The sequence below is a fragment of the Pipistrellus kuhlii genome, unplaced genomic scaffold (genome assembly GCF_014108245.1).
Source record: "Pipistrellus kuhlii isolate mPipKuh1 unplaced genomic scaffold, mPipKuh1.p scaffold_m20_p_11, whole genome shotgun sequence".
Classification (NCBI taxonomy): Eukaryota; Metazoa; Chordata; class Mammalia; order Chiroptera; family Vespertilionidae; genus Pipistrellus; species Pipistrellus kuhlii.
Window position 1 is genome coordinate 19,367,568 of NW_023425416.1, and position 136,229 is coordinate 19,503,796.

General features: G+C 38.1%; 2 protein-coding genes and 1 long non-coding RNA gene across 31 annotated transcripts; 2 read left to right on the forward strand and 1 right to left on the reverse strand.

The window, feature by feature from the left end:
- Nucleotides 1–1,751: 1,751 nt before the first annotated feature.
- Nucleotides 1,752–23,949, forward strand: THUMPD3 (THUMP domain containing 3). Of its 6 annotated transcripts, XM_036431035.2 has the most exons (11): nt 1,768–1,872; nt 2,145–2,155; nt 3,125–3,403; nt 4,953–5,030; nt 10,869–11,342; nt 14,573–14,703; nt 18,183–18,252; nt 19,534–19,649; nt 21,245–21,355; nt 22,612–22,735; nt 23,048–23,949. In XM_036431035.2, the coding sequence occupies exons 3-11, from the start codon at nt 3,149–3,151 to the stop codon at nt 23,207–23,209; spliced, it is 1,521 nt and encodes a 506-aa protein (XP_036286928.1). In that variant the 5' UTR covers nt 1,768–1,872; nt 2,145–2,155; nt 3,125–3,148; the 3' UTR covers nt 23,210–23,949. The 6 variants fall into 6 exon arrangements, with proteins under 6 accessions (XP_045435098.1, XP_036286928.1, XP_036286930.1 ...); XM_045579142.1 differs by lacking the exon at nt 2,145–2,155 and having other exon boundaries at nt 1,752–1,872; nt 3,128–3,403; XM_036431033.2 differs by lacking the exon at nt 2,145–2,155 and having other exon boundaries at nt 1,785–1,862; nt 3,123–3,403.
- LOC123652048 lies at nt 23,009–24,001 on the reverse strand. The gene is made up of 2 exons (XR_006741100.1): nt 23,946–24,001; nt 23,009–23,162 (listed from the first exon to the last, which is right to left on the reverse strand). It is a non-coding gene; the product is annotated as an uncharacterized LOC123652048 (long non-coding RNA).
- Nucleotides 24,002–34,489: 10,488 nt separating this feature from the next.
- On the forward strand, nt 34,490–119,582 carry SETD5 (SET domain containing 5). Of its 24 annotated transcripts, none has more exons than XM_045579124.1 (28): nt 34,492–34,843; nt 64,051–64,107; nt 67,779–67,965; nt 68,740–68,964; nt 72,297–72,489; nt 72,766–72,871; nt 73,198–73,406; nt 73,745–73,803; nt 74,270–74,448; nt 74,533–74,676; nt 75,362–75,400; nt 78,431–78,673; nt 80,402–80,550; nt 80,927–81,044; nt 81,724–81,833; nt 83,046–83,298; nt 83,865–83,948; nt 84,600–84,857; nt 86,439–86,759; nt 87,154–87,396; nt 92,140–92,269; nt 107,605–107,849; nt 111,087–111,143; nt 113,145–113,615; nt 116,143–116,438; nt 117,485–117,618; nt 118,116–118,204; nt 118,512–119,582. In XM_045579124.1, the coding sequence occupies exons 5-28, from the start codon at nt 72,398–72,400 to the stop codon at nt 119,118–119,120; spliced, it is 4,638 nt and encodes a 1,545-aa protein (XP_045435080.1). In that variant the 5' UTR covers nt 34,492–34,843; nt 64,051–64,107; nt 67,779–67,965; nt 68,740–68,964; nt 72,297–72,397; the 3' UTR covers nt 119,121–119,582. The 24 variants fall into 24 exon arrangements, with proteins under 24 accessions (XP_045435084.1, XP_045435083.1, XP_045435088.1 ...); XM_045579131.1 differs by having other exon boundaries at nt 73,255–73,406; XM_045579133.1 differs by lacking the exon at nt 72,297–72,489 and adding an exon at nt 72,966–73,102.
- The last annotated feature ends 16,647 nt before the right edge of the window (nt 119,583–136,229 follow it).

A 136,229-nucleotide genomic window follows, 5' to 3' on the forward strand; every position in this document is an offset into this window, starting at 1 on the left:
ATTTAACAATAAATGTGTACCATATTCTTCTTCATGGAAAAATAAGACATCCCTTGAAAATAAGACCTAGGGCATCTTTGGGAGCAAGAATTAATATAAGACACTGTTATTTTCGGGAAACAGGGTAGGTAACATTCCATTGCATGGATAGATCACATTTGCTTATGGATATTTGTTTCCACTTTGGGGTTACAAAATACTGTTAGACACATTCCTGTACAAGTATTTGCTTGAACATCTATTTTCAATTCTCTTGAGTATACACACCTGAGTAGAAATGCTGGTTCATATGGCAATCCACGTTTAACTTTTTGAGAAAGGCCAATCTGTTTCCCAGAGTGGCTTTACAATTACTAAAAGCATTCCCACCAGCAATGCATAAATGTTCCATCACTCTATATCCTCACTGGAACTTGGAAATGCATGTTTTTCAAAAAATTTAGCTACTCAAAAAGGTATTTCATTGCGGTTTTCATTTGCATTTTCCTAATGGCTAGTGATGCTATCTTTTCATGTGATTATTGGTCATCTGTGTACTAGTATGTTCTTTGGAGAAATATTTAAGCCTTCATTCATTTTTAAATTGAGTTCTTTCTACTGTTGAGTTTTAAAGGTTCCTTCTAAAAATAGCTTGTTAAAAATATATTTTAAAAAGTGTATTAAATAATAGCACAATTGGGCAAAGATAGTAAAGGTGATATAGTAGTACCCCCTTTTCTGCGGAGGATATGTCCCAATATATTTGCCTGAAACCACAGACAGCACCAAATTCTACATATACTATGTATTTTCCTTTGCATACATACCTTGATAAAGTTTAATTTTTTAATTAGGCATAGTAAGAGATTAGCAATAAGCGGTAATAAAATATAACAATATACCCTGGCTGGTGTGCATTGGTGCATCCTCCCATGCACCAAGAGGCCATCGGTTCCATTCCAGGTCAGGGCACATATCAGGGTTTCAGGCTCGCTCCCCAGTGGGGGAGGGTGCAAGAGGCAAAAAGATCAATGTCTCTTTCTCATAAATGTTCCTCTCTCTTTAAAATCAGTAAAAACATAAAACAATATACTGCAACAAAAATTATGTGAATGTGGCCTCTCCCAAATGTCTCATGATTGTATGTATTGTGTGGATACCTTGAACAAAAGAATGATTCATGTACTGGGCAGGTCGGGGCAGGATAGCACAAGTTGCCACTCAGAAAAGGGTGCAACTTAAAACTTATTATTGCCGGAATTTTCAATATAATGTTGTCGGCCCAGGATAACTAAAACAGTGGAAAACAAAACCACGAATTAAGTGTGCGGGTGTAGGAGGAGGGACGGGCGGAGGAAGACTACTGTATATACATACCTCAGGGATTTATTTGAGCAACACTAACTCAGATATTGACAGCGAGAATTATGGTCACCTCATCTAAATTCAGCTCTGCCTGGAAAGTGCTGTGCCTGATATTTTAGTCAGGATATGTAACCTCTCTGAGACTAAGTTTCTCCTGCTTTAAGACGGGAACGGCCACGTCAGGTAGTTGTTGGAACAAAGGACGCCTGTGAGCACTTACTCGATGCCTGGAACGGACAAGCACTCTAGAAATGCTAGCAGTTCCTCAGGCGCAGCGTGCAGACCTGCTGTCGCCGACTGCAGGGATAGACCACTCCCTATCAGCCGCCACCGGGCACAGACCTTTGTGCGCATGCTCCTCTTCCCACACACCCCAGCGCCCGAGCCCCGCCCGCCCCAGCTCGGAGCAGCGATGACGCGCCGCCTGACTTCCGTTTCCGGGGCTGTCGAGGGTCTGCTTCCGGCCGCGTGACCTGAGCACGTTGAGGCGGCGGCGTGCGGAGCCGGAAGAGTCTACATTGCTGGCCGGTAAACGGGCGGCGGGTGGGAGTGGCTGGGTGTGGAATCGCTAGCCCTTGGGAGGGAGGGGCGACCTTGGTCTTGGTAACTTGGGGTAACGCCTGGCCGGACTTCTGCCTGGTGTCATTGTGGAGCCCTTCTCGCCGGCTCTTCTTGTCCTTGACCGCCTCTCGCGATTCCTGTAACGAGGGCCCTGAGGGCGGGGGTCCGGACACGCGGTTTTCATTCCAGCCTCAGCCGCTGATTGGCCCTCTGACCTTGGACAGGATATGTCCTTTTACGGACTTGGATCTCATTTATTTATTTAATCCATCAGCTTAAATTTTTTTTTTTTTTTTAGATTTCAGAGAGAAAGGGAGAGGGAGGGAGAAATAGAAACATCCAAGAGAGAGAATCATTGATCAGCTGCCTCCTGCCCGATGGATCGTGGATCGAGCAGCAAGTAACCCGGACAAATGGGTTGGCGCTCAACCACAAACCCTCCCCTGGCCGTGCTAGCCTCTTTCTTTAGAAGCTGGAGCTCTATTCACAGTGATTGTGAGCTCAGTAAGAGCAGGAATTGACTTTTATTAGTGTTAGACGCTGTCGCTTGACCCTGTACGGAACAAAGACAATGCAGGTACCTACTTCTAGGTTGCAGAACCTTAAAAAATCGGGTGAGAGCTATTGATCTCCACTTCCCACCTCTCTAACCCCAACCCCACCCGGTACCACTTAAGTCTCCCAACAACTCTAGAGGGAAGGTATTCTTTAATTCCCATTTTGCAGATAAGAAAATTGAGGCACAAGAAAATAAACGTGTTTTATGCCATTCAACCTATGAATGGTGAGGGCAAGAAGTCAAATCTATGTCTGAAATTCCAGTCCCCACGTTCTTAACTGCTATCTAAAAAAGGACAAGATGCAGAAATGTATTTGAATACGCTCTAGTAGCCTCTGTTTTTGGAGTGTTAACTATTGTAGTTATGAGGTGACTATTATCAACATAGATGATCCCAAACCAAACATTGTGTGCTGTGGAAATTCTTTTGTCTTTCTTCTTTTTGTCCATAGTATCTATATTGCTTATTTAATAATGTATTTTACATCTATGCTCATGTTATTCCATCCTTTTATCTTTAGTGAATACTGATTCGGGTGAATATGGCTATATCAGTTGTGTTGCTTGTTCTAGCCCTCCAAAACAGATGTTTTTACTTATAGTTGATACATGAAGTGGTAATGTTTGGAGATTATTTTTTTCTTTTCTCTACTGCTTTTGAAGAATCTTGGAAGCACTGCCAACATGTCTGATGTTCAAGAAGCCACTAACCAACTTTTGCATGTGAACCTTCATGAGAACCAGAGGGATACACACGTGACAGAAAGTGTCCCCAGAAGTGAGTCCGAGCATCTTCGAGTCACTATTGGAGCCACTGTACCTACTGGTTTTGAGCAAGCAGCTGCAGATGAAGTGAGAGAGAAATTGAAATCATCATGCAAAATCAGCAAAGATCGGGGCAAGATATATTTTGACATTTCAGTGGAAAGTTTGGCTCAGGTTTGAATGAAGCAATATTTAAAATAGTTTTCTAAATAGATAATTTTATGGGTATTGCCTATTGTGTTTTGTATTGGGTACTGATTTATAAGTTTGACTGTTAGGTTTGTTATATTTTTAGAAGTGATCCTAATATTTCCTGAGGATGAATTCACCGGAAGAATTTCACGTACCTGAAGGAATTCTGTATATCTTCTACACATCTTTAAATTTATTTACTTTAAGCATCTAGCTGAAGTTTAGATTTTGGGGGTGAAGCATAATAGATTTTTTTTTTAATCTATTAAAAAAATACTTGCTCAAAAGTAATTAGGAATCACTGTAGGTGAGAAGTGAAGGTCAGCAGCCCATTAGAATAAAACAGCTAAGCTATATCTCATTACCACTTAAGCAATGTGAGGACAGGGATTGTCTTTTTTTTTTTTTTTTTTTAAGTCTCCCAAGCTCTTAGTGTCTAGCATATAGTAGAAACCCCACACCCCCAAATGTGTGGGATGAATTGGTAAGCAGGTATTTCCATCCAGTATTTTAGTTAATAACCTCAATAGCTTTGTGAAGATAGGCATGATTATCCTCATTAGTTATTAGGTTTAGTACTATGTAATCGGCCCAGGGTTGTTCAGCCTGTAATCATAGAGCTGGATTAAGTCCTATGATCTTACCCCAATATACAGTGTACCCCAGAGAGCTATGAGAAATATGATTAAGTTTCTCTTGATTGTATTTCCCTTAGTTCCCAAACCTGTGTTGCTCGCATAACACACTAAGCTATTCTTTCATCTGTCCTTCCTTTTCTCTAGTGGAATAGAAAATGTTAGATACCAAAAAGATGGGAGACTGGGGAAATGGAAAAAAATTTAAATACAAATTATAGGCACAGTAGACCCGTCACTCCAAATCCATGGAGAGACATTCCAAAAACCCCAGAATCCTATATTTACTATGTTTTTTTCCTACATATACATACTTATGACAAAGTTTAACTTATGAATTAGATGATTTCATGGGTATAGATTGATTCTTACCATATATCTTAGCAACCTCAGATACAGTTTTTTCTTTCCTTATTCAGTCAAGAACTTTCACTTTTTCACTTAAAGGAAACTCTTTACTGCTTCTCCTGGGCATATTCAAATTGCTAACATCACCACTCTTTAGTTCCCAGCCATTCTTAAGTAAAATAATGGATATTTGAACATAAACACTATACCATGACAAGGCTACTAAGTGACTAATGGTGGTTAGCATATATATTCTGGATACATTGGACAAAGGGATGACTCATGTCTTAGATGGGACAGGATGATATTTCATCAAGCTACTCAGAACAGTGTACAATTTAAAACTTAAGAATTCTTTATTTCTAGAATTTTCCATGTAATATTTTGGGACAGTGGTTGCCCAGATAACTGAAACCACTGACGAGAAGAGATTGCTGTATTAGGTGCTTTAAAGTCTTTGTATATAATTTTTATATTTAAATGTCAATAGTTTGTGTGATTCAAAAGCTTTCTCAGAAATTTGTTTCTAACATTTTTTTCCTCACCAGGTTCATCTTTTGAGATCAGTTGATAATTTATTTGTGGTTGTTCAGGAGCTTAAAGATTACCAGTTCAAAGAAACAAAGGTGAGCTATCCCAACCAAAGGTGAGCTATCATCCCCAAAAGATTTTTCTACTTTTCATATTCTATCCTTTAGCATTACTGCTGCTTTTATCATATAGAATACTGGGAAAGTTTTTACAATAAAATGCAGAGATTTGTTGACAGTCCAACCTAAAAGTTGTTTCTAAAACTTTTATTGATTTGAGAAAGAATCATTGGTTGATTCTTATATGTGCCCTGACTGGGGACCAAACCCCCCAACCTTGGTGTATTGGGATGGCATTCTAACCAACTGACTGTTTGGCCAGGGCCCAAAATTGTTTCTAAAAATCAGTATTGGAATGGGCAAAATGAGTGGAGGGGGTCAAAAGGTACAAACTTCTAGGAATAAAATAAGTAATTGGGATGCAATTTAAAACATGGCAACTATAGTTAATGCTACAATATAGCATATTTGCAAGTTGCTAAGAGAGTAGATCTTAAAAGTTCTCATCACAGGACAAAATATTTTATAATTGTGTATAGTAGCAGATGTTAACTAGACTTAACTATGATGATCATTTCTCAATATATACAAATATTGTACACCCGAAACTAAAATATATGTGTCATTTATACCTTATTTTTTAAAAAGATGAAAGAATAAGAAAATATAAAAATCAATATCGAAGACATCAAAATTTATAAGAAATAAATTGTTTGACTTTTTTGTTTGTTTGTTTGACTTTGTTACAAAAGATATATACCTTAGGTCAGCTTTGCTGATATATATGGTTTCAAATAGAATTGCTTCCTGTCTGTGTACCAAAGAGCAAGTGACAGTTTGTATCATCTACAGATAACACATTTCCTCACCATTGGGCTTTTGCCTGGCTTTTTTCTCTAAGTTTAGTTTTTGAAATAAAGCCAAAGTACTGTCCAAATAATTCTTCAGTTGTTAGGACAACAGCTTTGTCTGCAACTTGTATTTAGCATCTGATTCGTAAATATTGAGAGGCTGTTCAGCTGAAGGTTGAAAATAGACAGTAAGGCGTTAGTATTTTTCCACATTACTTTTTGGTCAGGTTTCCAGAATCAAATGCTTGAAAACTTATTTCCATTAGTTTTATTGCCTATATGAGAAATAACCTGTTTTTAAAAACTATGATATGGTGCTTAATAGGTTGATTTCTAAAATATTCAAAAACCAATCAGCCCTGGCTGGGTGGCTCAGTTAATTTGAGTGTCAATCTCATTCACCAAAGATCGCAGGTTTGATTCCTGGTCAGGGCAGATGGCAACTGATACAATGTTTCTCTCACATTGATATTTCTCTTTTCTTTCTCTCTCTCTCTCTAAAAATCAATAAAAAACATATCTTGGGGTGAGAATTAAAAAAAAAAAAAAATACACACACACACACACACACACACACACAAAAAAAACAAAACACCAAAGTGGTATGAACCCACAGCCTAGAAAAAATTAAAACCAACCCTAAAAGAATTCAGATTGAAAATAGATAAAAGTTGTAATAACCAAAAAAATGTAACTTTCAACACTAGTATTATATGACTTCAGACTTCTAGTAGTCATTGCCAACTGAATCATTATCTGTGAAACTAGTAAACGATAGGTAGACTACTAAACATTTTTGCTGCTAAGTATTTTAAAATGTTAATAGCCACAAATAAATGTTAGCAGGCATTTAAAAACGAAGTTAAAAAAAATTTTTTTTTAAATTCTTGCTTCTAACTTGGTGGGCCCTATTAAGTCAGTGGAATCTCGTTTCTTGAACATAATTAATTCCAGAAGGCTGTTCAAGAAACAATTTGTTTGAAAATAGAATCATTTTTTCCTATTAGTAATAATGTAAATTGAATTAACCCATTCCAGACCCCAAAATGATTCTCTGTTTCAACCTTTCTTATATTCAGTACATGCCTAATGTACTGTTTAATCTATAAATAAACACTTCTTAAATTTATCGAACCACATCCTTCCTATTAGCCTTAAAGGAATTTTTCATATATTGTTGCCTCCAAAATGCTATCACTGGCTAATTGCTTTTCCTTTTATCTAAACAACAGTTTTTCTACCTATTCAATTGCCTGAGATAGCTGTTTTGTGAGCACTTTCTACACCCTTAACAACATTAGCACTCTTGATTGCCTCTTTACATTTTAAAATTTTGCTAATCGCCAGAAGCAAGGATTGCTTGCAAGACTTTTTTTGTCATGCTGAGGTATCCACATGAAAGGGTTAACTGAAGTTTTGGTCAACAGTGGAATCATTTTTTTCTGAGAACAACTTAGTCAAGAACCAAATTTTTAGAGAGGTGAGATGTTCGAGAAATTCGAGGTTTGACTGTATTCTCTCAATTCCTGCATTTTTTTTCAGCTTAGTGTTTGTATTGTATTATTTTGGTGTTTTTTATCTCTAATTGGTGGTTAATCTGATATTATGTAATGGTTCTATGTGAGCCAGCTTTTCAGGGTTGCTTTGTAAGTACAAAAGAGGTTGCTGGTAAAGATCAGCAAGTATTAAAGTAGATTTTCGGATCTGTGCGTGGGTAACTTCTGTTGTTTGTGATTATGAAAAATTGTTAAACCCTTCACTCCGTGGACTTTAGTTGCAACATGCCCCAGAAAAACACTGCTTTTAAACATTTGCTTCTAGCTTTTATTCTGTTGACCATAATTTCATTCTTTGTAGCATTGTACTTTGCCTTGTCTTATGAAAAGCCTGTTAGTTTAAGCATTTTAGTGGGTATTTTTAAGTATTCAGATGATGTCATGAATTTATAGATTTTTTTTTTTAAGGCTAGCATCTGTAAGTTATTTTTCTTTGAACTCTACAAGCTCCTGTTTTTTCTTCAGGTGGCTCATCCCCTCTTTTTGTTTGTCTATGTCTGCCTTGAGCTCTTCTTTTTTCAGTTATTCGTATAGCCTCATTACATTTTTTTGATGCTATGTCAATATGTTTGATTATAGCTTTCAGCTGCTCTTTGGCATTGTCTTTCTGATAGTCGTTTTTTGTTTTAAATTTATTTGTTTTTCTGTTCCTTTCCTCCTTTTTTCTTTTTATGCTCCTCTGTAAAAGATGATTGATAATTGCTCATCTTTGAATGAGGGAGTTCCTCTTGGACCTGCTATTTAGAGGAGGTTCTCCTGGGAGAAGCCAAAAACTGTTAACACCAGGTCAGCAAGAAACCCTTCTGATTTATTTTGAAGTTCCTTCTGACAAAGGGCTGTGGGTGAATGAGTTTTCTTCTTTTAAAAAAAAAAATAGCTTTACTGAGATAGGATTTTTTAAAAATATATTTATATTTCAGAGAGGAAGAGAGTGAGAGATAGGAACATCAATGATGAGAGGATAATTGATCGGCTGTCTCCTGCACTCTGCCTGCTGGAGACTGAGCCCACAACCCGGGCATATGCCCTGACCTGGAATTGAACTGTGACCTCCTGATTCATAGGTTGATGCCCAACCACTGAGTCACATTGGCCTGGCGAGATACAATTTCCACACCATTAAATTAGTTCTTTTAACTATTACTTCTTCCTAGCCTAAAGAGATCAGCAGCTTCAGGTTTATTTACTACGTAGAGTACTGGTCCCAATTCTGCCTTACCAATGGACTGCTTTCAGCAAATAGAACTTGTCTGTGAGGTTCCTTGTTCAATCTTCATTTCTTTCCCCTGCTGCTTCTCGGTACAGAGTCCATGCACATACTTGTTCCCAGCTGTTCCCAAGAAGAGTTTATTTGCTACTACTATGCAGACTGGCCTACCCTTTATTTGAGATCTATAGGCATTCTTCCTCTATGTCTTATTGTACCTGTTTGACCTTCACTGCACTTGGGAATTCTTATGTTAGAATTCCCATATTATGGTTCTAGGTTATGGATATCATGCAGATTCTATTAAGATAGAGTTGGTATTACTGTGGTTTTTTCTTCTACTATGGTTTCTGGAGAAAGAAAGGGACTATACCAGTATTATTCCACCATGTTAAACCTAGTGCCCTTTATAGGAAAATTTGCCATTATTTTATCAGGTTTCAATTAGTATCAAAGCATTCACTCACTTCCATTTCAAGTTTTAGTTCCATCAGCCAGCATTGATTTCGTTCTGCTTTGATCTTCTATGACACGTACTGTCTACCAGCACTCTGCAGTAGAGCTTTGTAATGGAAATGCTGTGTCTATGCTGTCCAACATGATAGCCACTGGCTACCAGTGTGTGAAATGTGGTTAATGTGACTGAATTTTAAATTTTAAATCATTTAAATATTGGCTACATGTGACTGATGGCTGCTGAATTAGACAGCTCTGTACCACCCATTTTAACATTTCATCACATGTTATCCACAGCTATTTATTGAATACCTTTTGTATATCAAGCACTTTTCTATGCATGTGGCTTATAGCAATGGTCAGGACAGGTAAAGTCCTTCCCATCCTGCACTTAATTCTGGGAGGAACTTTGGTGGTGAGTGTTAGAAATGCTCTCAACGATGAGATCAAACACTGAAACTGGATTGGCAAGGCAAATTTACCCCTGCAGAGGGTGCTGTGCCAGCTGGAAATCTTGGGCAAAGCACACCAAATGGGAAGTCCCTTCAGGGTTTTATTTCCTGACACGGGTTTGCCCTGCCTTTCACTCTGAATTCTGACTTGATTCGTCAGGGCTCAGAGGTCAGGTTCCCATTATTGTGTGACTGGCTAATTCAGAGGAAGGGGAGGGGTAGGGTGGAGCCTAAGATGGTGGCCCCCTGAGAATCTGAAGGTCATATCAAATGGCAGGACCTAAGATGGCAGCGAGCTCCTTTCTTTGACACAAGATTGCTGGTTCATTCTCACAGTGAACAATATATAAACCTAGTAACTTTAGGTAATGCTAAGCTCTGTAAAGAAAATAAAATGAAAGAGAAGACTTGAGAGGACTAATGTTAGTAGAGCAGGTCTCTCAGAGGAAATGCTATTAAATAATGAGAAGAAAGCCAGCAGTGCAGAGACCATGAGAACCAAATAACTTCCAAGCAGAGGAAGTAAGGGAGAGAAGGATCCTGAAGTGATGTATGAGAAGTAGGCAGGAGTGAGATTATGTTGGGCTTCTTAAAGAATTTCAATTTCTTAAAAAAGATGAGTTTAGATACTATTTAGAAATTGCATAGGTAAATTTTTAATTGCTCAAAATTTTTTTCTTTTAAAAAATTGTTAATAATGGTCCTAGCTGGTATGTCTTGGTGGTTGGAGCATCAGCCCTCACAAGGAAGGGTCTCGGGTTCAATTTCCGGTCAAGGGCATGTACTTGGGTTACAGGTTTGATCCCTGCCCTGGTCAGGGACAAATGTGGGAGGCATCCAATGGATGTGTCTTTCAAAAACCAATGTTTCTCCTTCCCTCCCTCCCTCCCTCCCTCCCTCCCTCCCTTCCTTCCTCTTCCCTCCCACTCTAAAAATCAATGGATTTGATTTGGTGAGGATTAAAAAAAAAAATTAGTATGTATACACAACACAAAATTCAAAAAGTAATTAGAGAGAGTTAGGTAGATTGCCCTCCTTTTCTTTCATCCATCCACTTCACCTCTCTGGAGGTAACTATTGTTAATAGTTTATTATTGCTTATATTTTAATCTTAAAGCTCAACTTATGATCTATTAGTATGTCTTGTTTTCTTCGTTAGTGATTTAATTTGTATATGTCTTAATTTTCAAAGAGATTTTTATTTCCTCAGTTACAACCATTATTTTATTGACTCTTGTTTTGCACCTCTATCACCCTTAACAAAATGATTAATGTCATCTGCAGGCAAAGGAGTTTATTTGTTTAATTAAAGTGGTGAAAAATTAATGGATTTTATTCTCTGTCCCTTCTAGGAAAAAGTCCTAAAAGATTTTGAAGAATTGGCTGGGAAGCTTCCATGGTCAGACCCTTTAAAAGTATGGAAAATTAACACCAGTTTCAAGAAAAAAAAAACAAAGCGCAAAAAGTTAAATCAGAATTTAAGTAAAGAGAAGATTGATAATGGACGAGACAAAAGAGAGGAGAGAGATGTCAAAAAGGAGTTGTCTAACAATTCCTTAGATTCACATATTTTAGACTACTATGAAAAGCCAGCCATCAAAGAAGAGATATCAACATTAGTAGGTGATGTTTTGGCATCTTGCAAAAATGAGACTGAGGAGAGCTTAAAAGAAGACACTGATCCCGAAGTGCTGAAGTTCAGAGTCACGTGCAACAGGGCAGGAGAGAAACATTGCTTTTCCTCAAATGAGGCTGCAAGAGATTTTGGGGGTGCTGTTCAAGATCATTTTAAGTGGAAGGCTGACATGACCAACTTTGATGTGGAGGTAGGTACAGGCTATGACTGTAATGATTCCAGAATGCCATTATAGATTTGTAGAATTTTCAGACTAACTTAGTAATCTATGGACGATTAAGGCCACAGAGCTAATAGTGTGTGGCTAATAAGAGCGTGGGCTATGGAGACTGATCTAGATCCAACTTTAGATTTTGTACTGTGTAACTGGATAAAATATTCTTTCTCAGCCTGTCTTCAAATAGAGCCAGTAGTAGTATACACCTCTAGGTGTGTCCTGAAGGTTAAATTAGATAATACATCTTAAGTGTTTGGTGTAATAGCTTGTATATACTATGAGCTCAATAGATGAGAACTATTAAGACTTGAGTGTTCTAATTTCTAGTCTAGTACTTTGTACAACATTATATGGACTTTCAGATTATAAAATTCAACCAGAGTACCTTCGTTTTAGAGGGAAAAATTTTTTTTAAATATATTTTTGCTTTATTGATTCTAGAGAGAGGAGGGGAGAGAGAGGGAAAGAAGCACAAAGAAACATCAAGCAGTTGCTGCTGCACAAGCCCCCACCAGGGACTGAGCCCACAACTTGGATATGTGCCCTTTCCAGGAATCAAACCTGCCACCTTTTGGTGCACAGGATGATGCTCTAACCACTGAGCCACACTGGCCAGGGCTAGAGAATTTTTATACGAGTTTATTTCAGCCAAACTGACAACATATACTGGGGATCAATTGATTATTTTTTTAGAGAGAGAGTAAGGGAGAAGGCCGAAATCGGTTTGGCTCAGTGGTTTATGGACTGAAAGGTCCCAGGTTCGATTCCAGTCAAGGGCATGTACATTGGTTGTGGGCACATCCCCGGTAGGGGGTGTGCAAGAGACAGCTGGTCGATGTTTCTTTCTCATCGACATTTCTAGCTCTCTATCTCTCTCCCTTCCTCTCTGTAACAAATCAATAAAATAAAATGAAAAAATTAAAAAAAGAGTAAGGGAGAGGGAGAGAGAAATATCGATGATAGAGAAACATTGATTGGTTGCCTCTTGCACACCCCCTACTGGGGATTGTGCCCACTATCTGAACCAGCGACCTCTAGGTGCATGGAACAATGGCTGGGCTGGAGTACATTTTTAAAACAAACCTCGGATCTCCTAAAATCAGGACATCTTGTTAATACTCATCCTAGAGCCGGTTTTGCTAGATTCTCAACCCCAGATATCTCATTTTAACATGCTTACTCTTCTTAGTCTCAATCTTCTATTACGTTGGTGATTCACCTGTGAACCATACTAAATTGTTTTTAAATCTCTAACAGCTTAAAAGGTCCCTAGCAGCTGATGTTTTTACCAAGAAGTCATTTTCTATTGCTTTTGGGACACTTGAATCTGGGGCAAGCTACTTATTCTCTCTGTAACTTTGTATTTTATTGCATATCAAATCAGAACAATAATTCCCCATTCCTTTTTTCCCCTCATAAGAATAAAGCTAACTAGAACACTAATGTCCAAAAAGTTAATTAGGAGGCTCAGAGGACAGATACTAGAGCCATACTGCCTGGGTTCAGGTCCTAATTTACAAGCAATATGACTTTGGGCAAATAAGTTGACATCCTTGTGCCTCAATTTCCTCATCTAAAACAAGGAGGATAATGTAGTATCTAGCTCAGATGGTGTAAATATGAAATGAGAATGTAAAGTGTGTAGAATACTGGCTTGCCTATGGCTAGATAAGTGTCTGCTGCTGCTGCTAAGATCATGATGAGACATTTTATTTTTGTTTTAATAGTTTATATTTAGTGAGATTAAAAGGGGATTAGAGGAAATATTTTAATATTGCTATTTGCCCTATCTCTATAATAGAAGTGTCAGAGATGAAAGAAAATTCGTAAAATGTATATGAAAATCTTCCTCCTGTCAGAGTCTGGCACGCACCAGGGGACCCAGAGTCAAGTCCCCACCCACCCGCTGCACCTCAAAATCTCCTGAAACCCAGACCCAGCTGGCCCCACCTCCATTGGGGGAGATCTAGACCTCGCCTGCCCAAATCTGTCAAGTCCCACCTGGTGGGGGTGTGGTCTCAGGTCACATGGCGAGAATGCAGCCTTGAGTCCCCTCTCAAGCCTCACTGGGGGGCGGGGGGGGGGGGGGGGGGCCTTGTGCAGCCCCAGGTCCCTGCTGATTGCTCCTTAAGGCATGTTACTAGAACTCTGCTGTGGGTGCATCCGTGACAGTCAACTTGCATATTCCCTCTTTATTAGATAGTATTATGTTAGAAAAACCATAGGACAGAAAACATTTCATATACATGGAGTCAAATTTTAAAAAACGTTAAGTTAGAAAATAGGTGATAAAGCAGTTGTATTAACAATTACTTAAAAGTCAAAATTTTTAAAATGTATATTAAGGCCCTCCCGGTGTGGCTCAGTGGTTGAGCATCATCCTATGAACCACGAGATCACGGTTTGATTCCCAGTCAGGGCACATGCCAGTTTGTGGGCTGATACCCTATAGGGGATGTGCAGGAGGCAGCCGATCAATTATTCTCTCTTATCATTCATGTTTCTATCTCTCTCCCTCTTCTTTCCTCTCTGAAATCAATAAAAAAATATTTTAAAAAATGTATATTAAGAAACCCATAGACATTCAAAATATATTATAAAAATGAAGGCGACATGGTTATAACGAACTTACAAATACAGAAAATGAATAAAATAGATGTTAAAATTTAAAAGTTATATATATTGCCCTAATCAGTTTGGCTCAGTGGATAGAGCATTAGCCTATGGACTGAAGGATCCCAAGTTCCATTCCGGTCAAGGGCATATATTATACCATGTTTGCAGGGCCATCCCCAGTAGGGGGTGTGCAAGAAGCAGCTAGTCGATGTTTCTAACTCTCTATTCCTCTGTAAAAAAAAATCAATAAAATTTATATTTTTAAAAAAGTTATATAAATTTCATTTATATGAAGTTCAAAACAAGATAAAACTAATATATAGTAGTCAGATTAATAATTACTGGGAAGGGCAAAGGGGAGCATTCTGGTGTGATGGAAATACTGTATATCTTTATCTGAGTGGCAGTTACAGTGTACACATAGGTAAAAATTCACTGTGCTACATATTTAAGATTTGTGTACTTTATGTAAAGTATACCTCAGTAATAAAGTAAAAAATTAATAAAGCTTAAAATTTAAAAATCCTAGTAATGAGTGTAGTTTGAACAATTCTAAGACTATTTTATTTTATCTTGCTTAATTTTAGGTGCTTTTGAATATCCATGATAATGAAGTTATTGTGGGCATCGCATTGACAGAAGAGAGCCTCCACCGAAGAAATATCACACATTTTGGACCTACGACTCTAAGATCTACTCTTGCTTATGGGATGCTCAGGTAAGAGAATGGGTTTACCATCTAGCTTAAAGTGGCAGTTTGGTTTCAGTTTTCCCTTCAAAACACTTGGAATTTCTTCTGAGGTACTGTGTGGGGATTTAGTGGATAAAGAATAGTATAAAAAGCTGCCGAAACCGGTTTGGCTCAGTGGTAGAGTGTTGGTCTGCGGACTGAAGGGTCCCGGGTTCGATCCCGGTCAGGGGCATGTACGTTGGTTGCTGGCACATCCCCGGTAGGGGCTGTGCAAGGGGCAGCTGGTCGATATTCCTCTCTCATCGACGTTTCTAGCTCTCTATCTCTCTCCCTTCCTCTCTGTAAAAAATCAATAAAATATATTTTTTAAAAAAAGAATAGTATAAAAAGCTGATGATCTGTTTCTTTCTCTTATGTCCAGTGTTGATACTTTATGATCCTGAAACTATCACTTAATTACTATATCAGTTTATTGATTTTAAAATGGGAAGATAATTTTCATTTACCTCTTGACTAGCATTGCCACATTGTTTAGAAAGAATATACTGTATGTTGGGAAATAGAGAAAATTTTACTTTGTTTCATTTCTGACAGTGAAGCAGATGAAAGCAGAGATTTTTTTTTTAATGTCTAATGTGTAAATGAACACAGAGAGCTTTTACTTATATATATATTTTTAAATATATATATTTTATTGATTTTTTACAGAGAGGAAGAGAGAGGGATAGAGAGTTAGAAACATTGATGAGAGAGAATCATCGATCAGCTGCCTCTTGCACATCCCCTCTGGGGATGTGCCCACAACCAAGGTACATGCCCTTGTCTGGAATCGAACCTGGGACCTTTCAGTCTGCAGACCGACGCTCTATCCACTGAGCCAAACCGGTTTCGGCAATTTTTAAATTTTATAGTCACTGCAACCTAGGAATCATCCTGGAATTTTCCACTTTCCTGAATGTAAGGTCAAAGGGGAGCAAGCTTGCTTGCTTCTTTTCCCTGTTCCCTTTTTTATTGGGTGCTTCTTTCCCCCACTCAGACAAGATTGTCTTCTCTAGGTTTCTATTTTTTAGAGTGAAAAATGAGTTTGCTGTGACTCTTCAATTATTATTAGTGAGGAATAAATGCAGAAACATATGCAAAATACCTGTTATATGCAGTGTCTGGCATATCCTGGCAGTCCTCTTTTAACTCCTATCAATTCGATGACAATAATAGAAAACTAGAGACATTGGATTAAGTCTTCATTTCTTTTTTTTCTTTTTTTTATCTCCCCTCACCCCCAGTCTTCATTTATTTGACAAACAATTATCTGCTGCCAGGCATTGTGGTGTAGGAGCCAGGGATATGAATAGTTATTTTGGATGCAATGATTATAAACCTAAGTAAGCTAGTTTTAAGATTTAAAAAAGTGTTGATGCTGCTGGTGGGAATGCAGACTGGTGCAACCACTGTGGAGAACAGTGTGGAGTTTCCTCAAAAAACTGAAAATGGAACTCTCATTTGACCCAGTAATCCCACTTCTAGGAATATATCCCAAGAAACTAGAAACACCAATCAGAAAGGATATATGCACCCCTATGTTCATAGCAGCATAATCTACAATAGCTAGAATCTGGAAACAGCCTAGATGCCCGTCAGCAGATGATTGGATCCAAAAACTATAGTACATCTACACAATGGAATACTATGCTGCCATAAAAAAGAAGGAATTTTCATCATTTGCAGCAACCTGGATAGAACTAGAGAACATCATGCTGAGTGAAATAAGCCAATCAATGAAAGAGAAATACCACATGGCCTCACTCATTTATGGATATTAAAAAACATTATAAACTGACAAACCAAAAGATAGATATAAAGACAGTAAAGCAACAAGCAGACTGTAAAATTACAGCAGGGAGAGTAGGGAGATCTGGGGGAGATAAGAGATCAACCGAAGGACTTGTATACATGCATATAAGTACAACCAATGGACACAAAACTCTGGGGAGGGAGGGTATGTATTGAAGGGGGGGGCAATGTTAAAATATGTACACAGATAATAATTTAATTAATAAATAAAATAGAAAAAAATAATTTGAATAGCAAAAAAATAAAAATAAAAAAAATAAATAAAAATAAATTAAAAAAGTGTTGATGGTGTGGGAAGGGGAATTAATGAAAAATACTGAGAAGTTGTGGGGAATCCACAGGAAAACTGAAAGCCATGTTTCAAGAAGAGTAGGAACCAGGTCTTGGAAAACTACCTCGACAGTAACTTTTGTCTCTCCCAGAGATTTGTATGCTCTTTTCTCTGTTCATGGGTGTAAATGGCTGCCCATCATCCACAGTTATGTATTCCCATTTTCAAACGACCAACTCCCTATTACCTGGGGCTTCTAGTTCTTTATTCCAAATTCTTGGAAGAGAGAATCTGATTCACATAGTCTTGGTCAAGTGTTCACCCAGACCCTGGCAGCAATGGCTGGGAGTCCAGGGTTGCTAACAGTTCTGTTGCCATGTGTGGAGGGGCAGAAACAGGGAGGTAGAGCTGGACAGGTATTAAAACAACAATGCAGTGTTATCTCCAAGAATCTCAAAGTCTTGAGAGGGAGGTAAATAATTACCTTACATGTAAAAATACCATAATAAAATGTGGAAAGACTAGCAGGACAAAAGGAGAAACCTAATGACCTGAGGAGGGGGTGCTTCAGAGAGAGGGTAACATTTAAGCCACTAACAGTAATGGCTGACTCTATCACCTATTAGTTTTGTCTATGGACAGGTTTTGCATCAGTTTATCTGTAAAATTAAAATAGTAAGCGACCTAGCTCATAGGATTATGAAAAGGATTAATGAGATGATGCCTGCAAAGAGTTAAATCCAAGCCTAGTAAATACAGCAAGTCCTCAAATAACATCGTTTCTTATAGCATTGATGAGATGCCAGAGATAGTGTAGGAACTTAACTCTTGTTTATGTCCATTAGCCTATGATAAAATTGGTTCCTTTATATGTCATTTCACTTAGAGTTGCAGAACCTATCAATGACATCAAGTGAGGAATTACTGTACTAAGTACTCATAGTAAAGCAAATATGTTTATAGCAAACTTATCTTTAAAATTTACAAGGAAAGGAATACTGAATGTCTAATTGCCACTTCTATTTGAAACATGTTTGGGATTGTTTTATAATGTACCAATACAGGTTTATATGCAAAATAATGTGTTTTCTAAAGGCATACATGTACTGTATATTAAAAGATTTAAAGACTAAGTTTCATCTATAATGAAATGGGATTTTGTGTAACAGTAAAAGGATACTTTTAGTTATATGTAATGCTTTTTTTTTTTTTACTTTACAGCTAAGATATAGAGTCAACATGTTGATTTTTTAAATGAGTATTAATTGGTGTTTCTTCATGCTAATATAATAGGTCCTTGATTTTATAGCTTCAGAAATAGTCACTGTGGTGGCTTCAGCTGTTGGCTAAAGTCTCTTCACATAGGTTGTTTTCTTTTCTCTAGGCTCTGTTCGCCTCAACCTTCTGATATAATAGTTGATCCAATGTGTGGAACAGGGGCAATACCAATAGAGGTAATAAATTTTCTTTAGCTTTTAATAAGCAAAAGTTACATTCAGGATGTTCTAGAACCAATGAGCATATAAGACAATGAAATCAAAGGCCCCTTTCCATAAGGGGGGAAAAATATATATATATATATATATATATATATATATATATATATTTTATATATATATATATATATATACCTAAGTTGATATATGATCAAAATGAATGAAATTATTAAATGATTTGACAAGTTATGTATCTAGATTTGTTCGACAAAGTATAAAATACTTAAGAATACTCCCCTTAAAACTGGAAGTATTACAAAACCTAAGTCTTTTAGAGACTAGGAATCTAAATAGGTATTGAAGGAAAAAAATGAATGTTGGGGAATCAGAGTCACCTGAGAGGCTTTCATCGAATTCTAGGTCTCTTTTACGTCCCCTCTACATCACTCTCAAGTGTCTGAGCAAAAGAAAAAGCTGTGAAGCACTGTGTTCATGGGTGAATGGATATTACCATTTACAAAGAAAGAGGTGTTTGTTACTCATCCCTGAACAGAGGGCAGAACGTCCCCTGCCATCATGTCAGAAACCTGTTAATCTGCACAGACATTGTTCAGGCCTAGGGGAGTATGCCACCTTATTCCACAAATATAGCAGTTAGGTATTTACATTATGCTGACATGTTTCTTACCTATAATTGCAAAAATCCTTTTAGGGACATGGTGTTTATCATTCATTCAAAAGCCTATATATACAATGGAGATTACATTGTATTTTGAAATTCTCAAATATTCTAATATATCAGATAATGCAAAATCTTATATTCACAAAAGGATATAGGTAAGTCAGTTTGATTTGGTTGTTTTTTTCAAACTACATTTGTAATTAAGGTCTGTAATGCCTACTATAGTGTGCCAGATACTGCTGTGTGAGGGATTGAATAAAATACTAGACCTGAGTTCTCAGATTTGTTGAGAGTCAGATAGGCATAAAAATAGTAATTTAAAACAGCACAGTACAGTGACAGACATGTACAAAGTACTCTAGAGAGGAGCAAATGAGGCAGCTTGGAGAGTTAGGGTTTATGCACACAGGTCTTGAAAGATGAGTTCAGCAAGCAGAGAAAGGAGGGCATTTCAAATGGGGGCTGTAGCAAAGTTGACAACATGCAGGGTTTTGCCACTTTAGAAAAGCACTTGACTTGGATTGGATGCTTTATCTGTTGACATTTGAAATGATTTTTTCCTTTAATCATTTTTTGCAGTTGTGACTTCTGTTTCAATATATACTCTTGTTTTTTAGGGGGCTACTGAATGGTCTAATTGCTTTCATATTGCTGGTGATAATAATCCATTGGCTGTGAATAGAGCAGCAAATAACATTTCATCTTTACTGACCAGGAGCCAAATTAAAGAAGGGTAAATATTTTTTCAATCCTCATCCAAGAATACACTTATTTATTTTTAGAGTAGAAGGGGAAAAAGGGGGGTGTAAAACATTGATGTGTGAGAGAACAGAGAGTGGTTGCTTTCTGTACGTGCCCCCAAAGGGGAATCAAACTCACAATCTAGGTTTGTGCCTTGATGACTGGGAATCAAACCTACAACCTATACATGCCAGTGCTCCAAACAACTGAGCCACCTTGGCCAGGGCAAAGAAGGGTAAACCTTAAGCATCTTTAATACTTAGATTCTGACTTTATATGATTAATACCCCAAGTGTATTGTGACATGATTTAACCAAAATAAACAGCGAGACTCCATTTAAATTTTAAAGTTTTTTTTAATTGATTTTAAAGAGGGAAAAAAATGTCAATTTGTTGTTCCACTTATTTATGCATTCATTGGTTGATTCTTATCTTTCTATTTTCTGAATATTTTTTGTTACTTTGTTGCAGTTATTGGTGCTTATGATTATAAAACTTGTTTTTTCAATGTGTTTCTCACTCCCCCCATTATATCATGATTTTTCTTAAATTCTTTATTATATATCAATAATCTAACCCTTCATTTATGCTCATATTTTGTTTTCCTGTTGTATCTTATTTCTTAAAAACCAGTAGCTTTGCCTGAATGGGATTTAAATCATGCTATTATTATTATTATCTTGTCATCTATATTAATATATGACAAAGAGGGAGGGGGATAGATAGAAATATCAGTTTTTTGTCCCACTTAATTTATGCATTCTTTGGCTGATTCTTGTATATGTCCTGAATGGGGATCAAAAAACCCGCAACCTTGGCATATTGGGATGATGCTCTCACCCAGGGGTGGGGGAACATCCAGCCAGTGGCCTGCGACATCATTTGGTCTGGCCCTGCCAAGGCAACCGAAGGTGGGATTCAAAATTCAATGAATCTGGGAACATTTTTCATAGCAACACAGATTTATATTAAGTGAATTATATTAAGCTAATGATGTTATATTCAAATGGCCTTTGGCAGAAAAAGTTTCCCCACCCCTGCGCCAGTCAAATTACTTGGCCAGACCCTGCCTTTATTATTTTTTTATCTTACCTTTCTTTACTGCTTATTTAATAGTATGATACAAATACTTTTTTTTTAATCTTAAAGTACCTCTATATTCACTAATTTTACATATCTGCTTTTAGATCTCCTCTTATTACTATGTAGATTTATCAAACTTCATCTTTCAGATGTCACCTCACTTTTTCCCCCCTCTTTAGTGTTGATCCAGTGTCTATTTTATCTGTTTTACATCATCAGTTACATAATTTGCAAGTTTTCATAGTTGTGTTGCAATCTTGTTTTTCCCCTTAATCTTCTTTTGCATGCCAACCTAACCATAAAAATCACTTAGTCATTCTTATAAATTTGGTTTTATTTTATAGACTTATACTTTATACATTCTACTTTAAAATTTTTGATTGATATAATCAATATCAATTGATATTTTAGTAGTATTTTGTACTTTATAGCAGTCTCTTCAAAAAAAAAGATTTAAATTTCCTTCTTCAAATATGTTGAAGTATTTTTCCTTTGTACTCACAGCAAATTGTCCTGGGGTTTGCCCATAGATGCTATTCAATGGGATATCTGCAACCTGCCATTGAGAACTGGCTCTGTGGACATTATTGTAACAGACATGCCATTTGGAAAAAGGTGGGGCCGTTTTTAAAAATCTGAGTTTTACTTTCACTTGTTATACTAGTACCCATGTGTCTTCTAAACCTGTTGTGTTTTCTGAGTTTAAAAACCTTTCATTCTTTTTAGCAGACTGTCAGTAGAACTACTGAAGCATTGTAACAAAGACTATTTGTGTACAGGTGGGGTATGGTTGGCCCACCCCAATTGGGCTGGTGGGGAGAAGGAGGGGGGTAAGTTGGCCAGCTGCCCCACCCCTCATTGGGGTGAGGTGGGGGCAGTTGGGGGTGGGGCCAATCAGGAGGAGGAGCTGCAGGCAGTTGGCCAGCACAATTTGCATATTAGCCTTTCATTATATAGGTTATTAGAGTCACCTTTTTTTTTTTCTTTTCTGAAAACTGAGGAATGTATTACATTTTAATCTTGACCATCACAGGAAATTCATCCTCTTTTTAAACCATTGTTGAATTACATAATTCAAAAAGGTTGAGGAAAACTTGGTTCTCATTTCTCAGTATAAATTATTTTTAATCACTGATTTAGTTCCTACAATGGACTGACTGTTCATGCTCACTAAGAGGACAGTTTATATGCTTACAGTTCTCAAAGTTCTTTTCTGTAAACTTATTCAAAATTCTATGCAGTTTTAGGTCTGATTGCTCATTTCATTGACATATAATGCTCTAGCTTCTAAATGGCAACTGTTTTTCATACTTCAGGATCTTACTGCAATGTATTTTTCTTTTCTTTTCTTTTTTTTAACATATTTTATTCATTTTACACAGAGAGGAATTGAGAAGGACAGAGAGTTAGAAACGTCGTTGAGAGAGAAACACCAACCAGCTGCCTCTTGCACACCCCCCACTGGGGGTGCACCCGCAACCAAGGTACATGCCCTTGATCAGAGGAATCGAACCCGGGACCTTTCAGTCCGCAGGCCAACGCTCTATCCACTGAGCCAAACCGGCTTCGGCTGCAATGTATTTTTCTACTAATTCTTACCCAAGGACATCTTTCCATTGATCTTTTTAGAGAGTGAGGAGCGGGAGACAGAAACATTGATGAGACACATTGGTTCCTCCATGGGCCCTGACCAGGGATCAAGCCGCAACCATTATTTGCCTTTGATTGGAATCGAACCCAGTACTCTTCAGTCTGCAGGCTCTGATGCTTTGCCCATTGAGCCAAACAAGCTAGGGCTGCCATGAGTTTTTAATAACTTTCCAGTCTTAGATTATTTTTGCATGTTTGACTCACTGGGCCTTCTTTTATAGGATGGGCTCCAAGAAAAGAAACTGGAACCTTTACCCAGCTTGCCTATGGGAGATGGGCCGTATCTGTAAACCAGGGACAGGCAGAGCTGCACTACTTACTCAGGACAAGAAATGCTTTACCAAGGTACAGTGCAATACCTCAAAAACTCAGCCGGAAGGCCCAGGGATATTAGTTTGAACAGGATTTGTGTTCCCTTTCCCTAATGTTTCTTATTGGCACCTAAGACTCTTGGTTGGTCTAGAACAGGCCCACAAAATCATTTGGTGGCAAGTTAAATGTTTAACCAAATATAGCAGGCTAATTTTAAAGTTGATAATTTTGTATGGACTGCAGATGATAGAAATACCCAAATGTCCTTGGCAAAAAAAACATTCTGGTTTAGAAGCAGGCAAGTCATTAAAGCTAATTACTTTTATGCCTTTTGTGTGTACACAGGCATTATCTGGAATGGAACATGTGTGGCGCAAAGTGCACACTGTCTGGGTGAACATAGGTGGTCTTCATGCTGCAGTTTACCTTCTGAACCGTACACCTCTAGCTTTTGTTCATCCTTCAGGACAAGATAAAGAGGAACTTCTAAGTGCAAAGAATGATTAATAGTATTTGTGCTTCCTGACACTGGAAATGCTAGAATTATCTTGCTTTAAGAGAAAAATAGTATTTAGTATTAACAAAAGTACAGTTTGCTGTTTAAGTTGGTCTAAAGCTCTTCACCTGGTTTAGCAGGTATGAATGTAACGTCATGAAATTGAAAGTCTTAAGAGAGAACATTTCTTCCTTTGCAGCTATTGTGAAGAGGTAGCTGGGCAATTGGTACTTTTCCTAAAATGCTCTTGGGATTTGGGTTTATATTTTATTTTCAGGCTTTGTACCAGTTCCTGTTGTCCATGGGAAAACAGAACATAATCATAGCATCTTAGGCAACACAGATACTGCCTAAGCTTTTGCCTTTTAGTTGCTCAAGTTCTCTTTACGTCAACCTTAAAAAATGTATTACATTTTGTGAAATAGTGTTGACCCCATGATAAGATGAAATCTCACAAGACCTTTAGAAAAGTTTACCATCTGCCTTAAAACTTAAAGTATGCATGTTATTCAGATTAATGCATAAGAGGACTAGAATTTAGCAAAGGAATTACAAAGACACATTTTTGTTTGTAAATAGTAGCAAATACATCAATAGATGAAGAAAGGGACCAAAAAATCAAATTTAAAGATTTTATTTTTCAGTATACAAAAGTAGTATTGCTTTTCAAAGTCAAACATAACCTGTCAAAATATTTTTAGTTTCTTAAAAGGACAGACTGATTTATCTTTGAATTAAAAACTTCACCTGAGTTCTTTGTTGTTTTCTCTTTGATTACAATTCATATTTAGATGCTTTTCCAGCTGCAGAGAGTAGAAAATGAAATTACCTCAACAGTATTAAGTCCTTGTGAAAACAGTGCTTCCCTGGGACAGAGTACTTGGGGCTTTATGTGGAATTCTTTATAGTATTCAGAGTTTATTTTATAGTTAGATTTTCAATGTCTTATTAGTAATATAATAGAACTAATATTACTTTTGATGTCTTAAATTTCAAATAAAAGGACAGTACTTTGAAAGAACAGAGTTCAAATTAAAAGTACAGCCAACATTCCTAGTCTGGTTTTCTCTCTGATATACTACCTAACACTTGAGAATGAGTGTCATCACAATGTAGTATCATGGGATCAACATAAAACAACTTTTCACTTCTGATAAAAGAAACCATTTAAACCTGTGGGTCAGTATAGCCCACAGAAATGGAAAGTATAAGGATCACATCCATGTATACCTCTGTTTACCAAATATTGGTTTCAGTAACTTCCATAGTGGACATTTAATGAACAAATGAATATTTTTGCATACTGGCTTAGTATTTAAATCAAATTGAGAGCCTGTTCCTTCTTAGCTATAGTCTTAAGTACCACCATGAAACATGACCAGATTGATTAAAGATTATGCAAATATGTAGAGCATTGTCTGCAATAATTTGAAGTCTTTCCACACTAGTATGTTTTAAAATCTGATGGCAGGAATAGGAAATGGGCTAACAGGATTCAAAAGAGCTGGGATTGAGTTATATATGACACCGTCACCTAAATCCTTCTGTGACTTTTGGTTTTTAACCTTGAAGTGGGCCTCCTACATCATGGAAATGTGGAAAGATGGGACAGCAATCCTAATCTGAACAAAATGAACAAATTATAATCTAGACATTTTGTTACTGGGAGAGTCAATATATTTTAGAAGGAACAATAGCAACATAAACACTTTTTAATTAAATGAAAGGAAGATGGTTATCTCCTTGAGACTGACAGTGGTGAGAAAAGGAAACATTTGTTAAACACTTAAAAATAGAGGCCTGGTGTACAACCTTCATGCATTGGGAGGGGATGTTGGGGGAAGGAGTCCCTCAGACTGGCCTGCAGCCTCTCAGTCCTTAGAGGATGTCCACTCCCTGGGGTGGGCCTTAGCTGGCAGATGGATATCCCCCAACAGGTCCTTAGTGCTGCTGCTAAGGTGGGGGAGGCTCCCACCACCACCGCTGCACTCACCAGCCATAAGCAGCGCTCCCCTGTGGGAGCCCACTGACCAACAGGGGGTAGCTTCTCATTGAACATTTGCTGCCTGGTGGTCAGTGTGGTCAAAGCATAGCAACAAGTTGTTCCACCATTCAGTCAATTTGCATATTAGCCTTTTATTATATAGGATGGTAGTAAGACTTTCCAGAAACAGCCAAGACTGTAGATTCTGATATGTTCAGTGTCAAGTATAGCTCAGGTCTCCACTGCAAGAACCAAATAAGTTGAAGACTGGAGGAAAAAAAAACGGGGGGAGGGTAATTTTAAAAGGCCTGTAGAGTGCCTAAAGTAAATAGGCATAGAAAAAGTAATACATTCTTAATTCTCATCATAGCCTTTTCTAAAAATTTCAGATGTAGAAATTTCAGTGGAGATATGGTAAAAGCTTGAAAATTCCATGAGAAAAAAAAATCACATTCAATTGTTGTACCTTGGTACATTTTTAAAAGATAAAGAAACATACAGGTCTCCTATACCAAATTTTGAAAGTGCAATATGATTTCTATGAAGGAAAAAAATGATCACTGTTTAAAGAGACCTACACTGACCCTTGTATTTGGCACTAAAGCTAACATATTTGCTAATCAGTTGTGAAGTTGTAGCTATTTGATATATATATTCATGATAAAAGCAATTTTCACTGGAAAGGGAAATGGTTGTTTTTCATAAACAACTTTCTCCATTAAAATTTTCTCTGGATCCTAGCATACTTGTTCTCCCAGTTATCCAGCCTTAACCCTGGGAATCTTTTTTTTTTTCCTGTGTGTGTGTGTGTGTTTTTAAACGCCATCTAGTTAATTCTACAGGCATTTGAGGGTTTACTAGTACATGTGCTAAAGAAGTTGTTTTCCATACTTTTTGGCCTCAGGACCCCTTTTTAAAAACTGAGGAGCATAAATAGCTTTGATTAACATTTTTCCATATTATAAATTTTTAAAAAAATTAAATTAGTAATAAATACATTACATTAACATTTTCATGGAAGTAACTACTTTTAGAGTGGATTTATTTTACTTTTTTTTTGCAAATCAGTTCTCTCAAATGTCCGCCTTAATAGAAGGCAGCTGAATTTTTCTTTTCACATTTAATTGATTGAGATATGTTACTTATTTGCATTTTGGGAAGTAATTTCATGTATTGGTCATTTGGAAAATATTAGTTAACTAAGTTTAATATAAACTAAAATAAATCTCCCAAATGTTGACCCAGTTCATTATTTAATATCTAAAAATCATATTACTATCACTATATCTCACAAAAAAACAACTATGTACTGGAAAGATGTCAAGCTCCCTGGTAGTGGATACAAGTTTTCCCAAAATTCTAATTTTCACTTTAAATTTTATCACTAAAAGCAGCAATTGTTTTCCTTGAAAGGCTCACTTCCTTTATATTCCAAAATATGTCTGCCAAATAGCCAACTCTGACAACCAAAATTTGAGTCATTCTTTCCAAACTGCACGAGTGCTTTTTTCTTAAAACCACTGTCCTTAAGCATGAAGCAGAAGTACTATATGCAATTTTCCTATTTTTACCCCTGGGTGTATTCTGCAAATGCATGGCAGAAAAGAATAAGTACAGTCTGGTGTCATTGTCTTGATTTATGCCAAGATGCTGACAGCTTTTACCCACCTTTGCCTTTTTACCATGTAAAAATGTCCTGATAAACCTTGAGATTTTTAAAAATATATATTTTATTGATTTTGTACAGAGAGGAAGGGAGAGAGAGAGTTAGAAACATCAATGAGAGAGTCATCGATCAGCTGCCTCTTACACACCCCCTACTGGGGATATGCCTGCAACCAAGGTACATGCCCTTGACCAGAATCGAACCAGAGTCCCTTCAATCCCCAACCGACGTTCTATCTATTGAGCCAAACCGGTTTCGGCAACTTGAGATTTTATTCAACATTTCAACTATTTCAGGATATATTCTGTTGCCAAACTTTCACTTAAAAGTCTCTGACTAGCCGAAAATAACAAGCCCAGTCAAGTTTGTAGATTCATCCATTTGTAAGGCTTAAGTATACTTCTACAAAGATAATTAACAGAGTTCATGTCTGCACATAAATATTTCCTAAACAAGTCATTGTTAAAAAGTAGAGCTACCATTTTTTCTTTGCATCTACTAGTGGCAAATGTATATGGCTTTTTGTTTCTCAGCTATTATGTTTCTTCAGGCAATGTCCTACAGTAACTTATTTCAGTAGCTTTTCCTTACAGTTTATTTGAACTTGATTCTTCCTATAAGAGCTCTGCAATATCTTAAATTCACTTTTTTTAAAAGCATTTTTAGACATAAGCTGTGGGTTGAACAATCTTACTTTTTATTAAATCAATGATCCATTCTTAAATAAGAATATAAATTGGTTTATTTTGTGTTACTAAATTCTAAAATAAATTTTAGTTAAATTTAAAATTTTAGAAGTTTTGAGCAAATACTTAAAGCACTTTTGCATAACAGGATGTACTTATGTTTATACTTAGGCACAAAGAAAATGAAAGGATTTTATATTAATAATTATGTAATACTGAGGGTTGCTGGGATGATAGAAGGTATAACCTAAAAAGTAAGTTAATTCCTAAAAACAAATATTCATATCCCAACCCTACCACCTAAGGAAATTCTATAAAATTTAAGAATATCCTCTGTTCAATTAACATCAGTAATGATCTATTTCAATACACATCATGTAGCCTTTACATACTTGTGAGAGGTAAATAACAGCTCAGTATTATGAATATTGTTTGACCTAAAAGACCTCCCCAAGCTTAGGCAACTAGGAAGACAACCTTAAAAAACAAAACAAAAACCCAACACTCACTCAACTAATTTAATTACAATTGTGAGAGCTGCTATAACATTCAAGTTGGGGACCCAAAGTAGCAGAATTGAAGACATCAAGGTTCCCTGAAGTGATGCAATGAGACTCCTCCCTCTCAGCGATTGGCATTTGGTCAGTTATTGAGTCAACTTATTTCCCATTTTGATTGCCATCACTATACCAGATCTATCACTTGGTGTCTGTACTACTGTGAAAGAAACTCCTGTCTTCAAATTTCTCTTTTATAATCCTTCCTGTATCCAGCAACCAGATTAAATTTCTTAAGACTGCTATCATCAAAGAATACTGACTTATGCAATTCAAACCAGAATTCCTGGTCCTTAATTTGTGTCTACAGCAAAGTTGTTTAACCTTTAGTTTCCTACTCTGTAACTCTGGTTTACAAATCAGCACCACACCATAATGACAAAGAGGTTCACTATCTAGTACACAATTGGTACTCAATAAATAAATATTAAATTTCTTCACCTAAACTGTTTTCATTAGCTTTTGCCTATAGTGTGCACTGGAATATGCTGCCATTATTTATCATGCTAAAAAGTGTGGATGAGGGCAGGGCGGAGTTATCCTCCATTAACTGGACCCTAGCCCAATCAGGGTCAGCCAAAGCAGTGGCATCACCACCGGAGTAAAACCCCAGGACTTGGTGAAACTTCAGCCTTGCTGTCGGCGTGAGTGGGAAGAGCCCATGCTAGGATGGAAAAGGCTCTTTTGTTTATTGCATCAGACTCGGCTCCCTGGTGGTCCTTGGGGATCATGAAGTCTGGGCTAACAGTTGTAAGGATATTTCATGAATGAAGTGTGATTTTTATCTGGATCTGGGTAAAATTACAATCATTATATTTTAAGATTTAAAAAAATAAAAAGTGTGGATGAGATTTTAACCAAAGGTCAGTAAAAAGAAAAAAAGGCTGTAAGGAGTGTTAACTGAATTGACAAGAATTCATATACTAGGGTGGTTTAGTTAGCTGGTAAAATAACTCATTTTATAAAGCATGACCTGAAAATGTGTTTCTTTTGTTAGTAGGAAGATTCGATCTTAAGTAATATAAAGTAATATAATACTCATACCCTAACCCTTCCACCTAAGGAAATTCTATAAAATTTAAGAATTTATAGAATTTTAAAATTCTATAGAAAACATGTTAGAAAACAATTAGCAAAAGTACCAGGACAAACTAAAGGTCAGTGATAATTGTAAATTCTAGGAAAAAAAGCTGTAAAGGTGTATCATTTCATGTAACCATGACTTTGAGATATAATCTAAGAGGCAGAAATAGTCTACCTAGTTGCTATGAAGGTATACATCAAACCGAATAATTAATTCATCAGGTTTAACCCTGGCCAACATAAAATAAATGTAAATATTTGATTTAATGCTAACATAGTTCTGTAACAATCCAGTTTTTCACCACATCAAGAATGGGGAAGTCTTAAATAAAAAATAAAAGGTTCTGTAGAAGTATGTCCTCCAATATAAAACAGGATGTTACAAAATCCTACATAATATAACAAAACCAAGGATTTCCAGCCTGCAAAGTAAAATACCAGACTCCTGGATGTGACCTAACAAAGTGCTCTACAATTAAGACTGGCATAAAACAGTCAAACCAGTCTTAGCCTTGTGATGCTGATCCCTATCATATTCTGGATTAACAGTTGCAAACCATAATTGTACTAAACCTTCTCCATGCATAAAAAAAAATATGGGAGCAACATTATGTAGTTCAAATTTTGCAGATCTAAAAAAATTAAAAGCCTGTACAAAACCTTCAATTCTCTCATGCAAGTTTAAGTGCTACTAGTTTTTGTCCTAGAAAAAATAGTATGGCTGTACTTCAAAAGGAGAATGGTTGCTGGTTTATTAAAAAATAAAAAATTAATAAAAAATTATAAAGCCTAAGGAAGTAAAGCACAGGAAGAGGTTAAATACAGTGGTTTATACAGGAAACTAAGGAAGAGTTGAACGGTGGACAGATGAATAGATTGTATTCAGAGACCATGAGGCATCAGTTTCCTTTATGAATAGAATATTAGCAGACTTAGGTTAAGTCTGACCTAGTTTCTCCAAAAAAGGAGCCTTGTGTCTATGTTCTGTGGACTTAAAACTATTATCTGGAAAATAATTTCACAAATAAAAAAAACAGGTACTGGAAATAAAAAAAATTATATCCTTGAGGAATGCTTTTAGTGGTTAATTCAACAAAATGTAACTTTTATGTGCAAAAACACAGTATTTGAAATATTTTAACATCCCCTTTAAAAGAAAAAAATCTCACCTGAAAGTTCCCAAAACTATTAACTATCACTACCTTTCTGTTTTCCCATTCAGTTTTTTGGAAGGGAAGAATTCTCCAAAAAACAATTGAGGAAAATTAGGGACATATTGGATCAGAGAAGTGTCTCTCAAGTTGTAGTCTTTTTTGTCAGATAAATAGGAATACCATAGCCCCAGGATGTTTTTAGTGTGGTTTAGGAGCTGCCAACATCAGAAGCAAATAAAACAATTCTGGTGCCTACCTCCCCTGTCTCAAATGAATTTGAAAACTCTGAGCTTGGGACTGGGGATCTGCATTATGAATCAAGTCAATTCTGTATACTGAAAGTTTGAAAAACCCTTATCCTAAGGGTCTCATATTCTATAAACTATAAAAAATATAATTGAAATCTGTAAGGTACTATATTAGTACATAACTCAAAAAGCATTTTAGTGTTAAAATATATCTATTAACTTATACTTCATCAAGATGAAACTTAACTTTGATGTTTCCTGTAACTTATAACACTTAATGGCCTCATCTGATGCAAGTTTTTACAAAAATGTAAACTTGGGGGCTGAACTTTAAGGCTGGTTTTCATTAACATCACATATAGTCTTATTACCATTATGGTTTCATGAAATCCCACTTTCCTAAAATTCATTATATTGTACATTCTCTTTTGAAGTAAAACTAGTCACTACTTGTTTTCTCAACACTGTTGTCCAAGGAAGATTTCTTTTTAGTAAGGGCTTGTAGGATTTAGCTCACAGCTAGGTTCAGCTGAAGTACAGAAACAGGTAAAATAAAACAAGCCGGACACACACACAAACTAAATGGACCACAGAGGTCCAACTTTATTTATTTACTGCTCAGCATGAAGAGAAAGTTACCAACATCCATATTAAGTATCTTGCAATCCACAAGTTTGTGGCTATAACTCTACTGTCCATACAATTTAAAATATATAAAATTAAAAATTCAGTTCTTTAGTCACATTAGCCACATTTCCAGTGTTCAGTATTAATATATGGCTAGTGGTTACCATATTGGTCAGCACAAATAGATAACATTTCCATAATTGCAGAAGGTTCTATTGCATAGTGCTAATCTAGAGCACTAGCAAGCACACAAAGAACTGTTTAAGAGACCACAATAATCTATCAAACTTTACAAAGACATCTACGTGTCATTCTATGTTATTTAGGATTGGCTACACATCAAGGAATATACTAGGAGCTTAGTGTTACTACAAGACTCAACAAGAGCCTGTGCTCAGAATAGTTAAGAGAATTCAAACAAGCAATGACAACAACCTGAGAAGTGCTATGACTCAACATGCTTGTTATGGGATCAGGAGAAAGCACTATTTTTTTTTTATAGGGAGTCACTATTACAGTGATAGATCAGAGAAAGCAAGATCATAACAGAGATGATGATACCTGAGTCTTAAATCTTGAAGGGTCAAGACTAGGGGTGTCGAACTCAGAGAAGGGGCCAAAATCTAAAATCCAGCCTAAATCGCGGGCCGAATGGTTTACTGAACAGTCATAAACTGTCATTGTGATGGAAACGCAGCGGAGTGCAGTGATGACAGCGCGGTGCGGGCCACATTGCAAGGCCTGGCGGGACAGATTTGGCCCGCGGGCCTTGTGTTTGACACATGTGGTCAAGACGATCAAAGTTAGAATTCCAGCAGATAGAACCCTACAAAATGGTATAACTATTTATGATTTGGGTAAGAGGAATCAATTCAGTGTGACATGAACAAAGTAGTGGTGTTGGTGTATGCAGCAAGTGAAAAAGCTGTTAAGAACAGAGATTACCCACTGAGGGACTTTTGTTTATCAGTGCTGATGGAATTCATCCTGTAAGTAGTTAGGAGCCAGTGAAGGAGTTACATCAGTCATCTGGATGCTCTAGCAATGTTAGAACAATTGTTCCCGTAACATTTACGATGGATCAGAAGAGGTAACAGGAGGCAAAGACAACTGGTTTGGAGGCTGCTTAGCATTATGGCAAATGAACTCAGAAACCGAAGAGAACAGAAATCATAGAATGGACTGAAAAGTTATTCAAAAAAAATAAAAAGGATATGTTGCTCAATCTCATGTCTAATTCTCAGTAAAGCAGTCGTTAAGATTGCCTGTACTTAGAGGTTGGGGGTAGAACCCCAGCTGAGAAAAAAACATAATACTGGTTTAAGAGTGAGGCCTCTGCTTAGGTTGGGTGGCCTTAATTGGCGTTGGAACCAATCTGTCTGGTTCCATGACTCACCGGGCTATCAAAACAGGAGAGAAAGCCAATGGTATGTCTGGAGACTGGATGAGCAAGTACAACAAACAGAAAATGGGCTCAAAATATGAGTGAGAGTTGCTAAGATGCCTGCCTGATCCTGGGGGTGCAAGGAAGGGGGCCTAGAATTTCAAGATAAAATCTTATGATTTAGTAAGGGTTTCTACTGGGGTGAGTACAAAACTCAGTCTGCCTCTCACTTTATCCCCAGGAAAAAGCTACAAAAAGGATCTTTAAGTAGCAATAACACACAGTCTTGTAAAATCTGTCCCAGGTGAATGCCTGAACTCCATTTTCCTCCTCCACTCCTTCCATAATTACTTTGTGACACAAATTCAAGTCTGTGGGAAGGAAGACAGATATTGGGCTCACCCTCAATATCTTACATCTGCTCAAACCCCTGCAGGACAACGCCCCGGACCAGGATAAACGTGGGCAAGAGAATCGCGCCCATAATCTAGAAGGAGACTCGACATGGAGGCGATCACGAGATCGAGGGGTGTGGAGGGAGGGGTTCTTCCAGGCCAGGGCGGTCCTTAAACGGGAGACAACAGAAAACTCCCAGAAAGGTATTGCGGCAGTCCCCTCCCCCCGTCTGGAAGGGCGCGGCCTCCTCTCCGCGCCGCCGCCTCCACTGCCGCTCCTCCAGGGTAAGCACCTCGCGCCGACTTTTGGAGAACTTGCCCCTCCCATCCACAAACTAGCAGGACCAACCCCCTCCACTACCACCCCCCCTCCCGGCCCTTCCCCCCTGCTCGGCTCCTTTCCTCACTCCCGCGATCCCGGAGCAGTTCGGGCTCGTAGCTTTTTTAGGCGACGGTGCCCGGGGCGGAGCCGCAGCCGCTGCCACCACCCAGAAGCCTCCGCCGGGCCACCCGCCCCCACCTCCGGCGCGCGCTTCCTGCCACGTTGCGCAGGGGCGCGGAGCCAGACACTGCGGCGCTGGGCCTCGCGAGGAACGTACCAAACTGCCGCCACCCCCGCCGCCCCGCGCAGTGGTTCCGCTCAGTTGGGACCTGAGCCAATAGGAAGGAGCCATTCCCCGGTCTCAGCAACCAATCAGATGTGGCGATCAGGCAAGCGGCGGGTAAACCGACTCGCCCGCGAAGGGGAGGATGGGAGGGGGAGGGTGGCGGGACGCCCGCGCAAGGAGCCACTTTCACTGACCCTCCTCCCCGCCCCCGCACACACCCCGCGTTAGGCCGACCGCGCCCGTAAGTCCGACTCTCCCCACCTACCTACCCACCCACCCACCCACCCAACCCACAGAGCAATGCGAGACTCCCTAGGCGGCTGCGCAATCCCGAGCCGGTAACTGACAGGCCGTTTACTCCAACCAGAACACGCCATTTGTGTTTTCACACGCGGCGGGAGACGCAGCGGCCAATCAGTGACAAGAGCTGAGCCGACAGCGCTCCTCCCTTTGCAGTAGCAATGGCTCCGTCCGGACTCGAGCCTTTTCCACTCCTCCCTCCCCCTCCGGGGGCCGCCGGGCGGGCCGCATTCCTGCCTGCCTCTCACCTCCTCTTTTCCTCCCAGCGTAACAACCATGATACGCCCGAGTTCCGCGGGAGAAGGCAGCCCCCCCCCCCAAGTACCAGTCAGACCCCCTTAAGCCACCCGTTTCCCCCACCGTGACCACCGGTCTCCCTCCCACCAGAGTCCCGCTCCCCTACCTAGCCGAGGCTCTCTGAGGAGCCGGAGCTCAGAGCACAGCCTCTTCTCTAGGCGGCCCCGGCGGCTTCCGCTGATTGGCAACAAGTTGGCCAATGGGTGTGGGGCGGTGGGCGGAGAGGCCAATGGCGCGGCGGGAGGGGGCGTGTCCCAGGTGCCCCTGGCGCCGGCGCTGGTAATCCCCGTGCGGTCAGTGGCGTTTCCGCTCGGGCAGCGGCTGAGTGAGCTGCTGCTGCCGCCGCCGCTGCCGCCGCCGCCGCCTCAGCCGCCGGGGGAGGGGCGGCCGCCGCCCGCTTGCGCTCAGAGACTCACGCAGCCCCAGTCCCGCCAGTCCGCCAACATTGTAGTGCCGCCCCCCCCCTTCCTTTGGCCCTTCCCCCACCCGCCTTTGCTCGCTCCGCCTTTCTGCCCCCACCCCCACCTCACGGGCAAGGGCCATTCCCGGCCAGGAAACGCCGTGGCGCCGCGTTGGGCCTAACTCGAGTCCTCCTGCCTCCCGGGAGTGCCGTGCGCCGCAGCCCGGGCCCAGGCCCCGGCAGCGCCTGGGATAAGGTAAGGGTCCGACAGAAAAGAGGGGACCACCTACCCTCACACCGGGCCCCGGGGGAGGGAGGGAAGGGTCACCTCCTCCCGTCTCCCCGCGCTCGCTTTGGGGACTCGGGCCTGGCCCTCCCCGGGCTCTTAAGCAGGAGGATGCTGCCCCTTCTCATCCCCCCTCGTCACCCCCCCCTGTACACCATTGCATTCCTCTTTCCCAGGGAGAGAGATCCCCTTGGTGATCTAGTCGACCCCACTACCCTTTTCGTGTCTTTCCTGGGTCAGGACGCTTCCCCTCCCCCAACGCCTCTTCACCCCTTTTCCTGGGAACTGCCTTAGTCCACGTTTACCTCTGGTTTGAGGCTAGGCCCTTGGCTGCCCTCGTAAGAGACACAGGCATACTTTTCCCCCCTCCTCCCCTCCCCACATCCCCACCCCAACAAGCCCGGTTCGCGCGGCCTGGTTGGTGACAACTCTGATCGTTCTGGGGGCCTCTGTCTCTTCATAATGTTCCCGGACGCCTTTCCCCTCTCTCGTTCTCGGGTCCCATCCCCAGACGATTGCTTCCTTTCCCACGATCAAGACGTTTCCCTTTCGCCAGCTACTTCACATTTGGTGGGGTTCTCCAAGTGGCTTCTGCCCCAGTAATCTCCGAAACAGTCCCTAGTATTGAATGTGTAGGGTTTGAGCTTGGAGTGGAGCCAGACGGTGTCGTTCTTCCCAGCCTTGGGCGTGGAGAGCGATCGTTTGAGAAGGTCTTTAAAGGCAGAAAAATGTACTACCCTTTATGGATTCCCCTTCCCCCTAGCGTGGAAGCGAAGGGATGCGAAGGGAATGACGGCGAGAAAAAAGGGGGGGGGGGCGGAAAAAGCCCTGTTTTTTTAAGTAGGTGAATCGCGTGAGAGGGAAAGTTGAACTGTTGGGAAAGCTTCTCCCCCCCCCCCCCAAGCTAATTTATTCTGTGGAGCTCTTTTGCTTCTTCCTTCTGAGGAATAACTGATCTTTCCCTTGGATCCTGACGCTGCAGCCAGCCCTGCTGGTCTGGGTCAGGGGTGCATGTATGACCTGCATTTTCTGCTTTCTCATGTTACTTGTGCAATGTGTTCACCAGTGACTCGCTTCGTGCCCAGATCTCGGGGTTCCATGGAGCTTTTGTCTATATTTTAGTTCATTTCTCCCTTTTCCTCCCTTGCTCATAGTACTGGTTCCCTGCTAATGTCTTTCATCATTTGACTAAAGGAGTTGCTTATAAATAATGACTTGTAACCAAGACCATACTTTGATTTTTTTTTTGTTTTTTTTGGGCAGATCCAACAACAACAACAAAAAACTTTTGGTTGGGTGGGATCCAGCTGAATTGAGCATTTATGAGCTTTTCAGGAGCATGTTCGTGTACCCCCCTATTTGGGAAAATTTCTTGGTGGTTAATTTTATATCACTAGTGCTTTTAGGCCACTCATGAAAAAAAAGTTATAAGTTGTAATTTTAGATGTGTGGAATATGAGCTGGGGCTAACGCAAAGAATAGTCACATATTCTGGGCCTCTTGAAGAACCCAGGAAATTTTTTCTATTGGATTTCTTCCAGTTTCCTCAGGAGGATCATTCATTTTCTTCTATAGCCAAAAATTCTGGTCAGTTACAGGATTAGAGTTTTTAAGGTTTACTCAGACTGTCATGAAGATTCAGAAATGAATTATGTCCTTTGGTAGGGCATAACACAAGTCTCTGTCTCTAGCTGCAAATTTAAATTTGACTGTAAAGAGAGCCCTTGAAAAATTGGCCTTTTCAAGACTAAAGCTTAATCTTCACCCTAAATTGCTGGCTTAATTAAAATGGATATCTGGAATTTGGTAAATATTGGCTTTTCTAATAAAAGGCCCTTAGTTTAAAACTAAAAGGAAGGACCTTAGGATTGTTTCTTTCTAAAAGCATAATTCCAGCTCTTCTGGCATGGAGCGTTGGTCAAAAAAAAAAAAATGTGTAAGGAGTGGGGGTGGGGTAAGGAAAAGGTTGTTCTTTGGGTTGGATCACAGGACTGAGTATACAAGGCAGCAGCAGCTGCTGGCTCTGGAACTCTGGTTGCTACGTGAGAAGCTTGAGTAGTGCTGGCTGCCGTCTCTAGGGAAGGACAGCAGTGCAGCGTCCATTAATGCTGTTGGCTGCAGGGAGCTAGGCAATAGCTAGCTGCTTCAGGACGAAGAAGAAACCTTGCTTTCCTGGGAATTTTCATTGCTGAGCTGGTTTGCATTTTATTGGTGGGGAGATGAGAATTCATAACCTTCTACCCATTTATGGATATTAGCAGCATCTGGAAACTGGATCATAGTTAGAGTTTTTCTTTTTTGTTTGTTTTTGGGGGTGGTTTTCTTTTTGTTTTGGCAGATTTTTGCTTTTTGTCTGGATTTGTGCTTGAATAGGACTGAAAGTTTCATTAGAGTTTTAATATTGCAGTCCATTTCATATTTTGCTGTGTGTCTTCTTTCATTTGTTAGGCCATATTTACCTTATTGAATAGATGTTTTGTAAGCATTTTACTAAATTTGGAATCTTAAACTCTAAAAAGAAGCGCCCTTTTCAGAATGACTTGTAAATATAAATTTCAGACGTATACTCTTAATTTCTCTATCAGTAATAGACTTATGCAAATTGAATTATTTCTTTGGAGTTTTACCTATAAAATGAATTCATTATATGTGTGTTGGATATAGTCTTCTAAGACCACAAGGATGTATGGTTGGCTGTGATCCATCTGAAACATAGTGACAAACCAGAAAGAATATTCAGAAATCAAATAAATAGTGTACAGGATACCTGAGAAGATGGCCTCTTATATGGTTTCTCCTCCCCACAGCTACTGCACATTAGGAAAATCTTTGATTAAACAGAACAGTTTATTGAGTATGGAAGTACTTGAAGGAGAGGCACCATACAAATATACCACCAATTTTATACAGTACTTAACAGATAGGCTGTCTCTTTCCCACCCCACAAGGCGCTTGCATGCTATATTTTTTCCCCTTAGAATTTTACATGTTTAGCTTTGTGTAAATGTACTTAAATCTATAATGTATAGTATGAGTGTGGCATTTGTGGCAGGGAACCAAAAGAACGGAAATGAGTTGTGTCATTCACAAATGTGGCTTGCGTTGTCTCAGTGATCCATGGAACCTTTCATGGATAATATTTTTAGGTGGTTTTAATCTTATCACTATCATATATAAAAGATGCCATATCAGGTGAATATGGTTTCACTCATAGTGGTTATTTAACATTTTAGATAGGTTTTTTAGCTTAAGTTATATGTTAAAGTTACCTTATAAAATAATCACTTTTTTCACTTGTGTTTTCTGTTGTTTGAAATCCATTGTGATTTTGATGTGATTATTTTCTGAAAGATCATAGAGGCCTTTTTCAATGGATTTATTTAATCAGTATGCTTGACAATTTTTATATCTTCTGATATCTTTTTATGTCCAGGAACTTACATGCTTTCTGAAGTTATTCTGGCCCTCTGGGGGAGAATGGTCATTTAATTTTGCCTTTGGATAGGAAAATAGGGCAAAATGCAGATGTCCAGAAAACCATTTTTATTTTGTCCTCTTCATATTGAAATTACCTATGAAACATTAGGCTATAGTTAAGGATAGTCCATGGTTTTTAGGTACATATTATCAATGAGAAACTGGATCATGAATAGAATATAATTTTCTTATAACTTCTAGTTCCACTCTGATGATTTGTCAGTTTAATTTGAAATTTTGTTTATAAAATTTGTTTCAGGTATTGGAAACTAAAGCTTGATAGGAATATTTTAAGACAAAGCTTACTCTGACTACAAAATATGTGAGATAATGTATATTTTTAAAAAATGATTGCTATTTGTAATTTGATTTAAAACATTCATTTAGGGGCTTAAAAAGTATGATAGACAGTAATTGGTACCTTTTTCTTACAGCTAAAAGTTCAAAATATGTGATAAATGGCATTTTTAACCTTTCATTTGATGCAGTGATTGATTTTTCTTGTAAAGACTTAGAAAGATGAGAGAATATAATTTTTTTCACTTATCAATACATATTTTGTTAAACCAGAGTCATTTGAAAAGTGTCCTGTTGTATATTTGTCTAAATCCAGTAAAAGATACCCAGTAACTTGGGGGAGGAAGAAGCTGTTAGAAAACATCACTTTAGAGAATTCTCTTATTCTTACTAAATATACTCAGACTCTTTAACACTTTATGAAGCAAATTTGAAATATAACAAAAGAACAATGAAGCTAAATCTCAGTCTACTTTATACTAGCCCTCACTGAGCAAGGAATTTGTAATCCCATCCTGCCTCTCAGTTTTTGCACCATATTGATTTTGTTTGCTGAATACCTCAGGGAGAAATGTAAGGATCACATTAACTATCTTTGATATAAAGACAGGAGAAAGGAATTTTCTGCTTATTGGAATAAGATCTTACTATTTTTTAAAAACTAAAGTTATTTGGCCAGTTTTGCCTCATGCATTCGATTGTTGGTTTGGTCTGACTGCTTTCTCTTCTGTGGTCTTCCTTTCTTCATAGCATGAGAATTCTCAGATGGCAAACTAAAGTAATAATCGTTTTCTTAGTCATGTTAGTTATGTATATACACCCAGAGCTGGAAATAGTCCTTGACCTATGTTATGAATCACACAAAAAGCAAAGGACATAGGAATTTATACAGAATTTGTTTCTATCTGGGAAATCAAGTTTTTGTTGTGCTACCTAATTGAGGGAAAATGCCAAATTCCTAGCTGCTCTATTTTAAAAAGAGATGAAAACATGGGAGGAGCCCGAGACCTCTGCATCAGGATTTGGTCTGAGTAGAAAGGAAGATTTTTGTTTCAAATTGCCAGCTGCTTATGTCATACTGACTCCCTTATTATGCCTTTAGTTGGCCTGTCAATATGGCCAAACAGCTAGATAAGTGTGGGGCAGGACAAAGGGCTCTTTGCACAGCAGGGAGGCAATGTTGGTGGGGGAGGGGTGGGAGGTAGGAAAGACAGGAGGAGGAGGTTCTTTTCCCTGGGAGATTATTCACTTTGGCACACAATTAAAGAAATCATTTGTATTTCCTACTGAAGCATTGAATTTGTGCCAACCTTATACTGTTAACCTGAAATTTAGTATATCCCTGAATATATGGTAGAGACCCATCCTCTCCTCCAAGGAAAAATAAAAAATTAAAGCTTTGTGTAGATGAAAAGAAAATAAATTCCATGCACTTCACTCTTAAATACAAGTCACTTCCTGAGTAGAGCAGTTCTGGAGCCTCTAGAGCAGAATTCTCATTTAAGAAATGGAAAAGGATATTATAGCTGAATAAAACTTAAATTTCAACATATACATTGTCTTTATTTGAGTTGGAATTAGACCAAAATAGGTAAGATAATTTGTTTCCCTTTGTAAAATAGTTGCATATTGTTAACCTCCAGTCTTACAACAGTAATATAGAGAACACCCTCCAGCATTTACATGTTGGCTTGCCTCGTGTACAATGCTAACTGAAGAAAGGCTGCTTACTGTTTCAGTCTTGTCCTGATTCCCGAAGAACCTGATATTCCCGAGATTTTTCCATCCCCCACTTTTATGGTGTTGGCACTACCTTGTTTGATACATCTGTGCTTAATTCCCAACTAAAAATGTGGTGGTTGCATCCATGTTATTAGAATTAATATGAATCTTAGAGTTGGAAGAGATCTGTGGGTTATGTGGAACTTTAAGCAAAATCATAATGAAATATTCAAAGTTTGGGCCCAATTGAAGTTTTCATTAATGTTAAAAGGCTCAGTGTCCTGAACAGTATTTTTAGTTACTTTTAAAATAAATGTCGATGCTTTTACATGTATATTAGTTGTGGGGTATTTTTGTTGTTTTTTTACAAAAAAATATTAAAAAATTGCATTCATAGAAAAATTCAATAGCAATTATTTGGATTGCAAAAGGATTCCTCCTTGCCAAAACCGGTTTGTCTCAGTGGATAGAGCTTCGGCCTGCGGACTGAAGGGTCCTGGGTTCGATTCCGATCAAGGGCATCTACCTTGGTTGCGGGCACATCCCCAGTGGGGAGTGTGCAGGAGGCAGCTGATTGATGTTTCTCTCTCGTCGATGTTTCTAGCTCTCTATCCCTCTCTCTTCCTTTCTGTGAAAAAATCAATAAAATATATATATTAAAACATGTTTATAAATTTTAAAAAGGATTCCTCCTTAATAAAGGAGTATATGCTGAATTTACTTTAAATGCTTAATATATTTTAAGAGAATTTGATATTTAGAAATAATTGGTCAGAACTCAGTTTTCCAAGAGTACATCTGTTGTTTAAATTAAGATGCCACCTATATTGCAGTGTTATTAAACTAGCCTTAAAGTTTTCCCTTCTATCCAGACCGCAGGAGACTTAACTGTAAGGACACTGCAATGCTAATTTTTACTTATGGATCCAGAGACTATGACTGTTAGCAAAGAAGAGGTGTTTGTTTTAACTTAATAGAGTAACTAAAAACTGCCGTTAATGCACATTGTAATATTAAGCAATATTTGATACCAAAAGATACCAAACTTTGTATCTTTTCTCTCTGTAAAAGAAAGATACATGTGTTACCTACTTAACTTTAAATTTCTGTATGTATTGGTCTTGGCAGCAATGACATTTTGTCTGATAAGGGATATTTGAGTGGCTTAATTATGATTGTCATTTAGAACTTTTTTATCAGTAAAATAGCAACAATGTTAACAGACTTAATAGGCTATGTTTTCTATCACCATAGAAATTTAAGGTAGTTGTTCCTTCTGTTAATAAAGATTCATTCACATTGATTATTTCCATAGATTTGTGGGACTAAAATAGAAACCATCTAATTCAACCCCTGGCCTCTATTCTAGACAGTTTTCTCTACATGTACTAAGACCCACATTGCTTGCTCTGAGGAAAATATTGTCTCTGCACACATACACATACCCAACTTCCCGGATAATTAGAAATGTCTTCATTGTAGCTTCTACTTGCTCCTGTGACCTGAATCTGGCCAGAGGACCTAAAAAGTTTCTGGCAAAAGTATGGTGGAGAGGGGGACACATTTTGATCCCAAAGGATAACTGCTTTGGCTCCCCAAACAGCTAATCATTTTCAATAAAATCCAGCCAGCAGTAGGCTATAATGGAGGTAAAGTGTAGCACTGTGCCTCATCTTGTGATTGCAGCTGCTCCACCTGGTTTCCGACTATTACTCCACAACGCTTCTCCCCAGCAAAGAAAGAAGCTAGGACAAAAGGGGAAAATTGGATGGTTTAATACGATTTTTACTATGATTATGGATTTTTGATATGTACTTAAATATGAAGTTCATTTTCCTATTCTTAAAAGTTAGTAGTGAAAGAGACTTTGTAACTTCAGTGTCTTCTACTTTCTTGATAAACCATTTCAGATTCTTAACTTTATAGAAAAAGGAAAGGTTAATTTTCATTGGCTGTTCACGCAGTTGTTATTACTGCCAAATGCCACTGCATTATTATTATTGGCTTGAAGGGAGAGAGACTCTTCTGTAGTTTGTATTGAGAATTACTAATTTGTGTGATTCAGATTTATAACTAAAATAATGTTAAAAATTAAACCTTTATTTATGTTTATCTCTATTGTAGTGGAGGCGAAATTGTTAGAATATAAATTTTTCATTCTTCAGAGTTCTTTCTTAAGCTGCATAATTAATGTTCTTTTTCCCTTACCATCACTCCTTCCCCCCCCAAAAAAAAAAAAAAAAACACCAAGGAATTTCATTTTTATCATTTTTACTGTTGCCTTTGGCCGCTGAGATTTTCTCCTTCCCACTCCTGAAATGTGAAGACTCATAAAATCTAGGAATCTAATAATGTGTGCGTTGCTGAGTATAGTAAGAGGATTATTTCATAATTCTTAGAAATTATTATCTGAATAGGCTGTTTCAGTATCATGTTAGCATATTTAATAATGTTGGCATGTTAATAAATATCCAAGATGCATCTCATTGTTTTAGATTTGCACCCATTGTTTGTCGTTTTTATATGAGGTGATTTCTTTTCTGCGCCCCTCCTCCCCCCACCACACACACACACACACACACACACACCCTTGTGTTCGTGGTTTTGTATTTTTGTCCTGTTGTGATCTTTGGCCTGTGTTGAAAAATTCTATCTCCTCTCATCAACTTCTGCGTGCCACAACACATACAGTTTTTGTTCTCCTGGCTTTGTGAAGGAGGATGATCTGTAGTTAATAATCAACTGTTTGGTATCCAAGGACGGTTTTATTTATAAAGAAGAACCTGGAAGGACCTGTTGGCAGTTACACTGCCTCTGCATTTTGGTACCTTTTTATTAATGTAGGCCATTGAGAGTTAACTTGTTTTAATAAAAGAAACCAGACAGAAAGGGAAGAGCCACGTTAGAACTGATTATTTAAAAAAATAAATGGTCATTATGATTATATTTGGGATAGAAACTTAGGCAATTTTTTTTAAACTTTATTTTAGTTCTAAAGACAGAAGAGTTTAAACTCTTAAAATAGAACAAAGGAGGATTGTTGCTGCAGTATGATTGATTGCATGCTCAATGTAGCATTAGATTATTGCATGAATGCATAGATTTTTATTTTCTCAGTTTTTATGGCGCAAACTACTATAGCCATGCAAGTTAAATAAATGTTTTGTTGCCCACAACCTGAAAAATATTAGTTGGAATGATTTTTAAAAATAACAGATCTGAGGAAAATGTAGAAGCTAGTTCAATTTTTTATTTTTATTTTTATTTTTTATCCTCACCTGAGAATATCTTTAGAGGCAGAGAGAGAGAGGGCAGGGGCCTTGATGTGAGAAAAGCCTCTAGTGCACACCCTGACTTGGGATAGAACCTGCAACCTTTTGGTGTACCGTGTGACACTCCAACTGAGCCCCTTCGCCTGGGCATTAGTCCAAATTTTTGAAGTCCCCTTTTATTTTTGTTATTGCTAGATAAATTTAATTTTATTTATGGCAATTAGAACTTTAATGTCATAGATTAGTAATAGAACAAAATAAGGGTAGACTGACATGATGCCAAATGCATATTGTAGGATGAGGCTAACATTGTACCAAATTGTTGCATATTTAGGCTACTTTTATCTTAAAAGTAGCTTTTTGTTAATCCTGCGCAAGGTTATTTTTTCCATTGATTTTTAGAGAGAGTGGTGGGTGCCTTCCACCCCCATCCCCACCCTCACCCCCACCTCTGTACCTTCGGGGTGGGGGTTGAACCCACAACCTAGGTACATGTCTTTGACTGGGCAACGATGACCAGGGCAAAAGTTTTTAAACTTATCAAGTGGCATAAAGTACTCACAGATTGAATTGATAGTTACCTTATTGATGGCACATTGTATAAACAGCAATTTAAAATATTTACTAAAAATCCAAAAAATGAAAATTGTGCTGACATATCATATATATGGAGTTCTGAAGTTACTGTAGCCATACCACTTAGACCAAATAGGAAATAATGCCAGCTCTTCTTTCTTTGGAGCCTAGGCTGGTTGGCCTGACCCAGATGTTTTTACCTCACTCTTCCTTACTTAATCCCTAGGCTATTAAGATTTGAAGTGTTGCTAGGAATAAAGTATCCGTTCATAAATTGAATAGGAATCTGACTGGGCCTGTGGGAAGACATGTATTTTTAGAGAAGCAAGGTTCTGGGTTAGTGTAACTTTCCACTTATAGTTTATCATTAAAGAGAATTGCTGGAAGTTTGCAGAGTACACTGAGCAATAAGAAGAGGATGGACATCTTTACAAAATAACTATGTACCAGTCAAGAGACAAAAAGGTTTTTTATGTAGAATATCTTAGTTTTTCTGGAAACTTAATATTAGGAATGTGTTCCTGTGGAAAGTAGTTACCCAAAGGATTGTGTTGAATATCTTTTGTAAAAATAATTTTAAAAATTGAATATTTTACAGATAGAGTGACCATATGTCTTGGTTTCCCTGGGATAACCCTGGTTTATGCTTACTGAATAATTAGTAATGGCATTTTTTTTCTCAAAAATGTCCTAAATTGGACCATAAATTATATGTCCTGCCTAATTACAGAAGATCATGAGTCTTATTGTCACTACATAACAATCCATTTATTTGTCTTTTATATAGTTCTGATTCTCTCTGCAAGGATTTATCTTTTGTCCTCTCTGAACCCCCCTTTTTTACATGAGTTATTTATTTTTTTTTTTTAGGATGCCTTTTTCTTTTCCTTATAGTTGGTAAGGGAGGGAATAGATATATATTTGATTAATTTTTTTATTATGGAAAAGTCCAAATACAACAAAATAGAATAGAAAAGGGGACTCCTTTTTATTTAAACCAAGGTAAGGTCTATACATTGCACTTGGTTGATAAATTTGAGTCTTTCTAAATTATAGGTTCTCTCACTCTCATTTTCATATAATATAATGTACTTATTAAAGGAATTTATTACATTGTAAAGTTTTACTCTTTGGATGTTGGAGGTTGCATGTACGTGGTGTCACTTAACATCTCTCTATATAAAACCCTAATATGCAAATGGACCGAACAGCAGAACAACCAGTTGCTATAATGTGCGCTGACCACCAGGGGGAGTGTGTGGAACATGGCAGGCATCATCGACCCACATAGAGAGTGTTGGCCATGGTAGGATGGTGGAGCAGGGCGTTGGTCACTGTCACCAGGGCAAGCCTCTGGTGGTTACTGAAAATTCTTTGTTCCTGTGCACTGTGGTCCCACCTGGTGCTCACACTTACTGCTGGTCCCACTTACACCCCGCTGCTGCCCCTGATCACCCCTCAGGGCTTTTCCACCTCCCCCTGCTCCTAAGGCAATTGGGGCCAGCAGCCACCTCTTTTCACTCCCTGCCAGCACTTCTGCCAGCCCCGCTCACACCTTCTGACAGTGCTGGCTCTGCTCACACCCACTGCTGGCAATGGCCCCAATCACTCCCTGCCATCAGCGTCAAGAGCGGGGCTGTGGCAGGTGGGGCTGGGTGGGGCCGTGGAGGATAGGCTGAGAACTACTTCTGTGCCCACCACAACCTCGCAGCCCACTGTTCCTTTCAAGGTGCATGAATTCGTGCACTGACCCCTAGTATTCTATAAGATGACAACCCACACACATCATATTTCATGTAAATAGTGATTAGATCAACTGCAAGTATACTTTTATAAGAATACTATGTACTTCCTTGAGAATTACTTAATATCTACTTGTTTATGGGATGATAAGCAGCTGTTGATATTTATTGCCTAGATCAGCTATTCTTAAAAATTGGGAGGCCCCAAAGACCTTTTGTTTTGTGGGTTATATCAAGATTTGCCAAATTTAAAACTGAGGTGGGGACGGTGGGAATCTTAGTTACAGGTTGATTTAAAAATAACAGTGACAAATTCTGCTAACCTAAGTATCATGATTTTTGTGTGAAATACCTAATTTTTTTAAGTGGCATTGCTTTCCATTTTTGCAAATCTCCTTAGTATCTTTCTGGCTTAATAGAAAACAACAGTTTTCTCTCAGATCCTTCTGCATTTAATTTGTGTGTGTTTTGGTTGAAGAATATGAAGATAATTTGTTCTCACACAGATAAGTAGTTGAAAGAAGAAAGGCCTCCCATATTCCTTGAAAGAATCTGGAGAACTTCAGAAGTGCTAAAAGATTGAGAACTACAGGCCCAGATTATTTATTATTAGAGGCACAGTGCACAAAATTCATGCATGGGTAGGGTCCCTGGGCCTGGTCGGCAATCAGGGCCTATCTGTGGGGGCAGCCAGCAGGGTGATAAGGGGGCCCCTGCTGGCACCCACCTTGGCCAGCCTGGTACTGCCTGCTCACTGGCACCACTCCCTGCCACCACCGCCAGTTGCCTCCCTGGAGCGATTGGGGAGGCCCCTGCTAGCAGTCATTCTGCCATTTGGTCATTTTGCATATTGAGCTTTTATTATATAGGATGATTGTGAAGTATTGATATTTTATCACCACTTCATTGTTTTCTGTAATTATTTGCTTACCCCAAGATGCAGTTTGAATACAATAGGCAAGATAGATGCTTGTTTTTCCCCTTACTAGTTTTCTAAATGTTTGGTGACCTAGTAACCTCCAAAGGTGATCAATGAAGTGTTATTATTGTATACTTTTTAAAAAATCCTTACCCAAGGATATATTTTCATAGATTTTAAAGAGGGAAGGAGGAAGAAGAAGAAAAACAGATACATTGATTGGTTGCTTCCCATGTGCACCTGATCAGGAATCACATCTGCAACCTTTTTGTGTATGGAATGATATTCCAACCAAGCCATACCAGCCAGGCTATATATAGTATTTGTGGTTTTAAATATATTTATGTATTTCAGTCCCTTGTAATTATTATTTTTTATGTTCAAATTGTCCCATAATTGGCTCTTGACTCTTAACATATTGGGTGTGGAGTAGTACTTGTTTTCGTTTTTGTTTTTGTTTTTGTTTTCCAGGCCAGTAGTTTTATTGCTAGCGTTACTCAGTGGCCAGATAAGCTTCTATTGAATGAGTACAAAAAACATTTTATATAAATGTTAAAGGCACACTTTAAATATCCATTGCACTTTGAAGTTATTTATTAATGTTCTTACAAACTAATATCCTTTTAAAGTATGATACTTTGTAAAACACTGTGTAATATGAATCGAGAATTCGAGTGATCATCTGCAATGTGTTAAATCTTTTTTCCTCATTCTCAATCCTTTGCTTTTTCGTATGACAAGATGTTCCCTTGCTCTTGGTTTCATCCTTGTTTCTAGACCTTTTCAGTGGACAGAACTAAAAAGTGGTTTCTTTTCTGCCCTTTTTGTTTCTTTTTTAAAATCTCAGTTGTTGGTGTTTGATAGCTTTTATTTTTAATTCAATACTATGTGATATTTAAATAATCCTAATCTTTCCCCACACCCAAAATTTCAATTTTTGCTAACATCCCTGTAATTACTCTTTGATTTAATCCACAATACATACAAAACAATTTTAGAATCTCAGAACAATATGAAACTGGAAAGTGGAGTTGTTTGTTTTTGACCTTAGGATATGTCCCTCTAAAAAATACAGTCAGATTACAGTGTTTTAAAATCACCTGGAATAGCCGGGACCGGTTTGGCTCAATGGATGGAGCGTCGGCTTGGGGACTAAAATCACCTGGAATAGTTCTCTATGTGGTTATGCCACCAACTATGAGGTTAAGTTTTTTTTAGTCATATCAGATTTTTCAGGGACTGCTTTTTGTTTTATAATTACATAAAATGTGGCTACTAAGTGAAATTTATATCTGTACACAGAGAAATCTGACTTCTAATCTTTTCCACCCTATCCTTATGTGTAAGACTTTACAGATTATTCATTATTAAAGTGTTTCTTTTTTTATCCTGGTACTTTCATTGTAACAGAATCATTTAAGTTAGTTCATTTACTAAAAGTATTTGCTGCTAGATTTTTCAGTAACTAATAAGTATTTTTAGGCCATGGAAGAGGAACACTGCCTTTTCTGTGTGTGGTTTTTTTTTTCCTGGTGACCACAATTTCTTGCCTTAATATAAAATAAAAATACAAAACTTCCTTATCTCTCTTGAAATGCTAGATAATTTTCCATTTATCTCTGATTATTTCAGACACTTAAATCTAACACTTGGGACACTGGTTCTACTTATATCAAGTTGTCATCATTTAACATTTCTTCAATGAATAAAATTCAAGTAATTTAAATCTGAAATTTAAATATTAGGAAGAATGTAATCTACTTTTCAACTTAGTCATTTAAAGTTCAGAGTGCTTGATTTTATGTTTTAAATTACATCTGAAATCTGTTTAATATTAAGCCTATTTTATTCTAATAACTGAAAGAAGTTGCAGTATCATAGTTCAGCAATATATGTCACATTCTAATATGATATATATTACAGGCTAAAAACTATTAAATTGGGCTATTCATATGGTGAATCAGTTGGATTCATATTTTAGTTTGCAGTTTTCTTATTCTGGCCTTGGCAAGTTTCTTAGCTTTGGTGAGTTTGATTCTTTGGCAAGTTTAATTCTTTGGCTAAGTAGGAATATTACCTTCCTCATAAAGATGATGTGGGCATCACATGAACTAATGGCTGTAAAGTGATTGAGGGAACAGTGGTTGCTACAAAGTAAGCATCCAATAAATGTGAGCTTTTATTTGAAAATTGTTATTGTTATACAAAATTTTGGTCAATTCTTTAAACTCTATATGCACCTTAGGATAAGTAGTGCTTATTACATGCTGTAAATATAGCACCTCATTTTCATGACTCCATTAGTTAAAAGAACCAACTGTTAACAAAAAAATAATCAGGGTCTAACTAAAACTTAAGTCTTCTGGTTTTACAATAGGGGTGTCGAACTCAATCAGAGAAGGGGCCAAAATCTAAAATCCAGCCTAAATCGCGGGCCGAATGGTTTACTGAACAGTCATAAACTGTCATTGTGATGGAAACGCAGCGGAGTGCAGTGATGACAGCGCGGTGCAGGCCACATTTTAAGGCCTGGTGGGACGGATTTGGCCCACGGGCCTTGTGTTTGACACATGTGTTTTACAATGTGCCAGTGCTTACCATATAAATACAATCACATTAAAAGGACTTAATAGATAAGGGAGCTTTAAGGAAACATTTTCTTACCATCAGGTTGTTCATTAATTCAGGTGTTTTGGTTTGTTTGCTTGTCTTAGCTTTATTGATGTGCTAGTGGCCCAGTACATGAAATTCATACACAGGGGGAGGGTTGTCCCTCAGCCTGGCCTGCACCTTCTCTTATCTGGGATCGGGCCTAAACCAGCAGTCAGACATCCCTCTCACAATCCAGGACCACTGGCTCCTAACGGCTCACCTGCCTGCCTTCCTGATTGCCCCTAACCACTCTGCCTGCCAACTTGCTTGTCCCCAATTGCTCTTCTCCCCCCTCCTGGCCTGATCACCCTTAACTGCCTCTGTCCAGCCACCATGGCTTTTTCCAGGAGGTCTCCTGGTCTAATTAGCATATTACCCTCTTATTAGTACAGATAATTGAAAAATAAAATTGTAATATATTTACCGTGTTCAACATGACGATTTGATATACATTGTGAAAGGTTTCCAGCAAATAAGTTAATTAGCACATTAACCTTTATATTTGCACCCTTTCTTGGGTGTAGGGGTAAGAATCTTTAAGTTCTAATCTCTTGGCAAATTTCAGTCATACGGTACTAGTACATGCAATATTATCAACCAGAGCAGGAACCTTTTTTCTGCCAAGGGCCATTTTGATATTTATAACATCACTTGTGGGCCTTAAAAACTATCAGCTTAAAAATTAGCCTGCCATGTTTTGTCAAACTCACCCCTAATGCCTTGGCAGCTCCAGGCCCAATGATAGTGCAGGCCTTAAACAATCCGAGGGCTGGACGATCCCCAACCCCTCAACTAGAGTCACCGGTGTTATACATGAGATCCCAGACCTTATTGGTTTTTATAACTGAAAGTTTTACCCTTTTACTAACCTTTCCTCATTTCTCCTTCAGCCCCTGGCAAACATGATTCTACTCTTTGATTCTATAGTAGTAAATTTGATTTTTTTTTTTTAAACGATTCCACATATAAGTGATACCATGCAGTAATTGTCTTTGTCTGTCTGGCTTACTTTATTTAGCATAATGCCCTCAGGGTTCATCCATGTTGTTGCATGGCAGAATTTCCTTGTTTTTATGACTGAATAATATTTTGTTATAGGTAAATAGCTAGATATAACATTTTCTTTTGACAGATACTTAAGTTGTCTCCATACCTCAGCTATTGTGAATAGTGCTGCAGTGAGCACGGGAGTACAGGTGTTTCCCTTCCAGATGGTGATTTTCCCCCTTTGGATATATTCCCCAAAGTGGAATTGCTAGATCATATGGTAGTTCTATTTTTAATTTCTTGAGGAACCTCCATACTGTTTTTTAGTGACTGTACCAGTTCCATTCCCACCAACAGTATACAAGGGTTCTCTTGTATCCACATCCTCACTAGCACTTATCTCTTTTTGGTGATAACACAGAATATTTTTCCATTCATTTGTGTCTTCAATTCCTTTCATCAATGTTTTTATTTTTCATTGTACAGATCTTTCAATTCCTTGGTTAAATATCTTCCTAAAGTATTTTCTTCTTTTTGGTGCTTTGTAAATGAGATTGTTTTCTTTATTATTCTTTCTTGTAGTTCTGTTAGTGTATAAAATGCAACTGATAATTTTGTTTATTGATTTTCATCCGGCAATTTTACTGAATTTGTTGTCTGGGGTTTTTTTTTGGAGGAGTCTTCAGAGTTTTCTAGATGTATTGCCATTATTCTGCAAACAGAGAATTTTATTTTTTCTGATTTGGGACTTTTGTTTTTCTTGTTAATTGCTCTGGGATTTTTAGTACTATTTGATTAAAAATGGCAAGAGTATGCATCATATACTTGTTCCTGGTCCTAAAACAAAAGCTTTCATCTATCCACCCCTAAGTATATTAGCTGTGTGTTTGTTTTATTATGTTGAGGTGCATTCCATTTATAGGCAATTTGTTGAATGTTTTTGAAAAAAATGTTAAATTTCGTTAAATACATTTTCTGCATCTGTTTGGTTTTTATTCTTCATTTTGTTAATGTGGTACATCACATTTAATGATTTGGATTGTTGAACCTTTTTGTTGTTAATCCTCACCTGAGAATATTTTTTATTGAATTTTAGAAAGAGTGGAAGGGAGGGAGAGAGACAGAAACATCAATGACACTTTTATTGGTTGCCTCCCATGTGCACCCCTGCCAGGGCTGGGGTTCAAGCCTGCAACCTCAGTAAGTGCCCTTGACTGGAATCAAAACCAGAATCCTTTAGTACAAAGCCATTGCTCTATCCATTGAGACAGACCAGCTAAGGCTAGTTGAACCATTTTTGCACCCCCAGAATAAATCTCACTTGATCATGATGTATGATCCTTTTACTGAATGTATTGTTGAATTCGTTTTGCTAATATCTTATTGAAGACTTGTATCTATGATCATTAGGGATATTAATATTGGCCTGTAGTTTTCCCTTTTATTGTAGTATTTTGGCCAGGCTTTAGTATCGATATCAGAGTAATGCTTGCCTCATAAAATGAGTTTGGAAGTGTTCCCTCTATAATGTTTTCGAAAGTTGGTTGGTTTATTTTAATCCACACCTGAGGATATGTTTATTGATTTGAGGGATGGAGGGTAGGGGGAAGAGAGAGAAAGATCTATGTGTGAGAGAAACATCTATTTGTTGTTTCCCTTATGTATGCATTCGTTGGTTGCCTCTTGTATGTGCCCTGACCGGGGCTCAAACCCTCAACCTTGGCATATTAGGATGACACTCTAATAACCAACTGACCAGGATCCTAACTTGTAATTTTAGATATGGGGAGTTCCAGAAAAGGACAAATGGTAGGCTAATGTTTTTTCCCTTCTCACAAAACAAAACAGGAACTAAAATGTACACTTTTTTAGAGATATGTGCTAAATGTTGAAATATGTTGTTTGGTGTTTGCTTTTAGAATGGAGGAGAGTTAACAGGTAAACAAGATTGAATATGAGTTGATAATTATTGAAATAGTAAATGAAGTTCTTTATAAAACTTTACTTTAAACTTGTTACAACAGGCAAATAAACATAATCAGATTTTTCAGTCTCTTCCCATCCGTGTTACTTGCCTTCTGAACCCAATTTCTCTTACGATTATCACATACTTCCAATCAAAAGGAAAATAGAGTGGCTATATAGGTATGTAATTGACTATACTAAAAGGAAATATTAATATTTTAAAGAAGCCTACACAGATTCTAAAGGTATTCCTGACAGAAAGATTGAAGAGGCAAATGGGTAAATTAACAGTATACTTAGTATACAATAAATATCATTTTATAAAATAGTTAAATATCTGAAAAGGTATCTTCTAAATACCGAATCAGTGCCAGTCAAGATTTCTCTAAGAAAATTAATAGGCTATTTAGGGTGCAGTTTATTCTGTAACTGTTGGCAAATCTTAATATTAATGGATTTGGCGAATTACTAACAGGACTCAAACTGTAAATTCCTCCCCTCTACTTCATACTATTGGCTTGGAAGTAGAAAAGTGGTTCCTATTTACATTTCTTACTTTCTGTACTTCTTTAGTGTAACCCAGCATTTCAAAAGTTGGGTGCCTGCAATGTGTCATATATCTTGCTAGTTCTCTTATGAATGTTATGTCACTTAATTCTCAAAATAGTACAGAGGGATGGTTTACAAATGAAAAAACTGAACTGGAGTAGTCACATAGCTAGTAATAAGGTGAGTCCACTCCTTATGATTCCAGAATCTTTTCATTATACCATATTCCTTATTTTATTTAAAAAGCCTTCCACCTTCACCATTATAATCTTGTCCTTTTCTCTCCTCCTGACTTTGGGTACTGCTACCCATCTGAAGTTTTGGCAGTTTTTTCTTTAGGATTCTTTGCCTGAAATTGGATGGGGCTCCTGGATCTGGATAAAGAAAGGGGGAAAAAAAAAAAAAAAAAAAAATATATATATATATATATATATATATATATATATATATATATATATATATATATATATTTTTTTTTTTTTTTTTTTTTTTTTTTAAACTGGGCATCATCCCCTACTAGAGTGATAATTCATTATCTTTGATATTAAAAAAAAAAGTTTATTCGCCCCTTCCAGTTACCCATACCTTTCTTATAAGTCACTTAGTTGCAGGCTTCATATATCGAGTCTGATTGTAGTTCAGGAAGGGTTATAGAACAAGGGCCTAGAATCCCTAGAAGTTTTACAAGGTTTATTGGTGTTTTTCTAAGGAAAATATTCATGGTGTTTATCAGAGTCTAATAGAAATCTGTGATCATTCTTCAAAAAGGTTTAAGAAATATAGGTGCCCTAGGATTTGCTTGCTAAGCAACCAAGAAGATACCAGACTCAGTTGGTTTTTCTTGGGCCTAAAAAGGTGTGTCCCTTTGATTTATTGGACCAAATTGAATACCACCACAATGCCCACTGTGAGCATACTTGTTTTCTTACAAAGAAACTAGAAGCCTTTTGCATGAAATTCGAGTATGGGGCTCGGCCCTTGCAGACCCTGCTTCATCCAGAAGGCCATTTGGCCCTCAGGTCTCCTTAGCATATTATGCTTTTATTATTATAGATGATCTACGATTTCAGCTTTTATTATTTTTTTATTTTTTGTTAATTCTCACCAGAGGATATTTTTTCCTTGATTTTTTTTTTAGAAAGAGTGGAAGGGAGGGGGAAAGACAAAGAGAAAAACATCTATGTAAAAGAGACACATCGATTGGTTGCCTCCCACTCATTTTTAGTTTTGAAAATTCAAATTATTTTGCTACTAAAGATTATAGCCTACTTAGTTTTATTTGTATTAACTTGACATAGATGCACTCTAAGCTGTACTTGGTAAACTCAATTTTATTTCCAAAAGAAAAATGCTGTTTTTAAAAGGAGGATATTACCGTAATAACAGTTTTAGAAGTCAGATAAGAATTCCTAAAGGAATTTGTTTTGGTAACAAAAGGGATGGTAACAAGCATCTCCCAAACATTGCCTCTGTAAATTAGTATTGCTATGTTGTTATAAACTGATAGCCAAATAAACATTTATTATAGATCTCCTCAAAGAAGAGATTAGGCAAATACTGTCTCTTTTGAGCAGTTCACCAAAGAAGGGTATCATGTAGTCCTATATGGCTAAATCAAAAATGGTTCTTAAGCCGAAACCCGTTTCTCCTGAGGCCTCTCTCCTTGGTTTGCAGGTGAGGTGACCTGCCCTCTTGCTGCCTCTTCACATTATCTTTTCTCTTTGTGAATGCTTCTTAGTGTCTCTTCATGTCTCCAAATTCCCTTTTCATAGAAGGATACTGATCATATTGGATTAGGGCCCACTCAGAGGCCTCGTTTTAAAAAATCTTTTCTTTTTTTCTTTTTCATTTTTTTTTAATATTGTGGGACTTTTTTTTTTTTTTTGGCATTGTTATTTTCTTAAATATATTTTATTGGTTTTTTACAGAGAGGAAGGGAGAGAGATAGAGAGCTAGAAACGTCGATGAGAGAGAAACATTGACCAGAAACATTGACCTCTTGCACACCCCCTACCAGGGATGTGCCCGCAACCAATGTACATGCCCTTGACTGGAATCGAACCCAGGACCTTTCAGTCTGTAGACTGACGCTCTACCACTGAGCCAAACTGGTTTCAGCTAAAAAAATCTTTTCAATTGAAATAGATTAATTGACGTACAACATAATGATTCAGTCCATATGCATTGCAAAGTGATCACAACAGTTTAGTTAACCTCCTTTACTTTACATGGTTACCAAAAGTATTATTTTTCTTGTGATGTATACTTTTAAGATCTACTCTCAGCAACTTTCAGGTATGCAGTATTATATTAACTGTAGTCACCATGCTTTATGGTATATCCCCATGACTTATTTGCTTTATAACTGGAAGTTTCTACCTTTTGATCCCCTCCTCTGGTTTCTCCTACCCAATCCCCAAACTTTTGCACTTTTAAAAAACTCCTTTTTTTCCAGAAGATTAGAAACCACTACTCTAAAGTTATTATTGGTGGTCTATAAGAGATTTGTCATAATCTGGGGTATAAAAGGGTTTTTGTTTGTTTGTTTATAATCTCTTAGTTTGGCCAAGCCGGTGTGGTTCAGTGTTTGAGCATTGACCAGGAGGACACGGTCAGGGCACATACTTGTGCTACGGGCTTTATCACCAGTATGGGGCATTCAAGAGGCAGCTGATCAATTATTCTCTCTCATCATTGATGTTTCTATCTCTCCCTCTCCCGTCCTCTCCGAAATCAATAAAAATATTAAAGGAAAAAAAGATGTCTTAGTTTTTATATTGCTTACCAAGTACTTGGTTACCAAGTACCGGAAAATGAAATACAGTATTCAGAAACAGTAAAATTCAGCATTTAGAAATATTTTTTTAATAAGTTTTTATTGTTCATATTATTACAAATGTTCCTTTCCCCCCCCCCCCCCCACCATTGCTCTCCTCCACCAGGTTCCCACCCCACCCTCTGCCCTTTTCCCACCTCCCATTGTCCTCATCCATAGGTGCACAGTTTATGTTCGGTCTCTTCCCACGCCCCCCTCTCTCCTTTTCCCCAAGAATCGTCAGTTCACTCCCCTTCCATACTGCTGATTCTATTATATTCAACAGTTACCAGTAAAAAATAAGTTTATAAATAGAAGACTTCTCAACAAAGAGGGAAAATAACTCTTACTGTAAATGCTTAAATACTTAGTGTTTTACTTTATTCAGTGCTAGAATTCTGGGTTTTATTTAGGGTCAAACTGATATGACAGGAAAATCCACAGAGATGATTAAAGGAGAATAAAATGACAAATTTTAGCATAGTATATAATTGTGATTATTTTTATGCATAAGGATTTGGAGCAGTTTACTATGCCAGTTATATTCATTAACTAAAAAGTGCTATTTTGTCAGTGTCCTGGGGCTAATTTATTATAAGAATTAATGAATGAGAATTTTGGCCTAAATACAACTGAAATGTTTACTGAAACTGGACCAAAGATGAGCATCCATGTAGAGGTTTAATCGTTTTTTATATTAATATCTCAGATAAAAGTTTTATAGTATTTTGATGTTTTGTATGATGGGAATTCTTGAAATTCTTGGGTCTCATAATAAACCACCATACATGCTTGTCCTCTAGGGAAATAATGTACTACTCACCATTCCAAAAGTTTCATTTTGCTCAAGAATCTACTGTATGAGTAAAAATAGACTCGTTTTATGCATAGGCCAAATCCTATACAGGAGTGGGCAAAAGTAAGTTTATTGATGACAAAGAACTCTGTATCTTTGAGTATAACAAATAGACTACAAGAATATGTAAATAATGAAGGCCAGCAATTCCAGCCACTTACAAGATAGTACATAAATGCACTGTAACATTGTGACATTCTTTTGAGTTAATAAAGCTATTGTAATCATCATAATCTGTTAAGTTCTTTTTCCATATGAACAACTATAAACCTACTTTTGCCCACACGGGCATATCAATATTTTGTTTTTAATTTATGTCTTTCATCACCATTACTTTTTAAATTACAAGTTATTCTGAGTTTTAATTCTATTGTTATCAATATAGCTTCTGGTGAGTAGTTTCATAATAGAATGTTGACTATTTACAGCTTTTAATTTTCATTTTAGGGTTTTCTTTTAAAATGTAGAATCTTCTAAGAAAAACTGAGGGGGAAAATTAAAATTATTTTAAAACTTATGAAAAAGTAGACTTCTCACTATGTTTGTGGGAGGATAATATGGTTTTTATTATACTTTCTGGGAGGTGGTCCAGCATCGCTAATAAATATGCTCATGCCATTCTAACAGTTCCACTTTTAGGAATGTGTCTTAAGGAAATGTTTGTGCACGCGCGCACGCACGCACGCACGCACGGCCCAGTGCACAAAATTCGTGCACAGATAAGGTCCCTAGTGGCCAGGGCCTCAAGGTCTCCCTTCCTCAGGCCGCCTGCCTAACCCGCCAATCTAATGGTTCCACCAGCTCCCAGGCACTGAGAGAGCATGGTGGCAGTCTCACTGCTGCCGCTGGTTGCCACCTACAAGGCCTGATTGCCCTGCCACTGCCTGGCTCCCAGGTGCTGAGGGAGCAGAGCAGCAGGGCATTGTGCCCCAACCCAGCTCCCTCAGCGCCTTGGAGCCCAGCACTGGCATGGTGATCAGATTGATGGGGTGATTGGGGCCCACCACCTGGTGACATAACTCTGGGGCTGCCAACTCACCTGCTCCACCATTCCGCCCGGGTCCCACTCTCATCTGGACCCATCAGGGCCTGCAGTGCCTCTGCTGCCAGTGCCACTTGCAAATGCCCACCATGTTATGCACCACCCCCTGGTGGTCAGCGAACGTCATAGCAAGCGGTCAAACTCCCAGCAGAACTCCAGTCAAGAGGACAATTTACATATTAGGCTTTTATTGTATATACACACACATGATTCAGCATTGTATATGTCATGGAAAATTAGCAACAATCTAAACATCCACCTGCAGAAGACTGACTTAAATTATGGTTGATCCATGGGATAAAATACTCTGCCATCATTTAAGAGGAAGAAGTAAATTTGTATAACTCCTTTGAATATAGAAAGATGTATAAGACATTACTAAATGTACAAACCAGATTACAGAACAGTAGGGTTATTTTAGTTTTGGATTATCTTTGGGAAATGGAATTATAAGGATTTCACTTTATGCTTTTGTGATGTTTAAATAATTTTTACAAGCAGTTTTTAAATAAGATTAATGATTCAGCTATTAGGAGATGAGGGGAATACGATTGTACATATCAGAATTATTAAACTTTAAATACCCTTATTACTATATACTTACCTACCTGGTCTGCCAAATAATCACAAAACATGTTTGGGTCAGGTTCTGTTCATCTGTGTTTTGCAGATTCTTGCAGCCCATTGTCCTTCATTCTTAATAGAATTTTCTATGAGACCAGTAAGTTTTGTCTAAATAGTTTAAGAGATTTATAAAATAATCTCTTTCCCTAAGAGACTCCTCTGTGTCACTGATAAACGATGGATGTTTTTGGGATTTTCTTTGTGGAGAGGGTGGTGTTTTCTTTTCAGAATGACTCATTAAATGTAAAGGCATATTTTAGGATTCTTTTTCCCCTTCATGGTTGTGAAAATGCAATACTTGGCTCATAGGCAAACCTAAAGAGTTTGCAAATTGTTTCTCTTCTCTGGATAAGAGAAATATCTTAAAATAGCACGTTAACATAGCTTTTATAAATAGTAGTTACTTTCTGATCGTTTGAATGAATGAATGAGTGAATGAATGCAGAAAAACTGGCAAGTCTAGATAATATAACTTCTAAAAGAGTCAAGAATTTTAATATGGACTTGTCCAACACAGCAATAATAATTGGTGTTGAATTTTACAGTATTTTAATTCAGATGTAGCTTTCTAAAATAAGTACTAATTATTTTAATAAACAGAACTATATATTAAATCCTAATTTTTTTCCTGAACTCTCTACCACTATGTTTGTGATTTCTTACAGTTAAAATATATGTAGTCTGTTTCTTCCATCTATAAAATAATAAATTAGACTTTACTCTTAAAACTCTAAATTTTTTATCAACTGAAGAAATTTTACCTGAACTACAGAAAGTATAACAGATATTAATGCCTCATAAATGTGCATAACCCACTTCTTCTAGAGTAAATCTGGTTCCCATTTCAATGTTTGAAAATGAAAGCAGTTTGGACAGAGGAGGCAAATGTAGAGGTATAAGAGGTTCTTTTCCTAGCTAGTCTGATTGTTTTTAAAGTATATGCTGTGGCTCCAAACATAGTAGGACAGAACCTTCAAAAAGTCTTGAGAAGATCACCTTTTAAAGAGGTAAATCAAAGTCCATGTCATTCAAATTGATTCTTGTTAAAAATAGTCTCTGCATCCTTGGTTAAGTTAGCAGTATATTGTATATGTATTTATCTGTTTTGAACGAGTTATAAGTAAAATATTTTTCTATGATGTCAACATAAAATAATTTAAAAGTGTAATATGTATTTAGCTTCATTATTTATGGCATATACTCTTGTCCTATCACCCCTCCCCTCCAAGTACAACTAAGTATGTCTTTCCTCCATAATATTGCCATTAATGAAATTTTTCATGATGAAAGAAATTCTTGCTATAGGCTATAAAATAGGGTTATTTTTTTTTTTAAACTGGGTTTTAATTGCCTCCTATTCTAGTCATTGGTTTGTTATACCAAGCCCAGTAGCCCCTAGAGGGAATATAAATTTAGGCAAAGTGACCAAGGGATAAACAAGTGTTGCAGAAGAGATTGGGAAAAAAGGAAAACTTTATCTTGGCTCTAAATTACTAAATCATGATATTTCTTTAGTCTCTTAATTTTTGCCCCAATGTTCCTCTTTTTTTCTTTTCAGCCCTGAACTTCTCTTACTCTGCCTGCATTAACTTGCTACAGATTGTAAGCCTAACTTAGAATTTGTATAATCCCAATTATATGGACTTTTCAACACATTTATTTCTTCTAATGCTTATTACTTATCTCACCTATACTGTTGGGTTTTGTTTGTTTGTTTCGTGTTTTCTATATATAGTCTTCTCACATTATTTTCTGTTGCAAGATTGAAATACACTCTGTTGAAGAAGAATGAAAAATAATTTTACTCATATTCATGTCGTTAGTAGCAGTTTATCTTTCTTCACATGTATTTAAAGACTACAAAGAGCAGTTTAAACTTGTATTTACTACAAACAATAGTCCCTACACACCTGAGTCAGCAGGACAGGTATTATCTTTTCTATTATACAGATGAGAAAACTGAGACTTTGAGACATTGCATAAGGCAGTGTCAGGATTCATAGAAATTTAGAGCAAGAAAAGATAAGAATATAATATAGCTGCCACATTAGTTCTCAAGCATGTTGGTCATGTAGATAAAATGCATTCATATATTTGTTGTATTTTTTTCTGTGATTTAAAAATTAAATTGAGAGTAATAATCATACCAAAAAACCTTCTTTTCCTATCTCATTTTTATCATGTTGTAAAGTTATTCAAAAGAAGGAAATTATAGAAGTATTTAAGAATAAATTCAACTTACATATATAACAAAATCAGAAATTGTATCTTAAAATTAGTGACTAAAGTTTTCTTTTAGTCCTAATTGAAAGTTTTTCTGGCATATTTTTTCTCTTCTCCTTAACCGAGTTAAATTAAAGATCTTTTATGGCTTCTATCTATCTGTTATTCTGTATATCTGTTAAGTTCATTATTTAATAGTTTAAATGTATAGGCAGGTTGGTCTGGATATGTTGATTTCAGGATATATTTTAGGTGCTTGTTTCTCGTGATTTTCAGTTTGAGGGTTATTGCTTAAGGGAAGAAATTTGGTTAATTGTAGCTAGTTGGAGTTTAGAGAACTGAAGTTTGCTGGATTCAGTCCTTAATTTAGTAAGTGAGAAAAAAATCCTAATGATTTTATAACTATACTGTATAAACAACCTGGTAAATCCCTGAAAAAGAAATGAGGCCTAGGAGATGAATAATCTATGGAGGATTTTAAATTGAGGATTTTTCTAAGCTAGATTCTAAAATAAAATAGTAAATTGTGGCTAGTAGGATGAAAATAGTTATTATCCTTCCTATAAGATCTGAAATAATATTGTTGCCCTTGAGAAAAGTAGGCATTACGGTGTAAAGATACTACTCAATCTACTTCTTTTGTCAGCCTAAGTAAGAAGAAATTTTCTGTTTTTCTTTAAGACATGCCTGTTTTTAACATAGAGTTTCATGTAATTTCAAAGATGTCTATAAAATATACCTTTGTGGGTTACATATTTGTCCTTATTTTGGGATCTCAAAATAAGGACAAATTGGGCTGTAGATTCCAGAGTGATTTTTATTTTTAGGAAAGCCATTACCTCCCAAAGGTTTTCTTAGGCAAGTGAGAAAAATAAGTGTAAAATTTCTATGTAAATACCTTGTTTATATGCTTGGAAAATTATATTCATAGTAGATATGGTCTCAGTGTTCTAATTAAAATTTAATAATGGATGATAGATATTGTAAAGCCAAAGGAATTAAAAGACAAGAGACATTTTGAGAAAATAGCTTGTTCATATATATCTATTTACTTACATGTTTTGTCAGAAACCAAAATTGGAGGAAGCAATTTGGCTTTTTATTGGTTTGTGAAATTGATCAGAGATTGCTCCTTGGCTTAGTTGCTGTCTGCATAGGCTATTAACAATTGTTTCTCTGGCAGCAGATCTTGTTCATCAGGATTGCATCATTTCTGGGAGAATGGCCAAGGTCCACAGCCTCAGTACAAAGACTGTCTGAAGCATATGAGGCCTGTTCTCTTTCTGAAGCAGCACTCCTCTTCCTGCCAGTCCTCTTCACAGGATTACTAAAGCAGACTTGTTCTGAATTTCCTTTCATTGAATTGGCTGTTTATTGGACTCTTGTCTCCCAGCTGCTTCCGGCTCACCTGGCTGATGCAATTTCTTTCTCTAAATCTCTGTTGGAATTATTCTTAAAACACTGTCTTCTGAGAGTAACCAGATAGATCACACAAGTCTTGTGCTTTCAGCAAGTCAAGTCATATAGAGAAGAGACTGTCATAATGACAAATACAAAGACTATTGACCATTTCTGAATACAGTTAAAAAGATAGGAATGATTATAAACTATTTCTGGCATGTTCAATTTATTAGCCTTTTCCCAAGAACCTGTGTGTAAAATGGTGACTTCTCAAAGGAGTAGTCAGTATTGGGAGGCAGGCTGATTCTGCTTCTGAATTCGAGAACATACTGGTATTTTGGTGGACTCTGACAGATTGTTCTGGAAATACTGAAATTGAAATGAAATTGAAATTGTGATGCATTCATTTTCCCCCTGCTGTGCACTCAGACTTACTGCTTTTTTTCCTTCTGTCATTTCTTACCTTTCTTATTTATTGCTGCTACAGGAGTCTACATCTGTTTTGGGTTCTTTATGTGTTTTTGTTGTTTCTTTTACTGTTACTTTTATCCTTTTATTATTATAATTCCTAATATTCTTTGTGAATTGTTTCTACAAAATGGTTTATTTTCCCATTTTTAATAAGTTGGAAATTCATAAGATAACGTAGAGTACATTTCCTCTCCTTGGTAACTAAAATACCATTAACAGCTTTTTCACTTCTGGATAATGTTAAATTTCACTTTTCCTCCAAAAAAGTCCTAGGTTATCACCTATTTATTTCCTTTCCCTTTTTTGGAGGGTAAAAAGTTGATTATGACTTTATTTGTCAATGTGTTTCTATTACAGAGTTGACCACAAATAGAAATTACTTCCATTTGTCAATCTTTTTCTATAGTAGGACAAGAAGATATAAGTGGGATGGAATGTGGATGGGGAAAGGAATAATATGAACTTATTGGATCATGGTAGATCCTTGTATGACTGGAGAGTAACTTTGACATTTGGTTAAAGAAAAGCCTCTGAATTTGGGAAGGGGTCAGTGGAGAAAAGAAATACTTACTGGGAGGGAGAAAAAGAAGGAATCCCTTGAGAAATGGGAGATACCATAATTCTAATTTGAAGGAAAGAGAAAGGAATATCCAGTGACATAATAAAATATTTACTACTCAAGTAAAAAAAGATGATTTCCCTTTCCATCTTATTGGGAAATGGGATGTAAAGAATAAATGATAAAAATAATAGCATCAGGGGACTCTTTTCTCCCCTCCCTATGTGGGAGTCTGTACTTGTTCTTCAATAAATCTCCATCTTTGCTATACAAAAACAAACAAACAAATTAAATAAATAATAGCACTAGAGCCCCAGCCAGATGGGTTAGTTAGTTGGTTGTAGCATCATCACATATACCAAAAAGGTTACAGATTTGATTCCTGGTCAGGGCATAAAGTAGATTGCTGGATTGATCCTCAGGTGCGGCCGGCCAGGAAGGGACTTCCGGAGGTTGGCCCCAAGGCGTGTCCAGCCCCTCTCACGCAGTCCCACGCTGCTGTCCACCTTCTAATTAATTTATTTTCAATGTGCACAAATCCATGCAGCAGGTCACTAGAAAGACGAAGTTTCTTTCTCCCTCACCATCTTCTTTCCTCTGTCTCTAAAATCAGTAAACATATCCTCAGGTGAGGATTGAAATAAATATATATAATGAGAGAGATCATAGGATGTAAACAAGGTGTTTCACAGACGTGAAACAAACATAATTACCTTTAAAATATTATTTCTGTAACCGAAATTGGTTTGGCTCAGTGGATAGAGCATCGACCTACGGACTGAAAGATCCCAGGTTCGATTCTGGTCAAGGGCATGTACCTTGGTTGTGGGCACATCCCCAGTGGGGGATATGCAGGAGGCAGCTGATTGATGATTCTCTCTCATCAATGTTTCTAACTCTGTCCTTCTCTCTTCCTCTCTGTAAGAAATCAGTAAAATATCTTTTAAAAATATATCTGTAGAATTCTATTCTGTGAGTCTTTCAATGTTATTTATTTCTATACTAATTTGTGTCTCAACTTTTTCTAGGTCTTCAGAGCTACTGACATAATTTTTTACACTTCATATTCAGAGGTCTATAAAAAAGTGACTTTGAGCCAAATGAATTATTTTAATTTGTTTGTATTTTGATGAATGATAAAATCATATATTGAGATAAGAATAGTCAAAATTAATTCAACAAATATTTCTTGGAAACCCATTATGTGTTAGGCACTTTTCTGGACATTGGAACTACAGCAGAGGATAAAAACATAAAAATCCCTATCCTCATAGAGTTTATACTTTAGTAGGGAGAGAGAGACAAATTAACAAGTAAGAAAAAGTATCTTAAATTTGTTTCAACTGGAGACAGTGTTAATTCTTCTCAATCTCTAGGACACATCTCCAAACTATGTGATAGATTAATAAATGCTATAACCACTAGGCTTAGTAAACTATGCTAGGAATCTGTTGTCTTGGCTTATAAAACTAGTGTCGTTATAAGAAAATATTACATATAGATCTGTTAAAAGTTCTTTATAATTAAAATCTTAATAGCTACATTTTGAAAAGTGTTATCTAAGGAAGGAATTGTCCTCAGAGTTACATGAGAAATTTGGATTTGCTACCTTTTTTTTTTTTTTTTTTTTTTTAATTAAGAAGCCCGGGTATTGAGAAGGCATTATAACCTATGATTGCTTTCATTAGAAGATTGGAAGAGTCATATAAAACTAGACAGAAGGAAAATCATATATAGAGATAAGAATAGTCAATTTATGAAAAGATAAATTCATAGTTAACAATGTTTCTTTTTTTTTCTAATATATTTTATTGATTTTTTACAGAGAGAAAGAGAGAAGGATAGAGAGTTAGAAACATCGATAAGAGAGAATCATAGATCAGTTACCTCCTGCACACCTCCTACTGGGGATGTGCCTGCAACCAAGGTACATGCCCTTGACTGGAATCGAACCTGGGACCTTTCAGTCTGCAGGCGGACGCCAAACCTATTTTGGCTAACAATGTTTCTTAAAGTTATTTCTCAACTATCAAAATTAGCTGGGGTGGGATTTCATTAAGGAATGTTTAATCATTCATTTATTAGGGAGATACCTGAAGTAATTTTTCCATCTTTTCCTTTTAGTATATATTTTAAAAATTATTCTCAGAAAAATAACAACTGTAAATGTAGATTTTATAAAGTTGAGGGTTTGTTGTTGTTGTTAATCCTCATCCAAGTATATTTTTCTCCTGATTTTAAGACAGAATGGAAGGGTGGGGGAGAGACAGGGTGAGAGAGAGACACAGAAACACATACATACACATCGGTTGGTTGCCTCCCCCTTGGGCCCTGACCAGGACTGGGGATCAAGCCTGTAACCAAGGTATTTGCCCTTGACTGGAATCAAATCCAAGACCCATCAGTCCACAGGCCAATGCTCCAACCATTGAGCCAAACAGGCTAGAGCTAAGTTGTTTTTATCTAAAAACCTACTTTGTTTATGGGCATATAATAGTGGCTGTGATAGAGGATTTTTGATGGTGCTGAGTAACTTTGTTGTTGTTCTTTACTGAAAATATAATACATAATTCAGATTTCTGTATTTGTCAAGGAAGGTATGGTTATTATCAGGCTCTATTTTTTATTATCGAGCCAGGCAGTTTGGGGGCTATTTTATTGTATTTTTAATTCAAATTATACTTTTTATTTATTATAATTATATAAATATAAAATTAGTGAAAGTTGAACCAACAATTCTCAGTATTTAATGTTATACCCTTTGGGATTATTTGATGTGTTCTCCTATCATTGTAGACTTTTATTTCAATTTTCCAGAGACTCTTAAGACCGTACTGCTTAAATCTCTGTATATATTATATTGTTGGGGAAAGGAAACATGTGTAAGACAGGCTCAAAGGCAAAAGGCTATATTAGTCACTTTTATGAGCTGTGAAGAAGCAATAGATACGAAGATTTTGCCCTTTCATTTTAGTCCCGAATCTTAGCATTATGTCACCTTCTGTTGAATAGAACCAGATCTATTACCACATCCATATTTGGAGAGTCCTAGATCCATTAGAGAGGTCAAGCTCTTGCAAAGTGTAGGTGCCAGAGAGGACTGTTCAATTGAGCATTCTAAAATGACATAAAAGAGAAATGCAATTTATGCGTTCTTAAAAATCTTGGCTTGATTCACTGTTTGCAACTGGGTTGTTTTTTTTAAAATATATTTTATTGATTTTTATACAGAGAGAAAGGGAGAGAGATAGAGAGTTAGAAACATCGATGAGAGAGAGTCATCGATCAGCTGCCTCTCGCACATCCCCTACCGGGGATATGCCTGCAACAATGGAAAATGCCCTTGACCGGAATCGAACCTGGGACCCTTCATTCCCCAAGCCGACGCTCTATCCAATGAGCCAAACCGGTCCCGGCTTGCAACTGGGTTTTTTTTTTACCCATATTAATTTGCTTCATATATCAAAATAAGATTGAAGCATCTCAGATTGTCTACCATTTAAAATATTAAATATTTTTCATGCCATATTTTTAAGTATAAATAATCATTTGAATTTTCTACCATCTTCATTTACCATTAATCAGTATATCAATCATGACTCTTTACAGTCTTCATTTTGCAGAAATCTTTATCAATCTGGGTCTTTTAACATGACTTCCCACATAAAATGCTTGTATTTCATCCTTTTAATTTTTTGTTGTATTTAATGTTTTGGGAGGGTTTTTTGTGGTGTGGTGTGGTGTGGTGTGTGTGTGTGTGTGTGTTTCCAGTATAAAACCATTCATGTAAAATCACACAAAGGAACCTTTTTTCCATTTGCGCCATACCTCCAAATACTTTAATCTACTTTTGCATTTTTACACTTAAGTAGTTTGTGAGTCTTTCTGTTCTCAAATTCCACTGGTTATGGTCACCAACTCTTAAGTATCATCACTGCTTTTCCATACAAAAGTTTCTGATCTTTATCATGAAGCTGTATTCTTTGTGGTCTATGTTTTTATTCATACTTTGCAATGGAAAATTTACCTCACAAATAGTTAAGATAAACTACATCTTCTCCCAAAATTACACTAAAAATAAAAATGGTTTTAAAAAGGAAAAGAAACCTGACTAGCATGACTCAGATTGAGGGTTGACCTGTGAACCAGGAGGTCATGGTTCAGTTTCTAGTTGGGGCACATGCCTGTGTGGTAGGCTCAATCCCTAGTGTGGGATGTGCAAGATGGCAGCCAATTAATGATTCTCTTTCATAATTGATGTTTCTCTCTCTTCTCCTCTCCTTCTATGAAATAAGTGAAAATATTTTTTTTTGAAGTAAAGTGTGTTCTATGACAAAAGAAGGCAGTAAGAAACAGCTTTGTCTAGTCAGAAACAAATTGATCACTTATCATATTAATTTGAAAGAAATAACATTGGCTGCTGGAAAAACTGCACTTATTTGTGGTGGGGCAGAGGGAGCAGGATTTAAATAAAGATTTTAAATTGTCAAAAAATTAGACTGACATTTCCATTAACCAACCTATATCTTTAAAATGGGTGGAAAAATAAAATAGAAATGAAAAGAAAGCATAACTTTTACTACTACATTCATGAAATGCATAGTAAACATGGGACAATGTGTAGGTCCCTTGCTATACTTACTTTATATTTATCCCTTTAAAGGACTTATTCAAAAAGTGGAAAAATATTTAGTAGCATTTAGGATAAATATAAAAAAACTATCTGGTTACTAGATATTTTCCTTTGCTATGGCAGGATTCCTCATGTCCATAACATGTTGGTTGAGGCTGTACAGCTCACCCCCACTCTCAGAGTGGCCAGTCTCCATTAATTGGACCCCGTGATTTCCACTTTCTGCTGTGTTGGACGTCATGAGCATTGCAATCCCTCTGGGAGTCACCACACCAGATACATCCTACTCAGATATGGCTGCTGGATCAGAGTAAGTGCTACTTCCTAACTAGTAGATGAATTACCAATTTGTGTGGAGACAACTTATGGGCATCTAATAAATATGTAGTATTTTTTAAATCCAAGCCTCGCCCACTGTAAATGACATGAGACCCTTTCTCCTGTAGAAACTGAATGTGGGAGGGAAAAAATTGGGGAGGAAGGTTTCTAAGTAAATTATTAAATGGGATGAAATTTGCAAAGTAGTAACTACATTTTTATTTGTTTTGATGGGTGGGAAAGATTGAAAGAAAGTAGGTGTCACTGCCTGCTTCTGTAGAATTGATGGATGGAGATAAAGAGGAGTTCTCTCCAACTGATTTTCCTTGAAGGCCTCTTCCTATGTACTTCTCATTATTCTAGAGTAAAGGGGCTAAAACTTTATATGGGCAGGTTACTTATACCTTATATGGGGCAGAAAACATGGAAAGTTAGTATCATCTGTTTTTTTATAATACTCATTGCCTAGAAAGAGGACCTTCAAAATCAGTGGTACCAAACTTTTTTTTCAGCTAAGAGCAGCTTTAGGAATTCAGAGTTTGTCGAAAAGTCCAATCCCTAAAATAGACTCTCAATTCTTGAAGAATTTAAATGCCAAATGGTAATGAAGGTAGGCCTTCGTTATAAAACTTTATATATTATTCTCAGTTTAAAAGATTTTAGCCTTTTGTATCCCTTCTCTTTTAAGTGTCCGAGATTCCCCCTGCTCACAGATTCCCCCTCTTGTCCTTTTACCTCCCTTGTACCCAATCTTCCTTGCTTACAGAAAGGAAGTGGAAGCCCCCTACCTTTCAAGACGAAGTGGCACTACACAAGGATGTGAAAGTCCAGCGAAAGAGACCCAAGGGGCCTAGGGGGCAGCACACCCCCAGAAGCCAAGTCTATTCCAGGCAGTACCAGGGATTAGGGTCTGGGCTGGAAAAATCCTGGTGTTTTGAATATGTTCAGGTCCAGTTCAGACTCTTGATCCCACAGCCACTTCTAGAGTGAGGTGGGTGTTGCTCTAATTCCCCTGTTTCTCTTGCCATTTTCACAGTCCCCGGGGACTCTCCCCTTCAGCCAAGAAAAGCAACTGTACTAGAACTATGGGTTCAACTGCATCCCTGATTCCTAGTAGTTTTCTTCCTTAACAATGAGAATATTAGTAAAGAGCATGTATATTTCTTCATAAAGCCACTTAGGATAACTTAACTGCTTAATGACTTCCTTAAAGAGGAAGACTTAAAATGAAGTTACTCTAAGCAGCAATGTATTACTATATTCTGGGGCAGTCTAGAATTTAACACAGTTTGGCCTTATTCCCGTATAAAATGAAAGATGGCGGGTGGGAGATAGAGAAGGGTGGATAGTTTTTCTTCCAGGGCTTTCCCTCCTCTCCCCGCCCCCCTTATTTATTTATTTATTTATTTATTTTTGCATGCCAAAGAGATTTCGTTATGCCAATAGCCAGGGTTTCCAATTTTATAACTATTTCCCAAGTAAGATAATTAAAAATATTCCTGTATTAGTTATTGGCTACATAATATTAATACATTTTTATAAAATTAGCCATTAGCCTGTTATATGGATTGACTAGCAAACTATATAGCTAGACAGCATTAACATTTGTGAGAAATATTAATAAAAAAGATTAAATCAATGAGTTTGGGATAAGTGAATAAGAAAAATAACAAAAACAGTTATTCTTAAAACTGGTGTTTTTCCCAGAGTGCACAGATGACTGCCCATAAATGTTGCTAGGGAGTCCAGAAGTAATTGCAGAAAGAAAAAATACTTATGGCATAAAAAATTTGCCTACAATGTTTCTGTTTTCTGAGACATTTCATTCACAATCTCCAGTCAGATTTTTGATAGTGCGATCATAACTAATTACACAATTATTTGTTTGATATTTCGACAAAGCAAGAGAATGTCAACAAATTGCTTATATGCCATTCTATTAAATTATGCCTATTTTAATGCTTCATCATGCATATTTTACTGTCATGCATATTCCACTAATCTAGGCACTGGTATGAAGATTAAATCTGGTATGAAGGGCAAAATACTCAACCAAGAAAAAGACCTAGATTTTACCTCATGCTTTTTTTAATGCTGAAAGCAACATTATGCATTATCCATGTTTCATATATTTGTAGGGGGGGAAATCTAGATAGAACAAATGAAGAAAAGATTTTTCTGAATGTACAGTCTTGCCATAAATGAACTTCAGACATTTCCCAAGAGGTAGCATTATAGCAGCAGATTGTATATTGTACTTAGAACACAGGTGATAGAGTGTATCTAGTGTAAGCATGGGTTCTGTATATGTGCCCAACTGTCATTTCAAACATAAGGGGCGAAAGGCTATAGTTACCTTTGCATTAAATGTTTGGCTAATAAAGAGATGCAGTCCTAACACTATAAGTTATAATCCATTTAAATTATAGATAAAATCTGATATATATGTCAAGGAATATCCTAAGAAATACCCTATATTTACCTGTCAACATGTAACTGTATTGAATCACTAACCAGTATGGGAATTAGAAAGTTTCCTCATCAAAAGATATGGGCTTAAATTTTAGTATTTGGCATGCATAGCAATATATTAAATGCTGTGCTTGACGAGAAAGTATTGTGTAATGGGGTGGCCTTTTAACCTCCAAAACATACATTTTATTTTTATTCCCTAGACTTGCACATGAATTGCATATGTTCATATTTACCCAGTTTGGAGATGGGTAAGGTACAACCAACATAGTTACATCTCCATGGCCATCTTTTATTTCATGTCACTTTCCTTCTTCCTACCCCCACCCCACCCCACCCCCCACCTACCAAAAAAAAACAAAACTACACAGGTCATTCCTAATAAATAGCTGTCATGTTTCACCCCATGTGTTCAATGGTACAAAATCTCTTATGTAAATATGTACAGCTCTTTGGAATACTTGTTTATAAGTAAATTAACAACGTTGTATAAAATTTCTTTCTCTTGACTTTCCATCATAGAAACTAAATTCTACCTTCATTTTATTAATGCTTGCCTATCTTTGGTTTCATTTAGGAAACCCCACCTGTTTCCTAATATTCAGAGCTGATTGCCTCCCAAAGAGCCATATTCAGATCATCTTTTTCAAGAGTATACTGACGTGCATTCTTGATTTATTCCCTCCCAGTTCCCATCTTGCAGACACTCTTTTAAAGTAATAAAATGCATGCACTTCACTAACAGAGAATACTTTCCTATGTCTAAAGTTCTTCTTTACCTAGAAATTACCTTTGCTGTTATTAATAAGATCCCTTCTCACAGTTTTGGAGCATATGATTGGGTGAGTTGGATACATATGTCAGAATTTTCTTTTATCCCTCACTTCTCAGCTGACATTGTGCCACATTGAACCTCACATTTTATTCCTGCCAAGTACTATATATTGTGTATTTTTAATATATTGAAATAAACATATTACTTGCGGCAAATAGTATGCACTATTTGATTCCCTAAAAAAAACGCTTTGATCTCTAAGGCTGAGTTATACATGGTGTCCTTGGAGTTTCAAATTTGTGTGAGTCTCTGTTCTGGTTAATTTAAATGACAGGTAATCTGTTATTCAGTTCTGCAAAGTCATACAATTGCATTAATTATCTTTCAAAATTCTGCCAAACCTAACTACTAAAGTTCTTTTTTCCCCTAATACTCACATTTTATCCTTTACCACCTATGCCTTTTTATTACCAAGTAAAGGATTACATTGAATTTCTAAATTTGAACACATTTATAATTCTTTTATATTAATAAATTGAACTGTTTATTTTCCACTCAAGGAGGGGTACTAAAAGATACTGAATCACGCTTTCACTAAGCCTGATTAAGATTTCATATAATTTTCTTTAAAGGTAGAATGTTATCCTGGTTTATAAACCAGTTAGGCAGAGTAGAATGACCACAAGCTTTGGAGTCGGACATTGTCTTGAATCCTGGCTCTGTGTAAACTCATACCTGTTTACCCTTCTATAAATAAGGGGTTCTATTTACCATGTTTAGTAGTTGTAGAGTAATGAATTAATATAAATATATACAGTACCTAGAAAATAATGGGAAATTCAAATTGGTAGTCACTCTTGCTGTTGTCATTAGACTAACAAAACATCTCAGTAGAGTTTTGATTATTTTGAAGTTCTATTTATCATGCAGCTGTAAGATAATTGTGTCCTTGATATGCTTGCATGTCATTGGTGGATGAGAAGTTATTAATCTAATATTTGAAAGGTGTTTGGGGGTTCATCAAGATGAGAGGTATAAATATAAGATGCCATTGTTTTTACCTGTACTTTCTTCAGGGTATCCAGTCTTGGTAGTGAATGGAAGAGGGCCTGGTCCCTGGGGCAGTGCAGAAGGCACTTTCATCATCTCACTCACTGCAAATGTCATGTGAGGTTTCATGGAAGTATTAAGAGATCCAATTAAGAAGAATAGTTCTGAGTCTAAAGCAGCCCAGAGTGGCTTCTCTAGGGGAAACTCCCTGCTCAGCTGGTACGTTTGTGTTTGTCATTAGGGACACCTTGTATCCCAGGTGCCTGCCTTAAGACATCTGCCTGTACTGGCTTCATGTTGCACACAAATCCACATTTAATAACACTCGTAGTGTTATTTATAGGCTTAGTTGTGTTAATCAGATTATTTCACTGAGTTCTTTATTCTAGTAGCTGGTGGTTGTGGAAAGAGGAGGGGTTGAATGGGAAGTTAAGTTTGAGTTTAAGGGAAGATTAGGTGTTATGCTATCATGCATTGCTTTTCGCCTTTGTGCAGCCCTGAATCTGTGGAGGCTAGTCCAGCAGTTAATGAGAAGAGCGTGTATTCCACTCATAATTATGGGACCACTCAGAGGCATGGGTGTCGAGGACTGCCTTATGCTGTGAGTATGCATTTGTTTCTCTCCAAAGCAGTGATCTTCCTGGAGTATAATCCATTCTTATACATTGTGACTTTCTTGCAATGTTTATATGCAGCATGACGAAGTTGCCCCTTTTGCACTTCCCTGCCTCCAGCGGACGTCTAGCCCTGCATCATTGTTCTTGTTTTTATGTCCCAGTTGACCTTGGCATTTTGTTTTATCACTTTCCTGGTTGAAGCCAAAAAACGAAGGGTACTACTTTCTTCTTTCTTTCCATATGTACCATACTTTAGGGGAGAGAGGGGCCAGTGTTTGGACACTGTTGATTTAAAAAATCTTATTTTCAGGATCATAATTACGGAGCCCCTCCTCCTCCGACACCTCCTGCTTCTCCCCCTGTCCAGACGATCATCCCTCGTTCTGACCTGAATGGCCTGCCGTCGCCCGTAGAGGAACGCTGTGGAGACAGCCCGAACTCTGAAGGAGAGACTGTTCCTACCTGGTGTCCTTGTGGTCTTTCTCAGGATGGCTTCCTTCTCAACTGTGACAAGTGCAGGTAAGATCATGTCCCATCTGAATTCAAGCCTGGGTTGCTGGGATTAGGGTTTCTTATTAGTAGGGAAAAGCTCAAAGTATTCTTTCTTGTGTTTGTTAATGTAGATGATTCCTTAGTGCTCCTTGGCTCGAATTCTCTGCACTAGGTGAGAATTGCTGACAACAAGGAATGAGAGATTGATGTTAAAGCTATTGAATTTGATATGAAATTTAATGTCCTGGAAACTTTTGGTAGGTGGGAGGAAGGGGGTAGTGTATACAGAGACACATCTCCCATATGTGTAATGACGTGCTGCATGCTGTTGGAAGGACTACTTTAAGTTTATTTTCCATCTTTAGGGGAATGAGCAGGGGGAAGGTTATTAGACTTCATCGGCGGAAGCAGGACAACATATCAGGTGAGTGGAAGATGGGTTATGCCCATATTTTGATATAAAATATTTTATATTTTAAATATTTGTCTAAACCCCTTCTGTAAGTTCCCATGTTCCCTAACTCATTTCACGGAAAGAGAGAGAAGTCCTCTGAAGACCACTATGTAATTCTTAATGTACATAAATGACATTTTGCCCTGTAGCAATCAAAATATTTCTTGTGAGCACAGAAAATCAGATCCTTTTTCTATGTTACCTACTAAAACAATGGAGCTTTGGGACTGATTATAAGGGGAGAAATACATACAATATAGAACAGTTTATTTGCTTACTATTTTCAAATGGAAGGTAGGTATTTATGTTGTTCTACAGATAGATTTAGTAGTAGAAGTAATGACTTACTGGATTATGGAATAAATCTAACAGAATAAGCTGCTTTAATATGCTTTTTAAGTGAACTATGAAATAACCTTTTTTTTTTTTTCTTCAGGTGGGGACAGCAGTGCAACAGAAAGCTGGGATGAGGAGCTTTCTCCTTCCACTGTGTTGTATACAGCAACACAGCACACACCTACAAGCATCACCTTAACTGTTAGAAGAACCAAACCCAAGAAGCGGAAAAAGAGTCCAGAAAAGGGTCGTGCAGCACCAAAGACAAAGAAAACCAAGGTATGGAGGGTAAAGTATCCTAAATAGAAGTATGTCTGAAATAGCTCAAATTTTGGACCAAGAATGCACCAAAATTCTTTTAAGAATTTGATCCAGATGTTTGAAGGGCCACTTTTGCTCTACTTGCAAAAATCGGCTAATCTGTTGTCAACATGTAGACCAACCTCTCTTCTGCCACTCCATACCATCACAACTGGCACAAAGTTTCTTCTCCAAGCCCCATCCCAGGTATGAAATCCTACCCCCAACCGGTAGCAAGCCCATATGTGTTACAGCCTCCAGTCTAGGCTTCCACTATCCTTACAGTATCTCCCTGCCTCCTCAGCTCAAAGTAGTCTGAAATTCTTGTCCTGGTACATGCCTACTTCATGTCATTGGATTGATTTATTTCCTTGTTTCAAAAAATTAGGAAATGTCTCTTGAATGGTCTAGGCTTCCTCAGTGTTGTGGTCACTTTCCTATATTCTAGGAGAAACCTCTTCTGTTTTGTGTTCTTTCTTCCCCATCATGGCAACTTTGTTGCTCCTAGGTGACTTGCCCATCCCTTGCTAAGGGGATTGGTCTTTGTTTCCTTCTTAATTTCAAAACTGGTAAATCTGCCACCTTACTTAATGTTTTAATTTACTTTTTCTTTTAGTGTCAGGTGTGTTTATAGGATTTAAGTGATGCATGCTCTTCCCTGTTAATTACCTAGTTTCACAGAGGGAAGTCCTGGAGTTAGCCACAGGGTTCATTCTCCTTGACCTCCCCCTATTCTTGATAATAGTGTGGGGATTCAATTATATTTGTTACCTAGGAAAAGGGGACAGGCTAGAACACTAGTTCTGGCCTTAGTTTTAGTCTCAGATAGGTATAACTGTCATTCTTGGTACCAAGTTTTGTTTTGTTCTACTTGTTTTCCTCTTTGGGATAGGCATTTCGAGAGGGATCCCGGAAGTCCTTGCGGATGAAGGTAAGGGGTATTCTTCCCTGATGCTGTGTTTTACTTCACTGTGATCTTGCATTTTGGTTAGCTTCTTTCCTGACATTGATGGTCTTAGAATCTTGGATTCTACTTTTTGTTAGTTTGTAATTGTTACCATTGGTTTTCATAGAGCATTTCTCTAAAGTAGATTTTCTTGGCCATTTTCTGAAATATTTTCTCTTTCTGTAATGAGCTTTCATTTGTTGGTTTTTCATTAGCTGCTTTTCTAGGGATAAGTGGCATTTTGCCAAATAAAATAGAGCGGATATGTTCTGTTATTGTGTTTGGCCTCAACCTCAGGACTGAGGTTTTTCTGGTAAAATAAGATCTCTTGTGTACCGACGACCCTAGGACCATATGGGCTTTAGTTGGAAGGATAGTTTTCATCAGTAGGAAAGTGGTGTTTATTGATAGGATCTACTCTTATTGGAATTACTTACATTTGAACTGTTTTCTTTTGGCATATTTATTTGATATAGAAGATTCTGATGGGCTGATGTGTTTCTTTTCTTCGGTTATCAAATAAAAGAGCTTATGAGGCATGATTTTGGATAACAGAGAATATAGAAATTATATGCAATGGACTTTAGGTACTGTGTGACAAAAACAGAATTTGCCCAGACGAGATTTGATTGTACTATCTGGTATTTCCCTATAAGTATTCATATCCCTAAATATGTAAGTGATAAAAAAGCAGAATCTTTCCTGTTGACAATTATATGGGGAAAACATTAAAATATTTTAGTGAAGATAAGCTTTATTAAGATATATATGTGTGTGTGTGAAGAGATGGGCAGAAGACTTAGAGCCCAAGAGCATCAGAGTCTTGAGATACCTTAGAACACAACTTAATTATCTCCTTCAAGGGGCCAAGTTTGCTTTAACTGCCCCTTTATTTTTGTCCCCTTTGCTTTCAGAGAGCCTTTAAATAGAATTATAGAACAGACAAAGGCTTATCCTAGCTGTTAAGCCCTTTTCTATTTTATCAGCTACTATAATTTGTCTTTAGAAATTTGAAATGTTTTGAAAGCTGTTGACCAACTCTCCAGAAAAGTACACATAAACCCCAAATATTGCTTGTTATTTCAACATGTTGACACATAGTCCCATAAACTTAATAAAATTTAGTCAATAAAAAAATACTAGTTAGTTTATTTTAATTCTCATACCAGAATTTTAAGTTGAGTTGCAAATTTTGTACTCAGAATTCATTATTAGTAAGAACTTCACCAAAGATCTGGGTGATAGCTGTAAGAATAGGAAGAAGCTATCATTTGGATTTTTAATCCCAAAGTCAGGCACTTCCCTACTTGGAGACTACTCAAAATTTCTCAACTTTGACACTACTGACATTTTGAACCTAGAAATTCTTAGGCTGTTGAAGGGAGCTGTTTTTTGCATTGTAGGCTATTTAACAACATCTTTGGCATCTTATCACATCTACACAGGTGTGATAATAAAAAATGACTTCAAATATTATCAAATGTCTCCTTATGGGCAAATTACCTCTGGTTGAGAACCACTGTTCTCAACCTACTGAGATAGGATGTTCAATACCCAAAAGAATGGGACAGCAGATTAGACAGAGTTGTATTAATAAAATACATATGATACTGTGGCAAAGGCTTCCCATATACATCGAGTTTAATAAGTCAAAAGTTTAGTGATCTCTACTGGTTGCATAAACTTGAGAATACTGTTTGGGCATCCATAATCCTCAGTCTTATAAGCAAGCACCCTTAAGTCTTAGGTTTTGCACTTTTTTTTTTTTCTTTCTTTTTCTTTTCCTCAGCTGTTACTGACATCTCAAGCAGATAATATTCTGTTCTCAGTGTATTGGTCTTAGATGTTTCTTAGATCCTTTGTTTGTTGTTCCATCTCTTGGACTCTAGCATGAAATGTAAAAAAACAATCGTATTGATATTTTCCTTTTCCTTTCATGGGGAAAGAATGGTAGATGACAGTCAATTAAAATAAGTGACACAAATATGAAAAAAAGCAATTGTTACAGTAGGTATAAATGTTTTCTATATTATTCATAGAAAGTATATTTAATTTTCTTATGCCTGTTTTTGCAAGTTTTAGTGTAGACATTATTTATGAGTAGCTTTGTTACTATACTGTCTTTTCCTTCTAATCATCACTAATATGTCATTATCACAGTTGTTTGTTTTGTTTTCTGATGGCACCTTAAGTCTTGAGCTCCAGAGAGGAGAGTATGTGTCAGACTTAAACTCGGTCTCTGTAGCTTAAGCACACAAAAAACTCTGTTTAGGATAATGTTTATGTAATATAACAATATTTTCTTAGTTCTGTCACCATAGAGGGCAATGGTTTTCCCTGGAGAAGTATAGTAAAGTACCTCTCAGCATTTTCCAAACTCTGCCTACCCACCTCTTCTTCTCACCTTAGCTCTTCAGTGTGGCTATTGAAACTGTTGAAAATAGAGTGTTAGAAAGATACACTCCAGAATGATAGCTTTTTTTATGGGAAATGAGATGAAGGGTTATTTATTTATTTGGGTCACATGTATATTTCAAGTGAACATGTAATAATTGTATAATGAATATAAGTCATACAACAAAAACGTTCTCCTAGAGAGAAGTGAAATACTATCAGTTTGGGCTGGCACACTAATGGAGATGTCCAAGAAATTCTGAAATTTAAGTGATACGATATTTGAGAGGTCTCTTGTTCATTTTCATGAAAATTTTCTTCTTAACTTGATTTTTATTACTTAAAAATGATCATAAAACCACAGTGATGGGATAGAACTGTGATCCAGAGTAATTTCTCACTTTAGAAATGAGTAAATTAAGCTTTTTTAAGATGTTTAAGGCTTCGCTGCTCATTGGTAATGAAACCATTCTAGAAGCCAAATCCCCTGACTCCCAGGCATTACTCTTTTATTCCACACCAACTGCCAGTTAAAAACAAATTTTCTGAGACTCAGCCTCTTTCCCCCTCTCCAATTTTTATTCATGGACTCTGCTAACCTACCTACTTTGTTCTTTACAGAATTCTCCTTCTGAAGCACAGAATTTAGATGAGAATACAACTGAGGGATGGGAAAATCGGATAAGACTATGGACTGATGAGTATGAAGAAGCTTTCACTAATCAGTACAGTGCAGATGTACAGAATGCCCTTGAACAACATCTACATTCTAGCAAGGAATTTGTGGGCAAACCTGCTATTTTAGACACTATCAATAAGACTGAATTGGCCTGCAATAATACAGTTATTGGTTCCCAAATGCAGGTAAGGATAAAAGGATTGATGGCTCAAAGTAGTTGATTTTTAAGAACTCAGGAAGAGGGTTTATATTGGAATTACCAAATCTTTCAAATTTACAAGGACTTAGAATAACAAAATAGCTAGATACTGAGCATCTTTAACCAAAAGCAGGTTATACTTGCCCTAGCTGATTTTTTCAGTGGTTAAGAGTGTCGACCCGCCAACCAAATGGTCGCATGTTTGATTTTTGGCAAGGGCACACACCTCAGCTACAGGCTGGATCCCTGGCACCAGTCGGGGCACATGTAGGAGGCACCCAATCAATGTGTGTCTCACATTGATATTCCTCTCTCTTGTCTCCTCCTCTCTCCCTTCCACTCTCTCTAAAAATGAGCCCGGTGGGCATGGCTCAGTGGTTGCTTGTCCACCTATGAGCCAGGGGGTCATGGTTCAATTCCTGGTCAGGGCACATGCCCAAGTTGTAGGTTCTGTTCCCGGTATGAGGCATGCAGGAGGCAGCCAATCAGTGATTCTCTCTCATCATTGATGTTTCAATCTCTCTCTCCCTCTCCCTCTTTGAAATCAATAAAAAATATGTTTTTAAACAGTCAGTAGTGGTGGGGGGAGTTATAGTAACTGGACACTATTCAGTTACTTATTTTTAGACTATCTTTATTAATTTAAAATATATATTAAGATAGGAAATTTTATACAGCCTTAGTAGAAAGTATTAAGCTTATTAGAAAGCTAAGCTCTCTTCCTCCCCCCTCTCCATTCTTATATTAGATATAGACCACTGAAATCTTAATTATGCATTTTTCTTGGATTTTAAAAAATATTTCACTGATTTCAGAGAGGAAGGGAGAGACAGAGAAAGAAAGATCAGTGGTGAGATAGAATCATTAACTGGCTACTTCCCTACAAGCTCCCTACCAGAGAAGAACCCAGAACACGTGCCCTGACGGGGAATCAAACCGTGACCTCCTGGTTCATAGATCAATGCTCAACCACTTAGCCCCTCTGGCCAGACTTGTATCTTTTCTTGATGTCATTGGGCCTGAATTAAGCTGTGAAGGTGTGAGGTAATGTGGCAGGTTCGTTTCCTAGAAATACCTTTCATGAACTCAAAAATTTCTAGCTGGTTTGGCTCAGTGGATAGAACATCAGCCTGCAGACTGAAGGGTTCTGGGTTCAATTCCAGTCAAGGGCACATGCCCAGGTTGCAGGCTTAATCCCCTGTTCAGGTCTCTCTCATTATTGATGTTTCTCTCTCTTCCTCTCCCTTCTCTAAAAACCAATAAAAATATATAGGGGAAAAATTCTGATCATTGAGCTAAATAGTATTTCCTCAGTTAGGAAATATTATTGTCCACACTGGAGGCCCAGTGCACGAAATTTGAGTTCTGGGGTGGGGGGGTGGGGGGATTCCTCAGCCCAATCTGTGCCCTCTTGTAGTACGGGATCCCTTGCTCCTTACCACCTCCCTGCTTGCCATTCCTTAGTGCAGCCATGCAAGTGGAGAGGCTCCCGCCACCACCACCGCACTCACCAGCTGTGAGCCTGGCTCCTGGCTGAGCAGCATTCCCCCTGTGGGAACGCACTGACCACCAAGGGTCAGCTCCTTCGTTGAGTGTCTTTCCCCTGGTGGTCAGTGCACATCATAGTAACTGGTCATTCTGCCATAACTGTTGCTTGGGCTTTTATTATATAGATGTTCCTGCAGTCTAATGTTAATGCTCTGGTTTTATTCAGCTACAGTTGGGAAGAGTCACTCGTGTTCAAAAGCACCGGAAGATCCTGAGGGCTGCACGAGATTTGGCTTTGGACACTCTTATAATAGAGTATCGAGGGAAAGTCATGTTACGACAGCAATTTGAGGTCAATGGGCATTTCTTCAAAAAGTAAGAATATTATCTTGTGAGCAGTGAGGGCTAAAGTGGGCCTGGTTGAGCCATATCACTATAAAAACCATTCTGGTTGATAGGACACTCTTGGGAAAAAGATTACAGCTTAAATAATCTCATCCATGTCTGCCATTGCTAGAGAAGTGTGAATAAGTCTGCAAATTATTTAATGTATAAAGTGGTAATGACTCCAGGTCAAGCATTCCTTGCTTTGTGCGTATTTAATCAAAAGCAGACAAGCATGTGATATTTTCCAAATTTAGGCATTGCAAAAGACTACTGCTTCTGTCAGCATGTGCTTTATATTTGAAGTCACTGGGTGGCCTTTTTATTTGTGTTGAGAATTACAGGAATTTTTAAATTATATCCCTAGACCATACCCCTTTGTGCTCTTCTACTCAAAATTCAATGGTGTAGAGATGTGTGTGGATGCACGTACTTTCGGTAATGATGCTCGGTTCATCAGAAGATCATGTACACCAAATGCAGAGGTAAGATTTCTGTAGCAACTTCTCTTTGAATGGAATCACCAAAGAATAGAGTAAGTCTACTGAAGAAACAATCTGAAAACTTCTCCCAATTTAAGGTCTGTAAACAATGGTTATGATCTTTAATTGTAAAAGAGAGACAAAAAACAAAAGTAATGATGCTTTTATTCTAAAAGGATGGGGGCAAGGAATGAATTACCGTACTTTCAGAGAAGAAGTGGGGAAAAGCATTTGTTAAAGAGAAAGAGATAGACTGGATAAGAAGTCAAAGAGTTTATAGTAAAGAAGTTGCCATATAGTAGGAGATGTCATTGGTTCCAAATTAAGCTGTATGGTTAATAGTGCTATAAAAGAGATTAGAGACATTTTTAGAATTGATTAATCAGTGCAACCATATCAAAGCAAGAAACTCCACAGGAGTTTTCTTACAGGCTAAGGAATTTTAATTCTCTGAAAACAGCTTTAATATATAAAATAGTGGTCTTACCTTGATTTCTAACATCTCGAAGTTTATTGAGTATACATTTTCAAACAGTTACTATATAATAGTCCCAAATGAAATGATAGAGTTAAGACTATTATAACTCTATAAGTTGGGAGAAATTATTTGTATAAAACGTGTTTTTCTTTTGGAGAATTTTTGGTCTTTATGATAAATCAATCATAAGTGCTATTCACACAGGTGCGACACATGATTGCAGATGGGATGATTCACCTGTGTATCTATGCCGTGTCTGCTATCACCAAGGATGCTGAAGTCACCATAGCATTTGATTATGAGTACAGTAACTGGTAAGACCTCTAAAACCTTTCCTAATATGAATCCTAATCTTACTTATTAAGCCTATTAGGTCTACTTTTATTCCTAAACATTTTTTCTCTTTTTTAACTAATCTTTTCATGAGTATTACATTTTCTGCTTAGAAATTGTGGAGGGAAAAAGATTTGGGACATTTTTTGTTTTGTTTGTTTTATGAGACATAAATACCTAGTATTATACTGCTCAATAGTCTGCTAACCAAATGTATTTTAGTTTACACTTTTATAGCAAGAATAGCAAAAAATGGGTATGTATGCCATTCCTAGAAATTGTGACAGCATCAGTTCTATGCACACAGCAGTTGTGCCGGGGTCATATAGAATGAGAATTTAAAGGTTCACCCATCCACTCAAATCATGTAATCTAGTAATATATAACAATACAGAAAAACAGATGGCAAATCACAGATGAATATGTGATGGGTTTTATAAAATGAATGATTTTTCTTCCATGGTTCTTTTAGGCATATAAGATTAAAGATAAATGATGTTTGGCACATGTATAAGAAGAAATGGTATTAATAATAAGTAGGGCCCTAGCCATTTTGCCTCAGTGGATATAACATCGGCCTGAGGACTGAATGGTCCCGGGTTTGATTCCAGTCAAAGGCACATACCAGGGTTGTGGGCTTGATCCCCAGTGTGGGGTATACTGGAGACAACCATGATTCTCTCTCATCATTGATGTATGTCTCTCTCTCTCTCTCTCTCTCTCTCTCTCTCTCTCTCTCTCTCTCTCTCTCTCTCCTTTCCTTTCCTTTCCTTTCCTTTCCTTTCCTTTCCTTTCCTTTCCTCTTTGAAATCAATAAAAATATTTAAGAAAAATTAATAATAAGTAGGGAATTAGTGAGTAAAAAAGTTAGTGGTAATGTAGACAAAAGATAAGTATAGCCATTTAGAATTTTTCACTGATTCATTGCTCGCTCAATAGTATAAAGACATTTGGGAGAATTGATTTTAGTGGGGGCTTTCTTTTCTTTCCATTGACCATATGCCAGTGGGAAGAGTTGGGGTTCTGTAGACACACAGAAAGTATTCAAAGGACTCTCTAACGTCTCTGTTTAACTTAACCATACATAATACCAGAAGAAATTACGTAAGTAATATTTCAAGAGGATGAATGGGTAATATAACTGATTTTCAAGGTTACTGAGACAGGCACTTTTATTTGTTTCCTTGGAGCAGTAATTATAAAGTGGACTGTGCATGTCACAAGGGGAACCGGAATTGCCCTATACAGAAAAGGAATCCCAATGCTGCAGAACTGCCACTCCCACCTCCCCCAAGCCTACCCATCATTGGAGCAGAGACAAGACGGAGAAAAGCACGGCGGAAAGAGCTAGAGATGGAGCAGCAGAATGAGGCTGTAGAGGAGGATACCAACCCACAAGCAGAACAAGTTCCTCCTGAGAAAGTGACTGTATCCAGTGACCATGAGGTAATGTTACTTGGCCAGAGGGTGTTGCTATGGTATTGATCATCTCCAAACGAAGAAGATCCCAGGTTGACACATGTTTTATGTAGGGATCTATAGTAACACTTAATGCCCTTCCTATCAAGGTGGGTGTGTGTTCATTTGTTCCATTCATTCTCTTTTTTAAAAAAATATTCTTACTGATTTTGAGGGAAACATTGATGTGAGAAGGAAATATTTATTGGCTGCCTCCTGCACACCCCCTACCAGGATTAAGCCCAAAACCTAGGTCTGTTCCCTGACTAGGAATTGAACTGGCAACTTTTTGGTGCACGGGACAATGCCCAACAAACTAAGCCACACTGACTAGGGCCTCCCTCTTTTTTTAAACAATGTCAAGAATATCCTTTTTGCTACTTTCCAGGTTTTAGTCAGAGAATGAGGCTTGTCTGTTTTTTACCATGTGGCCCCACATGAGTAACACTATCAAGCACTAGAAATTGTTTCTAGAGAGTTTTAAGCTACTGGGAGGAGGGTTGATTTTTGTCCAAAGCTTAAGAGTACAGCTAAATATTGCCTTTATCTTAAAGGAAATAGACAATCCAGAAGAAAAGGCAGAAGAAGAGAAAGAAGAGGTTACAGATGACCAGGAGAACCCAGCTCATAGCAGGAGGGTGGGTACCTTATAACATCCTTTTGTTAGACTCCTACTACCTGTAGTATATGAAACCCTTCTCTTCTGAGTTTGGATCATCTCATTTCTTTGATAACATACTATACCATCATCTGTACATTATAATTGGGATTTTTTTTTTTCCATAAAGTCAATTTCATTAATGTAGTAGTTGTCTAGTACCTATTGTCGATGATGGTCTTTAGAAGCTTCTTACTAACAATCTCATTTCCAAAAAATTGTCTGGTCACAACAGAATATGTCTGTTGGGTCTACTTGCTCTGACTTACAGGAATTTTCCTAAGTTTGTAAGTTTTGACATTTAAAAATCCCTATCAGTCATAGTGATTTAAAACTCTTACTTTTTGCTGAAACCATCATGTTTATTTCTGTCCCTCAAAAGAAGTTCAAGAAAATAAACTTGGTTATTTTGAACTCTGAAAATGCAGAGAAGTAATTGGTTTTGATGGCTATTTTTCTTTTATTTTAAAGTTTTGGGATAGCTGGCCTTGTTCTTATAAGATGTATGTACTGGTAGTTTTGTTAATGTCTATAAATTTTCATAAATAATATTTCTGAAAAGCTGTTTCCCCCTCATGGTTGCAACTTCCTTCTATGCTAATGCTTTTTTTTCCTTTTCTTTTTTTTCTAGACCCGGGAAGATAGGAAGGTTGAAGCCATCATGCATGCTTTTGAAAACTTGGAGAAAAGAAAAAAGCGAAGGGATCAGTCCTTAGAACAAAGCAATTCTGACATAGAGGTTACAACCAGTGCCTCAGAGACACCTGTAGGGGAAGAAACAAAAACTGAAACTCCTGAATCTGAAGTTAGCAACTCTGCTTCAAACGTGGCTATCCCAAGCACCCCACAGAGTATTGGGGTGAACACCCGGAGGTCTTCCCAAGCTGGGGTAAGAGAAGAAAAGATTCCAGCCTTCAACATCATTGCTTTTGCTAATGTCAGTTACCTGGGTTTTGGAAATGGGTAAAATTTGACTTTTCAGCTTTATTTCATATTGCTTTAAATAAGGCCATTTTCATTAGCTATGGGATACAGGGAGGCAGAATTGGAATGACCAGACACTTTAGAATGAAATGTCATATTGTTTCTGCCAGATAAACTTCTGGTGATGAGTTCATAAAAATCATTTGGTTTCTCTTTTGGCCCTTCTGCACAGTTATGCAGCTGCCCTTTCATAGTATTCTCAGGGTAAACTCATGCTTTCCTTCCCTACCCAAGCCCTAAATTCTAACCCTTAAACTAAAATCTCAGTGTCTGGGAAAGAAACAAAGGAGAGAATTGTCTTCCTTGCTAAGATCTCTAAAATTAGGTGGCTTCAGCTGACTTTTGACCTACCCTGTTTCCCCGAAAATAACACAGTGTCTTATTTTTTGCTCCCAAAGATGCGCTAGGTCTTATTTTCAGGGGATGTTTTATTTTTCCATGAAGAAGAATACGGTACACATTTATTGTTAAATGAAAATAAAGGAAATTTATTACCTGTATACGGTACGGTAGTACGGTATTTGAACTGTGAATCCTACAGTATCAAGAATTTACTCATTTATTCAGTGACAATCATGTCATCATCTTCTGGAACATCATCATAACAATCCAATTCCTGAATTTCCTGGTGAATTTCTTGTGACTCCATTTCTTTCAGAATCAGTGGACCAAATCTCTCATGTTTAGCAATAGCATTCTGAAACAGAGCCTAGGGGGGGGCCTTATATTTCACTCAGAAGGAAACCTGTAAGTAGGTCTTATTTTCGGAGAATGTTTTATTTTCGGGGAAACACGGTATTTTATAAATATAAGAAGCAAAAAATAATAAAATATAACCAATACAGCCAAAACCGGTTTGGCTCAGTGGATAGAGCGTCTGTCTGCGGACTGGAAGGTCCCAGGTTCGATTCCGGTCGAGGGCATGTACATTGGTTGCGGGCACATCCCTGGTGTGGGGTGTGCAAGAGGCAGCTGGTCGATGTCTCTCTTCCATCAATGTTTCTAGCTCTCTCTAGCTCTCTCCTCTCCCTTCCTCTCTGTAAAAAATCAATAAAATATATTTAAAAAGAAAACACAATACAGCCGAAACTGGTTTGGCTCAATGGATAGAGCGTTGGCCTGCAGACTGAAATGTCCCAGGTTCGATACCGGTCAAGGGCATGTACCTTGGTTGCGGGCACATCCCCAGTAGGGAGTGTGCAAGAGGCAGCTGATCGATGATTCTCTCGCATTGATGTTTCTAACTCTCTTCCTCTCTGTAAAAAATCAATAAAATATATATATTTTTAAAAAGTAATAACTAATACAGCCTATTTAGCTAATTTTACTATTTAAATTTTATAAGAATTACTTTTGAAATTAGTATTTCTAAATGCTTGTTTTTTTCACCAGTAAACATTCAGAAAGCTTAAAGGGAATAGGGGGCTAGATGGAATCTTTGCTGATAAGAAATTTCTGGTAAGCATTTACTCTGCTGTTGTTACAGGATGTTGCTGTAGAAAAGCCAGTCCCCAAACCACCTCCAGCAAAGCCTTCTAGGCCTCGACCGAAGAGTCGAATTTCTCGGTACCGGACCAGTTCAGCCCAAAGACTAAAGCGTCAGAAGCAGGCCATTGCACAGCAGGCAGAGTTGTCACAAGCTGCCTTGGAAGAAGGAGGAAATAACAGTTCCGTAACTCCTACTGAAGCTGGAAGTATAGACAGTTCAGGAGAAAACAGGCAATTAACAGGATCTGACCCAATTATGGCATCAGTAACTGGATCCCATGTCAATCGTGCAGCGTCTAAATACCCCAAAACCAAAAAGGTCAGTCATGAAAACATCTTCATAAGTCTAGTCTGACAAGGGCTGTGCTTAGTAAAGTGAGAGGGCCTGTAATTCCCCCGGGGGGAAGGCGGGAAATACTCTAAATATCATTAAATTGACAGTTTTAAATATGATATTTTGCCACAGAGGGCTAAAGCCATCCTACTACAGTTCTTTTGTCCCATAATTTTTAGGCAGAGGTAAATGCTGATATCTAGAATTATTATTCCTCCCTTTGTGGTCACAGAGAGGGTGAAGGAGACATCCTTGCATTTTGAATGCCCAATTCATTCTCTGTAGCTGTTGTATTTACCTGTGTCTAATTTCTAGATGAGATTTATCTATCATCTAACACTGCTGCCTCTTTTCATCTAATGATCTCTTTTTGCTTTAGTATCTAGTTACAGAATGGTTGAATGACAAAGCTGAGAAGCAAGAATGCCCTGTTGAGTGCCCTTTACGTATCACCACGGACCCAACTGTACTGGCAACGACCTTGAACATGTTACCTGGTCTTATCCATTCCCCGTTAATTTGCACCACCCCTAAACACTACATTCGCTTTGGCTCACCCTTTATCCCTGAGAGGCGTCGAAGACCCCTTCTGCTTGATGGCACGTTCAGCTCCTGTAAAAAGGTATGTCAATGTTTATTTTTAACCTAGGTTGCTTGCATTCCTAACATATCTAACACATTCTCCAGATAGCCACTCTTCCCATGTGAGTTTATTATGAGTTATTTGTTCAACTTTGAATACTGATGCATCAAAAGTCAGTGGGACTAAGGTCGGATGTATACTGTGTTTTTGGTGCTCAGTTTGTGAGTATTTACTATTGTCTTTTCAGAGAGCCCTTGTGGTTACTGACTTGAGAGTGCACAGCATTTGATGTCTGGGAAGGGAGGAAGGTTCTATGTGTGCTCTTGTGGTATTGGTTAAAATGTCCATTTGTGATTTTGAGTGAGATTGGGCCCCCGGTACTCTAAAGTACTTTTGCACAAGTAAAAAAACGATCAAATTGTGTTTTAAATTAATTCAGTCACTATTATCATTTGAATTAAAGGAAATGTCCTATTACAACTGGCATAATTGCTGTTCCTTGATCAAATGACAAGTTGGATTGTTATTCCCTAGTGAATATGGAACCTACTATAAATTCATTCTATCTCTTTCTCTTCCTATCTCTCCTCTCTCTAGTTACATACTATTTTTGGATCTAGTGGCAATAGCATTTGAGTTGTTTTTGGAATGTTCTTTCTTAATTCCCAGAAGCCCTGAATATTTTCCAAAGGTGTCTCTCAGGAATAGATCATTGCCTCAGACTATAATGTCGTTTTTGTGTTTCTAGAAGTATAGGACACCCTTTCATTTGGCCTTCCTTTGAGGTAGTCTGTTCCCTGGAACACCCTTTTCTCTTATCCTCAGATCTGGATTCAGGCTGCCTTCCTCAGTGTCTGCCATTGCCCTCCTCCACTGGCATCACGTACATGAGGATGCTGCATGTAGATTATTTGATGTGATGAAGTCTCCAACTCCAGGCAGGTCTTCCCTGACTCCTCCAAACTTAAAGCTTTTCTCTTTCCCCAAAGAGCAGAAATTTATTTCTTGGGGGGAGGGGGGTTATGAAAGAAGAGCCAGAGTGGTGTGGGATATGGAGGGGAGGAGGGCAGCAGGGATCTGTGCACAAAGGAAAGGCCCTACCACTGAATGAGCAGTATACACTGAAGAAAGTCTTTTCCTGATCATACATCTTACCTAATAACTATTTGAGTCACTTACTGGTTTATTTGGGGGAAATTCCCAAGTAGAACTAAAGTGCAATTTGACCATGAGCTCTTTGCAAAAAGTATTTGTAGATAATGCAATAACAGATTACTAGACTTCTAAGGATGTTAACTGTTGAAGCATCTTATCAAGCCAGATTGTAGAATCTCCTATTTTGGTCCTTTATGAAGGTTAGACAGTTATTTAGTACAGATTAATAGTAAAGTCTGAATTGTAAATAGTATAGCTTCTTGAAATGATGCCTTTATTATTCTGATGCTGGGTTATGGTCTTTCTATTCCCATCTTGCTCTTCCAACTAGCAGAGTCCTCTGAAAACCAAAAACATATAGATATAAAACTTAAATTTTGATAGAAAATCTTCTTCTTAGAGCTCTTTTTCCCAGGTTATGGTTCTGGGCTTGAATCTGCCTCCATCTTTTTATCTCTACTGGCAATAGATAGAAATCCTATTTAACTCGTGTTCATGTTATATTCTCCAAATGTGTCTGTCTATCCTTAGTCTTGTTTTATACAGGCTCTGCTCAGGCACTTGTCATCCATATGTGTCATTCCAGTCAGTCTTTAGGAATTCAGGCTATATACTCTGAATTATCATAGTAAAATTACCTTACTTAAATTGGTTCTTATTTAAGTTTAGATTGAACTAAGTTCAAATCACAGCTTTAAGATTTGCTGTTGACATACCAAAATTATATATTAATATTATAAACTAAAATGTAGCTTTTTATGAGGCAGAACTAATAAAATTGGAGCTTTTATCTAGCAGTCGCACTCAGCTTTATCCTGGGTGGGGATGAAGATGAGTCATTTGTACAATAGATTGCTTAAAAAGTATTCATCTAGTGCAGAACCTAAGATTTCTGTGATTAAATAAGATTGTAATAAATTTCTGAAGATCCCTTAGAGAAGAATGTAGGTTAAACAGGTAGATGAGAAAACCATCCTCCATGGAATTAGTTGGAACAGTGTAATATATTATTAATAGGCCTACTGTTTCATATCTAATTAAAGGAGGTACAGGCCCCTTAAGTAAAAAGCAGTGTAAAGTTGTATATGTATATTTGCACCCATATTTTTAGAGTATTTGACAGAATATTTTATGATCTTCCAGGATGTTCTAAAGTAAATTGAATCATAGTTCTTTAAAAGCATATTATGGTATGTATGTCTTTTGTTGGAACTTGCTTCACTTCTTATTTTAGAATAGAAGCATTTATAAGTGGCAAAGAAGTCTTTCAAGTAGTGTCCTTCCTTGTTATCTAAATCTTCTCTAAACTTACCTTGAAAGCATAATATATGTATGGCATTTGGTCTCCTGGATTTCTTAGAAAACCATCCTGACTGAAAATGAAAACACTGCTTTGCATGGGTAATACACTGGAAGGTTATTAATCTCCATCTCCATATATAGCATTGAAATTCAGCTGAACAAGTCCTCACTGAACACTTGTATTTAGTACTCTGCTACAAACTTTCTTCACATACAATATCTCACTTAGCCTACCTGAAAGCCCTGTGAAGTTGGAATTATTGGCCTCAATTTACAGATCAGAGGCTTTGTCTTAGAAGAGTTCAGTAACTTACCCAGAATTAGGCAGCTAGTAAAAGGGATGGCCAAGTTTCAACACAGATCTTTGAACTGAAACCGGTTACTTTCTTGCTCTTTATTTTTTAAAATACTTCTCCCTCTCATCTCTGAGCTTCCTAAAAAGTATAGGAATACAGTTACAGAGAAGGAAGATATGTTCTTTTGACCTTAACCAGAGATGGACTATCTAATATTAATTTATTATCTAGAGGGGTGATTTGAACTGGTTAGATACAGATGTTCATGTTTCTTTTTTATGAGCCATAAAATAACTGTGTAGACATAAAATAGGGCCAGAATAAATACCCTGTTTCCCCGAAAATAAGACAGTCTCTTATATTAATTTTTCTTCCAAAGTTGTGCTAGGTCTTATTTTCAGGGGATGTCTTATCTTTCCATGCACTAGGTCTTATTTTCGGAGGATGTCTTTTTTTCGGGGAAACACAGTAGGTTAGATCATATTTGCTGTGTTTGATCTTATATCCAACCATAGCAGCATCTTATTCCTTAGAATGCCCCATCCTTCTTTTATTTTTCCTTTTTTTTTTTTTTTTTTTTTTTTTTTGTTATCAAATCCAGAATGTAATTTCTTTTATGGGTGCATCTACTTTTCTCTTGGAGGAAAGCACAGTAACCCCAATTAAGTCCTGTCATCTGCTTGGAAAAGAAAAACTTGTACTAAAGGTATCTATAAATGAAGATTTTACAATCATTTCCTCCTGATCCTAATTTTCTTCATCTGTACCCTACGTGCTTTGGACAAGGGACTTCTAAGGTCTTTTCTAAGTCCATAAGGAGTTGTGGTTCTAATAGTTCATCTTTATATCAATATTTTGTGTATAAGAGAGTTCATTCTTGGTCTTATTTGGGCTTTTCAGAGACCTGGTCGTATTCTACAATGCTGATGTGATTGTTGAGATCTTTTATATTCTTATTCACTCTTTTCCCCTCATGTTTACTACTTTATTTTTGCTTTCATTTGGCAGTCCACAATGCCATTTACAAGATATAAAAATTTTCTTGGTGAAATTTTCCTCACATTATTCCCTAGAAAATAATTGTTTCTTATGTTTCTAATCAGGTAAATCTATTAAAATTGCTCTCTTTAGTGATGAGAATATTTACTTACCTGTAATACTTGTTCTCTAAAGGTGTGAAATTATAAACACCTTTGATCTTCCTATTTGGGGGAGGATCCTACTCAGAAATTGATGTTTATCAAAATTCAATCTGTCTTATGTCAGGGCAGGAGAGCCACAGAGTGGTGAGCAACCTACAACTGTGTATCTTAAGAGAACACAATTACAAGTAAGAAATTTTCTCTCTTCCTCAGGATGCGTAGTCTTACTATCCTAATCTTTGTAGGCTTACTTCCTGACCTTAATTTATTTTTCATCATTTAGATTCTAGTATTCACACACACAAAAATAAAGTTGCTTTTCCCCTTTTTTACTTCTGCAGATCATTTAATCTGGCTATTTGCATTATGTATGCATAATTTAACCAACTACTTGATAGAGAGAAAAATTAACAGGATATTCCATCTGAGAGTAGGCCTTTTAGAAGTATTTTGGTATCTGTAGTAAAGAACTGTTTGTTCTTTTATCTTCCTTCTTGGCACTTATTTTATGTGCTATTGTACTTTCATCCTATATGATCACTCTCTAAAATAAATGCTAAGGTTTCTTCCTATCTCTTTCCATTTCCCCCATTCTAAGCAGTATGAAAAGTTGAGTAATCATTTTTTATTGGTTTCGGTTTTTTAATGAGATCTCACTATGTGTAATCTAGGTTTTCTCAGTTTTGCCCAGTAAAAGGAATTGATGGTTAATATTCCAATATGCTGAAACAAGAGAAAAAAATATACTTGACTATGGAACTGAATGAGTGTGTTGGATTGCATCTCTCACCAGTTGATATGTAATGACCTGGTTAATGCATTTGAACTAAATATACTAATAGTTTTAAATTGTTATTGATAATTTCCTGGTTCTTTTCCCATTATAGCGTTGGATAAAGCAAGCCTTGGAAGAAGGGATGACTCAGACATCATCTGTACCCCAAGAGAGTAGAACTCAGCACCTATACCAAAGTAATGAGAATAGTAACTCTTCTAGTATCTGCAAAGACAATGCAGGTATGTATCTCTAACCTTTCTGAATATATAAGCAATGATTATTACAGTATGAATACTGAAAAAGTCTGATACAAAAAAATAAATAGCATTGTTCTTTAAATAGTTACTTTACCTCTGTCTTTTTGAGGAAGAGAGAGATCTCAAGTCAGGGATCATTTTTTCTAGGATGACAAAGTAGGAACTAGACAGTGTATAGATAACAGCAGAAATAGTTATTAAGAAGTTAGATATATTTATCAATAAAGAAAAAATTAGATATATTTAAAGCAGTTAAGTTTAGGAAATCTTTATTCATATTTATAAAAGGGGAAGTAAGAAAGATGTGGGGCACTATTCAGGAGTGAATCACAATTGTAGGTAATTGAGGTAGGAGTGGTTTGGTGAAGGGTAAGTGGATGAATGAAGTAAACAAATTATTAGGAATTGTTTATTTTAAAAAAGGCTTTCCCTGTTAGCATCAAAATTTTTAGAAGACAACCTTGAATCTGATTTAAAGTCCTCGTTTTTAAACTACAGTGACTCTTGCAGGGAGTATAATTGAATTGCAGTTGAAAGTACTGGTGCATGAACTTAAGACACCAGCTTATTTTGGGACAGTCTTTTTTACTAAAGTTTCTCCTGCCAATATCAGCTTGGTTGAAAAGTTTTCTGTGTTTTCCATAAGTTTATCTCTATATCTCAGTTTTGGTGGAATGTATGCAATTAAAATAAAACAACATAAATTACATGCTAACAGTCATCTAAGCCTGCAACGAACATGATATTTCAGATTTTCATAAAAATTACTTCATTGTTTCTTTTCATTGACCTGCTGAGTAAATACAAAGTTGTATTAAGTAAATACACTTGTCTGCTAATATCTGCTTTATGTTAAAATGTATTTGTATTTGGGGGGGAAATTGCTGCTAAAAATATATTTTCAAATTATTAACTTATTTTTCTATCTGTAGATTGTATCATATCTAATAAGTTATTACATTCATAACCCCAGGGTAATAAAATCCTAGTGTGGAACGTGTAGAAGACAAATAATACCACGTATTTAAAATATTTTACTTAACATGTACTATGGAGATTTACTCAAACCAAATTAATGTAAAAAAATGCTGGTACCTGATTTCTATATATCAATTTATGGTAGCTTTTATAGTACAGTGAGTATATAACTTAACTGAAATCTTCTGTCTGGTATACATATGAAATCTGCCTAATGCACATTTTTATTTGTGTGATGTGTGTGTTAAGTGTGTACACATTTGAGGTTGGGAAAGTGAGGTTGTGTAGCATCGGGTCCTGATTGAAAAAGACAGGAAAAGTGCCTTGGTTACTATATGCCCCCCCCCTTTTTTTTTTCTTTTTTTTTATTGATTTAAGAGAGGAAGAGATTAAGGGAGAAAGAGATAGAAACATCAATGATGAGAGAGAATCATTGATCGGCTGCCTCCTGCACGCCTCCCGCACTGGGGATTGAGCCCATAGCCCAGGCATGTGCCCTTGACCAGAATCGAACCTGGGTCCCCTCAGTTCGCAGGCCGACACTATCCACTGAGCCAAACCGGACTGTATGCCTTATTTGGAATGGAATTAGGACAACTAGTCACCAACCTTTATTGAACCTCTACTCCTGCCTCTAGCAGTGAGGAACATACAAATGATACACCTTGCCTTAATAAGGAGCAATATAAACAAAAGGAAAATATTCAGTTATAACCAAGCTAGTCAAATGGGTGACTTGGTATATTGCTACAAGTTAATATAAATCCCAAGGAATTATTTTTATTTGTTAGTTTCAGGGTTGTTTGTTTGTTTCCCACAAATAACAAGGAGATATTAATGAAGAAAAGGAGATAGTTTGGATAGGAGAAAGATTCCTAAAAGACCTGAATTTGAGACCAGCTCTACCCTTTACTGACTATATGATAACTGGCAAGTTTCTCATCTCTTAACCTCATCTGTAAAATGGAGTAGTAATGTCTACTTCAAAGAACTAATATATTAAATTCAATAATATGTATGAATTTCTTAGTACACTATCAGACCCATAATTACTGTCATTATTCTGTACAAAATACTCATTCTTATGAAACATTTACAGAAATTAGATACTATAATAAATTAACAATTCTAAGTTTCTAAAAACTAAAGTCATATAGAAATGAAAGTTATTATTACTTAGCTTTGGGGCAAGTTTAATGTTCATTATTTATAAATGATAGGGATATATACCTAGGAGAGCCTAATAATCTATTGGAAAACTTAGAATTATCTAACTCTTGTTTAATAAAATTGCTGGATAGACAATATATAAAAATTAATAGCATTTATGCACTAAGGAAATTAATGGAAAGTCTTTATTCTCAAATTTAACAAAACTAAGAAACTTCTTAGGAATAACATTAGTGGAGCATGTGGAGCAAACCATTCCTGAAATTTTTGTTGCTGTTGTTAGTTAATTCTCACCTGAGGATGTGGGGTTTTTTTTTGTTGTTGTTGATTTCTTATACAGTTATAACTATAGAGTTACTATCACACTAGTGTGTATTGGAATTTGATTAAGTTATATTGAGATTTATCTAAAAAAAAAAAAATGAGCATAAAAACAGCCAAGAAAAAATAATTGAAAAAGAATAATGAGATATACTTTCCTAGAAGTGTGAAACTAGCTTCTAATATGAAGCTGGACACTAGGAATTAAATTAGTACAGTACTGGTCCTAGAATGGATTCATAAATAAATACTAGAGGCCTGATGCACAAAAATTCATGGAAGAGTAAGCCTGCCTTCCCCCAGATGCCTGTACTGGCTTCCCTCCCACACCCAAGACTGGGCTGCTTCCCTCTGGCCACTGCCAACAGGCACCCAGGACCTTGCTGCTTCACTCTGGTTTCAGCTTCATCCAGAAGAACTTTTGGTCTGAGAAGCATATTACCCTTTTACTATTTTAGATGGAACAGAATAGTCGGAAACAGGCTTTATATAAATGAAAGATGTAAATTATTGTGGAATTTGGAGGAATTGAAAAGAATTAGATTCTTGCCAATGAAATTCAGGCACATTCAAATTTTTCTTTAAAATAATGCTTCTGTTTCTATATTGTCTTTGAATTAACAAGGGACAAATATATTGGGAGGAAGAATTTTCCATAAAAATGACAGTATTAGCCCTACTAGTAATTTGGTAAGATTTATTATAGGCATTAAAAATATTCATACTCCTACCTAGCAGGTATGGGTCACTGGTTAAGTGTCAACTGACCCAGGAACCAAGAAGTCACGATTTGATTTCTTGTCAGGGCATATGCCCAAGTTTTGGAGTTGATCCCCCAGTAGGGGATGTGCAGTGAACAGCCAATCACTGATGTTCCTCTCTTATTGATGTTTCAATGTCTCTATCACTCTCTTTTCTTCTCTAAGAATCAATAAAGACATATTTAAATTTTACATATATATATATGTGTGTGTGTGTGTGTGTGTGTGTGTGTGTGTGTGTGTGTAGCCCTAGCCAATTTGGCTCAGTGAATAGAGCATCAGCCTGTGGACTGAAAAGTCCTGGGTTTGATTCCAGTCAAGGTTGCAGGCTCTATCCCCAGTAGGGAGCATGCAGGAGGCAGTTGATCAATGATTCTCTCTTTCATCATTATGTTTTTATCTCTCTCTCTTTTCCTTTCTTTCTAGGAAAAAAAAATAAATAAATAAATAATATATATATATATATATATATATATATATATATATATATATATATATATATATTTTTATTTTTTTTTTAATTTAGTCTCCTTAAACTAGTAGTAGTTCTTTATGTGTTCTATAGAAATAGGTGTGGACCAAAATTTTTGTAGAAAGCATTAGTCATTGGATTATTAACAATTTGCAAAACTGTCCCTACCTGATTTGGCACAATGGATAGATCGGCCTGTGGACCCAAGGGTTCTGGGTTTGTTTGATTCCAGTCAAGGGTGTGTACCTTGGTTGCAGGCTCCTCCCCAACCCGGGGTCTAGTTGTGGCTCATGGAAGAGGCAACCAATCAATGTGTTTCTCTCACATCGATATGTCTGTCTTTCCCTCTCTAAAAATCAGTGAAAAAATATCCTTAGGTGAGGATAAAAAATAATAATTTTAAAATGCATAGTATAAAAACAACCTGGATTTCAGTCAATAAAGGAAAGCTAAAATTTGGTTTATCTGCTGTGTGCGCATACTTTTTTGATGGAATACTATGTAGTGTCATCAAAATTTTTATACTTTATTCATTTTATCAAGTTAACTTAACCTTCCCCTCCCCCAAAATAAAAAGACATAGAAATACTCCTCCCCCCCCCCCCCCAGAGAGATTTGTTGTTCACTTATTTATGCATTCATGGTTATTTCTTGTACATGCCCTAACTGGGGATCAAACTTACAAGCAACATTGGCATATCAGGATGATAATCTAACCAATGAGCTAACTGGCCAGCGCCATAGTATTGCTTTTGAATTTGATTTTTTTTCTTTTTTATTCTGAACCGAGTTCACCTGAGGACATGCTTAGTGGGAGAGAAATATTGATCTGTTACCTTCCATATATGCTACAACTAGGGATTGAACCTGCAAACCAGGCATGTGCCCTGTCAAGGAAATCAAACCAGCAACCTTTTGGTGCATAGGACAGTGCTCATACAACTAAGCCACTCCAGCTGGGCTGAATTAGATTTCAGTGGTTTGAATATCGAATCTATAAAAATATTAAATGAATAGTACATTATGATTAAATAAAATTTCTCCTAGAAATATATGATTCAGTATTTGAAAATTTATTCATATAATTAATTTATTAGCAGACCATATGGAGGGGGGGTAGCAGTTGATAGTTACGCTTTATCGTGAAAAACAACAAAAACTGGTTGAGATCAATAGGGTAGCTTCGTACAAAAATATGTATAGCATTTTCTTATATGTTAGCAATAACATTTAGATAACATAGAAAAGTACATATAATTCATAGTACAAAAAATAGAGAACCCTAAAGAGTAACCCTAATTAAAACTATAACCAATCTAGCCGAAACCGGTTTGGCTCAGTGGATAGAGCTTCAGCCTGCGGACTGAAAGGTCCCAGGTTCAATTCCAATCAAGGGCATGTACCTTGGTTGCAGGCACATCCCCAGAAAGGGGTGTGCAGGAGGCAACTGGTCAATATTTCTAGCTCGCTATCCCTCTCCCTTCCTCTCTGTAAAAAATAAATTAAAAAATATGTTTTAAAAAGTAAAATAAAATGACATCATTCATATATATTATATATGTCACCAATCTAGCCCAGCCAGCATTGCTCAGTGGTTGAGCATCAACCTATGAATGAGGAGGTCACTGGTTTGATTCCTGGTCAGGACACATGCTCGGGTTGTAGGCTTGATCACCGGGGTGGGACATGTGGGAGGCAGCAGATCAATGATTCTCTCTCATCATTGATGTTTCTATCTTTCTCTTCCTCTCCCTTTCTCTCTAAAATCAGTAAAAATACATTTTTTTTTAAATGTGATGAATCTATTTGAAGAGAAGAATGGATGAAGGCATGAGTAGGTGAAAGATCATGCCATGGTGCTAAGAATCCTCAAATTACTCATGAATTTAATGCAAACTTAAAATTCTGACTTTTTTTAAATCAACATAGTGAATGATTTCTACAGTTCATTGACATGAACTATTAAGTATGCTAAAATAGTCAAAAGATTTTGGAAAGTTGGAATACAATTGCTAGTATTGCCCAATTTTTTTTTTAATATATATATTTTATTGATTTTTCACAGAGAGGAAGAGAGAAGGATAGAGAGCTAGAAACATCGATGAGAATCATTGAGAAGCTGCCTCTTGCACACCCCCTACTGGGGATGTGCCCGCAACCAAGGTACATGCCCTTGCCTGGAATCGAACCCGGGACCCTTCAGTCCGCAGGCCGATGCTCTATCCACTGAGCCAAACCGGTCCCGGCTGGTATTGCCCAATTTTGCTTAAAATGTTATGTCAATATTGATAGCATTTGGACATATATATAGAATAACACTCAGAATGTAACATTCTAATTTAAGTGTCATATTTCAAATCAGTGGAGACATTATAATACTTAAAGATATTGAAAGAATGTGCTAGCCATTTGGCATGTAAAAGATAATCACTACATTATATTCTGTTTGAGTCAATGGTCCAATCAAAAGACAAAGGAGAACTGCATGGATAGAAAAACATGACCCAATTATATGCTGTCTACAAAAGACCCACCTCAGAACAGAACACACATACAGGATGAGAGTAAAGGGCTGGAAGAAAATTTTCCATGCCAATAGAAATGAGAGAGAGAAAAAAGCTGGGGTAGCAATGTTCCTCTCTGACAAAATAGACTTAAAATGAAGGCCATCAGAAGAGATAATAAAGGTCACTACATAATAATAAAGGTATCTATCCAACATGAGAATATAACCCTGGTAACCATAGATGCACCCAATGTTTTTTGTTTTTTGTTTTTTTTTAACTAGAGGACTCGCCCTAACCGATTTGGCTCAGTTGACAGAGTGGACTGAAAGATCAAGGGCATGTACCTTGATAGCGGGCACATCCCCAGTAGGGGCTGATTGATGTTTCTCTCATGATGATCTCTCATCGATGTTTCTTTTTTTTCCCTTTTTTTAAAATATATTTTATTGATTTTTTTAGAAAGAGGGATAGAGAGTTAGAAACATCGATGAGAGAGAAACATCGATCAGCTGCCTCTTGCATACCCCCTACTGGGGATGTGCCCACAACCAAGGTACATGCCCTTGACCAGAATCGAACCCAGGACCCTTCAGTTCGCAGGCTGACGCACTATCCACTGAGCCAAACTAGTTTCGGCTCATCAATGTTTCTAACCCTCTATTCCTCTCCCTTCCTCTCTGTAAAAAATCAATAAAATATATATATTTAAATCTAGAGGACTTTAAGGGTGAGATAACAGCAATACAGTCATACTAGGGGACTTGAACATCTCACTAACTTTACTGGATAATCTTCCAGATAAAAAAAACAAAAACAAAACAAGAAAACAGCCAAAACCGGTTTGGTTCAGTGGTAGAGCGTCGGACTGCGGACTGAAGGGTCCCGGGTTCGATTCTGGTCAAGGGCATGTACCTTGGTTGCGGGCACATCCCCGGTGAGGGATGTCCAAGAGGCAGCTGGTCAATGTTTCTCTCTCATCGACGTTTCAAGCTCTCTATCTCTCTCCCTTTCTCTCTGTAAAAAATCAATAAAATATATTTAAACAAACAAAAAAAAACAAAACAAGAAAACAGAGATTCTAAATGATACACTGGATCAGATGGGTTTAATTGATATTTATGGGACATTTTACCCCAAAGCTGTAAAATATACATTCTTCTCAAGTACACGTGGTTCATTGTCAAAGATAGACCACATATTAGTACAGAAAACAAGTCTACAAGTTCAAGATGATTGAAATCATATCAAGCATTTTCTCAGATCACAACGCAATGAAATTAGAAATCAACTACAGTAAAAATACTAAACATTCAAACACAAGGAGGCTAAGTAGCATGTTATTAAACAATGAATGGGTTACCAGTGAGATTAAGAAAGACATTAAAAAAAAAAAAAACTTGCTGTAGCCCTAGCTGCTTTGAGTGGAAAAGTATAAGTGTTAGCCTGCAGACTAAAAAGTCCAGGTTCAATTCAAGTCAAGGGCTCCTGCCCGGGTTGCAGGTTCAATCCCCAATAAGGGGTGTGCAGGAGGCAACCAATCAATGATTCTCTCTCTGAAATCAATAAAAGTATATATTTTTTTAAATTGCTGGAAATAAATAAAAATTAAAATACAACCCAAAATCTATGGGATATAGCAAACATGGTCCTGAGAGGGAAGTTCATAGCACCACAGGCCTACCTCAAAAAACAAGAAAATTTAATAATAAACTATTTAACACTACAACATAAAGAATTAGAGAACAATAAGAAAAGCCCAGAGAAAGAAAGATTAGAGCAGAAATGAATGACATAGAGGTAAAAGAAATATTAAAAAGTCAGTAAAACCAAGAACTGATTCTTTGAAAAGATAAACAAAATTAATGAACTGCTAGCCAGAATCATCAAGAAACAAAGAGAGCCATAACCAGTTTGGCTCAGTGGATAGAGCGTTGGCCTGTAGACTGAAGGTTGCCAGGTTCTATACCGGTCAAGGGCATGTATTGTACTTTGGTTGCAGGCACATCCCCAATAGGGGGTGTGCAGGAGGCAGCCATTAATGTTTCTCTTTCATCGATGTATCTAACTCTTATCCTTTCTAAAAAAATCAGTAAAAACAGCCGGTATCTAACTCTTATCCTTTCTAAAAAAATCAGTAAAAACAGCCGAAGCCAGTTTGGCTTAGTGGTAGTCGGTCTGCGGACTGAAAGGTCCCAGGTTCGATTCCGGTCAAGGGCATGTACATTGGTTGCGGGCACATCCCCAGTAGGGGGTGTGCAAGAGGCAGCTGGTCAATGTTTCTCTCTCATCGACGTTTCTAGCTCTCTATCTCTCTCCCTTTTTCTCTGTTCAAAATCAATAAAAATATATTTTTTTAAATCAATAAAAACATACTATAAAAAAAAAAGTGAGAGCACTGCCAGTATGACTCAGGGGTGAAAGAAAATACCATGAACAATATGCCAACAACCTGGGCAATGGACAAATTCCTTTAAAAAAAAAACTTCCAAAACGAATTAGAAAACCTGAATAGGCCAATAAAAACTGAATAGAGGCAGTAATAAAAAGAAAAAAAGGAAAGAAAAAAGAAAAAACTCCCAGCAAACAAAGCCCTGATATGGATGGCTTCACAGGGGAGTTTACCAAACCTTTAGAGAATAAGTACAAAGAAAGAGAATTACAGGCCAGTATCTCTGATGAACATAGATGCTAAAATCCTCAACAAAATATTAGCAAATCGGAACCAGCAGAATATTAAAAAGATACACTATTACTAAGTGGGATTTATTCCAGGGATGCAAGGCTGGAACAATATTTGCAAATCAATAAACATGATATATAAACAAATTGAAAGACAAAAATCACATGATCTTATCAATGGATGCAGAAAAAGCATTCAACAAAATTTAACACCTATTTTTTATAAAAACTCAGAAAATTCCATATATGGCAAACCTACAGCCTACATCATACTTAATGGGCAAAAATTAAAACCATTTCCTCTAAGAACAGGAACAGGACAGGGATGTCTGCTTTCACCATACTTATTCAACAGTACTGAAAGTCCTAGCCATAGCTGTCAGACAAGAAGAAAGCATAAAAGGCATCCAAATTGGAAAGGAGAAAATAAAACTCATTATTTGCAGATGATATGTCATGATATTGTACATAGAAAATCCTAAAGCTCAACTGGTGTGGCTCAGTGGTTGCACATTGATTTATGAACCAGAACATCATGATTCTATTCCCCATCAGGGCACATGCCCAGGTTGTGGGCTCGATCCCCAATAGGGGTGTGCAGGAGGCTTAGTGGTAGTCGGTCTGCGGACTACCACTAAGTCAATGATTCTCTGTCATTATTGATATTTCTATCTTTCCCTCTCTCTTCCTCTCTGAAATCAGTAAAAATATATTTTAAAAAATAATATCCTAAAGATTACCAAAAATCTCTAGATTTAATAAATGAATTTAGCAATGTAGCAGGATACAAAACCAACACCCACAAATCAATGGTCTTTGTATACACCAATAATGAATTCTGAGAAAGAAACTAAACAAACAATCTCATTTACCATTGCAACAAAAATAACATACTTAGGAATAAATTTAACTAAGGAGGTAAAAGACTTGTACTCACAAAACTACAGGACTTTGAAAAAAGAGATAGAGGAAGATATAAACAAGTAGAAGAGTATAGCATGCTCATGGATTGGTAGAATGAACATCATCAAAATGTCCATACTACCCAAAGCAATCTATATCTTCAATGCAATTTCTATTAAAATACCAATGGCATATTTCACAGATCTAGAACAAATACTCCAAAACTGTATATGGAACCAAGAAAAGACCCTGAATTACTGCAGTAATCTTGAGAAAGAAGAACAAAGTTGGAAAGATCACAATTCCAGATATCAAGTTATACTACAAGCCACTATATTCAAAACAGCCTGGTGCTGGCACAAGAACAACCATATATATTAATGGAACAGAACAGAAATCCACCCAAGCCATTCCTCCCAATTAATAATATTTGACAAAGGAGGCAAGAACATACAATGGAGTCAAGGCAGTCTCTTCAGTAAATGGTGTTGGGAAAATTAGATATATGCAAAAAAATGAAGCAAATATAAGTCTAGAAACCATAAAAATCTTAGAAGAAACCTTAGGCAGCAAAATCTTAGACATCTCTTGTCACCATATGTTTACAGATACATCTCCTAGGGCTGTGGTTTGACACTCTGTTGACTAATGAGTTTGTCGACCACTGTTCCTAGGGCAAAGGAAACTAAGGAGAAAATAAATGGGACTACATCAAAATAAGCTTCTGCACAGCAAAACAAACCAACAAAATGAAAGAAAAGCCTATTATATGGGAGAACATTTTTGGCAATAAATCAAATAAAGAGTTAATATCCAAATATATAAGAACTCATACAACTTAACAAAAAGAAAACAACAACAAAAAACAAACAAAAAAAAAGACAAGCAGTCCAATTAAAAAATGGGCAAAGGGCCTAAATAGACATTTCTTCATAAGTGGACTTAAAGGCTAAGAAACAAAATGAAAAAATACTCAAAGTCCCTGGTCATCAGAGAGATGCAAATTAAAACAACAATGAGGTAACACCTCATACCTGTGAGAAAGTTTACCATCAAATATAACAAGTGTTGATGAGGATGTGGAGAAAAAATAACCCTAGGACACTGCTGATGGTAAGTGCAGCCATTGTGGAAACAGTATTAAATATGGAACTGCCGCCGAAACCGGTTTGGCTCAGTGGTAGAGCGTTGGTCTGCGGACTGAAAGATCCCAGGTTCAATTCCGGTCAAGGGCATGTACATTGGTTGCGGGCACATCCTTGGTGAGGGGTGTGCAAGAGGCAGCTGGTCGATGTTTCTCTCATCGACGTTTCTAGTTCTCTCCCTTCCTCTCTGTAAAAAATCAATAAAATATATTTTTTTAAAAATATATGGAACTGCCATTTGAGCCAGTGATCCCACTTCTGGGAATATATCCTAAGAGACCCAAAACACCAATCAGAAATAATCTATGCGCACCCCCCCACACCCCCCATTTCATAGCAGTGCAATTTACATTAGCTAAGATCTGGAAACAGCCCAAGTATCCATCAGTAGATAAGTTGGTAAAGTTGTGGTACATTTACACCATGAAATACAATGCAGCAGTAAAAAAGAAATAGCTCTTACCCTTTGAGATAGCATGGAGGGACCTGGAGAGTATTCTGCTAAGCAAAGCAAGCCAGTTAGAAAGACAAGTATCCCATGATCTCTCATATGGAATCTAATGGCCAAGTAAACTGATGATCAAATAGAGCCAGAGACAGAGAAGCATGGAACAGATTGTGAAATCTCAGAGCGAAAGTGGGGGTGGGTGGGTGGGAAGAGATCAACCAAAGAACATGTATCCATGTATGCAAACCCATGGACACAGACAATAGGGTTGTGAAGGCTGGGGAGGGGATGGAGGTGGGCAAGAAGAGGTCAAAAAGGGGGAAAGGGAGCACATATGTAATACTTTGAACAATAAAGGTTTTTTTTATTGGTTTCAGGTAGGAAGGGAAAGGGGGGGGAGACAGAGAGAGACATCAATGATGAGAATCGTTGATCAGCTGCCTCCTGCACACCCCCCACTGGGGATCAAGCCTGCAATCCAAGCATGTGCCTGATCGGGAATCAAACTGTGACCTCCCGGTTCAAGGGTCTATGCTCAATCACTGAGCATAAATTTATTCACTACAGAATAAATCTAAAGCTAGTGAGCCTATATAAATACTCTTTTGAGTTAATAATTCTATATCCAGATGTTTGTCCTAAAGTAAACAAGTGCACACTCAGCTGGCATGGCTCTGTGGTTGAGCTTCCACCTATGAACCAAGGGATCATGATTCAATTCCCCGTCAGACCACATGCCCAGGTTGCAGACTCAATTGCCAGTGGGGGCATGCAAGAGGCAGCTTATCTATGGTTCTCATCAGTGATGCTTCTGTCTCTCCCTCTCCCTTTAACTCTGAAATCAATAAAATGATTTTTTTTTTTTTAGTAAACAAGTGCAGAAATATGTAAGAGCAAGATTATTGCTCATTGAGGCATAGTTGTAATAGCAAGAAAAATTTTTAATATATTTTATTGATTTTTTATAGAGAGGAAGAGAGAGGGATAAAGAGTTAGAAACATCGATAAGAGAATCACCAATCAGCTGCTCTTGCACACCCCTACTGGGGATGTACCTGCAACCAAGGTACATGCCCTTGACCGGAATTGAACCTGGGACTTTTCAGCCCGCAGGCCGATGCTCTATCTACTGAGCCAAACCAGTTTTGGCTGTAGTAATAGCAAAAATTTTGAAAAATACTTCAGTGGGTTAAATTTTGACAATATGAATGTCATACAGCCATTAAAATTTTAATTGTTATAGAAATTTTTTTTTTACCATGTATTTCCGAGTAAAAGTAGAAAGTTATTTAGTGTGATTTAGACAAGAAGTCAAAATGGCAGTATAAATACACCAGGATATTAGCAGTACATTACCTTGGGGTTGTGATTTTAAGTTGTGTTTAAATATGTGGATGTTTGTTTATATAATCCTGAAAAATACTTGAGTAAAGATTAAAAAAGATGGATAGATTTTATAAAATTTGAAAGTTATGTATGGCAATAGAAATGTAAAACTGGAAAAAAACTTCATAAATATAATGCTATTAATAGAAAAAATGCAATTGACCACTAGCTTATAAACTTCATAAGGGCACACATCAGGTTGTTTTGTTGACTGTGATATCATAAATGAATGACCTGTAAGTTGATTTGAGAGATGGGTTCATCTGTACTTTCCAGCTTTTCTACAGTGAACTTGGTCACTTATATAATTGTAACTTTTTAGATTTTAAAGATTAACTGTTAAGACTTTTGAAATATATAAAAGGTATCCTATCTAATAAAGAGGGGATATACTAATAGACCCTCACGCCATTGCAAAGATGGCAGCACCCACAGCCAATAAGGAGGGGATATGCTAATTACTGCCACATCCTCAAAGATTATGGTACGCACAGCTAATAAGGAGGGAATATACTAATTGACCGTCACGCCCTCAAAATTGGTGACGCCCAGTCCTCTCAGCCCCAGCAGGCCCAGCCACTCCAAGCACCTGCCTCCAGAACCCCCAGTCCCCTCAGCCCCCCAGCCACCCAGGGCCAGCTGAGGCTTGCACTGCCGGCAGTGGGAGCAGCAGAGGTGTTATGGGGCATCACTTCGCTCCAGTGCCTGAATTTTCATGCATTGGGCTTTAGTTCTAAATATAAGTCACAAAACACATTTGTTTTTATATACCTAGGCACTTTTCAAAAGGAGAAAGGAAAAATAAGAAAGTATATTTAATATCTGAAACAAAAGAAAAAATACAAATATACTTCCAATCTGGGAAAATAAATTCTCAGATATCAAAAAGGAAAATATATATTTCAGGTATTTTTTGCACTTAATCTTCCACTGTATTTAAAACAGCAGCTGTTGGCTAACATTCTAATATACAAATAGATAGACTAGTAAAAACACACCTTAAGAAAATTAAAATCTTCTCAAGTTCAGTGACTCAAAACTCTTTCAGTTAATTCTTACATTAATTCAAATAGTTTCCCAGTTGTAATCACATCCTAATCATTACTACCAGAATAATATTCCTGATGCACGACTCTGATCACGACCTACTGTCCCAAAGCTTTTCCTTGAGGGACTGGAATAAATGTTACTCCATTCACCAAGCCTTCCGGATATAATTTAATCTAGTGATTAATAATGTAAATGGGAACCAGATTACCTGTATTTATCTCTCTACACATCAAATTGGTCTTTAAAATGGGGATGATAATAGAGGTGCTGAATTTATAGAGTTGTTCAAATGAAATCTGATTAATTCACATAAGCACATAGTATATGCCTGCTATATAATAAGCATTAAAAGTATAATTATTTTTTACTAACAGAGCAGTATGATCACCTCTGTTGATATTTTTAAACTTATACTAAATATATGTTTTCTGTTTATTACAAGTTTGTAAATACCTTTGAATAAATTATATGATGACCATTTTGCACACACATAATCTAGTTCAGTCATTTTTATATAGTAGCTATTAAGTAAATAAATATCTTTTAACTATTGTAAATGAATAAAAGTAAATTTTTCCTCAGAGAAAGCGAGATAGGTTCTTTGGTCTGAGTATTCATTAAATATACACACACAAACACCTGCGCGCGATAGCCCTAGCAGGTTTGGCTCACTGGATAGAGTGTTGGCCTGGGGACTGAAGGGTCCAGGTTCAATTTTGGTCAGGGGCATGTACCTTGGTTGCAGGCACATCCCCAATAGGGGAGTGTACAGGAGGCAGCTGATTGATGCTTCTCTCTCATCGATGTTTCTAACTCTCTATCCCTCCCCTTCCTCTCTGTAAAAAATCAATAAAATACATTTATATATATAATAGTAACTTCCTTTTTAAGTGGACCTAAAAAGTATAGAAAGTATAATGTTCTAATTAGGAAAAGTTCCAGCCTAGTTTTTTTAAGTGGTTGGGAGTTTTCATAGAAGTCATTTCAAAAATTAGTGGTTAGATATGGAATAGGTAATTATGTATACCTCTTTTCAACTAAAGCAGAATGCCACAGAAAGCTTCTGAAAAATGGCCCCCAAAAAAATGTTTAAGAGAAGATAAAAGAGAAAAGAGCTATCTATGTAGTTAGCATTCAGGAAACTTGAGCTGGTGGCATGTTAATTAAGTAGAAGGTGGTTTTAACAAAGTGACACAAATTTGTGTTTTTTGGAAACTCAGTGTAAAAGTTAATTTATATTTTCCACTGAAAGAAATTAATTAGCTCCAGGGATCAGTCAGAACTGTCAGTTTTATCTGACAGTTCTCTGGGAGATACTTTCAAAACAGAGTGAAATTAGAGAATATCTTTGGGCTTTTGATTTGATTGCAGGAGATAACAATGGATTGAGACAAAAGAAAAATTCTAGCCATTGTGGGGTAGAAATTAATGGCTTTATTACCAAGCCTTCTTTTGAGCTGTGGTTTTGGCCTCTCATCTGAACTTTGTATTTCACAGATTTGTTGAGCCCTTTAAAGAAATGGAAGTCTCGCTATCTGATGGAGCAGAATGTCACCAAGTTACTTCGGCCTCTTTCTCCAGTCACACCACCCCCTCCCAATTCAGGCTCAAAGAGCCCCCAGCTGACCACACCTGGCCCATCTCACCCAGAAGAAGAATGTCGAAACGGATACAGCCTCATGTTCTCACCCATCACGTCTCTTACTACTGCTAGTCGCTGCAATACTCCTCTGCAGTTTGAGGTGATTTGGGTTTGGCTGTTGGGAATGCTGAATATGAAGTCATCATTTGCACCTTCTCATTTCAAATACAATATCATTCCAAATGCTTCTTTACCATGTTCCTTGCCTGTCTCAGCAAGAGAATGGGAACCCTCAGGGTCAGTGTGACCTATTACCTGGTAGCCTCTCATCTTGGCAGTTCACATACTTACCAAAGTAGGAATAATTATACCACAGATGACATTCATTTGCCTTTTGCATGCAGTCCATTATTCTCCCAAACTTGAGGTAGTAAGCATGCTAGATCTCCATCTTAGGCTTTACTCTCTACGTGTTAAACAAGCCTCTAGTAGCCTAGTAATCATTTATGATACAGCCTGAGACCTCTGATTATAATATTTGTGTCTTTGTTTCTAGGCCTTTAAATTAGTTAAGTGTCTCTTTCCCTGTTTTTTTTGTATTCTCATTATGGGCTCAGTGAATAGGGATTGAAAAAGCCTGTGGTTTATGACAAATGAGGGGGTTTTCCTTATTCTAAGTTACTTTCCCTTTTTATTATACTGTGTTATGAATAAGACAGGAACTAATAACACGTTTATAAAAACAAAATTAATTACATTCACTCTCTAGATATACATTAGAAATGTATATCTGAGTTATTTCAAGACAATTCTGAATCACTTTAGTATTCAAGTTTGGGTGACACCAGATTTTCAGAGTAGATTCCAGGTATATAAAAATATACCTCATTTATTGCATGTTGCTTTGATTTATAATTAAACAGATATTTTTTTAATTCTCAGAAAAATTTGTTCTGATCACTAAACACTCAGCTCTGTCCCTAACTTGTACTTCTCCAGATGATTGTCCTAACCAATGCCATCCCCCTCCTTGTTCAGCTTTATGAGAGCATGGGGATGAAAAATATCTGGACTTGTAAATGGCTAACTCAGAGAGGTAGAACCTTAAAAACAGGAGGTAGCTATACCTAAGCTAGACCATATGAACTTGACTTTTGGAGCAAGCCTCTTTCTGGTGGGCAAAAAATATTCCTGATTACATTGGATTTCTAATAATTCCCTGTGGCATTCTTTTTAGCCAAATAGTAAAGCTAATTTTACTTGGTCTAATTGCAGTTGATTTTTCAATTAGCAGCTAGAGTTTGATAAGTAAAATTTCATGAGAGGACATTCTCCCCGGTAGGCAGCATGTTATATTAATAGGGATTTATACCTTGTCATTGTAGGTTTTACTATAATTAAACATAAAATTAGAAGGTAAGTTGCCTTCCCAAACAGCCAAGTATAGTACTCAGTGTATTTCCTATCCCTTATAATATTTTTGATAACTATGAAAGTGTAAAGTGTTGCATATATTTTTTTAAATCAAAGATCTTTTTATTGATGCATAGATGTTAGAATAGCAGGAATGGGGAAAATGTTATATATAATGTATTAAATAGTCCATCCCTTTATAAAGTTCAGTGTATGTCTCTACTATTTTAATCTTATTATTTAATTGATAAAATTTAGCCTTTCTAGTCAATTAAAAAACAAACTTCACTCTCCGGACCATCTTTATCATTCTAATTGCCATATTCTTTCCTACTTTCTAGTATAAGAAATTGTGGGGAACCTTATTTACATCCAAGACTGTGACACACAGAAATACCAAAAGGTGTCATGAGTAAAAATCAGCTTGGTTGGGGAAAGAATGTTTTTGAAAGAAAAAATAAAATACATTCCAGGGGAAAAGTGAGAAGTTTCTCCAACTCCAAGACAAGGAGTTAAGGAAACATAGTGGAAAAGAACAAGATTGTAAGGACTGGGGACGAAAAGCAGAATTAAGAAGACACACTTAATTTGCCCCTCCTTCCCACCATAATAATCCTTCTCTTTCTGCCTTGTGATCCATACTCCACTATCCATCTCACACTCTCTACCCACCCCACCAAGTAAAATTAATAGTCAATAAATACCCTGCTCTGCTGAAGCAGCCTCATTTCGCCTGCCATAGACACAGTTGTCTGTAGTATACAACATTAAGAACCCCCTCCACCTTCACCTTACCCCTGGCACCCTGAACTCTTCGTCACAACTACCACCATCATTCTTTCCACTTTTTACCATTCACAACTTCCCATCAGAGTTCACTGCCCACTTTGTTTGAACTGGGTTCACTGCCCACTTTGTTTCACCTGATCAGATACCTCAGGTAAAAGCCCTAAGGGTAAACCTATTTTGGAAGCAGGGACTCTCAGAGTATACACAACTGCTTATTTCCCTCTTTCTAAAAGTACAATGGATTTTAACATCAGAGAATGTCAGTAGGTGTGGTCAGATCCGATTAGATTATGTCAAGACCTTCTAGTCTAAGCTACAAAGTCCATCAGTAATATCTTCTATAACTGTCATTTAAGAGAAACAGGCCATCTCCCTAGCCCTGTCGTCTGCCAGCATGCTAAGTGGTTCCCTGAATAACAATGGAGGGCCTGTGTCACATAGGAAAATGAGGAAATGTAATGTTCAAGAAGGGAGTGTGGAGTGAAGGAAAAAGATTCCCCTAAGGAGGAATAAGTGGTCAGATACCCAATAACAAATATTATAGGTTGCTAAATTCTCATCTAATATAAAAAGAAATATACAGTTGACCCTTGAACAACACGGGGGTTAGAGGCACTGACTCCCTGCGCATTTGAAAATTTAATGTGACGTTTCACTCCCCAAAAACTTAACTACTAATAGCCTACAGTTGCCTGGAAGTCTTACTGATAACATAGTCGATTAAAATATATTTTGTATATTTATTATATATTGTATTCTTACAATAAAATAAGCTAGAGGAAAAAATTTTAAGAAAAGTCATAAGGAAGAAAAAATACATTTAGAGTACTATATGTATTTATTTTTTTTAAATCCATGTATAAGAGGAACTGCTTGTTCAAGGGTCAACTGTAATAGTGAAATTTCACCTCTTTCCTGATACCTGCTTGAGATGTTTACTTATAGCATGAAACATAACCAGTTTATTCTGAAATGCTTTCAAAGGCACCAGGAAGCATTTTAACAAGTCATTCTGTTCATTGAGATGAATTCTGCAGTTAAACATTTCCCCTGTGCATTCTTGTCCCTCCAACCCCACCCAAAAAAAAAAAAAAGTTGTGGCTAACTTTCTATGCTTGCTTTTACTTTATTTTTTGTTTTGTTTTGCTTCTTGACTTCAAGTAGATGAATAACAAGATGCTTTTCCCTCCTCTAGAACATATCCTCCCCTGAGAGTTACCCTGCGAATAGGCCCGAGTCCCTGTCACCCGAGGTAGTTATCACACCATCTCAATCACACTTGGAGGCTGATAGTGAGTGTGCATGAGTGTGTGGGAAGGGCTGGGATATCCAAGTGAATGGGGTGATGGGCTGGAGGGTGGCCGATTGGTCACTGTAAGTTGAATGAATCTTCCCATGTATGACTGTTGTTACTCAGAACTCTCAATGTAGGTGGAGGAAAACAAAGTAGCTACGTGTGTGTGATGGGGTTTGTTTTTATTGTTGTTGTTTGGGGGAGGGAGTGGCTAAAGAGTTTAAAGGAATAGTATCTAGAAGTAAAGTTTAATGAAGGCTGAAAGTATGGTAGGAGCCTTGTTAAAGAAAGTCTGACATAATGTGTGTTTGTTAAAAAGGAAAAGTTGGGTCAAACGTTGGTAGGAGCTATTTTTTTATAATTATTATTTTAGGTTGATAAAGGAGCAGCTGGTTGGGAAAGTAAGGCAGTAATTTATGCCTTGTTCCTGGGTTAATCTGAGAGCTCTGTTTCACTGCATGTTTTGGGTTTTGGTTGGTAGATTGAGGAACTTCTTTAAAATGTTGAGAGGCAGGCCTCTTGGCTCTCTACATTATTATTGCTCCTTACTGGGTACACAGGAAAACTATGGCAGCCCATGGCTTTTGTGACCTGGGCCTCCATTCTGCGGTGGTTGGAATATGATTGCCATACAAGTGGAATCCCTTAGGACAGTGGTCAGCAAACTCATTAGTCAACAGAGCAGCAAACCCGCAGCTTGAGAGCTGCGTGTGGCTCGCGAGCTGCAGTTTGCCAATCACTGCCTTAGGATGTTAATTGAGTGCTTTGCTCAAAAACCCTGCTGCTATGGAGATGTAAAGTTCAGACTTTAGTAGTAGTATTTCTTAATTGGACAGAGGTAGTAATGATTAATTCCGTAAATCCACATAGAGTAAAGACTCTCACAGAACCTTTTAGAAATTAACTGTTAACACACACCTCTCCTTCTAATAAAAAATTAGTATTAAACATAGTGACAGTTGACCAAATTCCAAATCAGTAGGATTTTATAGAGGATTGTGAAACTGAGAAAGGTTGTATATAGTGTACTAGAGGTTTTCTGCGTGGTTTTTGCTGTCTTACAAGGAAAGTACAGGGCATTCTCTCCTCAGGTGCTAAAGGTTCTAAGATAGCATATTTTGGAGGCTGATATGGTGTGATATCTGGGTTTCTGGAACCATTCTTTCTAGAGTTAGTTAGTTAGTTAGACCTAGTAATGGAAAATCTTGGTATTAGGAAGTAATGATAATCAAATAGTAGATGGGACTTATTTTTGGTACATTTCAGCATTTCAGATACTCTGCAGTGATGGGCATTAATGGTAGTGTGGTGTGTTGACATAGATTAAAGGATAAATAAGAATTGAGTGACCAGAAGATTTTATGAGGAACATACCTATTTAATAGTGAAAGTGAGTGAATAACTGATTGGTTGATGTCTTGATGCCATTCTCCTTTACTGAACCAGTACCTTAAATACTTGACTTTCCATCTACTTTCTACTTTCTTTCAACTTTTCCCCTCCTTCCACCTTCCATCAATATTAACTTAGAAACGAATAACACCAGAATCCAGTTATATAAGCCAGCTGGTCTCTCATCTCTAGCATACATGGGGCTCAGGTAAATCCCAAATTAATACTGTCAATCCCTTAATTTAGTGCAAGGTGATTCAGCAAACTTGATGAAAGGCTAAGCAGGCAAAGTAGTCACATTTGGCCAAATATCTAATTCTGCTTTTTCATCATTCTTCTCCTGAAAGATTTTAAAGTAATTTGGGAAAGGTGGGGGTTGTTAGAGATTTGGCCTGTATACATATTGCTACATGGGACTCTTACAGATGTTAATGGCATTCTCTCTTCTGCTTTCATTCCTTTTGTCTCTGCTGTTCACCTGTGCCCCTCTTCCCTCCTTTCTTTTCTGCCCTTTGACTGTTTTCCTTCTCCCCTACCCCATGTCTCCATTGATTTTTATTCTTTCAGCTTTGTCACCGAAAAGATCTGGACTTGACAAAAGTAGGCTACCTTGACTCCAACACTAACAGCTGTGCTGACAGACCTTCCCTCATCAACTCAGCTCATTCTGATCTGGCTCCTCATCCCTCCATTGGGCCCACCTCTGAGACCGGCTTTCCCAGCAGGAGTGGGGATGGACATCAGACCCTCATGAGAAACTCGGACCAGGCATTTCGGACAGAGTTTAACTTAATGTATGCCTATTCCCCATTGAACGCTATGCCTCGAGCAGATGGATTGTATCGAGGGTCTCCACTAGTAGGAGATAGGAAGCCTTTGCATTTGGACGGGGGATATTGTTCCCCTGCAGAAGGATTTCCCAGCAGATATGAACATGGTTTTATGAAAGATGTCTCTCGTGGATCCATGTCACCTGGTGGTGAAAGAGCTTGTGAAGGAGTCCCATCTGCCCCCCAGAATCCACCACAGAGGAAAAAGGTAAGTTTCACACGATACAGAGCACTAACAATAGATACTTATGAAATTACCACCATGTGTTCAGCACTGCTCTCAGTGTGAGGAAAACAAAGATAAGTAAGACATGGTCTCTGCCATGCCCAATAAAATACAAGCTGTTTTAATACAATTTGATAAATTTTGTAAATAGCAAATTTAAATGCCTATTGTGTATGTGCCATACACATAGTAGGCAGTTCAAAAAACATAGCAGTGGAAAAGAATATTAGTAATTAGCACTTCCCATGTTCTAATTACTGTTAAGCTTTATTAAGCACTTAATCCTCAAAATAATCCTGTAAGATAGGTAATTTCCCACTTTGCAGAAGAGGAAACTAAGGCAAGTTGAGTGACTTGCACATGGTCACACAGCTAGTAAATGGAAGAGCCAGGATACTACCCAGGTCTGTTGGATTCTCAATTGCATGCTCTTATTGCCACCATGCTATATTGCCTCCTAGGTTATGCCCTAATGGGCTCAGAGCAAGTGATAATTATATTAATAAGTAATTAATTATAATGGTGATGGATGCTTCAAAATAGTTGTTCAGATGTGGTGAAAACATCTTAACAGGGGAACCTGCCTAGTCAGATCTGTGGAAGGTGCTTTAAAAACAAGCAAGAAGCTCTTGGCCAGTTTGAAGAGTGGTAGAATGAGAGATAGCAGGTCATTGATTTAGTTGATCTTAGACAATAAGTAGGAATCAATCATCCAACAAATGAGGGTGAGAATATAACAAAAGAGGGGGCAGAAGAATTAATTATGTAACAAGTAATTATGGATGGGATGTGATTGTAAACAGTTGAGTGTTGCCATGGTGTCAGAAGAAGACTGGGCAGAGTAAGGAGGTGAATCAAGAGATATGGGCAGAGTTGGGCTATAGAGAGCTAGCTAATGGTTTGGGACTTGGCTTTTAAGCAATGCCTGTTCTAAAAATTACAAAGCCAAAAGTTCGCTTTTTATATCAGTGATTTTTCAACTGATATATTTGGGGGTTGGCACAGAAACTTTTATTGGGAAGGGCTAGAGAAGCTAGATGGCTCTGTGTGTGTGACACTCACACATAATTGCAAAATATCTGTAGTACTATTGGTAAAATGTAGCCTAGTGGCTTTTTACATTTATGTTAAAATAAAATACATTACCAAAAGGTATTATTATAAACTCCTTTCCAAGATTGTGTCTGAAAAATGCATATGTAAAATTTATCTTATTTTGAGTTTTGTTGTATTTTACATTTGGACAAAAAAATGAAAGCCCTAAGAAGATAGAAGGAGGGAACACTGGCAGATAATTTGGAATAAAACAGCAATGGATTTTGAAGACTTGCATGAACAGCATTGTCTATCAGGAACAAAAATGGAAATAGACTTTGGATTTCTGGTTTCATTGTATGCAAAAGTGATTGAAATCATGATTTATTTCAGAATTATTGCTGAGCACCTGCTATTGGCCAAGTTCTGTGTTGGATGTTAAAGATTTAAATAAAATAAAAATAAAATAAAAACTTGGTCTTTGCCCTGATAGACCGTACAGTTTAGTGGGAAAATAAGCAAGACATTGTTACAGACTACGAGCAGTGTAAGCCCAGTGCACTGTAGCAGCACAGAGAAGGTATGCCAGGTGGAGCAGGGAGAGGATTGTGTTGTGGCAGTCAGAAAGAATGAGGTAGATGAGCAATGAGATGGGGAGAAATTTCCAAGTCTCTATTGGTTAGAGCTGACTTGCTACAATAAGAAGTGAAATTATTCCCTTTCTCCTTTTATACTATTGTAGTTTCTCTATGTGTATGACAAACACTAATGAATCTCCTGAGTGTATCTTGGAAATTTAAGTACATTTAATAATCCTGAAGAATTGGCTTTTTCTTTTGCTTGGGGTATTTTTTTATATTTTATTGATTTCATAGAAGAGAGAAAGAAAGAAACATTAATAATGAGAATCATTGATTGGCCGCCTCCTGCACTCCCCATGTTGGGGATCGAGGCCCCAACCCAAGCATGTGCCCTGCCCAGGAATCAAACTATGACCTCCTGGTTCATAAGTCAACGCTTAACCACTGAGCCACGCTGACTGGGCTGCTCTCTTGTTTTAAACAACTGTCTCTAAGGATTTCTAAGGCATTAGAAAAAGCCATCAGTCACCTGGAAGGCTTTTTCAAACTGCATAAGCTCCCAACTCTGCACCCTCCCTTTTCTAGGAGCTACCATTGTTGCAGATAACTGTGAGAGCACTGTCATCTCACAAGTTTTTCTGAAGGCAGAAAAAATGTTGAGTTTTATTAGCCCTCAAAGATATTATTACCTGGTGTCTTCTCCTGCTCACCAATATCTAACTGATGTAAATATGTAGCTGTGCTCAGATCTGCCTCATACCTGACATAAGTTGCCAATGTTGGTACTTGCTTTGTTTGCATGGCTTGCTAATGGTTTTATAGGGGTCCATTTCTCCCGATTGCTACTGATCCACTAACAATGTCTAGAATCCTGTTTGTTATTTCCTTCCTAGGTATCCCTGCTGGAGTACCGCAAACGGAAACAGGAAGCCAAGGAGAATTCTGGTGGGGGCAGTGACTCTGCACAAAGCAAAAGCAAGTCTGCAGGAGCTGGGCAAGGCAGCAGTAACTCACTTTCTGACACTGGTGCCCATGGTGTGCAGGGATCCTCAGCCCGAACCCCATCTTCCCCTCACAAAAAGTTCTCCCCATCTCATTCCTCTCTGTCCCACTTGGAGGCAGTAAACCCATCTGATTCCAGAGGCACTTCATCTCACTGCAGACCACAAGAGAATATCAGCAGTAGGTGGTAAGTTGATATTTGATGCTTTAATAATTAAATTAATCATTCCCAGTTTTATTTAAAATGTATGGGAACACTTATCTGAGAAAGCCAGACAATAGTGCCCTCAGTCCTGTTCGGCTGATTAAATAATATCAATCAGAACCACTCCCTACCCCCAGCTTTACAAAAGCAAACAAATGCCACCGATCCTGTTGTACACCACTTTGAACTGCATACAGTATAGTATTTGCTGGGCCCTTCCACTGCCTCTGATGTTATTTCATATGCAAGGTAAATCAGGAGTTCAGCTCAGTTCCACTTTAAATTGCCAACAGAAGTCTCAATTCCACACAGCTAGCAGAGAGATAAGACATATTCTGAAAGGACTTGTCTGGCTTAGGGGAGACCACAAATAACTAATAGTGATGAGTGAAATAGAGGATGAGGCAATTCAGTGATCTTGAACTGAAGAAATTAAGTCTGGGAAAGAGGAGGTGGGGCTCAAATAATATTTATTAACCTATGAAAGATGTATTAAATAGTATGTGCCAGGCACATGACTTCACAGGAGAGAAAACTTCGCATTTCAAAATGGGGGTTGAGCACACTCACCCTCTTGTGAGCATACCCATGACTTTCCCTTCCGCCAGGTGTGTCACCTCTGCCTTTCTCTTAAGCTCCAAGGGCCCTTCTTTTGCCTCTCTAACTTGTGCCCTGAGCCCATTTCTTCTTTGGCTCACTTTTACTACCTCTTTAACTTTCTTAACTTTCTCTTTTAATTTGGCGGGGTGGTTAAAAGAAGTAGACATCTTTAAATTTACTTTTTCCTTGATTGCTTTTTTTTACACATCAAGATGGAATATAATTGTTTTTTAATTTTTTATTGTGCTTTTTCTTTAAAAGTCTTTTCTTTTGTGTCTGACATAGTTTGAGGCAGAGAAAATACTTCATTTTAAATTGATGTCTAAGATTTTTTTAAGTGAATATGTGTACAACCTTTGTCAAAGATTCAGTTCGGACTCTTGATCTGAAATCATGTGGCATAAACTTGCACCATGTTGCCTTCACAGGATGGTTCCCACATCAGTAGAACGACTCCGAGAAGGAGGGAGCATCCCCAAAGTCCTCCGAAGCAGTGTGAGGGTAGCCCAAAAAGGAGAGCCTTCTCCCACCTGGGAGAGTAACATCACAGAGAAAGACTCAGGTAAGCCTAAGGCTCTGTGTTGCCCACCAGTTCAGGGACGTGTGACCAGGCTCCAGACATTTCATAACAAATGTTAGGCTGAGGTGAGTCAGCTTCTTATGTGGTTGGGCTTCATTGTATTCATGGTTCCAGCGTGGTTTGCTTCTATTCTTTTGGGCTACAGCATTCTTAAGATCTACCATTGCTTTCTCTCTGTCTGCTTTTTTTTTTCCCCCCCCCCCCCCCCCCCCTTCCCAAGGGATACCTTTTGGTAACTCATCTGTCCAAAGGCCTGGAAATCTACCCTGTTGGAGGATGAAGAGAAAGGAGACAGGAGTCAGATCAGGCATTTAAGACATAGCCCATAATTAACCATTCCTTTGCCCTTGTCGCATGCTACACTCACCTTATTTGTCAGAAAGAGAGCAGCATGGGTTAGTGATGGCATTGGTGATTGCAATAAACAATGGCTATTTCTCACTTTCTAAGAAGCCAAGTTGATTTGTATTATATCCCAGACCCTGCAGATGGAGAAGGCCCAGAGACCCTGAGCTCAGCACTCTCAAAAGGAGCGGCCGTTTACAGCCCTTCCAGATACAGCTACCAGGTGAGGCGAGAAATTGCTCATCTCTGGACATAGGAGTATGTTCAGGATGCCAGTGTTTTGAGATGCCATCTTTCTGTATAGTTTTAGCAACTTTATAAATAAGCCATCATCTGCTCACCTTTGGGTAATCAAATCATTCCAGAAAAATAAGAGATCAGAGATAGCTATTTTGCTGTGTTTGGTATTCTAAAAAGACAGTAGTTACGATGATGAAGTAAAAGGAGGGTGTTTTAAATATTCACAAACATAAATGGCTTAAATAGGGACTTTTTCACCTCTTTATCTTTTTCTTCCCAACTCTTTCTAGCTCCTGCAGTGTGATAGTCCACGGACAGAATCACAAAGCCTCCTTCAGCAAAGTTCCTCCCCCTTTCGAGGACATCCCACCCAATCTCCAGGATACAGTTATCGAACTACTGCACTGAGACCTGGAAACCCCCCCTCTCACGGTTCTTCAGAATCCTCCCTCTCCTCTACGTCCTATTCTAGCCCCGCCCACCCTGTGTCCACAGACTCGTTGGCCTCATTTACAGGGACACCAGGGTATTATAGCAGCCAGCCACATTCTGGAAACAGCACGGGCAGCAGTCTTCCAAGGAGGAGCTGCCCTTCTAGTGCTGCTAGCCCTACCCCACAGGGGCCCTCAGACTCACCAACCTCAGACTCGGTTTCCCAGTCCAGCACAGGAACTCTGAGTTCCACCTCCTTTCCTCAGAACTCTAGGTCGTCATTGCCATCAGACTTACGGACTATCAGTCTGCCCAGTGCTGGGCAGCCCACTGCCTATCAGGCCTCCAGGGTATCTGCGGTTTCCAATTCACAGCACTACCCGCACCGCGGGAGTGGGGGTGTGCACCAGTACCGACTCCAGCCATTGCAAGGGTCAGGAGTCAAGACTCAGACAGGACTTTCCTAGGGCTTCTGGATTTGGGCAAACAGAACTGAATGAGCCCATAGCTGCTTCCTTCCAGCTGCCTCTGGAATCTAGGCCAAGCAGATTGCTGGGGAAGGGGGTACAAGGTGCCAGAGAATTGGGTCTGGTCGACAAGAAACAAGACTTGTGGTCACAACAGGCTCAGGCCTTGGAGAAAGATGTAAATCTTGTCTGAAGCAGAGACTATAAAGAAGTTTCTCCCTGCTGTTAAGGGTACATTGTTGACAAGCAAATGGTGTTTCGGTTAGTAACGGTTCTAAGTGCAATGAGTTGTGTTGAAGCCTCCGTCTCCCATCCTTGCTTGTAGCCTGTAGTCACTTGTGCAGTGAGGACATCTTTTTAAATCCAAAAAAAAAGTTTTCTTTTCAAAGGAAAAAAAAATGTGAAAAGAGCCAATCTCCAAACCCCAAGCCATCTGATAGTGTTAGGGTTTTATGCACTTAAGAAAAAAGGTAGGTATGTAAATGTTCACCGGAAGACAACCATTCCAAAAGCAGATATCCAGCCAAGATGTGTCCACCAAGAACGTTCCTACCTTTGTCTTTAAATCACTGAGAAATAGGCAGGGATAGTGAATGTGCTTGGAATGTGCTCTGACTAAGGGGTGCCTGGCTCTCTGAAGAAAAGCTTGTGGTCAACTCTTGATTATTCAGGAGCAGATTAACCAAGTAGATTGTCTGAGCCCCCAGCTGTTACCATCCCACTCCCCTTCCCCAAGCTATTTCACAGCTCAGTAACCCATGAAGGTAATAGGTAAAGAAAAGAGGAATGATAAGTGAGGTGGGCCAATTGCTACTTATCAGCTGTTGGCAATAAATTTACTTAGGAAGGATCCCAGATGGTTTGGGAATTCTTTGAATTTTATTTTTCTACTCCCAGTTAATCAGGAGTTGACGATCCCATGAGTAGGACCGCCTCCGTGATTGGGGAGCATGCACTCGTGACTGCAGGGTAAGAGTGGAAAGATGTGTGGAGTGGTGCCGACAGGACTGTGATTGTGTGTGGGCATGTTCCACATTTCTTTGGGGGATGCTTATTTGAGAGTGGCCTGGGTGAGACAGTTAGGAAGCCACCCACGCACCTAACACTGTTCTGGATGAGAGACAAGAGCAGACTGGCTTCTCCCCATCAGTGCATTGTGCCTGTTGTACACCCCTGGAGGAGCCCTGGAGCCAGCCCAGGTGGGGTACACAATCTTTTTTAAATTCCATACGGTTGCCAGCTTCTTTCTTTCACTTGTTTACTGTAATATCCGGCGTGTTTTTATTTATCTAATTTTGTATTCAGTTATAACCATGGTAGGGGTAGCAGATCTATGACAGGTGTAATCCCTGGTGCTGCAGTGGACCTTACTTCTTTTCTTTTGGACAAGATAATACTGTGAGTCTCCCTCCTTCCTTCCCTCCAGATTGTTTTTTTTTTTGTTTTGTTTTGTTTCTTTTTTTTTGTTTGTTTGCCCAGCCTCTTCCATCCCCTTCCTTCTACCCTTCCTACAACTATCATATGCACAGTCTTCTCTCTTTGTGTGTGACTGTTACAAAATTTCATTTTTTCAAAATTGAAATCAGGTGTTTGCTCAAATGAGGGGAGATTTTTCTTTTTAATGCTGACAACTCAGCAGAATACTTTTCTTTTTATTGTTTCCCCCACAAACCCATCAGTCTGGGAGAGCCTTGGGAGTGGAAATCATGTGGCCTGGGATGCTGGTTTCTTTGTATATTATATAAAACGTATGTAAATGTCTCTCCATTTGGGCTGGGGTTTGCATTCTCTCCTTGGCTGTTAACCAAGGGGAGAGGCCAGCAGGCAGGCGGCCCTCACCCTGCCTGGCACGTGCAGAGACCCCAGCCACTCTGTGTGGGCAGGGTGCTGTCAAGACCAGACCTCTGGGGGGGATGGGGGTGGGGGGTGGGGGGAACTCTTGGAAGGGAAGAAGTATCACTTCTTTCTCAAGTGGAGTGTTTACACCTTGATGTAACATTTGAACTTTCACAAGAGATGTAATAATTTTGATAATAAAATTCTTAACCATAATAATCATAAAGTTGAGAACTTCTTTGTCCAGTTCTGTGACCTTGCCTTGCCGAATTTTCCTGTTTCCTTACCTGAAGAGGGCATGGTGTACCAATGTTCAGGAGGTTGTGCTCTTGGTGTTGTGCCTATAGTGAGGCCAGGAATATGGATTGGTCTTCATTCTGTCCTTTTTTTTTTTTTTTTTTTTTTCTTTTTTTTTTTAATATATATTTTATTGATTTTTTACAGAGAGAAAGGGAGAGGGATAGAGAGTTAGAAACATTGACCAGCTGCTTTCTGCACACCTCCTACTGGGAGTGTGCCCGCAACCAATGTACATGCCCTTAACCGGAATCGAACCTGGGACCTTTCAGTCCGCAGACCTATGCTCTATCCATTGAGCCAAACCGGTTTCGGCCATTCTTCTTTTTATTATGATTATGGGCAGTTCAGTCTGCAGCAGAGGAAATGAACATTGCAAACTGACTTGAACCAGACTAGAGTTCCTGACCTTGATCTTAACCTTATTCACTCAGCAATGATTTATTAGCCTCGTTCTTTTCTATCAAATAATTTTAGGTATTGTTTTTGGTGGTGGATTTATGTTATTAAAATGGGGCATGAGGAAATCAGATAAAATATCTGCTTTCATCGAGACCAGTTTGGCTCAGTGGATAGAACGTTGGCCTGCAGACTGAAGGGTCCCAGGTTCGATTCCGGTCAAGGGCATGTACCTTGGTTGCAGGCACATCCCCAGTAGGGGTGGTGCAAGAGGCAGCTGATCGATGATTCTCTCTCATCGATGTTTTTAACTCTGTCCCTCTCTCTTCCTCTCTGTGGAAAATCAATGAAATATTAGGTCTAGTAATAATGTCGTTTTCTAATACTTTTTTTAAATCTAATTTATTTAAACAATACAACAAAATTTAATCAACAATATAGTTGCCGTTGTTTTCTACTACTTCTGCCCAACGCTCAGGAAGCATTTTAATCCCTCTGTTGTAAAATTCTTGTGATTTTGATGCAAAAAATTCGGTCAATGCATTTTTGAGGCATTCTTCATTATTAAATTTTTTTCCAAGAAGAAAGTTTTGCAAAGAACGAAACAAATGGTAATCGGAAGGGGCAATATCAGGAGAATATGCAGGTTGAGGGAGAACTTCCCATTCCAACTGGCGCAGTTTTTCAGCAGTGATTCTTGCAGTATGCGGTCGTGCGTTATCTTATCGTGGTGAAGAATTACGCCCTTCCGATTAATCAGTGCGGGTTCTTTTTCTCTTAAAGCTTGGGCTAACCTTTCCAATTGGGCACTATACACTGCACTTGTAATGGTTTGGTTAGATGGTAAAAGTTCATAATGAAGAATTACTTTAAAATTCCACCAAACACACAACATCACTTTTTTCGCATGCAAGTCAGGTTTTGGCGTGGGCTGCGGAACCTCATTTTTGTCCAACCATTGAGGCCGCCTTTTCAAATTAACATACAGCACCCATTCTTCATCTCCGGTAACAATTTGCTCTAAAAACGGCAAACGGTTTTGACGAGAGAGGAGCGAACTCCAAATTGTGACTCTTTGATTACGGTTGTTGTCGGTCAACTCATGAGGAACCCATTTTCCAAACTTTTGGACTTTGCCAAGTGCATGCAATTGATTGGAAATTGTTTTTTGTGAACAATTTAAAGTTGTCGCAATCTCTTGTTGGGTAATTTGAGGATTTTGCACCAAAAGAGCTTGAAGAGCTTCTTGATCAAAATTGGACACACGGCCTCGACCATTCTTGTCATCTAACGAAAAATTTCCCTCGCGAAATTTCTCAAACCAACGCTGGCATTTTCTGGCGCTAACTGCATCTTGACCAAGAGCACTACAGATGTTTTTTGCAGCCTCACTTGCTTTTCCTCCTAATTGGAACTCGTAAAGCACATGTGTCAAACACAAGGCCCGCGGGCCAAATCCGTCCCGCCAGGCCTTGCAATGTGGCCCGCACCGCGCTGTCATCACTGCACTCCGCTGCGTTTCCATCACAATGACAGTTTATGACTGTTCAGTAAACCATTCGGCCCGCGATTTAGGCTGGATTTTAGATTTTGGCCCCTTCTCTGATTGAGTTCGACACCCCTATCGTAAAGCATGCAGTGCCGAATATGCTCTTCATCCGCCATCTTCTTAGCCCTAGTTTTGCAACAAAAACCAAACCAAACACAAACTTTTTCAAGCAAAACTTGTTAATTGCACTTCACATGTTCTGGAGATACCACGTGTTTGAAGGTTATGTCAATACAAGTCAACGCCAAGCAAGATTTTAAACGAATGTTTAAAAACGACATTAATTATTACTAGACCCGATATATAAATTTTTTTTTAAATCTGCTTTCAGGAGAATCCAAGATGGCTGCACAGGTAAACACCTAGCCGCAGCCGCACACAACAATTTCAATAAAATACAACTAAAATATAAAATGGACATTATCCAGAACTACAGGAAAGTCGACTGACTGGAAATTCTACAACGAGAAGCAAGGAGAAAACCAGAAGGAAGCGCGGAGGGGCTGTAAAAGCCTAAGGTACGGAGACACGCGGCACGCGCAGAGAGGACAGAGCCGGAGAGAAGGGTCGGCTGATTGCCTGGCTGGCGTTCCCTAGCGGGAAGGAGATTAAAGCTCCAACTGTGCTGGGCCCCAGTTCCTACTGCTCTGAACCGGAGTTCTAGGCCAGACCCCGGGGGAGCGGCGAAAGGAGGTCTCAGAGACCCACACATTGCGCGCAGAGAAGGAACGGTTGGCTGTGCCGCAGGATGGCCCTGGCGGGAAGGAGACTGGGGCTCCAGACTGCTCTGAACGCCACCTCCAATCCCACTTTCAACTGAACTGAACCCCAGTTCCGGGCTCATTGGGGGAGAGCCTAGACTGTTTGGTAGCAGGCGAAAATCGAGGGCACCTTTCTCTCAGAGGTGCTTGCAGCCAGTACTGAAGGACCCTGAGACTCAGGAGCCGCATAGGGCGGGGCTGACGGAAGCCAAGGCTGTAGGCTCCACCCTGAAAGTCCACCCCATCAGGGAACCTGCGAAAATGCAACAACGAAATAGATCACAAACGAAAGAAATGTAGAACAAAAAGCAACTGGATATAAAGTTCAAATCTACACTTATAAGGTTCTTCAAGAATTTCCTAGAAAAGGTCGATAATACCTATGAGGATATGAAAAGGGATCAACTAGAATTAATAAGGAATCAATGAGAAATGATAAGGGATCAACAAGAAATAATACATTGTCTGAAATAAAAAATATTATACAGAGTCCTAAAAACAGAATGGAAGATCGCAAGAATCAAGTCAAAAATTTGGAACATAAAGCGCCAGAAGACACTCCTCCCCAGAAGCAAGAAGACAAGAGAATCCAGAAAATTGAAGATAATGTAAGAAACCTCTGGGACAACTTCAAGCGAACCAGCATCAGAATTATGGGGATCCCAGAAGATGAGAGAGAGCAGGATACTGAAAGAAATAGTGACAGAAAACTTCCCCCACCTGGTGAAAGAATTAGACTTACAAGTCCAGGAAGCACACAGAACTCCAAACAAAAGGAATCCAAAGAGGACCACACCAAGACAAATCATAATTAAAATTCCAAGAGCAAAAGACAAAGAGAATATTAAAAGCAGCAAGAGCAAAGCAGGTAGTTACCTATAAAGGAGCACCTATACAATTGTCAGCTGATTTCTCAACAGAAACCATGCAGGCCAGACGGGAATAGCAAGAAATATTCAAGGTGATGAATAGTAAGAACCTACAGCCAAAGATAATCTACCCAGCAAAGCTATCATTCAGAATCGAAGGCCAGATAAAGAGCTTCACTAATAAAAAAAAGCTAAAGGAGTTCATCACCACCAACCCAGAATTATATGAATTGCTGAAGGGGGTTCTTTTGGAAGAGAAAGTAAATAAAGATAAAAATTATGAACAAATACATAACTATCAACAAGTGAATCTAAAAACCAAGGAAATTTTTTTTAAAAATCTGATAAACAATATTAACTGGTAAATATAGAATCAGAGGTATGGAAGGGGAGTGAACTGATTCTTAGGGAAAAGGGGAGAGGGGGATGTGGGAAGAGACTGAACATAAACTGTGCACCTATGGATGAGGACAATGGGGGGTGGGGAAAGGGCAGAGGGTGGGATGGAACCTGGTGGAGGAGAGCAATGGGGGGGGGGGGGGGAGGACATTTGTAATAATATGAACAATAAAATTTTATTTAAAAAAATAAAAATAAAAATCTGCTTTCAAGGTGCTTACACTCTAGAGCAGGATGAGAACTAAACCAGTCCATAATTTCAAGTAGTCATTACCATGTTGTTGTTTTGAGGGATCACTCTAAATTGGTAGATCGGGGGACTTTCTTGGAAGGTGACATTTAAGCTGAGACCTCAGTAGTAAGGAGGTAGTCATGGGATAAGAATAAAGATCATTTCTGGGGAGTTAAACAGAAGGTACAAAACTTTTGAGCAAGAATGCTGTGGTTAGCCAAAACCGGTTTGGCTCAGGACTCAAGGGTTCCGGGTTTGATTCCGGTTAAGGGCGTGTGCCTTGGTTGCGGGCACATCCCCAGTAAGGGGTGTGCAAGAGGCAGCTGATTGAAGATTCTCTCTCATTGATATTTCTAACTCTCTATCCCTCTCTCTTCCTCTGTAAAAAACCAATAAAATATTTTTTTAAAAAAAAATAGGTTTAGAGTCTTCTTTAAGAAGTATTTAAAAAAAAAAAGTATTTCCATATATAGTGCCTTTTTAAAAAATACATATATTTTTTAATTGATTTCATAGAAGATGGGAGAGGGAGAGGGAGAGAGATAGAAACATCAATTATGAGAGAGAATCGCTGATTGGCTGCCTCCTGCACACCCCCTACCAGACATGCGCCCTTGACCAGAATCAAACCCGGGACCCTTTAGTTCTCAGGTTGACGCATTATCCACCAAGCCAAACCGGCTAGGGCTCTAGTGTTTTTTTAAGAACATATTTTTATTGATTTCAGAGAGGAAGGAAGGGTCGAGGGAGAGAGAGATACATCAATGATGAGAGAGAATCATTGATCTGCCTCCCACATGCTTCCTACTGGGGACTAAGGCTGCAACCCAGTCATGAACCCTGACCTGGAATCAAACCATGACCTCCTGATTCATAGGTCAATGCTCAACTACTGAGCCACTCTAGCGGGGCCATATATAGTGTCTTATTTGATCTCATAATTCTGAGAAGGAAGCAAGTCAGATGCTAGAATTTAAAGATGGGAAATTGAGGCCTGGTTCAATGTTACAGGGCTTCAGCTCAGCTGATTATTGCCAGAATTGGAAGGTTCTGTTCTATAATTATTTACTAAAGCCCTACTGCATGCCAGGCTATATGTAAAGTGCTAGGAATATGAAGGTAAGGCACCCATGCTATTAGGAGTTAGTATATTTGCTATTGTTATCAAGTACTCTATCACTAGGTATGTTACTTTTGATATGGTATAAATGTAGGAAGCTGAACAGTTTTAAACTAGTGCAGTGGTGCATCTTATTTATGGCTTCCCAGATTGTCAGACTTCCATTTATGCCATTGGCTAGCTCATTCAAAATGTATAAGGTAGGTATTATCTCTTTTATAAGTTTTTAATGAATTTTAGAAAATACAGCTTGTCCAAGATGTGTCTTTTCTAAAGGGCAGATCCAAACTAACAGTTTTGAAAATTTTGCAGCTTATCAAAAGAAAGCTAGAAATGCTGTGAATCTATGCCTAGAAATCACTTAACTTACTGAAAAAGTATGTCATACCCTTTTCTACCTTGTAAACAGCAGTCAGGCCTTTTTGGCCCTGGGGCATCAGTGTGAGGGTACAGGGTTCTCTCTTTAGCAGAGGTTACCCTGAAGGAAAAAGTGCTTCATTGGCCAAATGAGTGGTTCATTTGCTTTGAAACAACATACCGTGTTTCTCCGAAAATAAGACCTAGCGCATGGAAAGATAAGACATCCCCTGAAAATAAGACCTAGCGCAACTTTGGGAGAAAAAATATAAGACACTGTCTTATTTTCGGGGAAACAGGGTGTGTGTGTGTGTGTGTGTGTGTGTACACACACACACACACATACCCTGTGCTCAAGGTTAATGAAGGCAACAACTTGTAGAAAAGCATAATCATTGAAGAAGATGGTGTTCCCTTATAACTTTTTCCTACTTCTATTTTCAAAACTTAATCTGGCAGTGATTCTAAGGTAATGCTGTTTTGAATATTTCTCAAATCCTTCATAAAAGTGCACAGAGTGGCCATGGTAGCAAAACAAAACCTTAGGCAACATTACAAGAAAACTAAGTATCCCCCATGAACCCCAAAATAAGGTATGTAGAAATAAACCACCAATAGCCACAAGACTTTCATGGTATCACCTGTTCCAGAAGAAGCAATGGAACATCTGATGCATCTCAACTCCAGAACAACAAGTTCTCACTTGGAAGTTCAGTGAGCCAATTTAAGAACTACAGCCAAAATTGGGAGAGGTTTGCAGGGGGTACAAGGATGCTTGGTTAAGGCAAGGGGCTGGAGCCCAAAAGCCCCCACGGACAGAGCTCCACATTGAAAAGATACTCAATAGAATCTCAATTTATCAGGACAGTCAAAATAGAGGGTTGGGGTTTCACTGAATAAGAGTGAAACTAGGGTTTTTCCGTTAAATCCAGGATGTATTTTCCTTCTGGGAATAAGTTATTCAATATATTTATTGTCAAAACTGGTTTGGCTCAGTGGATAGAGTAGGGGTGTCGAACTCAATCAGAGAAGGGGCCAAAATCTAAAATCCAGCCTAAATCGCGGGCCGAATGGTTTACTGAACAGTCATAAACTGTCATTGTGATGGAAACGCAGCGGAGTGCAGTGATGACAGCGCGGTGCGGGCCACATTGCAAGGCCTGGCGGGACGGATTTGGCCCGCGGGCCTTGTGTTTGACACATGTGGGATAGAGCATCAGCCTGTGGACTGAAAGGTCCCAGGTTCGATTCCGGTCAAGGGTATGTACCTTGATTGTGGGCACATCCCCAGTGGGGGGGGTGCAGGAGGCAGCTGGTCGATGTTTCTCATAGATGTTTCTAGCTCTATCCTTTCTGTAAAAAATCAATAAAATAAAATATATATTAAGTATTTATTAACTCCTGAAAGAAATAGTTATAAAGTCCTACTCTGTGCTGAGTTCAAACAGCTTGGTGTTGTTTGTTTGTTTTTTTGTACACTTCATATATTAATACTTTATATACAAAAAGTACTGTAGAAACTTGAAACAAAAAAAAATTCATAAATCATGTCTCCTTAAAAATGAAGAAAAACTGACATAAATGTGCTTAACAGAAAGGGCCAAAGTCAAATCCCAAAGAAAGCAGAATAATATCCCCACAGGTAATAAAGACATGCAGATAAACAAAAGGGCACATCTCCAAAACTAGGAAGGAGTCCCAACCTGATAGAGTTGCTACAAAAAAAACCTATAGCTAACATCCTACTTAATCAAGAGAGACTAGAAGCTTTGACACTAAGACCAGGAATGAGGTAAGGATGTTCACTCTTAGAACATTTGTACTGGATGGAAATTCTTGCTAATAAAACAGAATGAGAGGGAAATACCTACACAGATTGGGAAGGAAGAAATGAAACTGTTCACAAGTGACCTAATTGTCTTGTAGGAAATCCAAAGAATTAACAAAAACAAACTTGTACAACTAACGTGCTAATAGCAGGTTGCAGAATACAAATGTCAATCACTTTTCTATATACCAACAAATAATTGGAATTTGAGAATTACAACATTTACATTAGCACCCAAAATAAATAAATCTAATAAAATATGTACAAGAACTCTGGGGGAAAACTACAAAACTGATGGAAGAAGAACTAAAAATTGGATATTCCATGGTCATGAATAAGAAAACTCATTATTAGGATATCAGTCCAATACAATATTGAAAGAGAAGAGCAAAGTCAGGGCTAACATTGTCTGACTTCAATAATTAATATACAGCTACAGTAGTCAAGACAATGTATTATTGAAATAACAGAAAGAGATCAATGGAACAGAAATACTGGTAGACCCATACAAATATAGCCTGAGCAGTCAGACATCCCCCCTAGGGCTCCCAGGCTGCTAGAGGGTGCAGGCCAGTCTGAGGTCTCCCACCCCAGTTCACAAATTTTGTGCCCAGGCCTCTAGTTTTAGTATATGTGCTGCCAAAGAAAGTACTGTAGTCAATTTATTTTTGACAAAAGTGCTAAGAGTATACAATGGTGCTGAAGAACTGGACTGCCTCATACAAAATAAAGCTGAGCCACTATCTAACCATATACAAAAATTAACTCAAAATGGATTAAAAACAAATGTAAGACTGAAACCGAAAAACTAGAAGAAAACCTACCGTATTTTTCGGACCATAAGACGCTCCGGACCATAAGACTCACCAGTTTTTAGAGAAGGGAAATGAAGAAAAAAAGATTCTGAAACAAATAGTGTCCTAAAATATTTTATGTGCATTAAAACGCAACATTCACAGTCATAAACACATGTAATCAACCCTGTAAAGTAAACAGCAGCATTTAGAACCATTTTAGAGCCGGGCAAGCACACAGAGACCACACAGAGCCGGGCAAGTAAAAGAACTTTTTTTTTAAAGTATATGTGTAGGCTATATTTGGACCATAAGACGCAGGGACTTTTTCCCCCCCACTTCTGGGGGGGAAAAAGTGCGTGTTATGGTCCGAAAAATACGGTAGGTGGTAAGCTCTGTGACACCAGTTTTGGTGCTGATTTTGTGAATTTTACATCAAAGGCAAAGGAAACAAAAGCAAAAAAAAAAAAAAGTAGCCGAAACTGGTTTGGCTCAGTGGATAGAGCATTGGCCTGCGAACTGGAAGGTCCCAGGTTCGATTCCGGTCAAGGGCATGTACTGTGGTTGCGGGCACATCCCTGGTGGGGGTTGTGCAGGAGGCACCTGGTCCATGTTTCTCTCTCATCGTCATTTCTAGCTCTCTATCCCTCTCCCACGCTGTAAAAGATAAATAAAATAAATTAAAAATTAAAAAAAAAAAGTAAACAAATGAGACTACATCAAACTAAAAAGCTTCTGCACAGCAAATGAAACTCCACAAAATGAAAAGGCAACCTATGGAATGAGAGAAAATGCTTGCAAGTCATATATCTGATAATAAGGAATTAATACCCAAAATTTATCAAAACTCACTACTCACCAAAAAAAAATTTTTCAATTTAAAATTGATAGAGGATATGGACATTTTTCTGAAGAAGACAGAGACGGTCAACAGATACATAAAAAAAAGTGCTCAACTTGCCAAAACCGGTTTGGCTCTGGATAGAGTGTGGGCCTTCAGACTGAAGGGTCCCAGGTTCGATTCCAGTCAAGGGCATGTACCTTGGTTGCGGGCACATCCCCAGTGGGGGGTGTACAGGAGGCAGCTGGTCGATGTTTCCCTCTCATCGATGTTTCTAGCTCTCTATCCCTCTCCCTTCCTCTCTGTAAAAAATCAATAAAATATATATATATATATTTTTTAAAGTGATCAACTTGTCCTAGCTGGTTTTGCTCAGTGGTTAGAGCATGGGCCTGCAGACTGAAGGGTCCCGGATTCAATTCCAGGCAAGGATACATGCCTCAGTTGTGGCTCAATCCCCAGGAGGCAGATGATCAATGATTCTCATCACTGATGTTTCTATCTCCCTTTCTCTCTGAAATCTATAAAAATAAAAATATTTTTAAATTACATTTTAGTTAATAATGGTCCACATATATAAACCCACTGCACTGCCAATAAAGTAAAAGTATAACACACACTCTTCTGTGTACAGTACATGATGCTTGTTAATAAATGACTGTGGTACTGCCTTATGTATTTACTGTATGTTTATTGTTATTTTAGTGTACTCTTTCTACTTATAAAAGTGAAATTTGCTTTAAAATATGTTGTGCCATACAAACAACAGCCTCATATATCTTGTGTTCATTGCATCTTTTTATTGCATTTTCTCTTGCGCTTGATTTAATCTTGTGTCGTTTTGAGCAGTGACATGCTATGTAGGCTTGTAGCCTAGGAGCAATAGGCTACACCATATAGCCAGGGTGTGCGGTAGGCTATACCATCCAGGTTTGTATAAGTGCACTCTGTGAGGTTCTCACAATGACAAAACTGCTGAACTGCTATCATGAAGTGGTGCATGACTGTAGATGACATTCTAGAAAATGCAAAACTAGTGGGGCACTGAAAGATTGGTTGCCAGGAGATGGAGAAAGGAAATGAATGGGCAGAACACAGATTTTTTCAGATGGTGAAACTGTTTTTGAATGATGCTGTAATGTTACATGTCATTATACATTTGTCCAAACTGTGGATTTGGGGTGAAAATAATGTGTCAATGTATGCTCATCAACTGTAACAAATGGACCACTTCCATGAGGGAATTTTTCTTTTTTTCTTAATCCTCACCCAAGGACATTTTTCCTTTGATTTTTAGATTAAAGAGTGGAAGGGAGATGGAGAGACAGAGAGAAACATATCAATTGGTTGCCTTATGCATGCACCCAGCCAGGGCCCACGCCGGAGAGGAGCCTGCAACCAAGGTACGTGCCCTTGACCAAATTGAACCCGGGATCCTTTGGTCTGCAGGCAACGCTCTATTGAGTCAAACCAGCTAGGGGAATATTTGTGGGGGAATATTTTTAATATGGAAGACTGCACCTTTGAGGCAGGGAGAATATGGGAAATCTCTCTGCTTTCTGCTCAATTTTGCTGTGAACCTAAAACTGCTCTAAAAAAAAAGTGACAAATATAGAAGACAGGCTAAAATAAAACAACACAGCATGTGGATAAAAGATTAAAAAAAAAAAGCAAGGGGGCAAATACCAAAAGTTACAATTCAAGGAAATGCAAACTTAGGCTGTTACACAACTGCTGGGGTCCGCTCCTGCTTACCGCACCTCCGGGAGCCTCTAAGCCCCACACATGTCCCTCCTACCTTCTGTGTCTCCTCTCCTCGGTGCCCCCTGCCCCTGCCTACTCTGGCCTAAATGAGTGGGGACCATCTGCATAGCAATTCCCAGATGGCAGCGGATTTCCCTATTGAATGACTCATAAACACAAAGATCAGAAACTCTGGCACCAAGAGCACAAGAAGGATGAGGAGGAGGACCAAGAAGTCCAAGCATAGCAACAGTGAACATAAAGATTCTGAAGAGCCGAAACCGGTTTGGCTCAGTGGATAGAGCGTCGGCCTGCGGACTCGAGAGTCCCGGGTTCAATTCTGGTCAAGGGCATTGGTTGTGGATACATCCCCAGTAGGGGGTGTGCAGGAGGCAGCTGATGGATGTCTTTCTCTCATCGATGTTACTAGCTCTCTATCCCTCTCCCTTCCTCTCTGTAAAAAATCAATAAAATATATTTAAGCTGAAACTGGTTTAGCTCAGTGGATAGAGCGTCGGTCTGCAGACTGAAAGGTCCCAGGTTCAATTCCGGTCGAGGGGATGTACATTGGTTGTGGGCACATCCCCGGTAGGGGGTGTGCAGGAAGCAGCTGGTCGATATTTCTTTCTCATCAATGTTTCTAGCTCTCTATCCCTCTCCCTTCTTTCCTCTCTGTAAAAAAATCAATTAAAAAATTTTTTTAAGATTCTGAAGAGAAACACAAAGGAGGAGAAAAGGCAAGCACAAAGATGGAAATTCTGAAAAGCATAAAGACACAAAAATGAAAGGAGGAAAGGTTAAAGCCTCCTGGGGATACAAAAGTAAAAGAAGGAAATGGATGCCCAGCCGTGTGATTCAGTGATTGAGCATCAACCTATGAACCAGGAGGTCCCGGTTCAATTCCCAGTCAGGGTATATGCCTGGCTTGCACGCTTGATCCCCAATGTGAGGGGTGTAGGAGGCAACCCATCAATGATTCTCCCTCTCCCTTCTCTCTGAAATCAATAAAAGTGTATTAAGAAAAATGGCTTCTTAAGTCCACCACAAACTAAAAATGAACCTGAAGGTGATGGCTGCTTTGCTCCTAAAGAGGATCTGAAGCCATTTGAAAAGACCTCCAGATGAGGAGGATGCTGATTATAAACCCAAGAAAAGTAAAACAGGACACCAAGAAAGAGAAGAGCCCTAATCGGTTTGGCTCAGTGGACAGAGCGTCGGCCTGCAGACTCCAGGGTCTGGGTTCTGTTCTGGTCAAGGGCATGTTCCTTGGTTGTGGGCACACAGCCAATGGGGAGTGTGCAGGAGGCAGCTGATGGATGTTTCTCATTGGTGTTTCTGGCGCTCTGTCCCTCTCCCTTCCTCTCTGTAAAAAATCAATAAAATATATTTTTTTAAAATAAAGAGAAGAAATGAAAACTAAAGGAAGAAGAGGGTGGGGAATTGAAAAAGAAAAGAAAAAAGAAAAAAACACACGAATAAAGATTTTAAAAAAAAAGTTCCTGAGCCAATAGGAAGAAAAAGAAGCTACAGAAGAGGAGCACTAACTGAGGGCACCAAATGGAAATCCCTAGAGCAGTGTTTCCCAAACTTTTGACATATGTGTACCCCGTCTTTAATTTTCGTAACGCTGAGTACCCCTCATACTCATGAGAATGTAGAATTAGGCGCAGCTAAACACGGTGCAGTGCATATCCCCACCAAACTCCGGTGCAACATGTACCCCCACCAAACTCTTCCCGTACCCCTGGGGGTACACGTACCACACTTTGGGAAACAGTGCCCTAGAGCATAAAGTCCTGTATTTGCTTCACCATATGAGCCTCTTCCAGAGAGAACTCAGTTGTACTGCAATGGTCAAGTCATGAAGCTGAGCGCTAAAGCAGAAAAAGTTGTTACGTTCTTTGCAAAAATGCTTGACCATGAATATACTACTAAGGAAATATTTAGGAAAATTCCTTAAAAGACTGGAGAAAAGAAATGACTAATGAGAAGAATATTATTACTAGCCTAAGCAAATGTGATTTTTACCCAGATGAGCCTGTATTTCAAAGCCCAGTCAAAAGCTTGGCAACAGATGAGCAAGGAAGAGAAATTGAAAACCAAAAAAAAAAAAAAAAAAGATGTCAGGGTACCTTCTCACACTCCTCTGGACACGCTCTTCAGTGGTGGCCTCCTTGTTCCCCAATCCAGAGGACACAGTTTTCAGACCGAATTGTGGACCTCTCTGTTCCACCTGACCAGTTGACCTTCCGTAACAATGCATCGTCATGGTTTTCTTGGCTCTTTCCTTGTCTTCTCCTTTTAGACATCCATTCCTCTGGCCTTTATAGGCTAGTGTTTTCCAGCGTCCCATGGCCCCATGGCTTTTCACACTATACAGTCACCTGAGCAAGCTCATCTGTGCTTTCCATTCCAACCATTGTCTGAATGCTGTTTCTGGTCCAGATCTTTCCTTTGAGCTCTCACAGCGATATGTCAGCTAATTACTGGAAAACTGCACCAGGTTGCCCTACAGGTCTCTCACATGTAGCGTGTCTCGTCTTGCTCCCCTGCTGTACTGTCAGATTTTCTTCCTAATGGTCCTTCTCTCACAATCAGTTACCATGTGTCCTCAAGTCTGCTTCCTAAATACTGAATTTCTACCTCTCAGAGACACTGCCACCACCTTGCTTCAGGCCAAACGTTTTATTTCTCTTTCATTAAAATGTCTCCCTCTAATTCAGCCCCCTATCACTGCAACCAGAGTTATTTTTCTGAAATGCAAATCTAATTGTGTTCCTTTGCTGCTTAAAATCCTTCCATGGTTCCCCATTGCTCTCAGATCTGGAGCTTTGTCGTCATCTGGCCTTTGTCTCTCCAGACTAATCAATTAATCTCTGACCCTCCCTGCCTCACACTTTACAGTCCAGCATTTAGTTCTCTGCACAGACCATTCTATTTCTTACTTCGACCTCTATCCTCAAGATGCTCTCTTTCTTTCTTTCTTTTTTTTTTTTTTAAGTAATTATCAAAATAAAGAAGGAGGGGAGAAAAAAGGAAAAAAATAGCTATCATAGTTTTTATTTTTAAACCTCACCTGAGGACATTTTTTCTCTATTGATTTTTAGAGAGAGTGAAAGGGAGGAAGGAGAGGGAGAGTTGGAGAGAGAGAAGCATCGATTGGTTGCCTCCCCCATGTGCTCTGATCAGGGCTGGGGATGGAATCTGCAACCAAGGTACATGCCTTTGACCAGGAGTAGAACCTGCATCCCCTTCGGTCCATGGGCTGACGCTCCAGCCACTGGGTACGATTGGGCAGGGCCTGCCTTCTTTCTTGAGTGGCTTTTCCGACCCAGGCCGGCCTAGATCCGATTTATCCTACAGTAAACCTCTCCCTAGCTCTACCCACCCCTCCAAAAGCCAGTAAGGTGTCCCTACCCAGGGCACCCACAATTCCCTGCACCTTGCAAATTTTACATTTTTACATGTCACCTCCCCAACCGGACGGGCCATTAAGTCAGGGTCTCTGTTTTTGTTCCTTCAGTGCTTAGTCTATACTGAGTGCCCACAATTCCCAAGTGCAAAAATGGTAACGTAGCTGCCATATATGGGGCATGTTACAATGTGGCAGACACAAAAAGCAATCCACACACATCCCCTCATTGTTCCTGGCAACTTCCCCCAGATCACTGCTGTCACCCACATCAGTTCAGTGGGATTTAGAGAGAGGGGAAAGGGGCTTTTCCAAGTCCACACAGGCAGAAAGGGGTGGAGTCTTGTTTGCTTCAGTCCGAGTCCTGAGTTCAAAGTCAAGTCTGTGCAACCAGGCATGTGCAGGCTGCCCGCACCCACTCCATCTGTCCTCTCCTTTCCCTTGGTATCAGAACCTCAACTTCATTTGGGGTGGCAAATGGGCCCAGTTCACAGACCACCTTTCAGCTAGTGTGCTCCTGGGACTCAGCCCTCTGGGATTTCCAGAAGTCTCCTCCAAAGGAAATGCGGACCACGTGACCAGATGCCAACCAGCCATGTTGGGCCGTGAAAGTGGCACCGAGGAAGACAGAGTCCGAGTATCTGACCACACCTCGGGCCACACTGGTCATGG

Coding starts and splice junctions, on each gene's coding strand:
- THUMPD3 (XM_036431033.2), top strand. Junction 11,343..14,572: donor TGACCAACTTTGATGTGGAG/GTAGGTACAGGC, acceptor GCTTAATTTTAG/GTGCTTTTGAATATCCATGA. Junction 21,356..22,611: donor GACATGCCATTTGGAAAAAG/GTGGGGCCGTTT, acceptor CTTCTTTTATAG/GATGGGCTCCAAGAAAAGAA.
- SETD5 (XM_045579124.1), top strand. CDS start 72,398: ATGGAAGTATTAAGAGATCCAATTAAGAAGAATAGTTCTGAGTCTAAA. Junction 92,270..107,604: donor TATCTGCAAAGACAATGCAG/GTATGTATCTCT, acceptor TGTATTTCACAG/ATTTGTTGAGCCCTTTAAAG. Junction 111,144..113,144: donor CCGAGTCCCTGTCACCCGAG/GTAGTTATCACA, acceptor TTATTCTTTCAG/CTTTGTCACCGAAAAGATCT.